Raw genomic sequence first — 138,434 nt, 5'->3', positions numbered from 1 at the left:
CATGCAGTAGGGTGCTCAAGAAAATGGTGACCAGTTACCTCCGTGCGCTCAGCTTTGTGCCAGGTACGATAGAGGAAGTCAAGAAGTATTTACTCACTAAACGTGAATTGAGCACCTACCATGTATTCATTTTAAAAGTAGAGGGAGAATGTTCAGAGAAAGTACACAACTCAGTTTCTCAATCTTGACTGGTGGTCTTCTGTTAGGAAGGGTTTGGATGAGGTTGGATTAAATACCCCTACTGGCCAGATAGCCTCCAAGTGTCATAGGTTTCTCTCCCGTATTTCCTAGTTCAGAGCTCAGGGCCACAAACTGGGATTTGATCCTCTGGTGGGGGTGGGGTTGTGGAGGAAGCATCCCTGGCATTGCTGATGAGGCTGGAAAGAAACCAAAGCAGAGGCGGAAAAGATTTGGGCCATTCAAGTGGTCTCTACAAGAGAAGCCAGGGGCTTGCACTCCCTCCTGAACAGAATGGCCTTTCCCCGAGTTGGCCCCGGTCCACTGACTCTCCCTCCCACATCCCCGTCTGTCGCACATGCTCCTTGCAGACCTTGCCAGACTCCCACTCTTTGATCTTCTTGGCATCTTCAGGTTATTCCCTGGGTCTGGCAGGAGACTTATATGCCCATTGAAATTCAACTCATCTTACGAGTTTGAATGGCCCCTCTGGGGACACTATCAGGACTGACATTTGAGGCCACCTTTCTATGACATATGGTGAGAACGGCAGCTCTTTAATATGATATGAGCTGATGAGAGGAATTTAATCCCTATTAAAGCCATCACAAATGTATGGTTAATTTTTCAATAAAAATAAGAGTGATATTTATGTAGTACGCATAAACCAATTATGAACATAAATCAATTAATAAAAAGTATCTGGTGGTACTACACACCAGATGTCAGCTTATTGCCAGATGCCAATATTTATAACCTTATCCATCTATATCATACATATACCCTGCTGCACTGATTAACATATAAACACTTTTGAATTACATGTGGTGTATAGGTTTATATATGAGAAAACACAATTAACCAAGGAAAAAACTATAAAGATGGTTGAGGCACTAAACAGCCTAAACAACAAAGGAATGCCAAAGATTAGACTATGGTACATTCAAGCATCAGTGATTTAAAGTGAGAAATGCTGTGTATAAAGACCTCACACTTAGCTTTCAGATTACTGGTTCCAAATTGCAAAAAAATAAAATAAAAATTTTATCCACTGAATTTCACTGAGCCACTGTAGCAGGTTGAATAGCGCCACCCTTCACCCCCCAATTCATGTCCACCTGGAACCTCAGACTGTGATCTTCTTTGGAAATAGAGTTTTTGCAGTTACAATTAGTTAAGAATCTCAAGATGAAATCATTCAGGATTTAGGGTGAGTCTTAAATCCAAGGGCTGGTGTCCTTATGAGAAGACAAGAGGACACAGAGAGACAAACAGGGGAAAGCCATGTGAGGAGGAAGGCAGAAATTAGAGTGATGCATCTGCAAGTCAGGAAACGCCAAGAATTGCCCACCACCAGCAGAAGCTTCTGGAGAGAGCGGCATGGGACTGATTTCCCCTCAGAGCCTCTAGGAGGAACCAACCGTCTCTACACCTTTATTTCAGACTTCTGGCCTTCTGAACTGTAAGACAACACATTTCTGTTGTTTTAAGCCACCCAGTTTGTGATCATTGGTCCAGCAGCCATCGGAAACAAATACAACCAACCACCTTAACTTCTATATCCAAACTTGACAAAGCATCAAAAATGAGAACTAATACGCCACCTGATTTGTGAATATAGAAGTAGAAACTCCAAATAACATATCAGCAAGGCAATTCCTGAAAAATAATAACTTTTTAAGACTTGTTTACTAGGACCAGGCAGGTTTTATTTTACATGTTTATTAGAAAAATCTATGATTAGTATTCATCACATCAGAATCAAAGCCATATGACCATCTTAATAGGTGTTAAGAGGGCATTTGTTAAAATCCACATGAGTTCCTAATAATCGTTCTTAATAACATGTGATCATGAACATATTTCCTTAGCAGGACATACAATATGCATCTGAATGTGTGTATGTTGTGTGTCTGTGTATACACACATGTTCTTCCTAGCTCTATCTACTGAGAGGACCTAGAAGCAATGACCCCAATGGCAATGACCACACCTAGTGCCCAGATCCTGATTTCTGAATACCATTCTCCTTGGAGAAATGGACTGGGGCGGTAAATGTACAAGATGCGCCTGAAGCATCTTGTATACCAGAAAGTAGGAAATGCTCGAAGAATAAGAGGATGAGGATATGTCAAAGGAACTTAGGAGCCAACCTGAAAGAGCAGTCAACGGTTAAAGTTGGACCAATTCGAGCAACAAAATAAAGTAGTATAACCCGAAGTATAAAATAAATATACATGAGTTCATACTGACATATACATACTTGATTGAATAAATAAATGAGGTAGAAAGAAAAGCTCTTTCAATTCATAAATATAGGCAGAATAATGGACATAGAAAATCACCCTTTGGCAAACGCCACCGTTTTTAAGAAGAATCAATAGCAGATGCTAAAATTGCTGCACAAAAGTATGATGAGCAACAGGATATTTACATAGTCTCAAAATATTTTACCACAAGATATTTATTATTACTAAGGGAAGCATACTAACTTTACAGTGAAGAAAGCCGGCAAAAAATGATCAAAGTTAACATGATCAGCATGGGACATATCACCGTCACGCACCTCCTGATATCATGCCCTAAGAAGCACACAGAATCACTTCTGAGGCATTCTTGCCCCAAATGCAAAATATGAATTTAATCAAGGAAATGTCAGACAAACCCAGCTTGAATGACATTCTACAAAATAAGTGGCCAGTTCTCTTCAAAATTTCAGAATCGGTAAAGATAAAGACTAAAGGACCATCCCAGATCGTAAAAGATGCAGGGGACATGACAACTACATGCCATGCGTGATCCCGGACCAAAAAAGAACAGATATCAGTGGAACAATTGTTAACATCTGTGTAACATCTGTAGATTGGTTAATAATATTGTATCAATGTTAATTTTCTGGTTTTGATACTTATACTATGGTTATGTAAGATGTTAACTTTTGAGGAAACTGGATGAAGGGAATGTGAGACTCCTTTGTACTATTTTGCAAATTTTTGTCAATTTGAAATTATTTCAAAGTCAAAAGTTAAATTTAAAGAAGCGCCTCTCAAATTTTTAAAATCCTAGTGTATGTCATGCAATGGAATTTTATGCAAATATTAAATTTAGGGTTTTCTTAAAGTAATAAGGTACCAATGAGGAAATGCTCACACTATATTAAATGAAGATATACTTTGTATGTAAATTTTATGTTCTATATGATCCCAATTCTGTATAATTATTCATAGATATACACATAGCAAAGCAAGAAAAATGAAGGTAATACTGCGAAGGAGAGGACAAAATGATCATATTTTCAGATGTTATCACACTCCGCTTCTACTTAGAAATACAAGAGAATCAACTCTAAGAACTCTTAAGATAATTCAATTAGGTGGTTATAAAATAAATGTACAGGATTTAGAGTATTCTGTATGCCAGCAATAACAAGTTGGAAAATACAATTTTAAAGGAAAATCCCATTCACAAATAAAACCTTTAGAATATTAAGGGTAGACTAAGATTTTAGCAAGAGGGATTTGAAATCTAAGCTAGTAAAGAGTTTGGATAGAGCTGGTAGAATTGGTTCAATATGGGGAAAATAAAGTGAATCAGTATTCTTGCACTATAGGCCATTGAAGAGTAGCAGAATAGGCCACCCCAAAATATGACTCTTTGTTAGGGATTATTTTGAGCTGATTATTTTGAGAAACTGCAGACACAGGAGAAGCTCTGAAAACAGAGTAGAAGCTACCCTTTTGTAAGAGACATTTACATTAGAAAGGGGTCTGTACCAGGAAGGGAGCTGTTACTAGAGATCTTTTTTTTCATCTGAGACGCTTACCTACATGGCAGGGAAATTCTGTTTACCGTATATTTCCTCTTCTCACCCTCCTGTGAGTGGCCTTCTTCCCCTTTGAAACCCCAGAGCCCTGTCCCTTTCCTTAGCCCAGGATGGTATATAAGCCTGAATTGCCTGGCTGCCTTTTGGAGACTCATATCTTTGTGGGGTTCCTGTACCTACATATGTGCATACATAATTAAAATCATTTTCCTCCTTTTAATCTGTTTCTTATTACAGGAGGGTCTCATCCAAGAATCTAGAAGGGCAGAGGCAAAATTATTTTTCCTTCTCTACACCATTATAAATACCCTATGAAATAAATAGTTAAATGTGAAATGTTTAACCATTGGGGAAAATAAGCTAGACATCATTGAGGTGAATATTTAATCCCAGGGGAAGGAATAGTTCTTTAAGCATAAGTAGGTAGAAGATATAAAGGAAAAGACTGCTAGTTTTGACTACATAAAAGTTTTAAATTTATTTACTTCAACAAGACCATAAATAAGAATAAGAGAGCTTCCCTGGTGGCGCAGTGGTTGGGAGTCCACCTGCCGATGCAGGGGACACGGGTTCGTGCCCCGGTCCGGGAGGATCCCATGTGCCGCAGAGTGGCTGGGCCCGTGAGCCATGGCCGCTGAGCCTGCGCATCTGGAGCCTGTGTTCCGCAGCGGGAGGGGCCATGGCAGTGAGAGGCCCGCATACCCCAAAAAAAAAAAAAATAAGAGAAATAACAAATTTGGAAAAAAATTGTAATACATTTGACAGACAAGGGTCAGTAACCTCAATATGCAAAGAGTGCTTACAAATAAGCAAGAAGAAAAGCTCACACAGAAAAAAAGAGAATCCTAGAGTCTCTACCCCAAAACTATTAGAACTAATAAATAAATTCAGCAAAGATTGTAGGATACAAGCATAATATACAGAAATCTGTTGCATTTTTTATACATTTATAATGAAATATCAGAAAGAGAAAGTAAAAAAAAAACCCATTTAAAATCACATCAAAAAATAAAGTAAAATACCTAGTAATAAACCTAACTGAGGAGGTGAAAGAATTATACACTTAAAACTATAAAGCATTAATGAAGGAAATTGAAGATAATTCAAAGAAATGGAAAGATATCCCATGTCCTTGGATTGGAAGAATCAATATTCTTAAAATGGCCATACTACCCAAAGAAATCCACAGATTTGATACAATCTCTATCAGAATATCCATGACATTTTTCACAGAACTAGAACAAATAGTCCTAAAATGTATATGGACTCACAAAAGACCCCAAATTGCCAAAGCAATCCTGAGAAAAAAGAACAAAGTTGGAAGTTTAACCCTCCCAGACTTCAGATTATACTACAAAGCTACACTAATCAAAACAGCATGGTATTGGCACAAAAGTAGACACATAGATCAATGGAACAGAATAGAGAGCCCAGAAATAAACCCACACATCCACGGTCCATTAACAAACAAGGCAAGAATATGCAATGGAGAAAAGACAGTCCTTCAATAAGTGGTGCCAGGAAAACTGGACAGCTACATGTAAAAGAGCAAAATTAGAACAGTCCTTCACACCATATACAAAAATAAATTCAAAATGGATTAAAGACCTAAATGTTAGACCAGATACAATAAAACTCCTAGAGGAACACATTGGCAGAACATTCTTTGACATAAATCACAGCAGTATCTTTTTGGATCCTTCTCCTACAGTAATGGAAACAAAAGCAAAAATAAACAAAGGGGACCTAATTAAACTTAAAAGTTTTTGCACAGCAAAGAAAACCATAAACAAAATGAAAAGAAAACCTAAGGAATGGGAGAAAATATTTGCAAACTATGCAACCAACAAGGGATTTTCAAAATATACAAACAGCTTACACAGCTCAATATCAAAAAAACAAAAAACCCAATCAAAAAATGGGCAGAAGACCTAAGTAGGCACTTCTCCAAAAAAGACATACAGATGGCCAACAGGCACATGAAAAGGTGCTCAATGTCGCTCATTATTAGAGAAATGCAAATCAAAATTAGAATGAGATACAACCTCACACTGGTCAGAATGGCCATTATCAAAAAGTCTACAAAGAATAAATGGTGGAGAGGGTGTGGAGAAAAGGGAACCCTCTTACACTGATGGTGGGAATGTAAATTGGTTCAGCCACTATGGAGAACAGTATGGAGGTTCCTTAAAAAACTAAAAACAGAGCTACCATATGATCCAGCAATCCCACTCCTGGGCATATATCCAGAAAAGACAAAAAGCCTAATTCGAAAAGATACATGCACTGCAATGTTCATAGCAGCACTATTTACAATAGCCAAGACATGGAAGCCACCTAACTGTCCATTGACAGATGAATGGATAAAGAAGATGTGGTGTATATATATATATATATATATATACACACACACAGTGGAATACTACACAGCCATAAAGAATGAAATAATGCCATTTGCAGCAATATGGATGAAACTAGAGATTATCATGCTAAGTGAAGTAAATCAGACAGAGAAAGACAAATATCAGATGATATCACCTATATGTGGAACCTAAAAATATGATACAAATGAACTTATTTACAAAACAGAAACAGACTCACAGACATAGAAAACAAACTTGTGGTTACCAAAGGGGAAGGGGAAGAGGGATAAATTGGAAATTGGGAATTAACAGATACACACTATTATATACAAAATAGGTAAACAACAAGGACCTACTGTATAACACAGGGAACCATATTCAATATCTTGTAATAACCTATAATGGAAAAGAATCTGAAAAATAATATATATATGTATGTATAACCGAATCACTTTGCTGTACACCTGAAACATTGTAAATCAACTACACTTCAATAAAAAATATACTAAAAAATGAAACCAAAAACAAGACAGTTGGATTAAGAAGATATGGTATATATATGGAACACAATGGAACATTACTCAGACACAAAAAAGAATGAAATACTGCCATTTGCAGCAACATGGATGAACCTAGAGAGTATTATGCTTAGTGAAAAAAGTCAAAGACAAATATTATATGATATCACTTATGTGTGGAATCTAAAAAATAAAACAAGCAAATGTGTATACAAAACAGAAACAGACTCACAGACATAGGAAAAAAAAACTTGTTGTTACCAAATGGGAGAGGGAAAAGGGGAGGGACAGATTAGGGGTATAGGATTAACAGATACAAGCTATCATATATAAAACAGATAAGCGAGCTTCCCTGGTGGTGCAGTGGTTGAGAGTCCGCCTGCCGATGCAGGAGACACAGGTTCGTGCCCCGGTCCGGGAAGATCCCACATGCCGGGGAGCGGCTGGGCTCATGAGCCATGGCCGCTGAGCCTGCGCGTCCGGAGCCTGTGCTCCGCAACGGGAAAGGCCACAACAGTGAGAGGCCCGCATACCACAAAAAAAACCCAAAACAAAACAGATAAGCAACAAGGATGTACTGTATAGCACAGGGAATTATACCCATTATCTTGTAATAACCTATAATGGAATATAATATGCAAAAATACTGAATCATTATTCTGTACACCTGAAACTAACACAATACTGTAAGCCAACTATACTTCAATTTTCAAAAAGTGAAAAAAACATACAACAGTACTTACAGGAACAAAATATTAAAAACAGTATAAAAATCCTGGTCCATTTATCTTATAAGATAAAATACCACACATCAAAAATTGTCTGACAAAAATATCAGAATTATAAAAATAGTTACAAAATACAATATATTGTCAAGTAAAATACAATACAGGGTAAAGTAATAAAAACATGTTATAAAATAGTATTAAAGTATAATCTCAATTTAAATATATATATATTTATATTATATATTTTAAGTATATAAGTACCTCCACCATTCAGCTTACTTCAAATATAACAAGAAAGTCTGTTTTGAATGTATCGGGAAGCCACTAAGAGTACAAAAATTTTAAACATAATTGAAATTGAAACAATGTGATATTTTAATAAAAGAAAATTTAATTATATGATTTTAAATCACATATATATAAGTTCATTTATTCAGTAAATATTTATCAGGCACCGATTATGTAGCAATCACTCTAGTAGGTTCTAGGGATACAGTCATGAACAAGAACACAAACTTGACCTGTGGCATTTACACTCCGGTACAGCACATGTATTCAGCATACAAATACACAAATAAATATATAACTACAGATTTCAGTAAGTGTCTTGAAGAAATATTACAGGTTACTACAATGGCACATAAAGAGGGACTCATTTGTTAGGAGGGTGGGCGTGGTGTGAAGAGCATAGAAAAAGAACTAAAAGTTGTTTTTCAAACGTTAAAAGTGATGATGATTTTAATAGGACCATTAGTGATTTTTCCTTTTTATAACTTTTGCTATATTTCCCTAAATTTCAGCAATGAACCTGTATTACTTTTATAATCAAAAGAGAAGAAAATACTTAGGAGCATGCTTAACCAAGGAGGTGAAAGGTTTGTACACTGAAAACTATAAAATACTGATGATGGAAATTAAAGCAGACACAAGTAAATGGAAAGCTACCTCGTGTTCATGGATTAGGAGAATCCATATTGTTAAAATGTCCATGCTACCCAAAGCAATATACAGATGCAGTGCAATCCCTATCAAAATCCCAGTGACATTTTTTACAGAGATAGAAAAAACAAGTCTAAAATTCATATGGAACCACAAAAGACCCCACATAGCCAAAACGATTTTGAGCAAGGACAAAGCTAGAGGCATCACACTTCCTGACTTCAGACTATACTACAAAGCTACAGTAATCAAAACAGTATGATACTGGCATAAAAACAGATATATAAACCAATGGAACAGAATAAAGAGCCCAGATATAAACCCACACATATACAGTCAACTGATCTTCCAAAGGATGCCAAGAATACACAATGGAGAAAGGATAGTGTCTTTAATAAATAATGTTGGGGAAACTGGATAGCTGCATGCAAAAGAATGAAATTAGACCCTTATCTTGCACCATACACAGAAGTAAAGTCAAAATGGATTAAAAACTTAAATGTAAGACCTGAGACTGTAAAACTCCTAAAAGAGCTTCTTGACATTGGTTTTGGCAATGATTTCTTGGATATGACATCAAAAGCACATGCAACAAAAGCAAAAATAAACAAGGAGGATTACATCAAACTAGAAAGTCTTTGCACAGCAAAGGAAACAATCGATAAAATGAAAAGACAACCTACAGAATGGGAGAAAATGTTTGCAAACCATGTATATGATAAAGAGTTAATACCCAAAATGTATAAGGACCTCTTAAAACTCAACAGCAAAAAAACCAGAAATAATTCAATTAAAAACTGGGCAAAGGACTTAAATAGACATTTCTCCAAAGAAGACATACAAATGGTCAACAGGGACATGAAGAGGTGCTCAACATCACTAATCACCAGGGAAAAGCAAATCAAAACCACAATGATATATCACCTCACACCTGTTAGGATGGCTATTATTTAAAAAGAAAAGAAAAAAGATAGCAAGTGTTTTCAAGGATGTGGAGAAAAGGGAACCCTTCCATACTGTCAGAGGGAGTGTAATTTGGTGCAGCCACTATAGAAACCAGTTTTGAGGTTCCTCAATAAATTATTTTTTTAATAAACTTATTTACTTATTTTATTTTTCGGCTGCGTTGGGTCTTCATTGCCGTGTGCGGGCTTTCTCTAGTTGCGGCGAGCGGGGGCTACTCTTCATTGCGGTGCACGGGCTGCTCGTTGCGGTGGCTTCTCTTGTTGCGGAGCACAGGCTCTAGGTGCATGGGTTTCAGTAGTTGTGGCACGTGGGCTCAGTAGTTGTGGCTCACGGGCTTAATTGGTCCACGGCATGTGGGATCTTCCCAGACCAGGGCTCGAACCCGTGTCCCCTGGATGGCAGGCAGATTCCTAACCACTGCACCACCAGGGAAGTCCCAAGGTTCCTCAATAAACTAAACAGAGCTACCATATGATCCAGCTATCCTACTGCTAGGTATATATCCAAAGGAATTGAAATCAGGATCTCAAAGAGATGTCTGTAATCCCATGTTCATTGCAACATTATTTACAATAGCCAGGACATGGAAGCAACCTAAATGTTCATTATCGGATGAATGGACAAAGAAAAGGCGGTTGTCTTAGTTTGGGATGCTATGACAAAGTACCATAAACTGGATGGCTTAAACAACAAACATTGATTTCCCCAGTTCCAGAGGCTAACGGTACTGTGTTGTATACTTAAAAATCTGCTAAGAAGATAGATCTGTTGTTAAGTGTTCTTATCATAAAAAAATAATAGTGAATAAAGATGGTGGTAAAAAGTTTTTGGAGGTACTGGGTGCGTTTATGACATAGATTGTGGTGTTGGTTTCACGGGTGTATACTTGTCTCCAAACTCATCAAGTTGTTTATATTGAATATGTACAGCTTTAACGAAGTGGGTTTTTTTTTAAAAGACATAAACAGTAAATGTAAAAGAAAACATAACAAAAATAAAACAGATATTTTAAATATTACTGCTTACTTTAGCCAATCCTCCAAAAATCATACTGTCTAACAAGGACAAGCTGACTTACCTAAAATGTGTCCCTGTGTACATCTCCTCCCGTGGCCTGATGAACACAAAGGGACACCTGAGCCTTGTCCCAACTGCTCTTCAAGTCATTTTTTAAACTTTGTCATGACGTTGATATCTCCACCACTGGCTTACCTCAAATGCAAAAAAGAAAGTCTATTTTGAATATACTGGGAATCTTCTAAGAGCAAAAATTTTAAACATAGTTGAGAAAATAAGATAATGAACATAAAGTACTTGGCCCAGTGGGCGGAAGACGGTGACTGTTCAGTCAATGATGACCAACACCATCATCACTGTTATTACTTCTCAGTATATATTTACAATCCTCCTTTTGAAATACCATAAGACCAATAACTTGGTAGCCTCATGGCTCTCCACATACTAGGGATAAGCATTTTTTTGCATGCAAATACGCCATATTTATTGATTCCTCTGTCTCTCCTCCATGGAAGAAAATACCGTTGGTAGAAATAAGATATCAGCCTCAACTTGTACAGATACCCAAGATCTTGTAAGTCATTACAATGTGTTTTTGAGAGTTACCACTTCACTGCTCTATAAAAAGCTTCCTGGAAAAAGTATTAACAGATGGCCTCTTACTCTCTGAGACTGTTAGTAGCACACCAGATGGCAACCCAAATGAGAAGATTCAACTTAAATTCTCCAAACTGAAGGAACTGTGACACTAGCTTTTTAATAGGTGTGCAGCATTAGAGGTAGCAAAGAAATGATCAGCTAAGATAAAAACTCACTTTCTCTCCTTATTTCAATGTGGAATACAGTCTTCATTGCCTTACCAGTTTGCCAGATCGTTCTGATAAAATGCTGGAAATGGTTCGCCCGACACAAACAGAAATTTTATTTGAAATGACTGACAGATTTATGAGGTGTAAGGCTAGTCTAAAGAATGAACATACAAGGCAGTGCCCCAGGGACGAGTGCTCTGTGGCACAGACACTCCTTTTTCTCCAGGACAAGTCAGTCATTAGTTTGCAACATTTTGCTCTTATTGTTAGAAACATTAGGCCTCAGCTCAACTATCAAACTTTTGACAGGGAGGTAATAACTGTTCTGAGATACTCATCTTTCCAGATGTCCAGTTCATCCTACTGGTGAATAAAAGCCTGGGCTGCAGGTTCCCTTCTCAGGCATCGCTACTGTACCAATTCTCTCAGGGTTCCCTGCGTGCCAAAATAACATTGCCCCGTTAGGGTTCAGAAAAGGCCAACGGAGTCTTCATGTCGGCTTAGGAAGGTATCCTTCTACCATCTTAGGTTACATTAGTCAATGAAGATGTTTTTGGATATCAGAGAGTACCCAAATATCAATGTTTCAAGACACCATGGAACCGCCTCCCCAAGTTGGCACTCAACCAGTTCATTCTGCAGGCTACCTTGGATCTTCAAATATGGAAGCCAATGGGGCACACTGTACAGATGGATTTTTGGCAAAGTGGCTGGAACTATGGTCTGCAGTACAAACACACCATATTAGAATATGCATATATATGCTGTGAATCAGTCATTTGAGAGACATGGTGGATCACAGGCTCTCTGACCATACAAGACTGCCGTCCTCTCCTGTCTCAAGTGCAACTCTACCGCAGGGCTGAGGTAGACACAAAGGAAACATGAAGGCCACAGACCACATCCAACTGTCAGGAGTTCCTTCCAGTTTTCTTGCAAGCTCCTAGGACAGCTAGAGGCTGTGAACCTCTAGCTGTGAACCAGGGATTGGGTCCATCCTCTGCTCTCACGAACCCTCCATACCTGTGAGTTTTAAGCTAAGACTGTGAGCACCGTTTCACAGTCAGACATGGCTCCAGGGTTCCAGAGCACAGGTGCTGTCTAAAGAAAGAGTGAGTCCATCAAGGGGGCTGACCAGCCTGGAAAACCAAGTTCAGAGAAGTGCAAGTTGTCATGCATAGCCAGCACCATCTGAAGGAGAGAAATCCTGGATCTGGGGTTGCTAAGGAGATGATCCTTGCTCAAGACAGGAACAGAGCACCGAGCTCCCTCAGTGCTGGAGTAAAAAATGCCCACCCCCAGGCCACCCACCTCTCCAAGCAATATCTGGCTTAATGATTCTGCTTCCCAGGTCTCTGGATACCAAGAAGGAGACACACAAACATTCTGGCTACTGGAAAGAGGGAAGTACTGCTATAGGTTCTTCGGCTTCTTGCTTTCTGTGTCACTGCCTAGTATTTCAGTTGGCACGAGTCTGTCCTCACTTCTGGCACCCTGACATGACACAGCTTAAGTCTGAGAACCAGCCTGCAGAAGTGGAGTTCTTCACCTGGGGTTCATGGCCTTTTAGGATAGGTCTTTAGGAGTTCAAGGAATTCCACGAAGTTATATGTATAGATGTGTGCACTGGTGTTGTGACCATGCGGGGCTAGGAAGTAAAAAAAACAGATTCCCAAAGTGGCCCGTGACTCAAAAAAGGTTAAAAACCACTCCTCTAGCTTCCTGGTTGGTGAACACACATGGGTGCTGGGAGGGTGGCACGCCCAGAGAAGTCACGGAAGCTCCGTGCCGCCCCCTATCCACCCACGATACCCTGCCCTATGCACCTCTTTCGTTTGGCTCTTCCTGAGTTGTGCCCTTTATAATAAACCAGTAATAGTAAGTTTCTGTTTCTACTCACTTCTCTAGAATGTGGTGACCCAACCAAGAAGCTGCTCTTGGGAAACCCTGAGATGGTACCTAGGTATCTAGACAGCATCACCGCATCCCCTTAAATTGCAACAGTGCAATGCCTAAACCATACCAGGCAGGACCATTTCTATTATTTCTAAAGATTGTCAGAAAAGATTTTACAACGCCTCTCAGTTATAATCCAAAAGACAACTGTCCTCAAAGTAAAATAATAATTCTATTATTTGCTACCAAGCCTCACCCCACAGAAAGTTCGTCTTTTCTGTACTTCTAAGTCTTGGTGTCATTGACTCGTATTCCCCAGGAATTATAAGGGAGGTCTGGTGGAAGGGTAGTCCTTCTTAATCCAAAAATGCCTGGGCTTTCTTTACCACGTGATGTATTAGAGCTCAAAAAGAGGTGGCATTAATCTCCTAATAATTAAATGAATCCATGATTGCCAATGAACAGCAGAGGACAATGTATGAACTTGCAAACCACACAGATGTCCTCTCAGACAAAGAAAGGATTTATAGAAAGTCAAATATACTGACAATAACATCACATATTTATCATGGTGGTGGACGCAGGCAGAAACCCACAGAGGAAGCCTTCCTCTTGGCTTCGGCATTGGCTGCCAGCCAAAATTCACAGGCTATAAACAATGAAAACCTTTCCATGAAGAAAGTTAGGAGTGGAACTCACTTGGGGTCCCCAACTTTCTGAGGAAGTGCTCAAGCCATAAGTCAAAGCAACATTTTCATCAGCCCAAGGTGGCAGGCAGGATAAATGACCTGGCCATGAATGCACACGTTGAGAGGGAACTGTGAGAGGGGCCCTCAGGAAATACCTGGGGATGCTGACGCCCATCTCTGTGGAGACGAAGGCCCCAGCGAAGGTGTTAGCCCGCCGTGGGAAGCCGAGCTCCTCCAAGCCTGTCTCGCTCCGGTAAAACACAAAGGCTTCATTGTTGACTTTCTGTGGAAACAAGGTTCTGGTTTTACTAGCAGCCTAATTCAGAGAATGTGCTGCCTGGCCTTGTGTGTTACGCGAAGCTAAGAAGGTTGAAGGTGGCCCTAAGTCGGGTCGTGGGCCCTAAAGCCTGGTCCACGAGAGCAGATGTCCACAGATTTTCCACTGTACTTTCCCAAGGTGTTGACGTTTCCCAGCTTTTGAAGATGCAAATTTGTGACGTGTGAAATGAAAAGTCCAGTACCCGTTCCTTTGAAAACCTAAAAGAAAAAAGTCACTTAGAAAAACTTCTTTCCCCTCGAGGTCACTGGGTTGAGTCCACCCTCGACTGGTTGTTACCAAAGGTCATTACTCAGACTTAAGTTCTAAATATCAAGGTTTCAGGGCATTGAGAGATGAGGGGAGAAAGGGGAGCTGAGAGGAAGCTGGGGGAAAGATGGGGGCACCGGAACTCTCAGCGGCTGGGCCAACGGGGGTCCAGACCCCAAAAAGCAGTGCATTATTGCTAGGGAACCCGGAAGAGTGGTCTCAAGTCCATGAGGAGCTTGCGGGAATGAACCCTCCTTATTCTTTGTTTCCACTGTTGAAATATCTGCAGGACGTTCTTGGGATAAAGAAGGGGAACAGGTCCTCTCCTCCTGCCCAGTGAATCATAGTCACGCTCTGCTCAAGAGTTTTTTCAGGATCCTGGTCTCCCACTTGGGACGAGTAGAAAGTCAGAGGTGATGATGGACACCTATGATTCCCAGAATACTTGCCATTATAGAATTGGGGTTCAGAGAAGGGCTCCCACAAAAAAGATGTATCACTGGGAAATTTAATGGGCACGTTCGAATCCTTAATTAGAGCTTTTCTGTGGGCAGGAATGGGTAGAGAAGGGCAAAACCATGTGAATCTGCAGATGCTAGATGCTGGGCTAGATTCCTTCCTGTGTACCAACCTCCCAGTGCCTCCATCAGAGTTACAAATGGCTACATGTTCTGAAACAGTCACTGAAACCACATAAAATAAATACACACCCAAAGGTCAAAAGACTCCTCAATTTGTCAAGTGCCTGGCACAGCGTAGAGGAGTCAGCACATGGAAGAAATTGTTATGATCACATAGTTGTTTGAAACTGTTCCCAGCTTCTCCAACTGGACGGAGTTCCTTGAGAGCAGATGCCTCTTGTTATCTCCCTGCTGTACAGAGCACAGTTTCTGAAAGATAGAGTCAATGTAGGCAGCATTCAGTAAATGTTTTTCAATGACTGAATGGAAGGAAGAAAGGAAGGAAGGAAGGAAGGGAGGGATGAAGGGAGGGAGGGAGGAAGGAAGGGAGGGAGGGAGGGAAGGAGGGAGGAAGGGAGGGAGGGAGGGAGGGAGGAAGGGAGGGAGGGAGGGAGGGAAGGAGGGAAAGAGGGAGGGAGGGAGGGAGGGAGGGAGGGAAGGACGGAGGGAGGGAGGGAGGGAGGAAGGGAGGGAGGGAGGGAGGGAGGGAGGAAGGGAGGGAGGGAGGGAGGGAGGAAGGGAGGGAGGAAGGAAGGAAGAAGAAAGAAAAAGCGCTACATAGTCATTGCATGAAAAAAAGAACTTTCTCTCATCCTCCACAGCAGATTAGTACTTCTGATTTTACTTCCCAACATCTTTATTTTATTTATTTATTTATTTATTTTTTTGTGGTACGTGGGCCTCTCACTGCTGTGGCCTCTCCCGTTGCGGAGCACAGGCTCCGGACACGCAGGCTCAGAGGCCATGGCTCACGGGCCCAGCCGCTCCGCGGCATGTGGGATCTTCCCGGACCGGGGCATGAACCCGTGTCCCCTGCATCGGCAGGCGGACTCCCAGCCACTGTGCCACCAGGGAAGCCCTACTTCCCAACATCTTTAAAGCCATTCCTCCACTTCCTCTATCGCCGCTGCCACCATCTCGTCATGCACTCTAACCTGGCCTCTTCAAGTCTCGTAACTGGCCTTTCTTCCACCTATCTCAGCTCCCCTTCCAATCACACTCCACTCCGCAGTCAAAAGAATCTATTTAAAATTCATACCCAATCATCGCGACGGCCTCCTTCTTAAAATATTTCGGTGGATCCAATGCACACTTGGGATAAAGACCAACTCCTTACCATGGTGTGGCCGATTAAATGTGTACTGAGAAGACCAGCATGGCCGCAGTGACGGGCCTCCTGAAGGCAGAGCACACAAGAGGCCAATTCAACTTCCGAGGAACGATATCCGTTCCGGGCGAAGGCAGCCCAGGTGGCAGCTGCTGAAGAAAGCCCTACTCTACCCAGACGTGGGGGATACCTGTGACTGAGACTGAGCGGACTAAGAAATTAGAGAGAAGAAATTTTGGACTTTAATTCTTTGGAATTAAGAATTCTAAGCTTTGGACTTCACTCAAGTACTTTAAAAACACCCATTTACTAACCAAGAACTGCCATGTTGAGAAGTCATTATTGTCTCTCTTGTCTTTATTTTATAAATTTATTTATTTATTAAATTTATTTCTTTATTTTCGGCTGCGTTGGGTCTTCTCTAGGTGCGGCGAGCGGGGCCTACTCTTCGTTGCGGTGCGCGGGCTTCTCACTGCAGTGGCTTCTCTTGTTGCGGAGCACGGGCTCTAGGTGCACGGGCTTCAGTAGTTGTGGCTCGTGGGCTCTAGAGCGCAGGCTCAGTCGTTGTGGTGCATGGGCTTAGGTGCTCCGCGGCATGTGGGATCCTCCCGGGGCAGGGCTCGAACCCGTGTCCCCTGCCTTAGTAGGCGGATTCTTAACCACTGCGCCACCAGGGAAGCCCCATTATTGTCTCTTCATTAAAGCGGGTTCTCAAAGATACCTTTTGATCCCGGTTCGAGTCACTGTATGAATTTATTTTACAGCATTTGCCAATGCGTAATGGATTCCAAGAAAGGCTTTCTGTTATATCCCCTTCATTTTTTTGGTCAAATATTTATTGAGCACCTACTATGTTTCAGGTACTCTGCTAGGTGATGGGGTATCAATAGTAAAAAAGAAAGATATGGTTCCTTCCTTCAAGGAGCTGGGAAGTGTTCTGAAGGAAAAGAACAGGGTGCTTTGAGAGTGTATAACATGGGACCTGACCTAGCCAGAGGGGACAGAGAAAATACGACATTCTCTCTGAGACCAGAAAGGTGAATAGGAATTACCCTGACATGGCACCTGTCAGTAGGATCTTGGTTAAATGGAATATTCAAGAAATACGGTATTTAGGTTCATTGAAAGTTCTAGCTTTTTAATTAACTAATTATACCTCATTTATAAAGACTAAAATTCCAGTCCTTTCATTTCTATTTTCTCACTTTACTGTTATAAACCCTCAATGAGAGAGGCTGAGAACGTATCATTCTCTCTGGTTTTGTAGATATTTTCCGTGTCCCATCCGCGTCCCTCAGCCCTTAGCATTTCCATGCACACTGGCCCTGCTTCTTGCTGCCAGCATCTGCATCTCTTTGCCTGAGCGCTATCTCTGAACACAAGTGTCTGCTTCCCCTGCCCACGTGGCAGGCCTGAAGGATGAGGAACTAACCCTGTGCTGGAAGCAGCTCTGAACCAATGACCGGTGGAAGTCAGTATATGAACGACCTAGACCTTCATCCCTTAGGCAGGACAACTTGGAGGCAGGTATTCTACTCTGGTACCTAGAGATCTCCAGAGGGATTAAGCTGCCATTGTCCACAGTGGTAACTGACTTCATAACACACACTTCGGTGGTTGCTTTCTGCCTTGTGGCATTTCTGTATTCCTCTGTAGGTGTTTCCTGAGATCACCTCTCTAATGGTTAATTTTATATGTCAACTTGGCTAGACCATGGTGCTCAGCTGTTTGGTCAAACACCGCTCTACATTTTCTGTGAAGGTATTGTTTACATGTAATTAACACTGAAATCAGTAGACTTTGAGTAAAGCAGGTTGCCCTCCATTGTGTGGGTGGGCCTCATCCAATCAGTTGAAGGTGTTAAAAGAAAAAGACTGAGGTTCCCCCAAAGAGGAAGCAATTCTGCTCTGGATGGCCTTCAGACTTGAGCTGCAACGTCAATTCTTCCCTGCATCTCCAGCCTGCTGGCCTGCCCTGCAGATTTCAGGCTTGCCAGCCCCCCAAATCTATAGCTATATCTATGCAAATATATACATGCAAATATACATATAGAAATGCATACATAAACAAATACATACACAAATATATACATATATGCATTATAAGTAGAACATACGTGTATGTGTATATATATCTTTGGATGCATACATTTGAATAGATAGATAGAGCTAAGTGACTTACTGAAGTCACAAAATGTCCTCGACATAGAGTTCAGCCGAGAAGCCCCATCTCCTCACTGGCACGTGATTTGGCAAACACTTGCTTTGCCCTCCTCTTCCCACGTCCACACAGACGTGGCGAGTCGATCTTTTCCTCTGGGCCCAGTCGTATCCTCAGAAACGTTCTCAAGCCTCACGCTGGGCAGCCTTTTGCAGTCAGTAGGGCCTGGTGTACAAGAAGAGACCCGTTCACCACCCCTGTTCTGGACCGCATGGAGAACCTCTCTGAAACACATCGCCATACTTTCTGACTTTGGTAGCGGCTGGCAGAATCTGACTAGCTCTTCCCACCTCTGACGCCCGACCAGCAACTTGAAGTGCATTGCAGACCCACACCCCACCCTGCCCACCACTCCACACACTTCCATGCCCATTCAAGCCTGCTCCATTTCCTGACAGCACCCCTCCCCCCGAACACCCACGCCCAGGCACTGAGCTGGGAACTGTGGCACTCCCAGAGCCCAGATCTGATGGCCCAGCCAGAGCTGAGGCTAGCATGGGCCTGGCCAGGAAGAGGTGGTACTCTCTGCTGATGGGCTGAGAAAAGCAACTCAGGAGGGAATGAACTCCTCTAGACACAGGGAGTTATTTCGGTCTCTCCTTCCAGTGGCCTTTGGGGGAGCGGCTGGCTAAGAAAAGAACAAAAAAGTGTCCCAGAGCCGATCCTGTTCTTCACGAGTCCTCACACATGAGCCTAGAGCTCGTTCACATATTTGCCGAAGTGCTTGCAGATGCTGCAACTTCTCTTCTTATGGAATCTAAGGCCACAGATTTGGGAAAGTGGATTCGCAAGATAAACGCAGCAGAGATGGCAAACCCTAGTGGGTTAAGAGCAGCAAAGGGGGCTGGTGCAGGGACCCCTGGCCCAGCTGGGAATCTTCCGACTGTCCCCGGAGACAAAGCTGACCATGTTGGTCTGGGCGGCTCCTGGAAGATGGAGGCACGGAAACAGCGGGCCCCTCCCCCCTCCAGGCTGCGGGTCTGCAGCACACAGCTGCAGCGCATCAAGACAAAAGGGAGAAAATGAAAGGGCTCTAGGCTGCAGGTTGAGCGGGACACGATGACGAAGACAGCAGGAACCTTCCACGAGAGGAAATGCTTTAGCAAACAGGGCCTGGCCTCTGAGCCCTCACCCCCACCTTTGGCCTGCTTTGATCAGCACAGGCCAGTGGCAAAAGCGAGGATGCTGGGAACCAGCAAAGCCGAGGCTCCCAATTCCTAGCGGGAAAACAGTCTACCTTTTCTCCTACGTGCGTACACAGTTTGTCAAGGTCACGTTGATGAGACCACAAATAGTGAACCAAAAGCCATCTGGATCAGAGATTAGGAGACCAGGGTCCAAGTGTCAGCATGACCACCGACCCCCAAGGTGACACACCCAAGGTCAAGGGCCGTCCACACGCAGGGTGATATTGCGGTAGCATAACCACTCTGAGGCTTTGTGTTTGGACAGTTGTCTGTACAGTTCACTGGTCTGAGCAAATCCTGAAAACAACCCAGTGAGACAGGCAGGTGTATCATCCCATTTTACACATGACGTGACTAAGACTCAGAGAGGTTAATGCGCTTACCTAAGGCCACAAAGCTAGTCAGCGGTGGAGTCAGAATTCACACTCTCAAATCTGGGCCCATTCTTACCTGCCATGGTTTCTCTTACAAGCTCTCAGAGAGTGATCAAAAAGTGATGCAGGGCTTCCCTGGTGGCGCAGTGGTTGAGAGTCCGCCTGCCGATGCAGGGGACACGGGTTCGTGCCCCGGTCCGGGAAGATCCCACATGCCGCGGAGCGGCTGGGCCCGTGAGCCATGGCCGCTGAGCCTGTGCGTCCGGAGCCTGTGCTCCACAACGGGAGAGGCCGCAACAGTGAGAGGCCCGAGTACCGCAAACAAACAAACAAACAAAAAAGTGATGCAACAAATACTTTTTCAAGCACTCGTGAGGCCCTGATCTGAGTGCTGAGTGTGAGAGGGCAGTGGTAAAGAAGATATGACAAGGAAGATATGCCCCAGGAAGTCGGGAAATGTGTGTGTGTGAGTTTGGTTTGAGGTTCAACTCATCCAAGTCTAGTTTATAAAGAAAGAAGAAAAATAAACCCAGGAGATTACGTTGCTGCTTATAGCGAACACAGCTCCCACGCGGACAAGAGCAGGCCTTTTTCAGGACTCCTGAGTGTGACAGCTGGGAAGGATTGGCCCCAGATGGGGAGACCCAGGCCCAGGAAGGAGATCTGTCCCAGGTCACCCCATGGGTCACAGGCAGGATAAGGGTCAAGGCTTCAATCTCAGGACTGGGAGGACAGAGATGGGAACATAGTCCCTAACCTCCAGGCAAACAATGAAGAAATGTTATAAATACGTCAGAGACCTTAATACTTACAAAGTCATTATTCCATTAAGTAGCTTCTTTTTAGCAGAAGTATTCCCTGACCAGAGACCCCCTTCCCTCTTAATGTTTCTACTCCAGCAGTGGCAGCTTGGAGTGTGCAGATTCATCAGATGGTCCCTCATCTCATGGAGCTTGGAAAAAAAGAGGGGACATACTTCTGGAACAGATGCCAGACACTGCCCGGGCGTGATACGTTCTCAGGCCCGAGAGGGGGCGTGGCTTGCACAAGGTCATCCAGCCTTCAGGCGGCAGAATAGGATCAACCCGGATCTGTGTGGGCTCTCCCGGACCCTCCTGGGAATTCTGCTTGGCCACCTGAAGGTCCAAGCTGACCCGAAAAAGGGGACCAGAGGTGGGGGGCTCATTGGGAAATCTGATTCAGTTGTCAAGACCAGAAGATAGAAAGTCCATGGCTGCGCATCCCCACTGAGCCCTGGAGCCCTCCAACCAGGTGGGAGAGCCTTGAGAAGAGTCTGGAGATGTGGACATGAATGTGTTGGGACCCCAGTGATTTCAGGAGCCCCCCGTTCAAAATGCCCTATGTTGCCACCTATAATACCAGGCAAATGCCCCTTGGCAGGCTTCACCTCCTTCTTGGGCTTCCCAGAGTTAAATCACTGCTGATCCTTCCACTGAGGGGTCTGGGTGCCCACGCCAGGGGCAGGGCCTGTATCAATGCATCCTGTATGCACAGGGCCTCCCAGAGCCCAAACCCGGTGACCAGTGGTTGAACTCAATGGAGCTCGGAATAAAGTCCCCCGAAACCGGTGTGCCCGTGTAGGTGTTAGAGCGAGGGCAGTAAACAAAAAGAGAAAAGTAGAGTATTCCCTCCAGTTGCTGCTTCTGAGACTCCTAACCGCTAGGCGGGTCTAAGGACATATTTGTTCTCTGTCTGAACACATGGATTTATCACCGCTCACCTTGGACTAGAACTCTTGGAGCCTGGCTTCAGCCCTAACCGCTCCCAGGCTCTGAGTCCCCTCAGGGCAGCTCACTGCTACCCGACCCGAGTCACCCTGCCCGTGGAGGGTGGCCAGAATTGGCAAATCATAATCCCGGATTCCCAGTTAAGTTGGAATTTCCGATAAACAACAAATCATTGTTTAGTTAAGTATGCCCCATGCGATATTTGGGACGGACTGATAGTAAGCAATGTATTCATTGTTCATCTGAAATTCGTATTTAACCAGGCGTCCTGGATTTTATCAGGCAACCCTATTCCTGCAGCCCACTTGGTGGCTGGCACCTGCCGCCAAAACTGGTTGAGGGAGAAAACAGTAAGATATCCTGCTTTGCAAAAGTATTGGGGGATTTTCACCATATATAAGCCTGCATCTCATGGCATGCAAATGAGACCCAGTCCCAGAGGGGGGAAAATGAGTTAGAGAGTAGTTAGAAAACAACCCCAGGGAATCCGAGACCCGCGCTTCATCTGCCGAGTCTTTTCTTCTCGTTAATTCATAACAGTGTCTTTTAAATCCTGGACTAGAATTCGAGAACAGTCGGTGTGCGAGTGTGACAGTCATTACTTCTAGAAGACGCCCTCTCCGCCAGCTGGGCGCCCTCCGCGTGTTCTTGGTGCCACAGCGGCCTCCAGTGGTCTCCCGAGGAACCGCACGCCGTCTCCACCGCCGGCCAGAGCCCGAGCCAGGCCCAGGCGGCTGCAGGGAGGAGCGGCGCCGGAGGCCCCGGGGCCCCGGCTGGGTGGGAGGATCGCAGCCGAAAGGCACAAATCCAAGCACGCCACGTGGAAACAAAGCTCTTCCCTGCGGCTGTGAAGCTCCGACCAGACCAGGGTTATATTTCATCTTGTGTGCCAACGTGCAACGTGTCTGCTGACCCAATTTTACAGACGTTCTCTTCAAAACGGACTCGGCTTTGTGAATATTTTTCTTTATCAAGCCGTGATGATGGAAACGTCAAAAAAAAATCCTTTAAATAGAGAGAAGGTTGGGCTTGGAATTGATTCTTATTCTACCAGGTGGTGATGCTTAAACGGATAGTTGGGGAGATGTGGTAACACCGCTGGAATTAGTACTCCCACCCCCAGCCCTTGCCTCTTACCTCCAACCTAGCAACAGTCTCGCTTCATTTCCGAGCAAGGGCGGCACGGCCGATCCATTATTGAAAACACACGGCTCCCAGAACCTCGTTCATTTTCATATATGCAGCTCGGGGCAAGAGGTTCTCTGCCACAGCTTCCCTTTGATTCGAAAGCAATACAAAGAATAAAGGGAAATGAAAAATATGGCCATAGAGGGGCCGGCGCTTGATCCTTACACACACACACACACACACACACACACGTGTGCGCCTTCCAGGTACATACAAAGGCAATTTTCCGAACGGGTGGTCACCAGCCTTTCCCCTTTCGCAAGTTGATATTCTGGCGGCTCCACAGCTTTGAGTTGGCTCGTTTGCACATTATTTCAGCTGAAATCTACCTCCTGGGTGGGGAGACCCAAGGAGAGGAACAATGCCCACGCAGCAGCCCCTGCAGCGGGGCCACGGAGAACCGGATCGGAGGTGGCGGGAGGAGAGACGCGTGGACCTGGGTCTGAGGCCTGCCCGCTCGGGTACCTGCGAGTCCTTGGCCCAGCGGCTTCCGGGCTCTGCGCTTCAGCGCCCCCTCGTGGAATAAGGAGCTGCCTGGGCGTCCTCCCAACCCGGAGTCTCTCTCAACGCCCTCAAGACGCCTTCGGTCTTCCTCAAATTCCTTTTTAGAAATTCCTTTCGTTCATTCATTTCGCAAACATGTATGTGCCTAAAATGTGCCAGGCACTGGGTTAGAAGCTTAGCATAGAGAAGTGAATAGGAAATGCCCCCTTCCTGAGAACAAGGTCACTGCAAAGTGACAGAAGGTGTACCAGGGGAGAGGTATCAACCCGGGTACCCTGCTCTGCTGATGGGAGTGTAAATTTGGGCCACCTCTTTGGAGGCCAGTTTGGCACCAGCTTCCAGATTGTCACGTGCACAGACTGCATGAGTCAGGAGCCCCAGCTGCTTGGCTGGCTCTGGTTAACTTAAGCAGAAAAAATTCTGGCTTGTTTTCTTTTTTCCAGGTTATTGAGTAACTCACTGAGTCCCAGGGAAGACTGCTGTCTCAGGCTCAGGTAGGGACGTAGGTGACCAGGCAGCTGCCATGACCATAACCAAAATCGCTCCACAGAGCAGTCTGGCAATGACACTGCCGTTGTCCCTGCGGGACGCGGGTGGCCGCTGCTTGCCGGCTGTGAGCGCAGAGCCTGTGTGCTGGGCCATGCCACCCTCGTCTCCTACGGCAAGGTGGGGAGAAGTGTGTCTGCTTAGCTGGGTAGACGTTGTATACCCGCTCTCTAGCCACAAGGAAGCCACAGGGAAGGTGAGGATATTTTCTGCTACTCCGATGGCAAGTGGGCTGTGCCTCCCACCCGAAAAAAAGAGCGTGGGGAATTGCCGCAGCAGAGGAAGACGTTTACTATGCTGGTGGCCAAAATTATGACAAATGTCTTCCACACGTGCCTTTGACCTGGAAATTCCATTTCTACAAGTTAATCCTTTAGTGTTACTTTAATACTTACACAGGTGCTCATTTATCCCACGAACATTTGTTGTGTGTGCTACCATGTGCTAGGCACTAGGAGATAAGGGCACAAAAATGGACACTCTGTATCCCCGTGGAGCTTCCCGCGAAAACAGATACAAATGAAGTCATTCCCGAAATGAGTGTGAAAGTACAAGTGAGCTGAGGGCTACGAGGGACTGGGGTGGGTATGATGCAGCAGGGAAGGATGCTCTTGGGACGGGAGGGTCCAGCTGGCCTTGAGGACAGAGGAGTCAGGATGGGGGAGACATGGCAGGTCTGTAGGGGCCAAACCACGAAGGGTCTACATGAAGGCCAGGTTGAAGTGTTTTCTGCATGTCCTTGTTTCACTTGGGAAGCCACTGAAACATTTGGAGGTGAGGGAGGTGAAAAGAGTGACACGATCAGATTTGCATTTTGCAAAGATCAGAACTGTGTGAACTGGACTGCAGTGCAGCAGGAGGGGGAGATCCCTTAGGAAGTGGCTGCGCGTCCAAGTGACTGGAGATGGTGGCATGGACGGTATGAATGTCAAGGCTGGGAAGAGCAGCAGTCTTGATGTTAACCTTTGTAGAAATATTCACATGGATTAGGTGCCACGGGAGACAAAGGACACACCGAGGTTTCCGGCTTTGTCCTCCAGGAGACAGCATCACGTGCTCACATCGTGTTATACATAGAAAGTTGGGGTTGGGGAAGACCTTAGAAATCATGCAGCGTGAAAAGCAGGCTGTAAAACAGTATGGAGAAAAACAGGATGCAGAACAGCGTCCAATTGTTGCATATATTGTGCACAGCAAGGGAGGGCTATGCCGAGTTAACGGTGGAGTTAGATTGTCTTTGCTTTGTACATTTTTCTAATTTTTCTGTGATGAATATGTAAATACTTTCGCAATAGGGGAGGAATCCAATCTTATTTTTTAAAAGAAATTACCTAGTATATATAACTCTTCTGCGATCAGAGAGAAAACTGAGATGGGAAAAATCTCTCTGGACAGGAAGAAAGGAGAAATTCAATCCATTACTACCAGAGAAACTTTTTTTGTTGTTTGAAAATCTTCATCTGTATTTGAAAGCTCCTTGCCCTCCTGAAAGATTGTTTTCAGGGTTATTTGCAAAGGGCCACTCCCCTTATATAGTCAGCACATTATTTTAATAATTGAGTGTGTATTCCCCGAATCATAAAAGTGTCAGAGACAGAAGGGGTTTTGGGAGTTTGTCCTGCTCCGGCAAATGATTGCCTGCCAGGGTCTCTGGACCTCGACACTCCTGCCCTGGGGGGCCGGCTGGGTTTTGTCCTATGCATGCGTCCTATCAGCCCTGGCCTCTCCCCACTCCATGCCAGCACCCCGCCCGCAGTTGTGACAACCAAAGGTGACTCTAGACATTGCCAAATGTCACCGAAGGCAGAATCGCCCCTGTTGAGAACCACCGGCCTAGGTGTTGCTTACATACCTCAGGTGACAGAGAGCTCACCACACCTAGGAGCAAGCTCTTCCAACCCTGAGTCGCTGTTGGAGAGTTCAGCCTTCCACTGAGCCGCCATCTGTCTCCCTCCAGCGTCAGTGCCGCTTCTTCCTTTGGGCCCCTTCCTTTAGCAAGCGTGTCCAGTCTCACTTTCGTATGATGCTTCTGTAGAGATTTCAAGACAGTGCCCTGCACTGGTCCCCATCGCCCCCCTCCGCCTGCTCCCAAGTCATTTCTCTCCCAAGTTGAACATTCCTCCTTCAGCTGTTTGCCTCACAGGACACGCTGTGTCTTTTGTTGGTGCAGGCCCCTGGCTAAACACGATTCTCCAGGTGCTGGCTGGCCGTGGGGTGACCACCTCCCTCTTCCTGGACGCCCATTTATGTAGCCCGCAGCTATGTCACACCAGGTCCCCATACCAAGCTGCTGGCCAAAATGCTGAAGGTTTGCCTGTGTGACTGCTTTCTTGGGTCACCCCCCAACCCAGCACCTTGGATCCGGGCCCCCGCCCCCTCTGTTAGGACTAACTACGTTCATCCTTCTCAAATTTCACCATTTCACAAGAAATCTGTAACCATGCTTGCCTCAGAGGACAGCGCGGGGTTGGGGGGAGAGGCTGGGGACGGGATGGAAGAGAAAATGACTCTTCACTGCACAGGTCTGTGCCTTTTAAACTTTGTACCGCACACGTGTATTACCTGGTCACAGTAAACAAGCCGGCAAATAAATACATGGGACATACTTCACCTGCTTAGGGTCACCCAATCCATCCAGCCTGTCCTGACCCATTTGCAAATGCATGACGTGTCTTTCATCCCCAAAGACCTTCCAAATCTTCCCTGAAGGCCATCCACGAGAAAGCCTCACCAAGGCACTTTTAAGTCAAGGTACTGAAGGGTGACTTTTCCAGTTGGGACCCCAGGAACTCACCCATTTTCTGCGAGAAGACAAGTCAGCCCTCCTCTAAGCGGTCGCTATGGCGTATCTGGTCTCCCTAAACACAGGCTCACCTGACTGGCCACCCTACCTCCTCCTTTCTGGGGAGTCTCTAACTGCAGGGCAAGGATCACCACGCCGAAAGGTGCTTCTATGCTCTAGTGCAACTCACCCTCACCACCACAAACCCAGCTCCTGCACCCGTCCCACGGCGCACCTGCACTGCCCTCACCCGGCTGCACACCTGGACTGCGGCACTAAGGTCTGCTAAAAGCCTCCATTTATTGATATTTTAAGGCAGCAGCGAGCAGTCCTGAAGTAGCAGCAAGAATTTCACACACTGATAATGGCAAATGTATATGATTTATTCATACAATACCTCATGCTGCACTTAACACACCTACAAGGCCACCTTTTCAATAGTGTGGAAGAGATTAATTGATAAAACCTGTTAAGTAAATAATGCGTTTTGAATACAAATCACCTGCAAAAGGTTCTTTCCAAAACACACTCGAAACGACGATAAATTAGGACAAGGGTTTTGTATATGTCAGCCTCGGTCCTGCTGCAAACCATCTTACCGGCAGAAATCACAGTGCCTGACTGTCACAGGCAGGAAAAAGCAGAAGCGGTTATTAACCCTTGGCCTTTGCCCCTCCCTTTGTCCGCATCCTAACTCTTGCTTCCTAGCAAGTGCCAAGTGCACTAGACCTCGTGGCTTTGTTCCCCCCGGCAGGGGGTCTCTGCTCCCCTGCCCGTGATCCTGTGCGGGCACCCGCAGGTGGTCTCCCAGACACCTCAGTCAGAGCCAACCCAAGCCACGTTTGTTTCCTCCAGCCTGGACTCTTCCCCATCAGAGGCCTAAAACCATCGTCCGGAATCCAGCGCTAAACAAGGACATCCTCCGGTGACTGGTGCCATTGGCTGCCAGGGATCTTGGCCAGGAAACTCTGTCCCAAAGAAAAGCCCTTGAAGGTGGGCTCCCTACCACATCAGACACTCGACAGGAAGGCAGCCCCTGCCCCAGCAGGAGCTTCCTTAGCACGTGGAGGGCAAGTCCCGACAGCAGTGAGGGCTCTGAGCATCACAGCAACAGTGTGGGTGACCCAAGGGCCCCAAGTAGTGACAGCCCTCTCAGCTTCAAGGTCTCGTTCACAGAAGAGCCAAGGGGACACCGAGTGCGTCGGGGCGGGAAGGGGCTAGGCTGAGAGCAGGTTCAACCACAACGGGCTGTACCTAAGGCCCAAAGAGACCCTGGGTGGAGGCCGAAAGGAGCAGCTGGGTTCTAGCCCAACACCCGAGCCCAGGCCAGACCTTGAGACTCCTCAGAGGAGCTATAACCTGCAGGTTGGACTTGGGCAAGAAGGGGCTGAGCCTCATTTAGGAAAGTGTGCCCCCAAATTCTCACACAGTGAGGTATGACAGCTGGGGCGCCTGGCCGGCATCACTGAGGTTGGCCTGAGGGGGAAGGGCCAGCCCCTTGCTAGAGTTCAGAGAAATCCTGCCCTCTGTAGCCGGGGTGAGTCACCTTGCTCATCTCTCAGCACACTCCCCACTATTTTTTTAAAAAATTATTTATTATTTATTTTTGGTCACACTGGGTCTTTGTTGCTGTGCACGGGCTTTCTCTAGTTGCGGCGAGCGGGGCCTGCTCTTCGTTGCAGTGCGTGGGCTTCTCATTGCGGTGGCTTCTCTTGTTGTGGAGCACGGGCTCTAGGCGTGCGGGCTTCAGTAGTTGTGGCACACGGGCTTCAGTAGGTGTGGCTCACGGGCTCTAGAGCGCAGGCTCAGTAGTTGTGGCACACGGGCTTTGTTGCTCCGTGGCATGTGGGATCTTCCCAGACCAGGGTTCAAACCCGTGTCCCCTGCACTGGCAGGCGGATTCTTAACCATTGCACCACCAGGGAAGCCCCCTCCCCACCATTTTTAAGTGATTAGAGATGAGCATGGGCTGCGTATCTGCCCAGAAGAATTAAAAGCAGACACTCGAACAGGTATTTGTACACCCATGTTCAGAGCAGCAGTATTTGCGATAGCCTAAGGGCAGAAACTCCCCAAGTGCCCATTGGGGATGAATGAATAAACAATGCAGTCTATCCACACCATGGAACATTATTCAGCCTTGAAAGGAAGGACATTCAGACACCTGCTACGACATGGGTGAACATAGTGGATATTCTAAGTGAAAGAAGCCAGACACAAAATGCAAATAAGTGTGTGATTTCACTTATATGAGGTTTGTAGTCAAATTCAGAGAGACAGAAAGTAGAATGGTAGCTACCAGGGGCTGGGAGAGAGGAAGAATGGGGAGTGACTGTTGGACGGGGACAGAGTTTTGGTTTTGCAAGAGGAAGAGTTCTGAGGATGGATGCTGGCAACAGCGGCATAACACTGTGATGTGACTGTGCTTAACGCCACAGAACTGTACACTTAATAACGTGTGAGATGGTAAATTTGATGTTATGTGTATCTTACCACAATTTTTTAAAAATGCATACAAAAATTTGAGAATTTCAGTCAAAAAAAAAGATTAATGTAGGAATGGTGGTGCAGTCATGACAACTGCAAACCAAGAACTGTCAACAGCATGAAAAAGCAGGCTAACGTTACTTTAGACCAAAACAGCTGGACAAGGGATTCTACGTGGTAGATGTGAGCTATGTCAAGGTGAACGTGTTCGTATCTGTGCACGTGGACGTGGGCAGGAGAAAGAGCAGAAAGCCATGTCCCCACGGCAGCAGCGGCCACGCTCTGGATGTGCGCTTCTGTTCATCCTCACCGCTTCCTGCGTCTTCCAAATTTTACAAGATGAGCATATACTATTCTGATAATGGGGTGGAGAGACAGGGTAAATTAAGTATAAAAACCAACCACAAGAAAAGCTAAGGAATATGAATATTTATTAAATCTCTACATCGGCAAGGGTCTCCATGTTGAACAGGAAAAGACGGGAAAAATCACGTAGGAAAAGAGCAATTTGTTTGATTACTTATAAAAGCGAAACCTAAAATTTAAAGGCAAATTCACACAACTAGAAATACAAATGCCCAACAATCGTACAGAGAGAACGGGGATCGAGGTCATTAATAAGCAAAGAATTCAAAGCTCATACAGGATGCCACTTTCACCTGTTACCGTGAGGGTTAGAGGTTTTGTTTGTTTTCAAGATTTGTATACTCTGTATGCTTGTTTGCTTTATTTTCAGTTTTACTACCTTAAGGGAGCAGGAGAGTGGGGCAAGGACTGAAGTCGAGATGCTTTTGGCAATTTGGCACCGAGAGCCCGTCCTATGGGAGTAATGTGAAGTACACAAAATCATTTTATTCACAAAGTTGCTCATCACAACATTATTTACAATACTGAAAATTTGGAAATTGACTAAATTCCCAATAACTGAAAGGTTAAGTAAATAATGATGAAATTACACAATAAAATATACTACCACCAGTATAAAGTATCTTTGCAAAAACCTGTGATAACCACATGTAACAGTGAAAGAATAGGAATATAAAATTGCACGATACAGCACACGGTATGACCGTAACAGTGTAAAAAATTTACCTCCCAAAAAAGACAAGATATTAAGTGACTCTCTTGGTGTAAAATACTGATGCATCTTCTTACCTTTTACTACATTCGTATTTTCCAATTTTTCTAAAATTAACATGTTAATTTTACAATCAGAAAAAAATACTTTTAAAGTAAGGTGCCCACAAGATTCCTCAGCGATGTTTATTTCATCCCATGATGCAATCTAGAGAGTTCAAACCCCTCAGCCTCTTGGAAGTGGGGGCATGGGAGCGGGCGGTGGAGAGTGATCATGGATGGATGGATGGATGGATGGATGGATGGATGGATGGATGGATGGATGGATGGGTGGGTGGTGAAGGGAGGACGGGACAACCTAAGGGTGGGCAGGGAGGCAGGGATCGGCAAGGGACAGTCAGGGACCAGTGTGCAAACTGGTCAGCCAAGGAAAGGGGCTTTGTGGAGTCAGGGAAGACTCTGACTGCTCAGCGGAGGTCTGTGTAGACCCAGTAGTAGGCACTAACGGTGTTCTTAAAGGGCAGGACCAAAGAAGGATTTCAGGAAGACACATGGATTCTTTGGGAGCAGGGGAGGAAAGAGGAGGGGGAGGTAAACTACGTGGGAAGGAGGTGCGAAGGGCTAGGATGATGGTGGTGGGAGTGGAGGGGAAGAGACCGATTGCCAGAGGGAACTCCCTGCGCTAAGCTTAAACCAGACGTATGTGGTTCACTACCGGACAAGTCTCTGTGGGCAAACAGAGTAGAGAATCAGCCCATAGGAGGAACCCGCCAACAGCCGGGTGGATCGGCCCAGAGTTAATCTAGGGCAGCTCCGTTCGTCCACTTTCTGGCACAACGGAAAGGCTGTAGATCGGTGCTGTCCGATACGGTAGCCCCGACGCACACTGGCTCTTGAGCACATGAAATATCGCAAGTGTGACAGAGATTGTGCTTTTGAAATGTTTATTTCATTTGAATTAATTGAAATTTAAATAGGCACATGTGCCTAGTGGCTAGTGGCCAGCACATACCTAGGGCAGTGGTTCTCAAGGGCACTCTCTGGAGGAGCAGTGTCATGTGGCCAAGTGCAGACTCTCAGGCCTCAGCCCAGACACCCTGAAGCAGAGGCTCTGCAGGCAGGACCCTCGTGTTTCTGAGCCACTGGTTTAGGGCCACTCAAAATTTCTGAGATTACTGGTCCGGGTTTCAACTAAACTGCATAAAAGAACCCCTGGCTCAAGTCTACAAAGAGTGACTTGAGAACCATTAATAAAACGTGTCCAGCTCAGCAGGATCAGAGAAAAGTTACGTGATGCAACGAAGACATGGTTTCTCAAAGCCGATTCAAGATAAGGAATGTGGTTGGCTTTGAAGTGTGAAAACCAGAGAGCAGCCGCTCATCCCAGTGAACGCTGCAGACGTGCACAAGCGGCTCTAAATTGGGTTCAGTGTCAAAAACACAAAAAGCGACCGTCGCCCGTGAGATGAGTTAGAAGAGCACGCCCCTGAATGTGAAATGCAGCCGCGCTTCTAAAAGGAGAGATTCATAAAGGGAGGCCAAGAAAAGCGAAAACCTAAGGAGCATTCTGAGGCTACGCCCTCGCGGAGAAAAGAGGACACAGAAGCACTTCCAGCAGAGCCAGATCTACACGCGAAACACCCCAAAGCAGACCCAGCCCCAGCTGTGGCTTTGGTCACGTGGGTGAGTGATGGCCAGAATGCATGTCACTTTGCTCTCTTTGGCACGGTTCAAATTACGCCTTCAGCAAGAGTAGAATTTGGCGATTTTTTTTTTTTTTTTTTTTTGCGGTACGCGGGCCTCTCACTGCTGTGGCCTCTCCCGTTGCGGAGCACAGGCTCCGGACGCGCAGGCTCAGCGGCCATGGCTCACGGGCCCAGCCGCTCCACGGCATGTGGGATCTTCCCAGACCGGGGCACGAACCCGCGTCCCCTGCATCGGCAGGTGGACTCTCAAGCACTGCGCCACCAGGGAAGCCCTAATTTGGAGATTTTTGATACTAAAACTGTGCTTCAAGAAAATAAAGAGAGAAAAAATGATGACGTGTACATATAATAGTCAACCATGAATGCAAAATAAAAGCCTGGGTGAAAACTTCTCGTTGTAACCGTGCAGTAGGAGATGAAGCTAAGTACGCTGAAAATACATCATGAGGAATTTGACCGGATTGTAAGATTCTTAGTGGAAGTGATGTGAGTGACAAAGAAGACAGGATGAAGAAGGAGAAAGAAAAGGCTGGAGGAAACCATCTACAAAGCTGAGGCTTCCCAGGAGAGACTCGAGCTTCGGGATCAGGAGAGAGGAATAGGGCCCTCCACTCCTCAAGCAGAAACTGTTGCCAGAACACTGTCACTTAATCGCTTAGAAGATTGTTGTGTTACCATATATGCCTCCACTGTAGGCTAATGAGTAAAAAAAAATCTGTATTTGAAATTTTACTGATTTGAAGTAATCTTATAATATCTTGCCTTTTTGTTTACAATTTAACACAGTGCAGTAGCTTAATTTGCCGTACTCTGTTTCACAAATATTTAAATACCAAAGCAGCACTTGTAAACAAAGAATTACTAAAGGTTACTTTGATACAGGACTACATTAGATGTTTATTAAGAGAGTGCTTGACTCTTCTGGTGACTACTGATAATTAATCAACTTCAACGTGTTGTGAATATGACCTGTGAATACTCCATCATTTTTAAGATGACGTAGGCTAAGCTTATTACTACCACCTGCCTTTCTGGTTACTTTCATATTTAGGGAATATAGAACCACATTCTGGGGGATTAGAAATCACCTAATATTATATTAATGAAAAGTTTTCACAGTTCTCAAAATAATTTAGAATTTAACAAAATTAATGTTGTCTTTAATCAGCACTTAAAAAGTAGACTATTTCCTGTCTCCTGGATAAATGGATGTTTGCAACCAACCATCTCTAGAGAAGGAGAACATTAATGGTTTTGAATGACTCAATTCATGGATACAGTTATGCCTGTAACTATTTTCCACTGTGAATAAAGATACCTTTTAATAGATGCCTTTGGGTTCAAAGGTCATATTACTTGCTAACAAATTATTATTTGGGCCAGAAAGTCTCTGAAAAATTTTAACTGAATTTCTCATACATCTCATGCCTCTAGTTTAGTGAGCATTATTTATTATTTGATGTAGAAATTCCATATTAATCACTTCATGCATATTTTATTTTGAGATTTGAAAATTTGTGATCTTAGAAAAACTGAAGCTAGACTTTAAGGCACTGGCATCTAGCATTATTATTTTACATTTTAAAAAGAAACCTAGATTACATGTTGATATAATATTTTGAATATATTGGGCTAAATAAGATATATTATTAAATTATAAACAAAAGAACTAGGAACTTTGTGTCACACCTAATTTGACATGTGGTTACTTTTTGAAATGCACTAAATTTCACAAATACTTAAAGTATTTCTTGAGTACAGTGTTATGTTCAGTTATTATGGTCTTGATAGCTAAACTTATGACAATTTTAGTTTGCTCACTCTGTACTTATTCATTCAACAAATAAGCTATGAGTGTTCCAAAAAAAAGGAAAGAAGAGGTTCAGCCCAGTCCAATTACCAACTATAAAGACAAATCAAAAGTTTCGGCTGTTACGTATTCTGAGGCCAAATTGTTGACGCCTGTTTTGACTGCCTACCCCTGGGGTTGCTTCCAATATTACAGGTAATCACGAAATAACCAGTGTAATTCCTTCTCTCACCAGCTGGACAGGAGAGCGTTATATATGCCCTCTGCGGTTGGCAAAACTCAAGGCGTCAACGATCGGGGAAGGGCTCCACCTTGGGAGTCATTATACATATTGTGATCCTGCCAAGGGTCAGAAGCTACAAAATACAGTTCCCCTGCATGGACGTCTGAGAAGTTAGCCAGAAATTCCCGGGGATTGAAGCCAACCCACACAGTATACCTATAGTCTACTGTGCGTATGGAATAGCCCATGACCTTTATATCTTTCAAACTCGGCTTGTCAGAATTCCACTGAGGAGAGTCCGCAGGCCGGGGGTACTGGCTATAGGCCACCAACTCACGGGGATTACCACGGATGTGCAGATCTTCTTCCGAGTCACGGACCTGAAAATGCTTCAGAAGGTTCCGGCCTTCTCGGCACAGCTCCACGTGAAACGAGGGGATGGGGCAGCGAGGAGGGACAGGCAGCCCTGCAAGTCCCGCAAGCGTGGGGAAGAGAGAGAGCAGTTCCACGAGGTCCCCGGTTTGCCGGCCTGAAAGAGGAAGCAGCCCGGCGGAGGGGGTTACAGCGCAGAAGCCTGCTGCAGCCAGGCAGCACGAGCAGAGCGCGCGCCCAGGCCCTACACGCCGACTTCTGTTCTCTTACAGCATTTATTCTTAGCCCGAGAGTTTCAGGAACAAAGCCGACTCGGCACCTCACCCGACAGCAGGGCAGAATGAAGATGCCCTCAGCCTGCTGGCACTTTTAAACACGATTTGAATTTAGGACCCACCAGTGTTTAAGTGATTCAGGCAAGGGTCATCGGTGGAGGCCCAGACCGTTGGGGAGAAGTCTGTTGAGGACAGGCTATTCCGAGCCTCACGGTAGCATCACCCCGCGGATCACTCCTTTCTGGAAGTCTGCACTTGATCCATCGCCCTTTTATTATTGTAAAATACACACGACATAAAGTTTACCACCTTAACCATTTTGTAGTGTCTGGGTCGGGGGCATTAAGTACAGCCCCACCATCCATCACAGAACTCGCTTCACCATGCACAACTCCCCGTCGCCACCCCCCAGCTCCTGGCACCCACCTGCTACCTTCTGTCTCTATGTGTTGACTACTCTAGGCATGTGTATGTGGACACATCTAGAGTACGTGTCCTTTTGTGCCTGGCTTCTTTCACTTAGCAGCATGTCTTCAGAGAGTCCACCCATGTCAGAGTTTCCTTCCCTTTAAGGCTGAATGATGTCCCATTGTATGGACGCGTCACGTTTTGCTTATTCAGTCATCTGTCAATAGACACTCAGGTTGCTCCCACCTTTTGGCTATTAATTAACGCTATGAACATTCTTCTGCACGTTTTTCTTTGAATGCCTGTTTTCAATTCTGTGAGCCATATACCTAGGAGTGGAACCGCCGAGCCACACGACCATTCTATGTTTAACCTTTTGAGGAACCACCAGACTCTTTTCCACAGCGACTGTACCATTTTACATTCCCACCGGCAATGAGCGAGGGCTCCAGTTTCCCCACACCCTTGCCAGTACTGTTGTTTGCTGTTTGTTTTGATAGCAGCCGTTCTAACGGGTGTGAAATGGTACCTCATTATGGGTGACTTATCTTTAAAGTCTTTACATTGACTCCTGTTAAAATTTATTGTGACCCTGGACCATCATTCTAGCCTTTCTGGATCATTAAGTGCTTGCTCTATACGGCTCAATTTTATTTCCAACGCATTTGGTTTGTAAGTAAAATAAAAAGAAAAAAGGTGAAGAAAGCTTTTTTAAAAGATACCTTTACAAGGGCAAGACCTGGCTGACACAACCGCCTTAACCAGGCCGTCAAGCTTGGCATCACTAATAATGGCACAGGCCGCCATGAAGTGTACAAGACGGCCGCCCCGGACGCTCGAAAGACACGAGGTCAGGGAGATGCGGGGTCCCAGAGGACGACAGGTCTTGTCGGCCACTGTAAGGACTTTTTACTCAGACTTGACACAGGAGTGTAGGAGGCCCCAGAGCAGGGCTGTGACACCACCTGGCTTGGGTTTTATCAGGCTCGCTGTGGCTGTTAAAGTCAGGATCACTGAGGAAAAACTCCAGGGATCAAGGGCACACGCAAGGAGAGTTTAGCAAGAGACGGTGGCAGTGCGGTCCACGGTGGTGACGGTCGGTGGGGGAAGTGGTGTGGACATATTCTGAATGGAGAGCGACAGGCGCAATTGCTGACACACCACGAACCGCATACAGACCATGACAGAAAGACGGGGGCCGATGGCCCCATGGTTTTGTGGCCTGGGCAACCACTGCCACTTCCTGAGATGGGGAAGAGCGTCAAAAGAAAGGCTTAAGGTCAAAGGTCAAATGGTCAGCTTTGGGCACGTTAGACTGGCCAACTGGGACAGGCTGTTGGAAACCCAAGTCCAAAGATCAGGGAAGACATACAGGCTAGAGGTAAAATTTGGAAATAAGCAGTTACATCAATTTACAACCTGAGCACCTCCCAACTGAAGTTTCAGAAAGGATTCTCAACCTGTCAGAAGATTTCTCCCAGCAAATAAAGGGCTATAATCATGCCCTGAAACCGTTTAACATTTTTATCAACGACATGAAAGAAGACAGTGCATGCAGCACATAGAAATTAAATGTGTGGAAAATAAAATTGGGCCGTAGAAAACAAACTCGGGAAGATCTAGAAAGGCCAGAATGATGGGCCAGAACCAGGAAAAATTTAAACAAGAATCAATAGAAAGTACAGGATTTAGACGTTAACACGATGGATTAAATGCAGAAGTCCTGAAAGGGAGCAACCTGGTTTAGCAGAGTTCACAGCAAAAGCGCTCCAAGAAGGGCAAATGCCACCTGAAGCACACGACTCATCTCTGCGCTGAGCAGATCGAGTCAGGAGACAACTCACAGAGAACCCACACAGGTCGACCCCCATGGCAGGGACGGCCATCTTGTCCAAGTGATGTTTCCAGAAGTGCTTTCTCAAACTGGAGCTTTTTGGAAGACAAAGACCAGGATAGCCAGGGGCCTGACGCTACCTGGAGAGGACCAGCTTGGGAGGACTGGGACAGGGAGGTCAAAGTAAACTTGCCCTTCATTCCTGGGGACGGCAAAAGCAGAAGCACTGATTTGACAGAGCCGGTGCTTCAGCAGATGGAGATGCTGCCGAGCTGAGGCCCGGCCAGAAGTGAGCAGGTGACGGAGTTCTGCTCACCGGTAAGCAGGCAACCCCTGCCCCAGTGGAGTCTGCTACCCCCTCCTCTGGGCTCAGAGCACACTGCTGTCACCTCTACGACAGCCCTCCCCATCCTGGGGGTGCCAGCTGCTCCTCTGTCCCTCCCCCTCTCCAAGCCCCTGTGGACAGGGGCCATACTCGTTAGCTCTGGGCCTGCCACTCCCCTTCCGCGCACAGGAAGGCCAAGTCAAGCAGCATTACTCCTGAATTTTCATACCTGGCTCCACTGATTCTGAGATGGAATCAAAAGGGTCGAGGTATGGGAAAAGCTTGTCGCCTGCCGCTGGAAGCGGAGCCGTCCTTCCCGGAACATAGAACAGCAGGGGCACGCGAGTAGTGACGTCAAAATTGCTGTATTTGGCCCATTCTCCGTGTTCGCCTAGAGCCCACCCTGGTTCATAAAAAGCACACAGAATGACAGAAAAAGAATAATCACCTCGTGGCTTGCTCATTTCAGTTAGACGCCATTTCATTCCCTGTTGTTAAAGCCAGAGGAAGCAAAACCTGATCGTCTAGAGGGCGTGTACCACTGAAACGGGCGCTGTGAGACTGTGGCACAATCGCTCAACTTCTAAAAATAGTATCTTTTTCAATTTTTAAGACATACCACAGACCAAGAAAACATAACTTCTGATTCCAGACCCTTAACCTTGATTAAAAACCACCCCCAAGCCTCATTTAAAGCAAAAGATAGTTTGAATACCCCGAGATGGAACTTTCCAATCACTTCACGTTTGAGTGCCTTTTTGATATGAAAAATATAAAAGAGACTGTATGTTGAGTATTTCGTATTAAAAAGTAACCCAAACTACAAAAAGCTGCTGTGCATGGGTTCAAGAAGGCTTCTGTGGTTCGGATGTAGGCAGTCCCAGGAGGGCCTTTTGAGAAGGGCCATTTGTAATCAGCTACAGCTGCCTCCGAACCAAAGCGAGCTTCGAGTGACCCTGCCTTCACGGGGGTGCAGTGGACTGTGGAAGCACCGGGGGAGAAAACTGGGCGCTGAGAAGACGGCCCGGAAGGGGATGGCAGATCATTAGGCAAACGGTGAAAAATTACACCTCCACACTTCACAATACGGGTCTTTACAAGGTGCGAGGTAGGCCTGTGAGAAATGACACGGAGAACTGTCTATGACATTAAGTGGAAGAAACAAGCCAGGCAACGAAACAGGACACAAGCACAATCAATCCTGCCACATCCCACGACGATACGTTACGCACATACACACTCATGACATACAGCCCCATGTATATGCACGACTGAAGGCAGGTGGACGGACCCCCGATCCGTCAGCACCAGTTAGCTCTGGGCAGGTGGGATGAAGGGCAGGGTGCTCTGGCCCTACATGATGTGCTCTGCATACTTCTTTCTCGCTACAGTGAGCACATGCTATGATCTAACACTGTCCCACTTCATATTTGACGATATTAGAGAACTGTTTTCCTGTTTCTAGGTAGGATGACGGCAGTGTGGTTAAACTTCAAAAGAGCCAAATTTGGGCTTCCCTGGTGGCGCAGTGGTTGAGAGTCCGCCTGCCGATGCAGGGGACGCAGGTTCATGCCCCAGTCCGGGAGGATCCCACATGCCGCGGAGCGGCTGGGCCCGTGAGCCATGGCCTCTGAGCCTGCGCGTCCGGAGCCTGTGCTCTGCAACGGGAGAGGCCACGACAGTGAGAGGCCCGCGTACCGCCAAAAAAAAAAAAAAGAGCTAAATTTATTAGAAATACTGTTCAGAAAACTAAACCACCTGAGACTGGCTTCAAAACAATTTGGGGGTGAGGGAGGATAACCGGGGCTCACTGGCCTCAAACACACCCTGGCCAAAATTAAAAAGAATTTTTTTAAGATGTTTCCACTTTTGGAAAAAGTGAGAAACTGCCTTAGAAGAGACACAGAGTTGTGAACCCCAGGCTCCTGGCAGAGCGGACAGCGGGGCTGGGGTGGAAGGGGTAAGTCGGGTCTGAGGGCCTTGTTGGGCTCTGCCAGGATTGTTCTGGATCTTCGTAAGAGAAACTAAAACTCCTCCAACCCTCTAGGTTAGAAATGGGTCAAAGGGGCTCCCCACACAAATGGACGGCTCCCGCTGAGCTCACCAAGAAACAACAGTTACTACAAGGTCCCCCCACCCACCCAGCTCCACCACCCAAGCCCCCAAGATGCTTCTTTGACCCAAAAGAGGGCCCGCCTCCGTGGAGAGAAGTCCCAGGACTAACGAGGTGGCCATAAAGGCACCCAAGACTCCAGACTCAGGGCACTGCTGGTTCACAAAAGAGAATACACACCTATTTCAGGTAGCCTAGGAAAGTTTCCACAGAAAAGGTCCAATGCTTTGAGCGACTCACCTGGGCATTTCAAAAGGCTTACCGTGATCCGAGGTGAGCGCCACGATCGTGCTGCTCGCCAGCTGAAGATCGTCCAGGGCACTCAAAAGGTGGCCAACCTGCGTATCCAAATACGAAACACAGGCAAAGTAGCTCTGGCGGATTTTCCGCTGCAATTTAAAGAAGAAGAATAGTGAGAGTGACGCAAGTTAAAGTGCACGGCATACCCAGCCACAGTGCTCGCCTGAGCGCCCCTCCCGGGCCCCAGCCCTCGGGCGCCCTTGATGACCTTCTGAGCCAAAACGGAACACTCCATTCCCTGCCATCTCACCCCCCCCCATACAGCTACAGCAAAACCCGCATGTCCACAAGGATTCTTTGCTAAGCAAATCAGTTTTCACTTTAGGGCACAGATCACAGCACGTGGATGTACCACCTACTATTCCTTTCTGTCTCCTTCACATACTCTTGTGGGTCCCAGGAGACACCCATGTACACAGAAACTGACCCCTCAGCCTTCCAAAGTCTGCTGAGGGTCACACCAAAGGTACCACATAGCTGTATTCATTTCCTGGGCCGCTCTAACAAAGTATGACAGACTTGGCGGCTTCAAACAACAGAAACAGATCGCCTCCCAGTTCTGGAAGCCAGCAGTCTGAACTCAAGGTGTCGGCAGAGCCTCTCTGAAGACTCCAGGGGAGGAACGTTCTAGCTTCTGGCGGTGGCCACAATCCTTGGCGCTTCTCACAAGGACCCCAGCCATACTGGGTCAGGGGCCAGCCCACGGCAGCATGACCTCATCCTGACCAGTCATACCTGCAATGACCCTGTTTCCAAACAAGGCCACATTCTGAGGCCCTGGGGCTCAGGACCTCCACGGATCTTCCTGAGGGACGCAACTCAACTCTAACAACGGCCGTGAGTGGGCCTCTCCCCTGAGCTCTTCGTAACCCAGTGGATGGCAGCCGCTTCCCTCACAGCCTGTGGCTGGCACGTGCGCTTCCGGCCCAACAAACTGCCCACAGGCAGGACAACGGTGGCGGAGGAGGGAGAGCAGCCCACCCCCCACGGACCCCCCACCCCAGAGCGGCTTCCGGAGCAGATAGGCTCCGTGAAAGAGCCGCAGCCTCTGCTGGGCTGACTCTTCCGCCGCCTTGTCCACAAATCTTAGAGAAAAAGATGAGTCCTCTACCCCTGCCACAGGGGAGAAGCGAGGGAACCGCCGAGCCATCAGACCAGCCCCAGCTTCCGTGTGTCCCAGCTGGTCCTGTCAGCCGGACCCGCAGTGAGAACAGTCATGAGACTCGCCCCCTCTCCCCAGGTGGTGAAGACAATGGATATCCATCTAACCTTCTAGAAGGATTATGCTGAACCCTGGCTACTTCTAGCTTCTGGTAGATAAAAGTCTCCAGTCTGTAACTTGGGGAACTTCAGTCCTCCTGGGGACCAAAGACACCTGTCAGGATGGCTGTGTACTAGTCAAGGGTACGCCTTCCTTCCTATGCGGGCCCCTGGAGACAGGAGAAGCAACAGATGTGGTCGTCAACCTCACTGAGCCACCCGTCCAGTGAGGACAGGAATGGAGACAAGAAAAGGTGCATTACTGGTGGGGCCCAGGGACGACCCTGGAGGATGAGCCCTCGAGTCGGCCTGGGGAAATCGGGGGAGGCTTCACAGAGGAGTTAGCATTTGAGGAAAGGAGCTGGCAGTCAGACAAGCGGGGTCGGATGCCCTAAGCAGGGGCTGCAGAGCGGGGAACAGTGTGGAGTCACCGCAGGCCAGGGCACGTTTTGGGCCAGCAAGCTGACCAGTGTGGCTGGAGAGTCACATGGGAGCGCCGGGGAGCAGGACAGGACACTGGAAAGGCAGGTCACGGCCAGATGATACGGACCCAGAGGGTCCATCCACGGAGTGGAAGTCTCGGGTTGGAGGCCAGCAAAGGCACTGAGGTCACCCGAGGAGAGGAAGTGACACAATCTGGGCTGCAGGCGAATGAGGGTCCCCCACCGAGAGCCAGAAGCAGACGCCAGGGGCTCGAGGGGAACCAGCAATAGATCAGCGCTGCGCGCACGGGGCAACCTCCACGGTCGCTCGTTGAAGCGACAAACCAAGACCAGACCACTGCGGTGGTCCACGAAGTGGTGCCGAAGAGGAATTTAGGGAGATGGGGTAGGAGCAGGGGAGGGAAAGGAGCTGAGGACCCCAAAGGGAACGCCAGGTTTCTCGCTAGGCTGGCAGCACGATTCAATGGCACGGAGAGGGAGGGGGCGCAGGAGGAGGAGAAAAGGAAGAGCAGGAACGGCGGTGCAGCCACACGGGGCCTCTACCAACCAGTGGACAGACAGACGCGTCTGGAATCAGGAGCGTGGGGCTGGAGAGGCTGTCCCGAGGCTCATCCACAGCAGGCTCGGCGGGCAGGGCTGGGGGCGAAGAGCACAAACAACACGGGGGGCGGCCCTGGGCTTGAGCCCGGAGGGCAGCACCTCCTAAGCAGCTGACAGGACGAGGCGCCTGCCCTGGGGCCTGCAGTGGAGGGGGCCCAGGAGGCTTGGCGAGGAAGCCCAGGAGCAGACATTTCCAGAAGGCGTAGCTCTCTCAACAGTGAGAGGGCAGCAGGGATTCAGGGATGGTCAGGACCCCCGAGGCTGGATTTTATTTGCCAGTGAGATCAGGGCTGACCCAGATGAGAGAACGCTTAGTGGGATGCGGAGGCAGGAGGCCGCACAGAGGTGGACGAAGAATGAAAGGGCAGTGAGGCCACAGACGCAGCAGAACAGAGCACGTCGCACTCATTCTCCCGTGGAGGGCGGGCGAAGGGGCAGGAAGGGGAAGAAACAGGCAGGGCCCAGGGAGGCGGTACTTCTGAAGATGGGATGGACGGCTGCACGGAAGTTGGGAGGAGACGGCAAGGAGGGGCAACGGGGTAGGGAGGGGCCGAGTCCCTGCTGCTCTTCTCCTGAGACCAGGGAGAAGGCCGCAAGCTCAGCACACAGGCACGCACAGTTCTGGCTACAAGTGAGGGAGGTTATTTCCAGCTCCCGTTTACCAAGTACCTGCTGGGTGCCATCTGATCCTCCGAGCCACCCCGGAAGCTGAGCATTACCACTTCCATCTTACACAGGAGGACTCCGAGGCTCCGAGAGGTTGATTAACTTGCCTAGAGACACACAGCTGGCAAGGGGCACAGCCAGGATGTGTACCCACGTTCAGCCTGTGCCTTCCCCTTCCTCAGACTGGTAACCAGCCTCTGCCTCTGAAACAGGAAGTACAGTCATCTGCTGAGAGACGGGGCAGAAGAGCGGGGGGGCGGGGGTGGGAGGATGTGGGGGCAGAGGGATGTGAGGGGCTGGAGGGGAGTGGTGAGGGTTCAGAGCAGCTGCAGAGGGCAAGAGGGAGCCGAGCAGAGGACTGGGCATGCGAGCATGTCCCTGCCTCAGGACGCGGGCTTGAGAGCAGACAGGGTAGCCGGACGGTCCTGTGGTCAGGGTATTACAGTCAGGACGAGGATAGAGGGACACGCGTGCTCAGGAGCTGGCGGGAAGAGCAAGTGACCGGCCACGGGGCCTCAGCTATCCAGGGAGGGAGCAAAGCCCAGAGGGGAGCTGGACACGGGGGAGAGGGGGCCACACACCAGTGATCCCCGCGTGGCCCCAGGCTCACGCACGCGGCACTGAGTTAGAGGGCTGACGGCTGAAGGGGGCGCAGGACCCAGAGGCTCGAGACCCAGAGCTACAGGCGGATGATGAGCAGGGCCAAGTGCGAGGTGAATGTGGGGCGGGGATCAGCACACAAGTACACCAGGGAGGTCCTCTGGGTCACTGTGAATCTGTGTGTCCAACTGGGCAGCTACACCACCAGCGGGCGTGGTGAGAGGAGGGGCTGAGACAATCGGGAAGGCACCCTCGCCGTGCAGCCGACACTGCCCTAGACAGCCCCCCCCACATTCACTGTGGTCCCCACTGAAAACCTTCAGAGCAGCTGTCATCACGGAAAACCTTCCCCCATCTTGTGTCGACTTTGCAGATAAGGACACCGAGGCTCAGGGAGATAGGATGACTCGTCAGCAGCCATGCAGCCGGTGTGGGGTAACTGGAATTCGAACCTAGACTGGTCAGAGCCAGCGAAACAAACGTGGGGGCTCTGGCATCACACCTCCCAGGGGGCGCTCCTCCGCAGTAACTGCGTGATCTGGGCAAGTCTCTAGTGTCCTTACCTGGACAACAGAGACAGCAGGCCCCCCGCTAGGGTCCCACGGGGACCAAAGAGCACACACAAGACGCTGAGCACCCTTCCCGGTGTGCAGTCCAAAATGTAAAGGGTCATCGGGAACGACTGCCGCTAACGCGATGTCCAGGCGCAGCCTCGGGGCTGCAACTCCAGCAAACCCCGCTCTCAGAACCCCTGCGGGGGGAAGTAGGAACCCAACAGACCGACGGGCCCGCTGCTTCTCAAACTCTTACCACTGCCACCCGAGACGCAGGGTGGCGCGGCCCTCCTCGCTCAAACCCTTGCCGGCCGAACACAGGGGCCAGAGAGCAAGAGACACCTGGGCAGTCTGTCTGGTTTTGTTTTGTCTCGACACGTAGCCTACGGCAGCGGTTCTCAAACTTCTGCCTGCATTAGAATCACCAGGTGTGTGTTTTTGGAAATGCAGGTTCTCGGGCCCCACTCCCAGCCTCCAACTCCCTGACTCTGAGTGGGACCAGGATGCCGTGCTTCTAACGAGCCCTCGTGGAGGTTCTGACGCAGGCGGCCCAGGAAGCACTGTGAAAACGCTGCCCTCTTCCTTCCCCTGTAGACGGGCTGCGGGAGCGTTCACGTGTTAACAGAAAGGCAGGGCTGCGTGTGGAATATTCCAGAAAGAGTGTTGCTCAGCGTGCGCTCTGCGTGCCAGGGAGAGTGGGGTTGACGAGTCACCCCCACGTCACAGCAAACGGACCCCAGACACTGCAGCTGGACAGGGCTGGCCGTGTTGGTGCCCCAGCCCCCTCTGTGCCAAGGCCCCGCTCACCAAGCCACCTCCTGAGAGTAATGGATGCCCGTGTCGGCGTTCCCACGGGGACCCGCCAGGACCAGCAAACTGAGAGTTCTGGGTGGCACGGGAGTCGCCAACCACCCTACACCTGACAGACTGTCACCTGGATTCAACAGCATCTCCTGTCAGTTAGTGAGGGTCACCCAGGGCCTCTCCCCATGCCAGGCCCACAGCCCGCAAGTCCCCAGATCTCCAGACACCCCCTTCTTTGGAAGCGGAGACGCTGAAGGGGAGACTCTCTACCCACCCAGCACGTTCGCCCCAACCCCGGTGCTCCACAGGCCGCCTCACACAGAGAAAGTTCTCAGCAAGACACAAGGGACAGAGCATGTCCACCGAGAAAAGCACCATCACTCGTGACATCATGCCATAAGTACCCAATACTTCCCCCAAATCCGTCCTTGATACCTGAAAGTCGGCGGGAATCGGGCCGTAGGGCACACTGAGGTTTAAGGCTTGGACATCCTCCCGCTGCCTGATATCCATCCAGGGGTTGTAGGCCACAGGAGGGAGGCCGGCAGGGACCTGGGGATCAGGAGCTAGGGTGATGTTCTCCAAGGGATACAGCTTCTGAAATTCCTTGGGGGGAAAGCACACAAAGCCACCGGGCCGTCACTCTTCCGGCAAAGGCACAAGGCTGGGCCCCTACTGGTGTTTACGCTGCCTCTCCTCTAAGCCTGTGACGCGTCTACACAAGTACCTCCCCCACTTGAAAGGCACTCTCACGAGATGCCAGTGGTAATGAAACGAGTTGGCTGGTTTCCTACAAACCGAGCAGCGACAGCTCTCTTCCCTCATAGAGACCGATGCCCTCCTCTTCCCGTTGCCACGTCCCCTCCAACTAGAAAAGGTGTGCAGAGGTGTGGCCAGTTCCCCAAATCAGCCTCACGCTCAGAAATTCACTGGGAGAGCACACAGGAGTCCGCACACAGCCCTACTCACGGCTGCAATTACTGCAGAGAAAGGATACCAGCCACAGTCAGCAAAGGGGATTGTCACAGGGGGTATCTGGGGGAAACCAGGCACAGGCTGCCAGAGTCTTCCCCCGGTGAAATCACACAGGATGCGCGCAATTCCACCAGCAACAAGCTCTGTGACAGCACGTGTACAACGCTGCTGCTAGGGAAGCAGAGGCTCGTGAAAGCCTCTGCACCCAGGATTTTTACTGGGGCTGGTCAGGCAGGCACCCTCTGCCTGCACACATCAAAATCCCAGACTCGAAGCAGGAAAGGAGGGGTTTCCGTGAACAGCTCAGGCCTAGGGAGCCACTTGGCAGTTCTGGGAATGGTGGGAACACTCCCGAGATCCAGGTTCCCAGAGGCCAGGCCAAGGGTCAACCTCAGGAGCAGGCCTTTCAACGGATCACAGTCAGGCCTGGTAGGTTAACTCCTTCTGCACGAGAGACAGAAGTTGGTCTCACTCCATCAAGCGGGGCTGACAGCTCCTGCTAGGAAGGTGAGATCCCCTGGGCCAATCAAAGCGCGACACTCACAGCATCAAAGAGCACGTCTCTGGTCTCCACGCCCATCGCAAGTGACGGGCATGCTTTGCAAAGTCAAAAGGGTGGGCTGCTCAGGCTCGGGGAAAACATGATAGGAAAAAACTGAAAAATATTCTGAAAAAGAAGAGACTACATACTCTAACTGATACACATGCAAGTGCAGGATTCGAGCCTCCAACGAGGCACATGCTGCCCTGTGTTTCAGGGCTCAGGGGGAAAGGCAGTTACTGAAGAGGGCTTCACATCTCCTGGAATTCTGTACCAAGGACCGCCACTTACTGCAGGCTTCGGCGGCCAGCTCTGCATCCCTTTTCCGTGATGACTCACTAGCCAACCCAACATTACTCACTGACTTCTAGCGAAAAACCCTCCAGTGGAGGAAGTAGAAGCCAAGCGTTTCTAACAAGATTCCTACGTGTCCTAAGTCTACTTCTTAGCCTTGACCTCTGAAACCCATCTTCATACCACTGAGTATACTAGTGCCATCAGGCGTCCCTGGTGACAAGGGATGGCAGGACGTGGCCACCTTCACTATGACACAGCTGTCGCAGCTGTGCTGGATCAGCCGTCAGCCAGCTCTTCACCTTGGGGTATCTGAAGGGGATGTGCGGCTTATGATAGCCCACAGCCAGGAAGAAAGGACTGCCAGACGTTTTCATCTTTCCCAACAACCGTATGGCTTGCTCGGTGCTCTGCTTGTCAGGCAGGGTGCCCTCGGGCACATCTGCCACATCCACAGGGCACAGCAGGTTGGCATGGAGTTCTCCGTCTGGTCCCCTGCAGGTCTTCCAAAACAAAACATACAAAGTCAGCTTTTTAAGTGCAAGAAATAGAAGTCATGAAAGTTCCCCACAATGGATTTAACGTTTATGTTTCGAGCACATTAAGTATTAGTCATCCAGACTACACGGGCACATAGAAGTAGAAGTAAAACAGAGAAGCGTTTCTTCTTTTCCAGGCAGAGGCCAGAAATCCAGCAGAACTTAGTTCGCTTCTCGTTGTTCATTCTCTGTCTCTAGGTCATAATTAATTAAAGGAAACCGAAGTAAACTCACGATCAAAAAAAAAATCTGTCTCTAATTCAACAATAAAAAAACGTAGACCAAGGACTTGAATAGATATTTCCCCAAAGAAGATATACAAATGGCCAATAAGCACATGTAAAGATACTTCACATCATTAGTCATTAGGGAAAGGAAAAAAAATCTGTTTTCAATTTCAACGACAGACTAAAGCTTATAAGTGACAGGGTCACAGTTAACTAGATAAAGTGACAGTTCATGGAATTTCCAGATCCTCAACTCCACCATGCACAGGATGGAACCTACCGCTTCGTTTCTTAAAGTGGCCACGTCGGCCACAAGGCCAGTTTCAGTTTTGACCACGACTTCTACCTCACAAATACCCAGGGGCATCTCACCGAGGAGCATCCTTTCACAGCTCCGCCCTGTCCACACCGCCCTGGGCAGGGCGGCCGCCATCTGCCCCCCTGCAGCACCGCCAGGGGTTTGGTGCAGTCAGACCCACCGTCTTGAGAATGACGTGGGACATGGGCACAGGGACCTGGCGTTTGTGAGACTACTAAAAGTAGCAAGATGACTTCAGGGAACAGACGCATCGAGATGGGGTCTTCCGATCTCATTCTCTTAATACTCAAGCCACAAGCCAAGGGCCAGAGCCCGCTGGCTTTCACTGTATTCTGAAATGAAAGTTGTCATGAATTTAGAACACTTTTCTGCACCCCACCAACCTCCCCAAATCCACACCCTTCTCCACACGATGGCTCTAAAATCCTCTGAGAAACATGTCATTTCTCAACACTCCAGCTGTTTCCCTGAATTTCTTAAATGTAAGTTTTAGTTGCATTTATACATCGGGGGCTCTTCTGAACCGAGATTAAGTTTCCTTATAGATTCCTTTTTTTCGTAATGCTTTAAAATTTTAAAGCCCCTATCAAAGGTCTCAACACCTGAACATATCCATTAGGCCCAAGACAGACAGACAGACAGATAGACGGAAAGCCTTTCTCCCAATCTGGGCTGAGGCGCTTAGAGCACGGGTCTCTCTTCGTCCTTCCATGTCTCGGCATCTCCTATAACGAACCCTCTGCACAGAGCCTTATCCAGAGTGAGCACGAAGGAGCCATTAAGTGAGTCTTGCACACTACAGCATAAGCTTCTAGAGCAAGGCATCCCTCCCGGCTTCGAAAATGCAGCCACCTCTCCACTGGACCTAATGCTCAAGATCCCAGCGCTCATCCCTGCCAGGTCATGATCACAAACCAAACCCACAAAGCCCACCACATAACCAGCTGGAAAGGACGCACGTGCTGCACACACAGTAGTTAACATGAATTTGCTAGGCAGGGAAGAAGAGGCTCCTCTTCAGACCAGTACCCCTTGCACGGCCTTACCTTGGTGTTTTCGTACTTTTCAGAGGACGGATGATAAGGTGGAACAGACCAGCTATAGGGAGAGTCGTCACTATGATTGGAAGACACTCCTTGAGGGGGAAGAAGGAGGAAAGTCATTAAATAAAGCATGGCGAGTCCTTCAATGCCCTCCCCCACCAAAATGTACACTTTGTACACAACTGGGAAAGGGCCATCCCCTTCTTTTGGCCTCAGTTTCCTCATCTATAAAATCAGGAGCCTAGGCCAGATGATGAGAAGTGCCCACGAAAACCGACCCTCTGGGCTTCTATCTGAGTACTGAGCCCCACCCTACAAAGGGGGCGGCAGAGGCAGGGGCACAACCATGGCTGGCTGGGCAAGGGGAGGCTCCGCGAAGGGGGGTGCTTTGCCGGATGCCAACCAGACACGAGACAAGGGGGCCGGGGTTCGAACCCCGACACTGCCTTAGGACGCCAGGTTCAGTGCTCTCTCATGACGCAGAAACCCACCCGTTTACAGTCTACCTGGGAAGACAAAATAACAACGTGCGACACTGAGGAAGGACTGCCAGCCGTCTGGAGAGGAGAAGTGCTGTGTGAGTGAGGGAGCCCCGGGCACAGAGGGGACGTAGGTCCGGGGAGGGCTGGCGGCGAGGGCTCTGGAAGGAGGAACCGCCTATGCAGATGAGCCGGGAGGAGCTGAGAGGGTAGCGTGGGCAGCGCCACGGGAGAAGGGCGTCGCCAGCATGGGGACACACGGGGACTCCAATGACGAGCACCTGGCCAGGCAGGACTGGAGGCAAAGGGGCAGCGGGCGGAGGGCTTCTCAACCCCGCAGGCACAGTGGAAGCGCAGAGTGGGCTGACAGACCTGGTCCAAACCCCCGCGCTGCCCCACGTGCCCGTCCAATCTCGGGCGCGCTCCGCGAGCCTCCATTTCTTCCTCGGGAAATGACGCCGATGAAGAACCCACCTTGCCTGCTGCTGGGGAGAGGATTACGGGGGCAGCTGGCACAGCACCCAGCAGGCGCCTGGCACGCAATCAATGGTGGCTGCCGTCAGCCTCAAGCAGGCCCCTCCCCGACACAACAGGGTCTTGAGAACAAAGACCCGCTTGAAAAATGTGTCTCCAGGAGGGCTGCAGGCCAAGTGTTTGCTCTCGGGCTAAGACAACCCCACAATCTAATTATCAGGGGTAAGGAGGCCAGGCGCCACCCCTCGGGCCCCGTCAGGCCTCCCTTCCTGAGGCACGATCTCCCCTCTGCTGTGTTTGCTCCTTTCGTCTCTCTCTCAAGCTGTGCTCAGGCCAGAGTGTCAAGATGTGAGCACCAACTGCAGAAAGTTCTACTTGCACTTGCTGGCGACCTTTTGGCCACACAGCCTGACAGATCTCCTTCCAAACTGGGCCCAACTTTGCGGCCCCTCGTGATAAGCACTTCTCGGGACAGAGCTCGGGCTCTCAAGGCTCCCCCCCCCACCCCCCCGCACGCTGCCCTGGGATCCTCCCCTGGGAAGGGAATCAATGCAGCTGCCACTCCAGCTTCCCAGAGGAGGAATCGGAGGCTCGAAGAGGTTGAACGATTTGCCCCAGGTCCAATGCACACCTAAGAAGTGGCAGAACTGGGACTAGAACCCAGGGGCCGGCATTCCCGGTGCCACTGCCCATCAGCGGTTCACTCTGCCTCCAGAGGTGCTCATCCCGGCGGAATGCGGCACAGAGGAGACCTGAAAACAAGTGGGACTAAACTACAGTACATGTCTCTGTTAGACCACTGTGCTGCCATTAAAGATGACGGCACGAAGAGTCACCATGCGGGAAAATGTTTATGTCTAAAACACTCACAATATAGCTGCGCATCACTGGTGGTACAGTGGCGAGCACGGCTGCCTTCCACAATATAAACTTGTATATCCAGGAAAATCCCAAACCAGAAAAATAATACGCCCAGAACCAGGGGACGTCATCACAGTACAGCTCTCCTTAGTGGTGCAAATACAAGCAATTTATGTTCTTTTTTTTTTCTCTCTCTTTTCTGCCGCGCTGCGCAGCTTGCGGGGTCTTAGTTCCCGACCAGGGATTTAACCCGGGCCCTCAGCCGTGAAAGCGCTGAGTCCTAACCACTGGACTGCCAGGGAATTCCCAATTTATATTCTTTAGTTTATACTTCCCTTTTTCTCCCACAACTTTCTGTCAAATAATAATGCCTTACTTCAAGTTAAAAACAAAAAAGTTTTAAACTGTCTGCTTCAGCATTCTCATTCTGGCAGTTTAGCTGGCAGTGTTGAAGGTCAGGACTGGGTGGCCCCTGGCACCCTAGAGACCCTGGGTACCAGCTTACCCTCCTCTTTCTGACCTAATTCACAGACAGCGGGCAGGCAACCCCTGCCAGCTTACAGCCTCTTCACTGGGCAAGTCAGCAGAGCTGCCCTGGTCTCACTTCACTGCCAGGGACCCCAGGTTACAGGGGGTCAGGCGCAGAGCTGGACGCCCAGCCAACACTCCCCCTCCCCCGCAGCCAGTGCCCTTCCTTCCCCCCACGCAGCCAAAGGAACCAAACAGCACCGTGACTAGTTTCCAAAAGGAAGAAAAAGCCCTTCTACCCTTTTTCACTTTTGGTGAGAACACAAAGCCAAGCTGAGAAGTGATATCCTGCACGAAGGTGGCAGCGACTAACCAGGTGTCCACCGAGCCCCAGCCCCAGGAGGGGACCCCCGTCCTCAGACACGAAAATGGAGACAGCCCAGACTCGGAGGGGCAAGCAGTACCAGGATGAAAGACTTTTCCAACCGACATGGTCACGTAGCCATTCTCCTTGAAGTACTGGGGTATGGTGGAGAAGTTTCCAGAGTGTGCCCTCCAGTAGGAGTTGAAGTCATACAGGCGGGTAGTGTCTGGTCTCCTCCCGGTGAGCAAGGACACGCGGCTCGGGGCGCACACGGCTTGCTGGTAGGGAGCAGAAGCAGAGGGACACGTCCTCAGAGGAAAACAAAGTCTGGGAGCTAAAAGGTAACCAGGCAACCTCCCAGGTCCTCGGCTAACAGCTTGGTGGCTGAGTCATGCAGATCTCAAAGCCAGCCAGCAGGATTTGGGCCTCACCCAGCCGCCAGCAAGAAGTCTTCCCCGAGGGAGGAAGGCCCCAGCCCCTCCATCCAGCAGATGACTGTGTCGTTCTGCATGATGGCGTCTCACGGGTGCCCGGAGCAGGCAAAGGTCTAGGGAGCAGCCCCATGAAGGGGCACAGGAAGGAGGGCCGCTGTGGCAGCATCCCCTCCTTCTCAGCACCAGGCAACCTCCAGTTGGGGGAAGAAAGGTGGGCAGGACCAGCCTGAACACAGCATACCAGGGCACACCCTCCACCCAAGGAGAAGCACCCCTGAAAGGCACAAGCTTCCTTGCCAGTGGACAACCAGGTTTGCTCAGCCGCCATTTTCCAAACTGTGCTCCCCTCTACTAAAGAGATGCCTGGCACAATGAGTACCATGCCCCAGCCCTCAGTGCACGAGGCACACACCCACACCCAGAGGTGCCCAGACATACCTGGGCAAAGGCATTCTGGAAGAGGAGGCTGCGGGAGGCCAGCTGGTCCATGTTTGGGGACCTTATGACCTTGTCCCCGTAACAACCCAGGGAGGGGCGTAGGTCATCCACGATGATTAAAAGGACATTCAGAGCATCTGCACAGGAAGGAGGGGCTTCAGTGAGATCACCTGCACTGACACCCAACCCCCACCCGGGGTAGGTGCTAGGGTACCCAGAGGTCCAAGGCTGGTCCCAGCACCTTGACAACCCAGCCAGCTACGCCAGGGAGGGTGGAAGTGGGTGCACAGAAGAAGCCCCAGTCCGGGGTGGCAGGGTTAGGCTTTGGCCATGGCCTCAAGCCTGGATGAGGGAGGGAGAGAAAAAAGAGGGCGGGAGGGAAGGATGGTGGGTGGGTGGGTGGGAGGGAGGGAAGGGAGGAAGGATCGATGGAAGAAGGAATGGTAGGAGGGAGGGAGCGAGGGAGTTAAGGATGGAGGTAGGCAGGGAATTAAGGAGGGAGCCCCGCAATGTGGGCGAGGGCGCCGGAGGCACCTGTGGCCGAGCTGCCCAGCGCCGCGGATCCGACGGAGCCCAGGACCAGGCCAAGCCAGAGCAGGCCCCCGCCTGGCCGCAGCATTTTTGCCCCGGCGCAGCCGCTCCGGGGCGACGATGACAGGTTTTGGCAGGAGGGTAGGGCCGCCCCCGCCGCCTGTCGCGCGTCCTAAATCCGGGAACCCTGCCCGACGCGGCCGCAGCCGGCCGCATAGGCCGGCGCCCCGGCCCGAGCGCGAGTGCGCCTGCGCGAGATCCGGGCCACAGGGGGCGGAGCCGAGGCTTCCGCGCAGCGCCTGCCCCGCCCACCGGGCCGATTCACTGGTTGGGGCGCAGTTCCCGCGTCGGGCAGGTACTTGGGGAGTCTTCCCAGGTGTCTCCAAAGATTTGCGTTGCAACCACTGTCCTCAACCAGCAGTTTGCCGCCACTTCGCCTTTGCTCGTGCTATGCGTTTCACCTGGAGGCCCTTCCCTTCCCTCTTCTCTCTATAAAAGTCATACTTTTCCTTGCAGACCAGCCCAAATGCTATTCTCCTTCCATGAGGCCCTTTGAGAACTCGCCTTCCTCCATCTAAAGGGACCCCCTTGCTCAACAAATACTTACTAAGTACATCAGATATGTATACCGAGCAGTGTTGGCAGCTTGGAAGTTCTGGCAGCTGGGAGTTCTAAGTTCCTTCCCTTGTGGAGCTTGTGGACAATAAATGACCAAATAAACATTGAATAGCAGTGGGCATGCGCGGTCTGGAAAAAAAAATATGGGGGCGTGGGTGGCACATGGGGAGTTTCATGTTATTTTCCATGGGGTGGCCAGGCAAAGCCTCACTAGTAAAGTGATATGTGAACAAAAACTTGAAGGAGGTGAGGGAGCAGGCATTGTGGAGAACATGCTTGACAGTGTTAGCTGATGGCACAGGGGCTGGTGTGGCTGGTGGGGAAACAGGAGATGGGGAGCAGGTAGGAGATGGGAGGAGTGAGGGTCATAACTCTTCCGGTGGCAAGAATCATTCACTGGGTGCCTGGGGCTGAGGGTTAGGCAGGACATCACAATCCTCTCTCTCTGTCTTTGACTCACTTCCACCTCCTAGTGAAATAACCTAACACAATGCCAGGCAGATTGGAGATCTTTTTTTGCATACAGGAACACATAAATATTAGTATAGTTATTGAGGGTTTCCTATACCCAGGCAACATGCTAATTTTCTCCTCACACCAACACTGTGAGCTAGATGCTACTATCATTCCCATTTTACAGATCCAGAAATTAAAACTCAAAGAGGCCAAGTCACTTGACCCGGCACACAGCCAGGAAGCGGAAGTGCAGGGTGGGTTTCCGTGAGAGGGAACGTCCTCGGTTGGCAGCCAGAGCGCAGTCATCACAGGAGGCCTGCTGCCATTGCCGCTGCACCTCATTTGCTGTATCCTGGGGTCCCAGCAGGTTGGCTGTTCACACCACAGCCTGGCTGGCAACGCCCCCTTCCCTGGGAAGGGCCAGCCTCCACCTGCACTCCCCAGACCAGAGCATAGGACGAGTCCCTCGGGGTGGGCCAGCCCCGGCCAAGTGCCCAAGCTGCCAGGCTTCAGGAGGCACCTCAGCTGTCCCTCCTCATCCGGACACTTCCCTTGTATTGGTGGCTGCCTTTTCCCTCCCAAAAGTATGGCCCCTGATGTTTCAGGAAACTCTGAGCCCAACCTCAACAAGGACTCCAGTGTCTATTTAGAAAATTACTCTCATCCTTATTTCCTCTTTCCTTGGCATCTGTGATACTTTCTCATAGCAACGGGTGTCTCCTGCGAGCTTGTGAACTAAGGAGCAAATGATATCATACTTGTCATTATCAAAAAGCCATTAACACAAAATCATTCAGTAAACCCCAGGGTTGACCAAGGAAGGGAATGAGGCAAAAGCCACACACAGTTCCCACCTCTAAAAGTGTCTGTAGTTCTCTTGTGGACTCCATTCAAGTCGGCAAACATTTCCAGAGCACCATCCCGTCCAGGCCCTGGGGCGGGAGGTGGGAAGGATGCATGAGGAATCAGGAGGCAGACGGGTCCTTGCCTGCAGCCCCCCAGGCATGTACCACCTGTGGGGAGGAGGGACAGCAGCACGACCTGATCACCATCACAGAGGTGGACTTCTGATTTGTCAAAAAGAGAGTTTCTCCAGAGGAAGCAATCAGATGTGAAGACAAATTCACCCAGTCCAACACTGATCTAAGCAGCCCCTGACCTGTTGCCGAGGTGTTGGGGTACACCAAGAAGGAGCAGCTGGAGAGCCCGTCTAGACAACAGCCGGGCCTCTAATGACAGATATGAGAGACCAGACATGAGGCCTATGAGCATTTGAGCACGCAGTCTCAGCTGCATCTTTCTGGAGGAGTTAAATTTGAATAAAGGTGCACAGCTAGCACCCATTGACAGACATGGTGTACACACCCCTAAGGTGAGCATCAATGAGTCATGCCCGTGTATAATCCCCTCCCATTGGGTGTGAGTGGAACCTGTGCTTCTAGCCAATAGAATCTGGCAAAGGCGAGACAGGATGTCACACCTGTGACTACATTATTATGTGTATAAGGGTCCATCTTGCTAGCACAGAGAGGTTTCCTGCTGGTCTTGGAAAAGCCATATTGTAACTGCCCCTAGAGAGAGCCACATGGCAGGGAACTGTGGGCGGTTTTTAGGACCTGAGAGTGGCCTCCAGCCAACAGTCATTGAGAAGCCAAGAGAACTCAGTCCTAGAACCACAAGGAAATGGATTTGGCCAACAACCACAAGAGCCTGATAGAGGACTCTGAACTCCACAAGGGAATGCAGCCTTGTGAGACCCTGAGCAGAGGATCCAGCTAAGCTGTGCCTGGACTCCTGACCCACAGAAACTGTGAACTAACAAATGTGTGTTGTTTTAAGCTACTAAATTTGTGGTAACATATCATGAAGCAATACGAGGTGAATACAACTTTGTTCATTCACAAAGTGAATAGACCATTGACTGCAAGGTCAGATCCCTTCCTAGGGAGTCTTCTTATGGTTATGAAAGAATTGATGCCATAAGAGTCCATGAGAGCAGGTTGAAATGGTTCCACAGAAACCCTGCCGATTAACACCAATCCACCAGCTCCGCCAGGGTGTGTGAAGGCCACACAATTCTGGACAGAAAAGATGGCCTCTCTGTCCTCAAACTTGCTATGGCCGTCATCAAAGAAAAGACTGAGGGGGGACTTCCCTAGTGGCACAGTGGTTAAGAATCTGCCTGCCAATGCAGGGGACACGGGTTTGATCCCTGGTCCGGGAAGATCCCACATGCCGCGGAGCAACTAAGCCCGTGTGCCACAACTACTGAGCCTGCGCTCTAGAGTCCGTACTGTGCAACAAGAGAAGCCACCACAATGAGAAGCCCGCGCACGGCAACGAAGAGCAGCCCCCGCTCGCCGCAACTAGAGAAAGCCCGTGTGCAGCAACGAAGACCCAACGCGGCCATAAATAAATTAATTAATTAATTAATAGATTAATTAATTTAAAAAAAGACTGAGGGAAGAGGGGAGGCCTTCAATGTTCCAACAAAGGCCAAGAGGCCACAGGCACAGCTGAGATTGAACTTGGAGGGCAACTGGCGAGGCTTGAAAGATGAAATGCAGAAGTAGAGGGAGATCATGGTGGAGGAGAAGTGAAAACAAACACTGAAGACTGACTTTGTTGGACACGTGGTCTAATTTCAGGAACACAAAGCAGCCCTGATTTCTCTAGATACCCTGGACTTTAATGACTCCCACGATTGAAATTTCAAAGCTGAGTTTTAAAAAGGTACTTAAACCTCCCAACAGACCAGAATGTGAATGCCCTCTTCAAGATCAGCTGCGTTCACACAGTGGCTCCAATTCACTGAGCAGTTAAGGGAGTAACCTAGTTTCACTAAAAACTAAAATATTTAACTGGAAACATCATAAAATCAGGCCTTGGATGTCTCAAGATTGGCACCACCCTGTAGCTCAATGCCTTGTGAGGTTTAACAGGGGCATCCAGAGCACGGAGTCCCGATCTTTCAATATAAAGTAGTTTATACAAGCCCATCTTAACTCTATTTCTGCAATATTAAAGAAATAATCATTGGTTCAACTTCCGGCTCAAATTGACTAACAAGACACGTGCATTTATTGTCTCTTATGGGTTGGGTTCACCAGAAAGCTGACTCTAAAACAGAGTTAAGTGTGCAGGATGTTTATTAGGGAGTGCCTTTAGGAGAAATACCTGTGGGAAGGTGGGAAGGGCGTAAGAATGGACAGAAAGAGCAGTCGAGCGGTGCTACAGGCCTTGGCAACCCCACGGGGCAGTCTAGAGCTAGCATAGGCCTTCAGAGTTGTCTCGAGTTAGGCCGATGGCCAGGTATTTGTGCATCACCTGGATAAGCCACTGAATGTGGCTGCCCTTGGAGGGCTGTGCTCTTGGGCAAAGTGGCTCTCCGCAGCTGAGGCAAGCCCTGAAGGGGTAGATGGCCCTAAAGGGCTGCCCTCTCAGCCACTGGGGCAAGAAGGCCTTCACTGACAGGGGGCTTAAGTGGCACACCTCTGTGTTCACATCTCTTCTGCCCTTTGAAATCATCATGAAGGAACAAAAATAATATAACCTGACAGCAAGATAGCATGGGAGAAGATGCTCATATTCAATTGTTATTAGGGAACTGTACATCAAAACCACAGTGAAGTAGCACTTTACACCCACTAGACTGATTAATATCAAAAAACTAAAACTAACAAGCATGGGTGAGGATGTAGAGAAATCGGAACCCTTATACCTTTGCTCTTAGGAATGTAAAATGATTCAGTTACTGCGGAAAACAGTTTTCAGTTCCTCAAAAATTAAACATAGAATGACCATTTGACTCAGTGGTTCTACTCTTAGGTAGAAGATTTGAAGACCTAAAAACTGGTACCCAAACAAATATATGTACATGCATGTTCATAGCAGCACGTCACAATAGCCAAGAGTAGAACAAGCTGAAATGTCCATCAACAGATGACTGGATAAATGAATCGTGGTAGATATATACAATGGAATATCACGCAGCCAAATAAAAGGAATGGAGTACTGATGCATGCCACACCATGGATAATGCTACACCATGGATGAATTTGAAAGCATCCTGCTAATTGAAAGAATCCAGACACAAAGGGTCACATATTGTATGATTCCATTTATCTGAAATAGTCACAAGAGATAAATCTGTAGAGACAGAACACTAATTGGTGGCTGCCAGGGGTTGGGGGAGAGGGGATAGGGAGCAACTGCTCAATGTGTGTGGGGTTTCCTTTGGGGATGATAAAAATGTTTTGGAACTAGATAGGGGTGGTGGTTGTACAACACTCTAAATGCCACTGAATTATTTACTTTAAAATGGTTAATTTTACATTATGTGAATTTTATCTCCATTTTTAAAAAGTAAAAAAAAAAAAAAAAAAAAAGGGAGGGGGACCTACAATGGCTTAAAAACTTCCCCAGATTCCTGGAAGCTGCCACAGTGGAGACTGATGAAGTCACAGCCTAGAATACCTACAAAGGGACTTCAGCTAAGGAGGGAAAAAACTTAGCTTAGACAGTCTCCCAATTCTGAGACAGCAGGTATGACAGTAGGCAGAGTAAGACATGGGACTTAACCCAGACAGATTAACTGAAGGTTTCTATATGGCTGTTAACCTCCCCCAGAAGGCCCCAAAGCCAGTCTTTAACACAAGAATGAAAAAAAGAAGGGTTCTTCTCTAAAGAAATTGAATAATTTGTCTGGGGGAGGGCTAGGAAAACTGGAGTCAGTATTGAAACCACCACCACCAAAAAAATGTCTCCATATTATGACATTTTTGAGGACCCCCAACAGAACTATCAGCACACTGCCTCTTCATCTTAAAACAAAGCCTGCAAGTCAATAAGTCCCGCCCATGTACTCAGAGCTGCCAGTCAGCCTCGTTCTTAAGTGTAATCGGACAACAAAAAAGGCCAAACATTTGAAGGTGGCATACAAGATGACAGAGAAATATCAAGAAAAACAAATAGCAAAGCTGGCCCTAAAGGAAAGAGATGACTAAGGCACCGAAAAGAATAATTTTTAAAGGACAAACAAAAATACCCTTTATTAAGATCATCAGAAAGACTTGAGAAGCGATTGACTATATGAAACAAGAATAGATTGCTATGGAAAAATTCCAACAGAACATTAAAGACCACTTGGAAATTAAAACTATGGTTGTAAAGTTCAACATTCAATAAAAGAATTGAAAAGTCAAGTCGAGAGAAACTTTTAAAATGTTGAACAGAAATATAGCAAAGGACACCACCAAGGGCTGGCAAGAATGTGGAGCGATTCCAACTCTCTCACGTTGCTTGTAGGAGCATTCATTGATACAGCCATTTTGGAAAACTCTGTGGCAGAATTTGCCAAAGCTAAAGTTAAACATGTACCTGCTCCAAGAACTGGCAACTCTACTCCAAGGCATATGCCCAACAGATGTGAGACTTCTAGCCACCAAAAGACATGGACAAGAATGTTCATAGTATTATTCGTAATAGCCCCCAACTGGAAGCAACCCAAAGGTCCTTCAATTGTATCCAATAATTTGGATAGATAAACTGTGATATAATCACAAAATGGAATACAATGCAGCAGTAAAAAGAACAAACTACTGATACATGCAACAACATAGTTAAATTCAAAAAACATAATGTTAATTGCAAGAAGCCAGACATCAAAGAGTACATGGTGTGCAATGACATTTATAGGAAGTTCTAGAACAGCAAAACAGATCTGTGGTGATAAGGTCAGAGTAGTGGTTACCTTTGGGGGAAGGTATGGAACAGGAGTGGGGCATGAGGAAGTCTTCACGGATGCTGGAAATGTTCTAGTATTTTATCTGATTAGTGATTATATGAGTGAGTACATACGAAAACAAATTAAGTTATTACTCAATAACATAGGCAAACAGAATATGAGACAATGAGGAAGACTAACATCTTCCTAAGTTATAGAAATGGAAGAGAAAACACAGAGGGGAGGAAATTAAAGGTATAATAGAAAAATAACTTTAGCGCTAAAGAAAAAATAGCTCATACTGAAAAGGTTTATTGAGTACCTAGCACAATGAATGAACACATACCCAAGCTTATGCATAGTTCTGTGAAAGTTCAGAACACCAAGGATAAGGAAAGATTCTAAAAGCTTGCAGAGATGAAAAAATTATACAAAATTTCAGAGTGAAGTTTTATACATAGCCAAACTGTCAAATAAGTATGAGAATAGAATAAAGACTTTTTCAGACATGCGAGAATTCAAAAACTTACTTCCTGTTCGACCCTTTCTTAGGAGGTTACTTAAGGATGTACTCTAGCAACCAAAGGAAGTATGGAAGAACACCACCATTGCTATCCCCACCATAACTTATATAATATATTCATATATATTAGGAAACTATATCTATTAATATAATTAATATAATATAAAACCAAATTATCTCTGAAAGACCATCCCAGCTTCAGAAATTCCTGTAGGGTTGGCTGAAGCCTTTTTTGAGATGGCATTACAGCCCACCTTCTCCATCTACCCAATCCTGATTCCTTCCCTTCCTTTCTCTTCCCTTCCTTCCCTTCCACAGGTGTTGATCCTGAGAGAACTCCCAAAGAAACTCCTGCATATTAATCTCACCTTAGAGCCTGCTTCTGTGGGAATCCAACCTGCAACAACAATTGATGGAAAGTTGGGAAGAGGAAGGGAGGAAGAGAAATGGGGGGAAGTGGAGGCACATTAACATCATTACAAAGGAGAAAATCAAGTTACTGTCCCTAGTTGAGGGAAAGAGAAAGAGAGGTATAGGGATATTATTTAAAGATATAAAAGTAGCCAATAGAAGACCTGAAAATAGTGATATATCTATATATTATGAGGAAAAGGGATAATGGTAGGGAGAGATGAAAGGAAATTGGTCATGAGTTGATAACTGATGAACTTCAGTGATGAGCATGTGAGTTTTATTATACTATTTTCTGTACTTTTGTGTATGTTTGATCAATTACCATAATCAAAAGTTAACAATATAGGCAAAAAGATGAAAGGATGACTTAACTATAATCTCATCTAGCATAGCAGGAAGTTAGCAGATAATGTCTAAAATTGACAACATAAAAAAGTTGATATAGACGTAAGCATAGTATTTACAAAGGTAGAGGCAAACTATCAGACGAACTGAAACTAGAAACATTTACAATGAGAATGGGGTGCTGAAGGGCAGAGCACAGGACCTTTGCTTTGTATTATATGCCTTTTGTTCTCTTTGACTTCCTTTAGGGGTTGAATTGTGTCTGCCCACCCCACCCCCCCAAAAAAGAAAAAGATTTGTTGGAGTCCTAACCCCCAGTACCTCAGCATGTGACCTTATTTGGAAATAGGGTCTTTACAGAGGTAATCAAGTTAAAATCAGGTCATTAGGGCTTCCCTGGTGGGGCAGTGGTTAAGAATCCGCCTGCCAATGCAAGGGACACGGGTTCGAGCCCTGGTCTGGGAAGATCCCACATGCTGTGAAGCGACTAAGCCCGTGCACCACAACTACTGGGCCTGCGCTCCAGAGCCTGCAAGCCACAACTTCTGAAGCCTGCACGCCTAGAGCCTGTGCTCTGCAACAAGAGAAGCCACCACAATGAGAAGCCTGCTCACCGCAACTAGAGAAAGCCCGCGCACAACAACAAAGAGCCAACGCAGCCAAAAATAAATAAATAAAATAAATACATTTTTAAAAATACCTTTAAAAAAATCAGGTCATTAAGGTGGGACCTAATCTAATGTGACTGATGTCCTTATAAAAAGGGGAAATTTGGACTCAGAAGGCAGGCACACACAAAAGGAAGATGCCCATGTGAAGATGGAGGATTGGCGTGATGCACCTACAAGCCAACAAATGGCAAAAATTCCAGTAAACCACCAGAAGCTGGAAGAGGCAAGGAAGGATCCTTCTCGTACCGGTTTCAGAGGGAACACACCTCTGCTAATACCTTGATTTCAGACTTGCTGCTTCCAGAATTGTAAGAGAATAAAGTTTTGTTGTTCTAAGCCACCTAGCTTGTGGTACTTAGTCACATCAGCCCTAGCAGAGAAATACAACTTAAAAACATTTCAAAACGTAATGAGATTGCTGGGCTGTGCAGAATGTAAGCTGAGCTAGAAAATTACATGTACCAGTTGGCATAATTCTATTGTTTTTGTTATTATTATTCTTTTGCTGGGCAGTAGCAGCAGCAGGACAAGAGTGAGAGCGAATGGAGAGGGCCCGTGAGCGAGCAGTTCGGGTGTGAGAGAGCTGCTTTCAGTCAGTGAGTGGGATCCTGAAGTTTAAGATGTTTGAGGTGGAGCAGATCCTGATGATGAAAAGGCCTAGGATGTGGCCTTGAAGAGGGGGGTGCTGAGGTGGAGAGCAAGAGAGATTGTCAAAGGCAAGGAAGAAGTTAAGGAGCTGTGAGTAGCACAAGCTGCCCAGGTAGACACTGAAGAGTCGCCCAGGATGATGGCAGGACTCAGGATGCCAAGGAAACCAGGGAGCCAGGTGCCCGAGTCTTCAGTGAGTGAGGGAGAGGGACCAATAAGTGCTGTGGAAGCACAATCTTAGTGGCTGTAAGTAGCACCCATTTATCACCTCATAGTTTCCTTGGGTCAGAAGTCTGCGTGCAGCTTAACTGGGTATTCTGCTCAGGGTTTCACAAAGCTGCAATCGATGTGTTAGCCAGGGCTATGTTCTCATCTGAGGCTGGGTGTCCTCTTCCAACTTACTCAGGTCGTTGGCAGAATTCAGTTTCTTGTGGCTGTAGGCTGAGGTCCCCATTTTCTTGCTGGCCATCAGCCAGGGCCGCTCTCAGCTCCTAGAGACCATTTACAGTTCCTTGCCAGGTGGCCCTCTCACAGGCGCTCTCAGGCAGTGAGAGCAGAACATATTGGTCTATTGGTCAATATTCCACAATCCCCTGCCACAGCAAAAGGATGAGGACTCAGGGGAGAATTCAAGGCTTGTTTCATTCCAGATCTGGGATCCTCGGACGGGCACTCCTCGAGGGCAGGCTCTGCCCCTTCCATTCACTGCTGTATCCGCAGGGCTGGCACTATTTGTTGGGTTTTGAGGGATCACTGGGATGACACACATGACCAGAATTACTTGGATGAGAAGGCAGAGCTCACCCTGCACAGAAAGGCAGGCATCACCCTTGTCTCTGTGGGCATGTGAACTGAACCTGAAAAGGAACCTGATGTGGGCTGCGATTGCCACCACATGTGCTGGATACCGAGGGCCCTGTTCCCGGAAATGGCTACCTCAAGATGTGCTGGATTGTCCTCTAACTGCCTGGGGAGGGCCAGGTGGATGGAGCTGGGTCTGGGCTGCCCCAAGGTTGATGATACAGCAGGAATAGCCTGGTTTCTAGCTGGGAACTCCCGGGGGAGTGAAGGTGAATTGGATCACAACCAGAATCTGATTCTGTTGAAGTAAAGCCTTATGGAACATGAGGGGGCAGAAGAGGGACTGGGCATCACTGCAGCATTGACATTTGCTGAGCTCCTGCCCTAAGTCAAGGACTTTGTAAGGTGAGATGATTCTCTCATTGTGGAAGAGGTTGGTCCCAGGCCCATTTGTCTCTGGACATCTTGCATCATCCCATGAACAATCTTTCCTTTCCCTTCTCTCTACTCTCTTTTTCCTTCATTTTCTCTTCAAGCCCAGACTTTTCCATCCTGCCATTCATTGACTCAGCGAGCATGGCTCTGGATGGGAGGACAGGCCTGTAGCTTGGAGCAGGCAACTCTAGGGCTGTCAGAGCCAGGAAGTGCAGAATTTCTAAAAGCCTCCAGCAGGGCCCGCCCAAGCGCTGGTGTTCGCTGGCGCTACTTCATTGGTGATTCATGTCCTTAAAATAATATATAGATGAAGCATACACTTAAAACAAACTACAAATGCCTAGCCAGATCTTTTTTTTCCCTCCTATTTGAGCTGCATGCATCCAAATTGAGGAGGTTACATTTGGTCACCCCCTTCCTCCTGGTTTTCCCCGTTCCTCTTCCATCTAGGGAGGATTTCGGCTTACTCCCCCAGACTTAAGAGCCTCAGGGAAGGGAAATAATGAGACCTCAAGAACTCTCACAGCTGGGGGGCTTCCTGTGTGAGGGGAGGGGCTGCGAGCCAGCCCCAAGCCTGTCTGGCATCGCACATCTGTGCTCTTATACTCCGACAATCGGGTGTTTCTTGCGAAGGGGAGCCCACAGCTGGATGGCCAGGGCAACCCCCTCTCCCTCTGCACTTCTGCAGTCAAAGCCAGGGGACAAGTGGAGCTGGGAAACAGCGTAAGGCTTGGGTGACATTCCTCTGGGGCCCCTCTCATACTTGTGCCATGAAACACACCTCAGGCGCGAATGGGTCCATCTACAGAAGGAATAGCTAAAGATGGTCCGAAACGAGGCCCTTTTCAGGGGCGGGGAGGAACAGAAGTGTGGAAGGAATCTTTGGTGGTACAGCGAATTAGCATGTGCCTCATCAGACAGGTGTCCTCACGCAGTTAGTAGTTTATACCAGAAAGGTAGCAAGGGGAGCACAGGCTTGGTGAGGAAAAGGAAGCCCTCATTTTAGATGGCACTAATAATTTTAAAATAAGTAAAAGGGATGAGAATTTCAATTCTGCCTTTACTAGGATGTCATTTCCTTATACACTGCAGGCTGTCATCTGCATTTTACTTGAAGAAATGTGGCATTTGGGAAGCAGTGGACGTCACCCCTTATGTAATCCGTGTGATGTGATATTTCTGTAACATCATTTAAAAGTCTATCAATATGGGAAACTTCTGTAAGAGTCTCTAAGGGACCAATAAAAACACTTGGGTGGAAGGCATACCAGAGGGGATTCTTGCTAAAGGACATGTGTTCACAGGCAAACCACAGCTTGCAAAAGTCCTTAAAGCTGGAATTTCTCTCCATTGAATTTTGGAGCCCAAGTGTTGCCTTTGAACCCTGGGTAGGAGCAAAAGCTTGAAACTCCCGGTCCTAGCCTTCACCTTGTACCCCGGCAGAAACCACCAGCTGCCCAACGTCACTGCCCCCGACAGCTTGCTGGCCTCCAGCGGGCCACGTGGCCCCCACCTCTCTGAGTGGTGGCACGTGGAGTGGTCACATGATGGGGCAATTAAATGAGCATGGGCTCTGCCTTCAGACAGATGTAATTTCAATCCTAGCTCCACAGGGTGGTCCTGACCCGCTGCTAAACTTCCCTTGGCCGCATCAGGAAATGTGAATTCCCACAAAGAGACTGCCTAGGGGTCTGTTCCCAGTGTCCAGCAGGTACTCAATAATCTGGGGCTGTGGGTAGCAGGTTCTGCCAGTGGAGTTCCAGATCCTGCCCTACGTGGCCTGCCCCAGCTCTAGCCTCCCTGGGGCACAGCTGCAGCGACTGCTGGCCCTCCTGAGTCCCACACCATGGCTCGGGAACTTCAGAGAAATGCCAGCTGGGCCAGTGAAATGCTTCCAGTTCTGAAGCCGCAGCCTGTGGCACAGGGGACTTCAGCCTTACTCAGGTGATACCCACCCAGTTGCCTGACAGGCTCCAGGGAGCAAGTGGGGCATCTTCCTGGTGCCTTGTTCCTGGCACTTTGAGCAGAGCAACTCTGGTTTCGCATTTCCAGTGTAACTTGTCTTCTACGTCAACAACAAGCTGCTTAAAGAACCAGTTCTCAGAACCCCAGAGGGACACGACAACAGGCTGGAGGCAAGGTAGCATTGAGCACTTTTTCTGCAATTGTCAGCCGGTGGTGGGGCCCAAAGGCAGGCAAAAGACCCCAACATAATTTTCCTGCTTCTCTTCCCCATAACATCTTTGTGCACCAAATTCATTCCAGCCTTTCAACTCATGGAATCCTCCCTGCTGCCTCAGGGACTGTGCACTGTTACTACGCCCAGCATACAGATGTGCAAACTGAGGCTGGAGAAGGGTCAGCACTGGCTCAAGATCTCACCGCCAGCAGAGCTGGAACTTAAACCCTAAATAGCCTCTGAGCCATGATGGCCACGGTGCCAAGGACAAACCCAGCCCAGGGCATTGGTCTGGGCCGCTCAGCCCTGTGTGTGAGGCTGACCACCATGCATCCTCATGGGCAACCAGGGTACATGGAGAGTCACCAAGGCACAGAAGCAGGGGTGGGCAGGCAAGAGAGAGCTTCCAGATCATTGGCTGGCAGAAAACCTCAATTTTGCTCAGGGAAAACATGGACTTTGCAATTTAGGGTCCAGGTTAATCCTAATAATATAATTAGTTACTAAGCATGGAGCAAGTGAGACGTCGGTGCTACTCCCTGAAGGCATCTTTCCATCCTGTCCAAAGTTAACAGACAGGCTTCTCAGGGACAGAGGGGGCCACCCAGCAGAGCAACTAGCACCTGTGGCAGCACAGCGCCCTTTCCCTCCAGCTGCATTTCCCCCTGGGCTCTTGGGAAGTGTGCTATGAAAGCAAGGCAACTGGGTGAGCCTGATGCTGCCGAGCTCCGTGTCATCACCGAGCTCTCAAAATCAGAGACTCCTAAAGCACAAAACACACCAGAATTGTGTGGGGGACGCAGGCTTTGTGGGACAGCACTGGGAGATGGCACAGCGCTCGGGATTTCCTGAAACAAGACAGTGGACAGGTTTTCAGAGATATAAACAACTAGTGGACAAACACACTTTCCAAGAACGCTTCCTCTTTTTAGCTCTAGGTTCATCCCATTTCTCCCATGGAAGACCGTGGTTGGTGCCAAACGAGATTCCACATCCTGATGCAGTTTGACAGATGGTGGGGTATCTAGTCATCTAGGTTGACCTGGGGCTTGGGCCTCAGTCCTGCCTGTCCCAGGGAGGGCATCCCTGCTGGCCGAAGGCTGGAGGAAGGTCACACACCCAGGAACCCTGGGCCTCTGTCAAAATGTTGGTTCTTACTGGTGTTAATATCACATGCGCACAACGCTTCGTCCAAAAGCCTTGGGGGCCACGTGAGTTTCAGGATTCATGAAGATGATGGGGACACAGAGCATATATCAGTGACACCCTGGCAGGGTCTAGCAAACACGCTGACTTCTCTGCAGTGAACCACATGACTCTTAACACCAAATGGGATAAATAAAGAAAAATTCAGGATGCTATAAATAGCTTTGTGGCATCATCCATTTTTGGTTTTACCACCAAAAGGGTTTAGGTCAAGCTGGTGAAAACACTTTTGGTTGCCAAAGCATCATGGCTGATGGAATCGTGGAGAGCAAATCACAGACCCGTATTTCCCGAGGCAGCAGGCTGACATCAACTCCCACACAGTTCAGGGAAGCTCCTAGCTTCAGTGATTCCTGGCGCTGCTACAGCCCCTAATTCTCAAACCCTGTCGGATTGACTCAGTTCACGCTGCCTCCTATTGTGTCCAGGGGCCACTATACATCTTTGGTCAAAACCTACCCATGGCCCCCAAGTCCCCAGGCCATATCCTGTAGGACCTTTGGGACTGGAGTCCGATAGTCACTGTTCTCTTCCTCCATTCCAAGCTGGAGGCTTTTCAGTGTCTGCCTGTCTCCCAGCTGCAGGTTTCAAGGCACAGGCCTGCTTTCCCACACTCTTTCTAGCCTAGCAAATCCTTCTTGGGAAAACAGAGACGTCTCTTCAAACACTATTCGTAGTAGGTGCTTTCTGGTTTACAGATTGCTCTCATGTGAATCATCCCGTGTCATCCTCACCCCCACCAGACAGAATTTAAAAAATTAGTCCTTATGGGGAGACTTTCACATTATGCCCGTCCTTTAGACGAGGAAGTCAAGACTCACAGAGGTAAAGTGATTTGCTTAGACTCACACTCCAGCAGTGGTGGGGCCGGGGATCAATCGCAGGTTTGTGACGGCAGAGCAGAGCTTGTGCTTCCTCCCACGCTGCTCCCTGTGGACGACAGGAGCCTGCCCAGCCTACCTGGGTAGCTCTGCACACACACTTCCCTCTACAGGCAATGAATGAAACTTCACAGCACATCAAAATCTCTAAAACTCCCATGCCAACAATCGCTCAGAGGACCTGAATTGATGGTGTCAGGCTGGGGCCCTCCACAAACTCATCTGCTCCAGCCACACACCTGGACTCAGTCCCCTGAACGTGTCTGGCCCTTCCAGGGGGCCCGTCCCCCATCTCCCAGCTAAGGAGACCCTTCTCACTTCAAGACCCAGCCCAGACGGCCCTCCTCCCTGAAGCCCTCCGCAGCCCCTGGCTCTGAGTCAGGGCTTCCCCGCTCTTCACGTTGCCCTCCTTCCGCCTCGGTTCAGACTCTGTGCTTTACAGGTCTGCCTGGAAGATGCCCCTCCCCCACCAGCCCTGAGTAACCCAAGGGCGAGTGGACACCTGTGTCCCTGCACAGTCCAGGACCCTCTCACAGGACGGACGTCTGCGGACTTAAATGGGCTTTGCCTTCTGACGCCTGGTACCCAGATCTGCCCTCTCCCATCAAGCTGCGCTGACACCGATGACGCTGACAGATGGCCAGTCAGCCAACGCCCTGGAAGCACGTCCCCTGCCCAACCCAGCGGTCGTCTGATGCACAAGAAGCCAAAGCACCTCCCACCAGGCCGGCCGCAGGGCAGAGCAAGGTGCTGCCCGGGCAAAGGCAGCTGGCGCCCCGTGCGCGCACGCAGCCACCCCTCGGGCACCACTTCTGGGTGTTGGTTCTCCCGGTCAGTCGATGTGGATCGCAAGGCCTCGGGCGCTGCGAGGGCCTGACCACGGGGGCCCACTGCGGGGACCTCTAATGCCCGTCCGTGCTCTGCAGCTCCCCGACGGGCTGGCAGAAACTGTCAGGTCGACATCGCAGGTTGAAGGGACACCCTGTCCAACCCTGCTTGCTCCCTGTCCCCTTAGTGGGTGTGAGTCCCCAGCCAGCCTTTGGCACTAACTCTCTCCCGGGATCAGCTTCCCGAGGGACGCAACCCGAGCCGGCCGGCCCTGGAGTGGTCCAAGGAGCAGGTGATGAGATGGGGTCTTGGTACGGGATTGTCATCACCCGCCTCACTGGCAATGAGGACCCCACCCCGGGGATGGGTGGTGTGCGGGCGGACAGCCCCGGCCGCAAGGCCACAGCCCAGTTGCTAGAACTTTCATGCTAGAATTTTCGCTGGGCTGGCAGGGGGAGAGGAACGTCCTGGCAGGTGAGAAGATCCAAGCGTGCGGAACGCGGGGGGCACAGGGGGAGGTGACTTCTTTGCTTTGCCGACCATAGGGGATGAGCAGCTTAGGGTGAAGAGCAAAGTGAGAAAAAAGGGGGCCCCAGGGTCTCCCCAGTACCTTACAAAGGAGCCCCCATCTCAGGCAGCGGACAATCGTCCAATCCAGGATTCGACAGAAGTGGCTGAACCTCAAAGACGCTGAATGTTCAACCAAGGCACGCCCGTCCCGCCAGCATCGGAAGCCCACCTGGGCAAACCTGCATCCTTGACACGAGGACCAGGGAGACTGGGAGGAAGCCCCAGAAGAGCGGGGCTCCCCAGATGTCTCTGAGCTTCTGAGCCTGAGGCAGCGGCACACCCCTCCCCCTAAAGAGCTGGCGTCCCCAACTCACCCCTGAGGGAGCAAACATGACCCGTGTCCTTCCCCACAGGTGCCCTCCGTCCCAGGAGACAGGGTAGCCAGCCGCCCCGATTTGCTGTGGGACCTGAAGCGCTACAAGCAGGAGAGTGCAGGAAAAATGGGGAGAGGTGGTCAGCCCACTGCCAGGCCCCCAAGCAGAGCGAAGTCACCTCACAACACAGGCCGGGCGCGCCAGGCCAGGTGAGGGAGGAAAGGGACGAGCCCCTGCCCTCCCCCGCCGCCCAGGGACCGCAGCAGAGGTCGTGGGGCGCCACTGAGCGGCCAGAAACCAGGGGCTATGACGATGGCCGCCACTGACCAGGAGGCCTGACCCACCGAGCGGGGCAGGTGGTCACTACAATACGGCTTCCCGGGGGCTCGATGGATGGGCAACCAACCAAGATACAGTCTAAGACGGACACTCAAAAGAGCAAGGACGGACGGCAGGAGGCCGAGGGCAGCCGCCCCAGTGAACAAGTCACGATCCCTCGCCCAGGTTCTGCCCCCGAGCCAGTTCTCAGACGTGGAACCGCGGACCAGGGACGTGGCGGGTCCCCAGCGGGAAGGACGCTGCAGCACCACGGCAAGCAGGCACTGGAATGACCCCCCAGCCCCTCCCAAAGGGACCTCGGGCTCCGCGCTGGGTGACCCAACACCGGGAAGCGGGACAACCAGACAGCTGGAGGCTGGTGGACACCGGGCCCAGCTTGACCCCGATGTGGAAGACGCGATAAACTCTGTCTCTGCGGCCGCTTCAGGAGGACCCCTGGGCTGGGGTTTCTGAGCAGAGGCTGTCACTGGTCCCAGGTACGCAGGGCCATTCCCGAGGGTTTGTCAGTTGGTCTTCAGCAGGGAGAGGCTGCAATCCAGTATCCTCCGGAACCAGGCGCAGGGCTTAGTGAGATGTCTGCCGAGGAATCCTTCAGAACCTGGGATGACCCTTAACGGGAGTGAGAGGATGTAAGGCCCAATGGCAACCCTGCACGCACTCCAGCGAGTAAAGGAGAAACGTGTAGAGAAAGAGCAGGGGAAACACGCCCCAGTCGTGCGCTCGCGAACCTTCCTGCCTCCAGGCGATGCCTCATGGGCGTCCCTTGCTCCTGACTCTTCACATCCTCTCTGTCCTTTGTAAAGTCGCCACGGAGAGCACAGGGATACTCAGGAGGCGGCTGAACGGGCCCTACAGGCACAGAGCACAGCAGTCCTGTCATCCAAGCCCTGTGACCACGGTTACGGGATGGCAACGCTCGCTCCAGACTCCCACCCCCGCACCCCGGCCCCACTCCTGAATCTCTCAAACAAGGAAGCTGGCCCCATTCACTGGGCCACGGCCTGATGTCGGGAAGGCCCCCTCCAGCTGCGGAGGGCCTGGGGCCCGGGTCGTTGCCCAGAGACTGAGGACGCTGAAGAGCACGTAGACCCAAGAGCTCAGGAGTGCCGCAGACCTGGAGACGAGCATCTCCCGCCCCCAGCCAAAGGCGATATAACCGTCTGTAACGTGAATGCAAGTGGGGGCATCGCCAGAAGCGCACAGGAGGCCCCCTGTGCTGCGCCACGTTCCCTGCGCAGGCACCGACCCGAGCAGCGGCGGCCAAGTGGCTGCTCACGTCTGCAGGTCCCCTGCGTGCAGCTTCTTCCCGAGGTCCTGCAGCGCCAGTCACTGAGACAGAGTCAGAAACACCTGCGGTTCTCAGGCTGGACCCCTCGATCTGGGCCGTGTGGAGAGGGACACGGCCAACAGGAGCTGCCCAGGGGACAGAGGGGAAGGAGGGGGCAGGGGAGCACGTCTTAGAAACAGGCCAGATGTGGGGCGGCAGGAGGTAAACCGGGAGCTGGGGCAGAGAAAACAAGGCCGGCCGTCTTCCTGCAGCTGCACGGCTGCCCCGGGGCTTGCCCTGCGTGAGTCCAGGGCAGGGACTAAAGCCAGGCACTGACCGAGTGACTTACCCAGTCAAGAAGGAGCCCTTTCTCACGGGCAGAGCGCTGGACGCCAGGGCACTGGCTCCTCGGGGACCACCAGCCCCAGGGGGCGGGCCTGGGAGTGGGCCGGCGGGACACGCCCTGACGTGTGGGGCACTTACAGGTCGGAGAGGGTGTGGGCGCATGCCGAGTCCAAAGCTGCCCTTCAAAGAGAGGAGGAAACCAGCCCCCAAGGGGCAGGAGGAGGCATCTGAAACACAAACAACCAGGGCGGGACTAGTACCCGGACCCCGAAAGGAGCTCCCACGACTCGGCACAAAAAGGACACGCAGCTCAGTGGAAACATGGGCAAAAGGCGTTGCAGAGAGGAAACCAGCCCTACCAAGGAGGACACTAGGGAAACTGAGACTTTGGGTCGAGCCCGTCCCACACCGGTGGTACCCCCAAACGTGCGGCAGGAGCAAACTGGAACCCTCTCCGGGCCTCAAAGACGCAGTTGGGGTGGGGGGCTGGAGGCACCCAGGCCACCGGGGCCGAGAAGGGGACGCAGCCGCCGAGGCAAGTGCCCAGATGGGTCGCAGGGACAGTGAGGTCTGCTGGTGCCACGGGCGGGGGTCAGAAGGGGAAGTGCACTCAGAGCAGGTGCCCTGGGCTCCGAGAGGAGACGATGTCCTGGGGGCACCGCCCCCCAAAGAGCAGTGGCGCAAACGACGAGGACTTCCTAGAAGGAAGATGGGGTGCCTCACGGGGACAGAAGCGTGTCGGGGGAGGAAGCGGAGCTTGGGGAGGAGACTCCCTCCTGGGATGTGGGCTGCGGCCCAGTCACAGGGGCTGGGAGGAAGCAGCAGCCCGAGCAGCGGAAGGCGGGAGCGGCCAGGCTGGAGGCCCGGCTGACCCCCAAGTGAGCAGACAGGAGGGAGAGAAGGCCTGTTCCTGCCGGGACCTTGCTCCTGGAGGGTGTGGGAAGCAGCAGGTGGAGAAAGCGTCACCGGGAAGTCAGAAATCAGATGGTTTGAAGGCTCGGCGCTGACTTAGCTGTACTGAAGATCAAGGCTGAGCTGCAGAGGGGTCCCTCTCCCGGGGGCAGCCACACACCGTCCCACGCCCACCTGCAACACGGCCAGGCCATTCCTCCTGCGCCCGCCCATCCGGCAGCGAACTGGCCTGGCAGCCACTACCCCGGACCTCCCCCGCCCCGGGGGACCTGGGGCTCCCCGCCTCTCAGCACACACGGGAGGGTCAGAGAAGGGAGTCCTTACGGAGCGCCGTCACAGCTGTCCCCCAACCAGCAGCCACCGATCACGGGCCTCTAGCTCACTGGGCAAGTTCCAGTTCTTCAAAACCGGGATTCGGGAGCAACGCCAGCAGCCCACCCACCATTCCCGGGACCCTCCCTCATGATTTGAAACCACTCCGACGAGGTGCTGGGGTGTCTGGACGCAGCTCGCAACCACTCCTGGGGCGACGAGCCGAGGAGGGGACACCGGCACGGAGGGAGTTGGACCTGCTGATCGCTCAGGTGCCCCGCAGCCCCGAGGCCTCACATCCACGAAGGCACCCTCTGCTCCTCACCTCGGGGCCGGCATTCCTGTTTCCTCAGGCTTCCGCAAGGAGAGAGGAGGCCAGCTCGCTGGAAGAGAAAGCAGTGCTCTGTTGAGCCAACGTCCCCTCAGCAGCAGCTGTGGCAGGCGCCCGGCTTACAGGAACGAGTAAGAGCTTGTCCTTGTCTTCCCGGGACTCCTGGAGAGCAGCTCCAGCCCGGGAAGAAGAGCCCAGCGAAGGCAGGCAGCAGGAAGGCACAGGGCGCTGCCAGAACCCCAGACGGGAGCTCCTGACGCTCGCGGCGGGCGGAGAAGGGGACGTTACAGCTGTGCCTGGGAGGAGGACAGGAGCTCGCCAGGACAAGAGGAACCAGGGCTCCAGGAGCGGGAACCGCACGTGCCGAAGTGTAGAGACCCGCAGAGCGCGTGCGCGCGCGCAGCGTGCACGGACAGCACAGGCACCCAGGGTGTTGGGCGACAAGGACGGAGAGCTGGGGCCGCCCGAAGGCCCTCCCAGGGCACCAAGGAGGTGTTGGGGCTTAAACAGGAGAGGGCTCGGCAGGGTCTTCAGCCCGGGGTCGATGAGGACAGATGTGCGGTGTGACACGGAACCGATGGCCTGTGGGGCACCCACTGGAGGAGGACAGACAGGAGGCGTCCCGGCCGCTGGGGAGACTCAGGTGACAGCAGCACCGGCCCTAGGTCATGAGGCCTGAAGTCAGCCAGTAGCAGTGGGGACACAAAGAGGAGCATTTATTCTCATCAGGCACTTGGGAGGCAGGGACACCGGACTTGGTCACCAAGGAAATGGGAGGGAGGGCTGCCTAAGCAAAGCAAGGAGGAGCAGAGCCAGGTGGGCGGCACTGAGTGGGCTGAGGCCCCGCCCCCCCGTCCCCCCACTGGGAGGAAGAGGACAGGAAACAGCTCTGAAGGGGAACTTGGCTTTGTTTGGGACATGCCAGGTCCCAGGCGCGACAGGAAACCGACTGAGAAATTTTCTTCTCACCTCAGAAAAGGCCAGATAAAGACTGTCCCTCAGGACTCGGCCAGCAGTCGCAGGGTGGCTTGGACGGGAGGTGGCCTGGGCATTCAGCCCAGAGGTGCAAGACTCAGCCCAGAGGCCCCGCCCTCTCCCCTCCCTCCCCTCCCCCTCCCCTCTGACCCCCCTCCCCCTCCCCCCCCCACCCCGCATCCCTGTCCCCTGGGGTCCATTCTGAGGCTCGGATTCGGTCGCTAAGGACCCTGGGTCGCTTCCACTTTGACCCTTGCCGACTGTTGCGGCGCGGACTGGACGCCTAAGGCAAGGGACTCAAAAGGGCACTGCCTGGCCTCCGCCACTGAGCTGGCCTCGCCCACCCTCCACGGGTTCCCAGGGGCCCAAGCTCCATCCCGGTCAGCTCCGCCCCCGCCCCGCACCTGCCCGGCTTTTTCCCCAGCTCGGCCCCACTCCTCCTCAGTTCTGCCTCCTTCGCCAGAAGCTCCTCCTCACCCAGCTCTTTCCCACACTTCCGCCCCAAATACTCCTCCCCCCGTTCCTCCCACCTCCGCCCTGCCCCTCCCCCAGCTCCTCCCCAGCTATTCGCCACAGCCCCGCCCCTTCTCTTCCGACCCGCTCCCCCGCCCACTTCCTGGTCCTCCTCTGGGTGCCGCTCCACGCCGCCGGTCTCGAACCTCCGAGCGGCCTGGCCTTCCGCGCGCCGCATGGCCTGGCGGCTCCTACTGTGTCTCCTAGCGGCCGGAGCCTGCGGCAAATGCGCGATTGTTCGTAAGTGCGTGTCTACGTGCCTGCGTGCGTGCGTGCGTGCGTACGTGTGGACGTGCATGCGTTCACCCCGGAAATAAGGAGCGTCAGCGCTTGCGGGCGCGGCTACCTGTCACCGGTCCCGGTTCCCCGAGGCGGACGACCGTCCTTCCCGGTGGCCGCAGCCGGGCCGTCCCACCGCGCCCGCGACTCGCCCCGCCCACAAGGAGCCAGGACCCGCCGCGCCCGCGGACGGTACCTCCGGGCGGGAGTTTCCCGGGATCTGCGTCGGGGAGCGCGCGCGGGGCGGCCGAGGCTGCACCTTCCTGTCCCCTCCACTGCCACCGTCCCCGCCCCCCATCCTTCCACGTGTGTGTCCCGCGATGCGCTGGTCCACACGCACCAGCCGCCCGCAGTCCTGCCCCCCCCCCCGCCTCCCGCGGGCACCGCCCCCACCCCCCAGCCCCCACAACCCACACCCCACCCCCCACAACCCACACCCCACCCCACACCCCACCCACCTCCCTGCCCTGCGGTGCTCAGCTGCTTGTCCACGGCTCCCCTCTCGGTGGGGCCCAGCCAGGAGTCCATTGAGGGTCACGGACTGTGGGGCTCTCCAGATCCTTCCCGCGTGGCACTGTGAGGAGAGGTGTCGTTTTCTCCTGTTGGATGCGGGAGCTGCTGGGCTGTAAGGTCACCGTCACTCCTGTGGGATGGGCTTCTGTGCTGCGGGCTGAGGCATCGTGGGGTCCCCGACCCAGCCGGGCGGGGACGGAGCCGTTGCCTTGATGAGCAGGACCAACCCTGAGGGAGGCGGCACGTGTGTTTCTCATCGGTTGGGCCCTCCTGGGTCCTGGTGGTCTCCGGTCCCTGCCGACAAGAAGACCGTTGTGGTTCCTTGGCCGGCATTGCTGTCTTGTGGCTGATGACTTTTCTCCTTGTCCCTCTGGTTCTCGTGCAGGTGAAGACACCCAGACAAGTGGAAGAGTGTTTTCTCCTCTGGCCACCAAGCAGGCACCCTCTGCGTCGAGAGGTAGGCGGGCACTCAGCCGCCTTCTTCCCGAGGGACTCTCCCCAGGGATTCCGCCCGCACGGTTCGGGTCCCGTGGTTGTGATCTGGTGGCGCCCGTGAGGAAGGGGCTGGCTGAGAAGCTGAGTGGCGGAAACCGCGGGCGAGCCTGGGATCCAGTCACACACCCCAGTAGGAGCCGGAGAAACGGCCAGGCCCCAGGGACTGGCCAGCCTCCCTCGTAACTAACCCAAACGCAGTGAGGAGGGCGACCCTTTGTCACCCATCAGGTTGGCAGAGGTTAAGCGGGGTGATGATGCTCGGGGGCCCGCCAGTGCGTGAGGGCACGGCAGCCTCGCCCGTGGCTGGCAGAGTGTACGTGGGGGAGCCTCTGCGGAAGGCCGTTTGCTGGCGTGTGTCAGCATCTCGGGATGTGTGCCGTGTGACGCGGGCCTCCTCCGGCCCGGGGCTTCCGTTAGCGAGTGTGTGGTCGTGTTGAGTGTCTAGAGGGGCAGAAAGAGCCAAGCAGTCTGGGAGTCCCCATCGGCGGGGGAAGAGTCAGTAACCTGTGGGACAGCCGACGACGGGGTACCGTGTGGGCGGTGAAAATAGGACAGAGGGAGACGTCCAGACGTGAAGCAGTGTTCCCGAGGTGCTGTGAGCGGAGAAGTCATCCCCCACCCCCGCGTGGAGAGGTGTCCAGGACAGGGCTGACCCTCTGTGATCGCTCGCCCGGGCAGTCGTGTCAGAGTCCCACGGTCTGGGTGGCTTGAACTACAGAACGTATTGCCTTGCGGTTCTGGAGGCCAGAAGCCCGAGATCTAGGTGCCGCCGGTGGTGGCTCTTGTGGGGGCTGTGGAGGGAATCTGTCCCATCCCGCCCCCCTCACTCCCGGGGCTCTGCTGGCTCTCCTGTGTGCCGGTCTGTCTCTAACTGGCCCCTTTTTGTGGGGACATCAGTCCTGTTAGAGGAGGGTCGACCCTAATGAGCTCATCGGACCTTGATCACCCCTGTGAAGACCTTTGCTTTGTAGGTAGGGTCACACTCTGAGGAACTTGGGGTTGAGATTCCAGCACGTGAATTTCAGGGGCACGGTGTGACCCCTACCACTCTCCAAAGGCTCTGAGGTAGGAGCACACGTGGAACGTTCCAGGGATGGAAGGAAGGCCTTCATGGCTGCAGGGAGTGAATCCAGGGGCGAGGAGAGCAGGCAGCCAGGGGGAGGAGCCAGACCATGTGGGGCCTCATGGGCCCTGGAGAGAAATGTGTCTCCGCTCTGCTCGGGGAAGGAAAGCCCTGGAAGGTCCTGGACTGGCTGCCTTTGCGGCCTTGTCCCCCGTCCTCACAGCCACGTGGAAGTGGAGGCTCCGTGCGGTGCCGTGACCCGGCTGACTTTCAGGCCCGCGGCTCCCCTGCTCCTCTGTCCTCAGCGAGCAGGGACCCTCCCCCCACCACCCAGGTACAAGGAAAGCAGGCGAGGACGGGGGCGCGTGGAGTCAGGTCCCCTGGAACCATGCGCTGTCTCTCTGTCCTTCGGCGCCTCCTCAGCTGCAGAGCGGAGTGACGGTAACCTCCCGGGTTATTTGAGGATTGAATTCTATGGTCCCTGGATGGTGCCCGTCCCAGGTCCTGGCGTGGAGACGGAACGCGCACCAGTGCCGGTAGTTCCTGCCGTCACGTATCCTTTCTCGGGCTCCGGGCCGGGGTGGAAGCGGTGGTGCGGGAAGGGGTGGGAGGAGGGTGGCTCCCAAGGCGCGCGGGGAAGAGACACCTGGCAGGGCCATGTGAGAGCCAGGCCGTCCCCAGGGCCGAGCCAAGGTTGGTTGCCAAGGATTTGCACTCAGCAGCCCTGCGTAAGATGGGGGATCCGCAGAGCATGGGCAGCGGCAGGGCCAGGGAGCTGCGGGGCCGGGGGCAGGGGAGAAGCCAGGCCCAGGACTGTCCCTGTCTGTGCCGGGAGAGGGCCAGAGCCCGGCCACTGGGCTGTGAAGCCAAGGGGCCCTCCCTCCCTCCTCTCTGCCGCCCGGGGCCCAGTGCCCTCTGTCGTGGAATTGCCCACACGCCTCTCTCTCGCTGTCCCGGCCTCCCTTGTGAGGTCCCCGCGGACTCCATCTGATGGACGGATCCCCCCGGTCGGCACCCCCTGTCAGCTGACGGGCGCGGAGACGGATGGAAGGGGCTGGCGCCCGGGGGGCCCACGGGGCTGAGGTCAGGCCCACGGGTCATGAGCTCGGAGGCCGGCACGTCAGGCTGCTTGACCGTTCTGGTTCTGTGTTTCCACAGGCGCGTGAGGCCCTGGGAGCTCTGGGAGATGAAGTTCGGCTGCCTGTCCTTCCGGCAGCCTTATGCGGGTTTCGTCTTAAATGGGGTGAAGACCCTGGAGACGCGGTGGCGGCCCGTGCTGAGCGGCCAGCGGCACCGCACCCTGGCCGTCCACATCGCGCACAGGGACTGGGAGGACGCGGCCTGGAGGGAGCTGCTGGCCGGGAGGCTGGGGATGAGCCCCGCGCAGATCCAGGCCTTGCTGCGGGACGGGGAGAAGTTCGGCCGCGGAGTGATAGCCGGCAAGTGACGATCGCCTCCCGGGGCTGCCCCCCAGGGTCTCACCCGGGGCTTTGGCGTCTCGTTTTCTTTTGAACCGGTCGGTGTGGGGTTAGGGTTCGTTTTCCTGAGGCACCTCGCCTTCGGAGGGGCCGGGAAGGTCCCCTCCCCGCCACTCTGGGCCTCAGTCCCCCTTTGTGCTCTGAGAGGCAGAGGCGGGTCCGGCTCTGCCCGTGGCGCTCGCCTCCGTGTGTGTCCGTGTGCGCGCCGTGGCAGAGCCCGCGGGAGGCAGCACGGCAGCCAGAGCTGCGTGTGAGGGGGACCTGGGGACTCGGGCTGCCCGCCCGGCTTCACGCACCCGCCTCACCCCCGCTGCCCGCCGCATCCTGAGGAAGTCCCCTAAAGCCCCCGGCGGGGGCAGGTCCCGCATCAACCGCTGGCCCCCGGTGGATCGCTCAGGGACCTGATTGCCCGTAGGCCCCCCGCAGCGGCGGCCCGGGGCCCTCCTGACCTGTACCTGCTGCCTGCAGCGGTCGGGCCTTGGTGGGGTTGTGGGGGACCAGGCCTCTCCTTTTCATTGCTCTCCCTCCCTCCCTCCCTCCCTCCCTCGGCCTCGCCCCCAATTCCCTGAACCGAGGTTGGCGGGTGCGAAGTGCTCGGCCAGAGGGACCCAGTTCACCCCGGGTCCCCTCGATGACGTGGCCTTGGTCTCTAGCGGTCGTGACTTTGAATCACCTTGTTCTCCATCTGTGTGCTTGTGTCTTTGTGCACAGGGCTGGTTGACATTGGGGACACTTCGCTGTGCCCGGAAAACTTAGGTCCCAACGAGGTTGCGGAGCTGGAGAATCAAGCCCTGCTGCCCAACCTGCAGCAGAAGTACCTGACTGCGCTTGCCAACCCCCGCTGGCTGCTGCAGCCTGTCCCCGGGAGAGGCGGGAAGGACGTCTTCCAGGTGGACATCCCCGAGCACCTGATCCCCTTTGGGCAGGAGGCCTGACCAGACTGCGCTCTCGAGAGGAAGGTGACCGAGAGACCGGCTCATTGTGCCACCGTCCACTCGCCTTCACGCCCTGGACGTGCACGTCTGGTTCGGTCTGAATCGGCCCTGCCCCGGGGAGCGCTGCCCGCTCCGTGCTGTTCACGGAAGCAGACGTGCCCACCTGGTGCAGGGACAGGGGTTGGGACTCTCCTCGTGCGATGCCGCTCTGGGCTCAGCGACAGAGTCTCGAGGACTTTGACCTTTAGGAAAAGATGGCAGTGCCACTCGTTTTGGCCCTACTGGTTCTGGGTGGTTGAGAGAGATGTGTTTTGAGGGGACCAGTTAGCGTTTTCCCCTCTTTGGCCTGGTCAGAACTCCCAGATGTTTGGACCGCGTCTGGGGAACGAACGATGGGGGAAGGCCGGTGGCGGGCCTCGTGCACGCGGGAGAGGACCGCAGGCCCAGAAAGAGGGCGCGGTCTGTCCTTGCAGGTGACCCTGGCCCTGTTGTAAAGCGTCCCTTGGCTCACGAAGCGTGTGTGTTAGACGTGCTGCCCGGCCACTTCACGTCCGAAGACAGGCTCCTAAATACAGCTCTGACGGCAAAGTGAAAAGGGCTGGCGCTCGCTTTGTGGAAACCTCTTACTTCTCTGTGGGGTTTGGGGCCATTTGTCAGCAAGCTTTCTAGGGGTTGTCACCTCTGAAGGTGCTGGGCTTTCCCCCAGGTGTCGGCTGGGAAGGGCCCGTCTCTTCTGAGGCAGACGGCAGTGTGCACGCCTACCTTGGTGGGTGGGATGGCCCTCCTTTCCGGCGGGCCTCTTTGGGAGGCCCCCGGATGGTGGGCTGGACACACGCTCAGCTGCGGGTCAGAAACTTCTGGCATCGTAGGGGGACCCAGGAGGAGGCTCCTTCTGCTTCAGGATGCATGACTAATGGAAGGTGACACCCCTGAGGTCAGGAGCCAGGCTGTGCTGCCTCCTGACTAGCAGGCAAGGCCCAGGGACCAGCCTGTCCTGGGCTGGCCTCAGCGCTCCCGAGCCACGTCCGTGGCTGAGCGTGGGAAATGCTGCGGCTTCTAAACGAAAGGGGGCGGCGGGGACCAAAGCCTGCCGGGGCTGTGGGTTTCCAGCCTCGTCGGGCCCGTCCACTGAGATGTGTGACTAGTACGGACAGTTAGAAAGGACACAAGACTCGCACTTCTCGTTCGATTCTTCATTTGCTCCCGTGGACCTTGGCTTTTCTTTATTAGAGACAAAAGTAGGTTCTTGGTTATGAGATGGGGCTTTTTGTGTGTCCCCAGGGGCCTGCGAGCTCAGGGATCACAGTGGTCCTTGCACTGTTGGCGGAGAGCACGCCTGCAGTCTGAGGAGCCCCCCTACTCCTCGTCCACCTCAGGGACCTTGTTTGGGGACGTAGCTAAAAGGGCCCCCGGCAGGAGGGAGAGACAGCTGTTGTACAGAGACATCTCCGAGCCATAAGCCGGGTAAACCGTGGGGCTGGCGGGCAGTTCCCTGGCGCCATAGCGGGGGCACAGAAGTGACATTCCAGGGAGTGCCCTGCCCGCTCAGGCCGCCCTGCTCACTGGGGGCGTGGTGTCCCCTGGCCCATCCCGCTCGTAGAGCACGTGCTAGAGGACAGGAGAGGCTGGGTAGCGCTGGGCCCCTGAGCACCTGGGGCTTTCTTCTGGGTGGTGGAATCGTTGTAAGGGATTTGTGGGGAGCGTCTAGTGGCAGCCACCGGCTTCTTTCCCTTCGGGGCTGTTGCGCTGGTCCCGGGCTGATCAGTTGCTCCCAGGTTGCATTTTCTCTGAATGTTCTCGATGAGCAGAGGCTTGTCTCTCTGAAAGTTGGAGTTGCAGAAGATCTGAAATGAAACGAATCACTTTAGCCATTCTGGGAGAAAATACCCACTCCTCCCCGCCCACCCCCGTCCCTCATAATGGTCTTATCTGACTGTGGAGAAAAGGTCTCTTTAAGTTCCTGGCAGGTTATTCCGCCCTGGAGTGTGCGCTCCCTAGAGCTCCCCGAGGCGAGCCTCGGTCGAGGTGTTACTGTCGCTACCTGACATCTCGTGGCCTCTCGAGAGGGTCTGTAGGCGCACCTGCAGGTCCCCTCTAAGGGGCTGTGGCTGAATACCACAGGCTCTACTTTCTCATCTTTCCTTAACTGCCTTCTCACGTGAGGAAACTTATTCTCGGAAATGAAACCCGTTCAGCACGTGGCCCATCTGGCCTCCCCGGGAGGTGTTCGAATAACAAGAGAACGTGGGCAGCGGAAGGGCTTTCTACTTTACCATCAGCCTCTTCTTCCCTGGAGAGTGGCTGGTCAGGCGTATTTTGCTGAATCCGTGCCGGTTCATTTGGCGGATGAAAGTCGTCAAGCTGTCTGTGTTGAAAATCCTGTCTGCGCCTCTGCGGTGAAGAACCTCCCTCTGGAAGAGGTCTTCCTCGACGATCACCATATCTCCCTTGTCATTCCAGCGCACAGAGGTGAAGGCGGGCTCCTCCGCCATCGTCCAGAGCTTTCTTGGGAGGGAGAGCTGAAGAATACTCTGGTTGGCCACACCGTAGTCTGCGCCCTGTGGTGGCGGGTTGTCTTGGGAGACGGGATCTGGGCTCTCGGCTTGGTCGCCCTGCTTCTCCGAACTCTCCCGTGAATCCACGTTGGGATGCGGGGACGCACGAGAGGGGACCCACGTTGCTGCCTCTGCGTCAGCCGATGGGCCCAGCATGGCTGTACACAGCTCATCGCTGCTCTGACTAGCCATGGAGCCAGTCTGGATTGGGAGCATTCTCCACCTGAGACCGTATGACTGAACTCTCAGGGCAGAAATGCCTTGGACCAGAGCGGGGATGCCCAGTAAATACTGTCCGCAAGACTCTAGAATCTCGGTAGTGGGGCAGCCAGCCGCTCAAGTCGCAGTCTTCTTTATTGTCACGTGATGTCACCGAGGCGGTCTGGAGAGGGAGCCCTGGCCAAGTGTCTTTTTTTCTAAAAGCCTCGAAAAGTGTGGTTCAAGTTCCCGGGAAAGACTTCCGTCTGCCGCCAGGCACCTTGTTTCAAGGGGCCAGGCCCCGGATGGGTTGAGAAACGTGATCCTGTCTCCACTCCCATCCCTTCATGCTGGCTTCCGATGTGCTCAAGGGCCAGGCCCTGGCGAGGCGTAGCTTGGCTGCCACTGAGACCACAGGGATCACGTGGGCCCCTGGCGACTGTCCCTCCCAGAAGATGGGGCTCCCTAGCGGGCTGGTTGGCCTAGCCTGAGTCGGTGCCCACCCCCCCCACCCCCATCCCCCTTCCGGCTCTGGTCGCTTGCAGCTGTTCCTGCCAGCTGGCCGGTCCCGCTCAGATGGGCCCAAACAAAGGGTCCTGATTTCCTGCCTCCCAGGTCAAGCTGTCCCCAGAGTAGGGCTGTGCGCGACCTCACATTCAACTCGAGTGTTCCCCAAGCACCTCAGACACAGCCCTGCCCACGATGCCGCGTGGGAGGGCATAGCCACGTGCCCTCCGCTGGCCATCGAGCCTCCTTTTGGGCTCTGCCTGCCCCCAGACCCCATCCCTGTGCGGATCACAGAGGGCTTGTCTTCAGCGTCCATTTCTTCCCGTAGAAGCCCTTCTCATGGCCCAAGAGCGCTCACTTTTGGAACACCTGCGTGCGTCCTTTTCCCATCGCCTTCCCAGACCGTCGGATTCAGCCTCCCTGGAAGCTGCCTCGAAAGCCCTGTTTCCTTTCCGCAGTGGGGTGGTTTGGCTTCTGCTCCCCCCGATCCTGGCCTCCCACGTCCACCTTGGGTCTCCGTGGGTACTTGCCCTTTGAAGGACTTGATCTGGGGCTTCGGCGTGTAGCCTGTCCCATTGAAAGCAGGCATTTCACTGGTGCGCTCCCAGGCCAGCCCTGCTCTCCTTCCCCACGCCCGCCCCTGCCCCCACCCCCACCCCCGGGGCCCTGTCCCCGCTGTTACCTTGAGGATACATAGAATGATTTTGTTTGCTTTCAGCTTCGACGCTTTTGAACGGGCCTGCGTGACACGGACTCAGTCCCAAGGAAATTTCCTACTTGCCGACCTAGACGTGACCGGGGGAAGCCCCCGTCCACGTGCATTTGGAAGTAGATGAGGGTCTGGGTGTCGGACGGGCCGAAACGCGAGTGAGAGTCGTCCGTCTTCACCGCAGGTGGGAGGATAGGACGGTGGGTTTGGTGATGCGCGTTCTCTGGCCGTTGTGGGCGACTTTGTCCTTCATAGTCACTGTGTAGCGGACAGAGTGGCACCTTGGAAAGGCCCGTCTGCGAGGATCCTAGGTCCCTGTCCCAGCTCTGCCACTAAGCAGGGTCATCTGCCCTCTGTGAGCGCCACTGCCCTATTTCTGAAAGGGGAGAGCTAAGAGGGTGTGCAGGAGGATCGCCCGAGGTGCCTTTCAGCCTAAGGACTGGCATCCTGGATGGAGCTCCCGGGCCTAGATTCGGGCCTGCTCCCTGGTCTTTATGCTTCTAAACTGGTTTACAAAGCATTCTTCAGGTCAGTTCCTCCTGTAGGGACATGACCTCGGAGGCTGCGAATTGTCGTGGAGGCCGTCGGTGGCTCCTCAGAAGGGGCCCAAAGGCTGGGGCCTCCTTGGGCCCAGCCTGCCTGTGTGGCCTTGCCTGCTGCCCCCCTCCTCGGGCCCTCCCTCGCCCCCTGGGTCCCGTAGGAACTGCCTCCTTCCTGGTCCCCCTCCCTGCCAGGTGCCAGCCGGGCCCCGGCAGTGGGTTTGTGTGGCACCGTGGGGTCTTCCTCAGCCGGGTCTCGGGACCCTTCAGCTGGGCAGGCACAAGCCCTGGCGACGTCCAAGGCCTGCCTTTGCCAGCCTCGCCCTCCAGCCCCTGCCCTTGGCTTCCACGCCCTGATGCCCCCAGCCCAGAGGCCCCCCAGCCGCTCCCCTCCCTCGCTGCCGCCAGGGTCTCGGGGTGTCTGCCAGCGTTAACTTCCCTCCAGTATCTGAGGAGGCTCCTGCAGGGGCCTTATCCCAGTAGGCACTGGGGCCTTACAGTCAGTCCCAGGCAGTCTCAGTCCCTCCCTCCCCGTGGCTCAGCCATGAGCAGCTCAGCCGGCCAGGTTCCCGTTGGACAGGAGGGCCCCAGGGCAGGAGCAGGGACAGGGCGCCGTCACACGGGAAGGTGCCGGGACTGGCCAGAAATGCCAGCCCCTGGCGGTGTCAGCTCTCAACAAGCCACAGACGAGCCCCACACTGTCTCTGCTTCTCCTTGGCACCTTCCTTTCTTGGGCCTGCTTTTTGTCAACTGAAAGACACCGTGTGACACTGAGAAGAGCAGTGAATCGCCAGTCAGAAGGTCAGCCACGGGCTGGGGTGGGTGGGAACAGCGTGGGCTCGAGAGGAATTCAGACCAGGGCTCTGGTCCCCACGCCGTCACTTACCAGCACGTGATCCTGGGGAGATTCTCCAGCCCCGTGGCCTCAGGTTCCTCACCCGTGAAGCGAATGGGTGTGATGAGCCCTGTCTCGGGCTGCGGGGATGTGTGTGAGCTGCGTAGGGCAGCTCACAGGGCCTGGCGTCTGTTGGAACTTCGATGGTCGGCAGGTATCTCTCATGTTGTTCGGCCTCAGACCCTTCCCCTCTCTCCTCTGGCATTTGGTTGGGCGGTTTCTTGTCCCGGTCGTGTCAGAGAATATGCAGCTCAATAGGATGTGGAAAAGCTAATTAGCCAAACAAGATGTTTCATCAATAAAACTAAGGAAATTTTCCCAGTTAGAGGGTGTGTTAAATTCGGGTGCGGAGGGGTGTTCCCAGCGAGATACGACACGAAGCTCCAGGAAATAGAATCAAGGAACAAGGCTTTGCATCCCTCCCAGATGCTCTTCCATCCAAACCGTTCCTTTGCTTCATTTCAGCCCCACCAGACATCGAGTCCTTGATTACAATTGCCAAAGTACAGTCACGATAATGATTAAAGCTAATTAGCACCTTGGGTTCTGGTTCCCCCAAGAACAGGGAAAAGAGGGCCTGTCCACGGACTCTGGGCATCACGTCAAGGGAGTATGACCGCGTTTCTCCAGCTGTTGCATATATAACACCTACTTCTTCACTATGGTCAACTGCAATGCAACAAGAGCCGGGACCCCTTCCTTCCTGCCCGAGTATGAGATTTCTCTCGGGTTCATCCGTGATCCAGAAGGACACCTCGCAGTAATGTCGCATTTCAGACTTTCCCCCCAAACCCCAGTCACACCGCCTGCAGGTCTGGCTGCTGCCACCACCCAGCTTCATCACCATCACCTCCCCACAGAAGGAAGCCCCGCTTCCCAAAGCCCCAAACTGCCCTGGCTCGGGGCACTTAACACTCCAGGGCTCGCTCCTGGAGCCCCACCGCCTCGTCCCATGTGGACTTGTTCTGTGGGACTTAGGGGACGTCTCACCACCTTCCTCATGTGACAGCGGCTCCTAGACCATCACTCCACGTGTGAGTGTGTCCTGCTTTTCCTAGCGTTCCCGCTACTAACACAGGGCCTTCCGGAGAGCAGAGGCTCCGTGGAGGTCTGCCGAATAAATAAGCCGGAGAGCAGGGGCCTTACTTACTCAAATCAGTTTTTTCATACTTTCGTAAATCACCGTGCAAATCCAACTAAACAGAGATAGCTTAGTTTTACAGAATGACAGACAAGCAGGATAAGAAGCAAAAACTCACTACGATTACTTTTATTTTTCTAATTCTTCCCCCATCTACATTACTGCTAAGTACTTTCACATGTCCAGAGCAGTTCTGATTCCAATTCCGTGTTATCTGCTTCAGGGTCACAAAATGAAATGGGAGATTTCCCAGTCTCTTTTACAAAAGAGCAAAACTCTTGTTCTTAAACTGGGTAATTATAAACACATTCTAATCAATGTCATTCACAAAGTTAGACACTGAAGCTTGTTTAGTCTTCCATTAAACGGAATAACATTTAAAAAACTCCTAAAGAAAACACAGATGATATTCCATGTCATCTTACACAAGAGGAACCCAAAGATGCTACACACCATGTTCCCCCCACTCGCAGGGGCCCTCACTACTTGGAAACTCGACCGCTCTCTCTTCAAACTCAGAGTGAAGGACCAGCCTCACTTGCTACCAGTGAACTTGGGCCTGGAAGGAGCCTGGCTGCTGCTCTGGCTCAGGCTCCCTCTTCCTCGTCGCTCACACCCCCTGCACACAGGGATGGGAAGGACCTGGGATCCAAGCTACTGACCCTGAGCAGATGCTCCAGGACCTGCCACTTGCTGGTCTCCGCGTAGGCCCGGGCACCCCACAGGAACTCGTAGCGGGCAGGGTCGCTGTGGGGCACCTGCCGGTACTCCAGGTAGCCCTCCTGCACCCACACTTTAGTGAGCAGCTCCCTGGGCTCCCCATAGATGCAGGACTCCCTCCCGGCACACACCCCCATGTTGCCGAGCATTCCCCACACCTCCACCTCAGGGGCGCGGTCACCGAACAGGGTGATCACGCCCAGGACCGGCACCAGGAGGCCGGCCTTGGGCGTGCGCTGCCCGGCCCTCAGCACTGCATCCCAGGTGAGGCCCAGGGTGGGGACCAGGACGTAGGTGCGCTGGCGGGGGTCCACCACCTTCACGTCCACGCCAAACAGCAGCTGCAGGCACTCGCAAACGAGGCGGAAGACCACGGGGAAGTGGTCCCGATGCTCCCGGACGACCGTACTCAGCATCTCCGCCTCGGAGGTCGGCTCCCCGGTACGAAACTTGAGGAGCAGGAACCCCACCAGGTCAGCCATCAGCGCAACAAGTGCCTCGCGGGACAAGGGCTCGGCATAGGCGGAGAAGGAGGGGGCGCCAGGGGAGGCGGAGGACGAGGGGGATGCGGCCTCCTCCCCCGCAGCCCCCAGCAGCGGCGCCTCCACAGGACCCTGGGCCGGGACTGGGGCCTCAAGGTCGGCCTCAGGCTGGCGGAGCTCACTCATCTCGACCAGGGGCCTGATCACTGGGGTCGGGCCGCCCACGGGAGTGTGGGCAGGGGACCTCGTACCTGGGGTAGAGAGGGGGTGTGAGCGGCCTCGGCGGAGAAAGGCACCCTGGGCAGCCCTGACAAAGGCCACTTACAGGTCTCGTCTCAAGGGCTGCCCTCGGGCCTCACAGGGGCGCTCCTCCCGGGTGGCCTGTCCCCTGCCAACCTGAAGAAGGAAGTGAAGGGGCTCCTCAGGGTGCAGCCAGCACGGCCCCAGGTTCTGGGGCTGACAGGGCGGTGGGGTGACTTGGGTGTTGTGGGGTCCCCTCTGTTCTGGGAGGGGGAGCCCCTGGGTACACACTCAGGGCACGCACCTCCCCTTGGCTCCTGGCGCTGCCTGGGCCTCCTCTGCTCTGTGCCCTGAGGACACGGTCCTCAGACCTGGGCCTTCGCCTCCCGGGTCCTGGAGCCCCTGTAAGAGGAATGGAGGGCGCACCTCTTGTGTACACTGTGGCACAGCTCTGGGCCTCGGTGCTGGTAGGAGGATTGGGCCGGACTCTGTGAGGTCCCCCCAGTTCTGAGTTCTGGGGTGGGTGGTCCCCTCGGGGTCGCTCGTCGTGCTCACTGTTCCCCTTAAGGGCCTGGACCCTCCCCTTTGCAGGCCGGAAGGGAAACTCAGAACAGGACCCCGAATCTGAACAGAAAGCAGTGAGGGGGCCCCACAGGTGGCCGCACCTGCCCAGGGCCTCCCGAGGGTCCTAGGATGGGGAGATGCTGGGTCCTCACCTCCTCCTCACATCCTGCCTGGCCTCCCAGCGCTGACCACAGGGGCAGGTTTCTGTTGAGGCCCCTGTTCCAGGGCTGGGGGTCTGCTCAGTCCTCCCTCGGGGTCCTGGGAGTCCACCCTCTGCGGACCTGAAGGCTCACCCCTCACACCAAACACCTGATCTCCTGAGGACCCCGACCCAGAGGTCAGGAAACATCTCATCTGCTGACCGTGCTCTGGCGCCTCCAAGGCCCCCGTGGAAGGGCAAAGGATCCCTCCCTGTGTTGGGGTCTAACGTCCTCAGTCCTTCCTTCCTCGCGTGCAGGCTGGACTCTGGGCAGGACCTGGGATTGTCCCGTCTGCCAGTGTGAGTCCCTGCTCCTTATACCAGGTCTCCAGTCTCTCTGAGACCCTGACGTCAGGACGTCAGGACAGGCCTACCATGCTCATCCCGCCCTGGGGCCTTAGTCCACCAGGGACCTGACATTTTACCCTCTGCCCTCATGCGACCCCACCCCTTATCCCAGGTCCCCAGCTTCTCTGAGACCCGGAAGTCAGGAAGTGCTGATGTGCTCATCCCGTCCTATGACCTCAAGGGGCCAACTCTGTTCTGGGGTCCACGTTTTCCTCAGTCCTCCCTCAGGGCCCTCACCTTGACTCCACGCAGGACCTGGGATTCTAGCCATAGCACACCTGAGAGCGGACGCTTATACCTGTTCCGAAGCCTCTCTGAGACCCGGATACATAAGTGAGGACTCGCTGCCAAGTGCTCATTCCGCCCCAGGGCCTCCCAGGGCTGAAGGCAGGGAAGGGTATAAGGGTGAGGGTCTGACAGAGACTGTGGAGCGGGTATAAGGGGCGGGGTCTCAGGCGGGCACAGGAGAGAATCCAGGTCCTGCGTGGAGCCAAGGTGAGAGCCCTAAGGGAGGACTGAGGGGAGCCTGAACCCCAGAACAGAGTTGGCCCTGGGAGGCCATACGGCGGGATGAACAAGTGTGGCACTTCCAGACATCCGGGTTTTAGAGACGCTGGGGAGGGCGTATAAGGGTCGGGGTGTCTGGTGGGCACGGAAGAGAATCCCACGTCTTGCGCTGAGTCAAGGTGAGCGCCCTGAGGGAGGACTGACGGGAGCTTGGACCCCAGAACAGAGTTGGCCCTGGGAGGCCATAGGGCTGGATGAGCACGTGCAGCACTTCCTGACATCCGGGTCTCAGAGACGCTGGGGAGGGGAGTACGGGGCGGGGTCTCAGAGAGGCTAGGGAGGGGGTATAAGTGTCGGGGTGTCTGGTGGGCACGGGAGAGAATCCCAGGTCCTCCGTGGAGTCAAGGTGAGGGCCCTGAGGGAGGACTGAGGGGAGCCTGGACCCCAGAACAGAGTTGGCCCTGGGAGGCCATAGGGCAGAATGAGCACGTGCAGCACTTCCTGACATCCGGGTCTCAGAGACGCTGGGGAGGGGAGTACGGGGCGGGGTCTCAGAGAGGCTAGGGAGGGGGTATAAGGGTCGGGGTGTCTGGTGGGCACGGGAGAGAATCCCAGGTCCTCCGTGGAGTCAAGGTGAGGGCCCTGAGGGAGGACTGAGGGGAACCTGGACCCCAGAACACAGTTGGCCCTGGGAGGCCAAAGGGCGGGATGAGCACGTGCAGCACTTCCTGACATCCGGGTCTCAGAGACGCTGCAGAGGGGGAGCACGGGGCGGGGTCTCAGAGCGGCTAGGGAGGCAGTATAAGGGTCGGGGTGTCTCGTGGGCATGGGAGAGAATCCCACGTCCTTCGTTGAGACAGGGTGAGTGCCCTGAGGGAGGACTGAGGGGAGCCTGGACCCCAGAACAGAGTTGGCCCTGGGAGGACATACAGCAGAATGAGCACGTGCAGCACTTCCTGACATCCGGGTCTCAGAGACGCTGGGGAGGGGAGTACGGGGCGGGGTCTCAGAGAGGCTAGGGAGGGGGTATAAGGGTCGGGGTGTCTGTTGGGCACGGGAGAGAATCCCAGGTCCTCCGTGGAGTCAAGGTGAGGGCCCTGAGGGAGGACTGAGGGGAGCCTGGACCCCAAAACAGAGTTGGCCCTGGGAGGCCATAGGACGGGATGAGCACGTGCAGCACTTCCTGACATCCGGGTCTCAGAGACGCTGGGGAGGGGGAGCACGGGGCGGGGTCTCAGAGAGGCTAGGGAGGCAGTATAAGGGTCGGGGTGTCTCGTGGGCACGGGTAGAATCCCAGGTCCTTCGTTGAGTCAAGGTGAGTGCCCTGAGGGAGGACTGAGGGGAGCCTGGACCCCAGAACAGAGTTGGCCCTGGGAGGCCATAGGGCGGGATGAGCACGTGCAGCACTTCCTGACATCCGGGTCTCAGACACCCTGGAGAGGGGGAGCACGGGGCGGGGTATCAGAGAGGCTGCAGAGGGGGTATAAGGGGCGGGGTGTCTGCTGGGCACTGCGGAGAATCGCAGGTCCTGTGTGGAGTCAAGGTGAGGGCCCTGAGGGAGCACTGAGGGCAGCCTGCAACCCAGAACTCAGTTGGCCCTGGGAGGCCGTCACGTGCAGCACTTCCTGACATCCGGGTCTCAGAGAAGCTGGGGACCTGGGATAAGGGATGGGGTCTCATGAGCACAGAGGGTAAAATTTCAGGTCCCTGGTGGACTAAGGTTAGGGCCCTTAGGCAGGACTGAGGGGACCCTGAGGGAGGACAAAAGGGACCCACCAGATCACCGCCCTTGCAGGTGGCCGTGGGAGGCCCCGGGGTGGGATGAGCACGGTAGGCCTGTCCTGACGTCCTGACGTCAGGGTCTCAGAGAGACTGGAGACCTGGTATAAGGAGCAGGGACTCACACTGGCAGACGGGACAATCCCAGGTCCTGCCCAGAGTCCAGCCTGCACGCGAGGAAGGAAGGACTGAGGACGTTAGATCCCGACACAGGGAGGGATCCTTTGCCCTTCCACGGGGGCCTTGGAGGCGCCAGAGCACGGTCAGCAGATGAGATGTTTCCTGACCTCTGGGTCGGGGTCCTCAGGACGTCAGGTGTTTGGTGTGAGGGGTGAGCCTTCAGGTCCGCAGAGGGTGGACTCCCAGGACCCCGAGGGAGGACTGAGCAGACCCCCAGCCCTGGAACAGGGGCCTCAACAGAAACCTGCCCCTGTGGTCAGCGCTGGGAGGCCAGGCAGGATGTGAGGAGGAGGTGAGGACCCAGCATCTCCCCATCCTAGGACCCTCGGGAGGCCCTGGGCAGGTGCGGCCACCTGTGGGGCCCCCTCACTGCTTTCTGTTCAGATTCGGGGTCCTGTTCTGAGTTTCCCTTCCGGCCTGCAAAGGGGAGGGTCCAGGCCCTTAAGGGGAACAGTGAGCACGACGAGCGACCCCGAGGGGACCACCCACCCCAGAACTCAGAACTGGGGGGACCTCACAGAGTCCGGCCCAATCCTCCTACCAGCACCGAGGCCCAGAGCTGTGCCACAGTGTACACAAGAGGTGCGCCCTCCATTCCTCTTACAGGGGCTCCAGGACCCGGGAGGCGAAGGCCCAGGTCTGAGGACCGTGTCCTCAGGGCACAGAGCAGAGGAGGCCCAGGCAGCGCCAGGAGCCAAGGGGAGGTGCGTGCCCTGAGTGTGTACCCAGGGGCTCCCCCTCCCAGAACAGAGGGGACCCCACAACACCCAAGTCACCCCACCGCCCTGTCAGCCCCAGAACCTGGGGCCGTGCTGGCTGCACCCTGAGGAGCCCCTTCACTTCCTTCTTCAGGTTGGCAGGGGACAGGCCACCCGGGAGGAGCGCCCCTGTGAGGCCCGAGGGCAGCCCTTGAGACGAGACCTGTAAGTGGCCTTTGTCAGGGCTGCCCAGGGTGCCTTTCTCCGCCGAGGCCGCTCACACCCCCTCTCTACCCCAGGTACGAGGTCCCCTGCCCACACTCCCGTGGGCGGCCCGACCCCAGTGATCAGGCCCCTGGTCGAGATGAGTGAGCTCCGCCAGCCTGAGGCCGACCTTGAGGCCCCAGTCCCGGCCCAGGGTCCTGTGGAGGCGCCGCTGCTGGGGGCTGCGGGGGAGGAGGCCGCATCCCCCTCGTCCTCCGCCTCCCCTGGAGCCCCCTCCTTCTCCGCCTATGCCGAGCCCTTGTCCCGTGAGGCACTTGTTGCGCTGATGGCTGACCTGGTGGGGTTCCTGCTCCTCAAGTTTCGTACCGGGGAGCCGACCTCCGAGGCGGAGATGCTGAGTACGGTCGTCCGGGAGCATCGGGACCACTTCCCCGTGGTCTTCCGCCTCGTTTGCGAGTGCCTGCAGCTGCTGTTTGGCGTGGACGTGAAGGTGGTGGACCCCCGCCAGCGCACCTACGTCCTGGTCCCCACCCTGGGCCTCACCTGGGATGCAGTGCTGAGCGACTGGCAGTGCACGCCCAAGGCCAGCCTCCCTCTGCTGGTCCTGACCATGGTCACCCTGTTCGGTGACCGCGTCCCTGAGGAGGAGGTGTGGGGAAAGCTAGGCACCCTGGGGTTTTGTGGCGGGAGGGAGCTGCTCACCGAAGTGTGGGTGCAGACGGGCTACCTGAAGTACCGGCAGGTGCCCCACAGCGACCCTGCCCGCTACGAGTTCCTGTGGGGTCCCCGGGCCTACGCGGAGGCCAGCGAGTGTCAGGTCCTGCAGCATCTGCTCAGGAGCAATAGCATGGCTCCCAGGTTCTTCCCATCCGTGTCTGCAGGGAGTGTGAGCGATGAGGAAGAGGGAGCCTGAGCCAGTGCAGCAGCCAGTCCCACGTCCAGCAGCTTCTCCTGTGGGGCAGGAAGGGGGGCTGCTCCTTCACTCTGAGTTTGAAGAGGGAGCGGTCAGCCTTCTAAGCAGTGAGAGCCGGGCGAGTTGGGGGAAGCCGGTGTGCAGCATTTTGGGTTCCTGTTGTGTATGTTGACATGGACTTCCATGTCTGTTTTCTTTAGGAATTTTTCAAATGTTGGTTCTTTGAATAGAAGACTAAACAAGCTTCAGTGTCTAACTTTGTGTATGACGTTAATCCTACAGGTATTTGCACTAATTCAGTTCAAGAACAAGAGTTTTGCTGTTTTGTAAGAGAGGTTGGGAAATCTCCCAGTTCGTTTTGTGACCGTGTACAAGATAACAGGGAATTGGAATCAGAACTGCTCTGGAAATGTGGAAGTCCTTAGCAGTGATATAGATGGGGGAAGAAATAGAAAAATAAAAGTCATTGTTGTTCCAATTCTTGCTTCCCTGTCTTGTCTGTCATTCTGTAAATAAAACGAACTATCTCTGTTGAGTTGGATTTGCACGGGTATTTTAAGAAAGTAGGAGAAGGTTCATCTGCGTCAATAAGCCCCCTGCCCACTGGCTTGTTTATTCCGCAGACCTCCACGGAGCCTCTGCTCTCCGGAAGGGCCTGTGTTAGTAGCGGGAACGCTAGGAAAAGCAGGACACACCCACACCTAGAGTGATGGTCTAGGAGCCACTGTCACATGAGGAAGGTGGTGAGACATCCCCTAAGTCCCACAGAATAAGACAGCATGGGACGAGGCGGTGGGGCTCCAGGAGCGAGCCCTGGAGTGTTAAGTGCCCCGAGCCAGGGCACTTCGGGCCTTTGGGAAGTGGGGGTTCCTTCTGTGGGAGGTGATGGTGATGAAGCTGGGTGGTGGCAGCAGCCAGACATGCAGAGGGTGTGTCTTGGGTTGCAGGGGAAAGTCTGAAATGGGACATTGCTGTGAGATGTCCTTCTGGGTCGTGGATAAAGCCGAGAGAAATCTCGCCCTGGGGCAGAAAGGAAGGGGTGCTGGCTCTTGTTGCATTGCAGTGGGCCACAGTGAAGAGGTAGGTGTTTCATAGCCGCCATCTGCAAGGATTTCCAGAGAAATGAGGGTCTTGCTCTTTGAAGCCCTGCTCGGTATTCCCGGGGCTGGCCCTCCTCTCCCTGCCCTGGGAGAGCCAATTACCAACTGTATGGAAACGACCATTTTAGTCACCTGGAGTTTACTTTGGCCACTTGTGAGCAAGGTCTAGATTTCAGTGGGATGAAATGAATGAAAATAGGGGGTTTGAAAGAAGAGAGGCTGCCGAAGTGGAAAGGAGTCGCCGTGTGACTGGAATCCTGGGAGCTTTGCGTGAGCTGCACCCAGCTGGGGAAATCACCACCCTTCCCTCCATGCCGACAGACACACACACACACACACACACACACACACACACACACACATCCAAATTGAATAATATATCCTCCAGGAGTAAAACACACAGAACAGCAATTTTGACTGGTTTTCTATTCCGTTTCCTATGGAGCTGCAAATTCTCTGAGATGTCATGAAAAGAAAGCAATTTCCAGAGGGGAGAAGGACAGAGTCTGGGATCAGAGTAATACTAGAAATAAGTCCTAGCCACTAAGAAGCAACGTCCGCCAGTGTCCCCGCGTTCAGGCAGGTGCAGAAATACGGCGGCATCAGAGACCCACAGGTTTGGGCTGTGACCTGGCATCGAAAGGAAGAGGCAACTCCTGGGCCTAATGGGATTGGGAGGTCACTGCAGTGGGAGGTGCAGATGGCGCCGGGGGCTAAAGAGGCAGCCCTCCCTGCTGAGCGCCGTACGACAACGTGAACATTACGTGGGATCCTGGATTTGAAGCACCTGCCATATAGCAGGTGGGCACTTGGAAAAGGTGGAGAATTTCAGGGCCAATGGAACCTGCTCAGACACTCCTGCCGGAAAAGAAGGGGATTTTGTCATCACAAATGGTAAGCACTCCCGGGGGAAAGCAGGGATTCCTAGTGCCTGTTCGTGCAGTGAACTGACTGATGGGGGGCAGTGCTAGCCCAGGGACGGCCGTGGCAGGCAGCGCAGCAGCGGCCGGGACACGCCAAGAGCGCCCCAGGGACATTCAGGGAGACACTTTTCAGGGGGGCAGCAGCGCCCTCCCCAGTAGACTCTGGACGAGCACACACCACCCCGGCACACAGCCAGTCCTGACCAGGGCGGCGCAGGGCACACGGGAGCTGCTGGCCATCAGCGGGAAGCTCTGACGTTCTCTACGTGCGCTGAGCCTGCCCCCTGAGGGGCTGGTGTGAGTTGTCTCAGCCGTGGCCCTGTTTCCCGAGAAGCCCCCATTCCCCAGCCCCAGCTAAAGTCTGCTCTGAGCTCCAGCCTCCTTGGCAAAGGGCTGACCTCCTGCCTGGCTCTCGCCTACCCTCCTCTGTGGCAAATGTCGCCGGCTGCTGCTTTAGGGGCCTTTGTGAGCAAGTGCGGGGCCCGGGCCTGTGCCTGTCCGTGGTCCCTGAGCTGGGGCTGGGCACAGGGATAGGGCTGGGTTGGTGGCGGGATGCAGGGTGTGAAGCCAAGTGACATTCACAAGACAGCAGCAGGGTGTAAAGCCACGTGTGAGCAAGCATCCAGGAGGAGGGGCATCCGCAGGGCCCTGAAGGGCACAGACACTCACGCCCCGTGGGGATGCGGAGAGTCCTCCAGCCCGGCGGTCCCCGTGCTTTGAATGCAGGCTTGCCGCCTGCCTGACAGCCAGTGTGCCCGGGGAAGTGAGCCTGCAGGAGAACGTGGGGCCACCACGCCGCTGGGACAGAAGGGAGCAGAGTGGGCAGTGGAAGGAGAGAGCAGGGCCCAAGCCTGAGCATAGGAGCCGCCTTCAGAGGGCCGTGCCTCGGACCCCCACGTCCGGGACCCTTCTCCATCCTCACGCCCTCAGTCCTAGACCCTCACCCTCCTCCCTGGCCCTCGTGTCCCTTTCACGAGAGATGGTGACCTGATGGGGCTGGGGAGGCCACGTGGGCAGAATCCAGTGTCAGGCTCTCAGGGGCACTAATGCCTGGCTTCCTTGTGTTTTCTCCATTATGTGGCCTGAGGCGTCAGGTAGTAGGACCCCGTGGAGGACAGCTGAATCCCCCTTGACTGTTGGGGAGACAGGTCAGGCCAGTGCGGGGATGGGTCTTTGCACGCATATGATGCTTAGCTTGAATAAGAGTCCTTCTAGTGACAAGCTGATCAAATCATGGAGACTCCCTACGCCTCGATTTCTCCATCTGTAAAATGGGCCTCCTAACAGTACAAGGCAAAAGCATTGGTGAGGGTTTCCCCATGATGTGACCTGCTTGTAAAAAGCCTGTGCAAATGAAGTGGTCAGTGGCTGTAGCTCTTGTTACTGAGTGTGTAAGAAGGATGCGCCCTCCCCCATGTTGTGAGGATTCCCGACCAGTGCACGTCTTGGGATCCCCGCGTACGTGGATTAGCGCAGTTTTTCTTTTCTCGTGAACATTTGTTGTCAGAATGCTTGGGCTCGCCTTCCTCGTCTTCTCGCTTGTCCCCGTTCAAGATGAGGCGGTTGATCTGAGGTGTCGCCTCCATTGGAACACGGGTGTTTGCAGCTTTAGGTCCCAAGTGCCTCTTTGGCCGCGTGCCATAAGTCCTGGGGCCTTTGGTATGTGTTTTCTTCATTTCAAAGTATTTTCTAGTTTCCCTTGTGATGTCTTGTACGTTCCCTGGGCTATTGTTATGGACTGAACTGCGTCCCCCCAAAATTTGCATGTTGAAGCCCCAATCCCCTAGAACCTCAGAATGTCACTGTGACTGGAGTTAGTGGTTCTTAGGTTGAAATGAGGCCATTAGGATGAGGTCTAATCCAAGATGGCTGGTGCCCTTGAGGGAAGAGCGGATCAGCACACGCAAGGAGAGAAGGCAGGAGCTGGGGGTGCGTGCACAGAGGGTGACCACGTGAGGGGCGGTAAGAGCACGGCCACCTGCAACCAAGGAGACCGGCCGCAGTACAAGCCACTCCTGCTGGACCCTCCCTCTCGGCCTCCTGGTCGGAACCACCGTGAGAATCTGTGTCTGCTGTTTCAGCCCCTCATCCTGTGCTGTGGGATTTGGCATCGTCCCAGACTAATGCGGTTATTTGAGGACGCACGGCTCAATTTCCCTCTCTTTGCAGATTTCCCACATTTCCTTCTGTTATTGAGGTCTAATTTCACTCTATTTTGGCCAGAGGACATACTTTGTATGATTTCAGCCCTTTTGTTTGTATCCCCTTAAGTTTACTGAGGGATGCTGTGTGGCCTGACGCGTGGAGTACCCTGGAGAACGTTCTAGGTACGCTTGACGAGCACGTGTCTACTCTGTTCTTGGGGCTAATAGTCTACACATGTCATGAGACCTAGTCTTTGTACAGTGCTGTTCAAATCTGTGATTCCCTTACTGCGGTGCTGTCTGGTCGCTGTACCCATAATGAAAGCAGGCTGTGTTAGTCTGCTTAGAGCTGCCATAGCAAAGTCCCACAGAGGAGGTGGCTAAAACTACAGAAATGTACTGGGTGCCAGTCCTGGTGGCTAGAAGTCCAACCTCAACTGGCTGGAAAGTGCAGTCTCAGGTGAGGGAAGGCGTCTCTTCCTGGCTCGCAGACAGCTGGTTTTCTCTTGGTCCCTCACTTGGCTGCTTCTCTGAACAGGTTGGGGGGGGTAGGGAGGGAGGGAGAGCGAGAGAGAACGAGGGAGGGAGGGAGGGAAAGGGGGAGAGACAAAGGGAGGGAAGGAGGGAGGGTAGGAGAGAGGTGGAGGGAGGGAGAGAGTGAAAGGGAGAGAGAGGGAGGGAGGGAGGGAGAGAGAGAGGGAGGGAGGGAGAGAGAGAGAGAGAGAGAGCAAGAGAGAAAGAGGGAGGGAGGGAGGGAAAGGGGGAGAGACAAAGGGAGGGAAAGAGGGAGGGAGGAGGGAGAGAGGTGGAGGGAGGGAGAGAGTGAAAGGGAGAGAGAGGGAGGGAGGGAGAGAGAGAGAAAGAGGGAGGGAGGGAGAGAAAGGGGCAGAGACAAAGGGAGGAAAGGAGGGAGGGAGGGAGAGAGAGGGATGGACAGGACCATAGAAGGGGAGGAGGGAGAAAGAGAGAGAGAAAGAGGGAGGGAGGGAGAGAGGGGGAGGGAGGGAGAGAGTGAAAGGGAGAGAGGGAGGGAGGGAGAGAGAGAAAGGGAGGGGGGCGAGGGAGGGAAAGAGAGAGGGGGAGAAAGGTAGGGGGAGAGAGAGAGAGGGAGGGAGGGTGGGAGGGTGGAAGAGAGGCTGAGGGAGGGAGAGAGGGAGGGAGATCTTTGGTGTCTCTTCCTCTTTTCCAAAGGACACCGCTCTTGTCAGACTGGGGTTCCACCCTTGTGACCTCATTTAACCTTACTGACTTCCCCAAGGGTGCTATCTCCAAATATATGCACCTTGGGATTAGCACTGCAACAGGTGGACTTAATGGTTGGGGTGGGAGCTGGGGGATCCATTTGAATCCATCACAGGGGGGACCGAAGTCTCCCACTTCTACTGTAGACCGGTTTCTTCCGTCCCCTCTGTCCATTTTTGCATCGTTCACTTGGGGCGCTGCTGTTGGGCTGCTCAAGAGACCCCCCTGACGTGCACTAGCTGTTGCATTGTGACAGACGGGAGCGGCAGATGGGACCACCCCTCACCCGGGCAGACCCGGGGCTCCTCTGGCTGCTGGTGCTTGGATCATTCCTGGTACCTTGGGTCTACTTCCCCTCCTCCCCCAACCCACCTTTTTTTTTCTTTTCTGTGTTTCTGGCCACCCCACAAGGCTTGGGGGATCTTAGATCCCCGACCAGGGATTGAACCCGGGCCACCGCAGTGAAAGCATAGAGTCCTAACCCCTGGAACTCCAGGCAATTCCCGCTCCCCGCCCCCTCCTTAGCAGTGTTTGGGAGGGGATGTCGCCCTATCGCTGTGACAGCCACAGAGTCCTGGCCAGGTCCCCCGGCCCATCCCCCACACGTGGAGGCAGCAACTGTGAGCTGGGGGTGCGCCCTGGCCTTCAGTGCTCTGTACACATCACTGGGCGCTGACCACAAGGACTCGCGGTATAAGCGCGACACCCCAGCGCCCAGAGGGTGGTGGAGCATGGCGCCCTTGAAGTGTTTAGCTCGAAAGGCAAGGAAAAGAGAACCAGGAAAATGTCTCCAGACGCAGGACCCACAGTGAAAAGCAAACCTCAATCCTGCTGTCCAGACACCAGAGAGCACCCCCAAACTGAACACCCGCAGGCCCCTGCCAGGGACCGTCACCTCCACACCTGTGCGTCTCAGGACAGTAAGGGCTCTTTTCAGGCCTCTGACCAGGGGAGGCCTGAGCTCTTCTCATCTGTCAAATCGAGACTCTGCTGGACACGGTGTCCCCGCAACCATGAACCCGTGGATGCCAGGCCCTTCCTTGTGCTTGTCCAGCCCTTCAAGGGTCTTTCTAGTGAGTGGAGGCACGTCATCTGAGGGGCTTCACTGGCTACCTGCTAGGTGCCCGCACTGGGCCGGGGGTGGGCTGTCACCTGTCATCGTTTCCTGCTGAGGGGACTCAACTGCTCAGCCACGCCCAGGACGGAGGCGCCAAACACGTGTTGGGTGGAACATCGCTCTCATGTCCCCGTGCTCTTTACTGCCCTGCAAGGTTCTGGCCGCGTTACCACCTCCGTGTGTCTGCAGGGTCTGCCTGGTCAGGGTCCTCTGTGGGCCTGCCTGGAGGGGTCGGGTATTCCAGGAAAGAGCGGGAGCCCACGCAGCAGCAGCAAAGGGGCTCAGGGGCCGACGGATCAAGGTCAGGGAGGCGGCAGGCCTGGCGGCCACCTCGGGCATCCAGGGTGCGCAAGAGGCAGCAGCGCGGCCCCCGGGAGCTGCGCGGGGTGGGGAAGGCTGAGGACTTGGGGGGGTGCGGCGGCCAGGCCCGGCACGGGCCAGGGAGGACTCATCTGGGCGGGAGGCCAGGCGCAGCAGAGCCAGGGGACCTCGGCTGGCTGGGCCACCCCTGCCAGGACAGGGACTAGAGGGACCAGAACCTGCACGTTGGGATCTGGCGCGGGGGGCTCCGCTGCTGTCCAAGGAGGGGCCGGAGCGACAGAGTCAGTCCCGGCCAGGGCGGAGGCATGGTCGAGTTGCGGGTAGCTCGGGGTCCCCTGGATGTGCTCAGGAGACGGTGGGAGGCCGTCCTGCGGCTCCGCGGTGCTGGGCGCCGGGAGGTGCCCCGGGGCTGCCGGCTCGCCGTCCACCTGCCCCGATGCTGGTTTAGTGTGCACTCTCGGCTTCATCCTCACCAGGAGGTGCGGGCAGTCTCTCTGAAACAGGGGACTGTGGTAGAAGTGTAACTGAGGTCGCGGTTGAGAGAGAAAAGGAAACCCCGAGTCACAAAAGAGTTGCTCGCAAGCAGCAGCCGCCTGGCTGGGCCCCTGGGCGCCCTCCCCCAGCCGACCCAGGGCCTCTTTGGAGAAAGCGGGACCCGGTCCCAGCAGGACGCTGTGCCCCAGCTTTGACATCCCCGAGACTCGCTCACTCACCATCACCTTTCGCCCTTGGAAAATGACTGAAAATGGCCCCTTAGGACGAGTACAAGGCCCACGAAAGGGGACTTGGCGTTTGCAGGTACGAGACTGCAACAAGGTTCGGTAGCTTTCTGAGGAAGTGTCCGAATCGCTCCCTGGCCAGCACCTCCAGGGGCCAGACCGGGGACGCTGACTGCTTCCCAGGAAAGGACCTGCGCCCCCACTCAAGTGATGCTCTGGAGCTATGGGAGTCAAGGGGGCACACAGACCTCCCCCCTCCCCCCGGCGGGCCACTGTCCCCGAGCAGGAGGACGGGAAGGGCCAGCGTTGCAGCAGTGTCCTCTTGTCCCCCGCTGTGACTGCGTGTCAGGCACGAGCGGCACTGCCCACGTGTCAGGAGTACAGGATGACGCCTTGCCCGCGTGTGCTGTGAAATGATCACCACAGGGGGTCCAGTTCACACGCATCACCTCACACAGACACACCAAAGGGAAAAGGAGGAAGGAGAGAAGTGACGTCCTTGTGCTGAGAACGCTTCGGGTCCCCCCATAACAACGTCCCAACACAGCGCGTGGCACTGCCAGCTCCGGCCGTCACGCCGGTGCCCAAGTACCACCTTTAAAGGAAGCTCTCCCGACACGCCTGCCGCCGTCCCAGGCGGCCCCGGGGTTGGCACCCGCCCCCCACCCCCGGGCCCAGCGGCTCAGCCCCTGGAGAGGGCTCCTCCCCCGCCGTCCCCCGCCCTCCTTACCTCGCTCAGGACGTGGGCGGGCCGCTCCTTCGTGGACAGGTTGGTCACGCAGAGGGACGTGTGCATGTCCTGGTACACTTTGCTGAATCCATAGCGGTTAAGCTGGCGGATGAAGCTCTCCACACGTTCTGTCTTGAACACCTTGTCTAGGCCGCCCCTGTCCAAAACCTCCTTTTGAAACAGCGGCCTGTTGACGCCTATGCAAGTCCCGTCTTCATTCCACCCAATGGATGCAAAGCGACTGCTGTGGACGTTCGTCCACAACTTCCTGGGAAAGGGGTGGAAGAGCAGGCTGCCTTCCCACACGGCCTCGCAGGCGGTGCGAGGCCTTTTCAACAAAGGCTCTTCCGTCAAATCCTGGAAAGCGGCTTCTCCAGGCAGCAGCCTGAGGTCGGGGTGCCCCGCGGGCACGGGCTGGTCCAGGGCGAGGGACTGGGGGGTGCAGCTCCCTGAGCCGAGGGCCGGAGCCGCTGTGTCGGGAGGAAGAGGCGCCTCGCCGAAGCCGGGCGCCCTGCCCGCGGCGGGGCCCTTCTCGTCCGCAGCCATGCGGAGCGCGGCGTGCCCCTCCGCCACGTAAACGGGACAGTGCAGCGCTGCCGGCAGCACCCTGGGCTCACACTCCCGCTCAGCCCCTCACAGAAGTGCTCCGGTTGCTCGGGGGTGACAGCACAGCCCAGCCAGGAAGTGACATCATAAAGGGCAGGCCCGTCAGCATGTCAGCCTCCTGCTTCACGCCCGTCATCGCAGGGGGCACGAAGACACTCGTGCACGGGTGCAGAGCCACAGGCCGAGCGCTCGTGCAAACCGGCCACGGCCTTCTGGTCCCGGAGCCCCCGGGCCAGGCAGACGTGCATGGACCCACGTGTGACCCACGAGGTCAGAAGTCCTCCTGTGTGTCCCCTGGCCTTCCGGGCCGTGCACAGCACCCATGATTTCAAGCACGAGCATCGCCCGAGACGCGGCCCACGGTCAAGGGCGCTAAAACATTACAATTCACCTATGAACTGGAAGAAAAACCCTCATGATGTCTGGGTCTGCAAAGTGCCTACCTTACCCTCTCCCTGGAGAGGTGTCCCATGGGTGCTGAGCAGGAATCGGACTCTGGACCCCCGCCCTCACCCGCAGCAGCCCTTTCCCTCCATTACCCACAGCAGAGGCCAGACTCAGATGAAACGTTCAGGGAAATTTATTAAAGAGAAACATTGACTGAAACCATTGAACACAGGGCATAACAACACACAGAGGAACTTCTAACGGCCACCGGAGCTCACGGGTCCCGGCCCCACCCAGGGTCCTCAAAAAGGTGCCTCCGCTACACCCCACCCGGCGGCCCTCCATCTCCCCACAGTCTCCCTTCCTGAGGGCCCCGCGGGTGGCCTCTCGCCAGGAAGATGGGCGCCGGCCATGCCCGCTCCCCCCAGGGCAGACCCTCCATTTCTGGCCCACATGCCCGGGGCCTGGCCCTGCCCTACGGCGGGCACAGGACAGTCCCACAGCAGGGCGCACGCCACCGAGCCGGGGACGTGGAGTCCCGAGGAACAACGGGGTGGCCCAGCAGAACACAAGCCCTGGGGGGCCTCCCGCAGACCTCCTGCAGCCCCGGTCAAGGTCTTCCTTCCGAAGGTCGCAGGTGGGATCCCAGGTCCTGGGGTGGGCGCTGGCTGTGACCTCGTCCATCCCGTCCTTCCCGCCGGCTCCTGGGACTGGGCTCGGGGTCTCCACGCCGCGCAGGGCTTGGGGGAACTGCTCAGAGGAGAACACATGCACATTTCCACAACAACAGGCAGCGCTGGGCCTGAATCTATGCCCAGAAAGCACACGTTGAGCTCACGACACTGGCCCACAGAGACCAGAGCCTTGGCTGGCACGTGGCGCACCTCAGGGCTCTGCGGGGGCACAATGGCTAGGGTGTGTGTGTTGGTGGGAGGGGAGCGGGGGCTGGGGGGTTCCTTGACACCTGGGTCCCTCTGGGGCCTACAGGGACACATTTGGGCTTGCCAGTACAGGGAGCAACCTGCCCCAGGGGATGATGAATAGGGGTCCCCTCTCAGGAGGGAGGCCCAGGCACCTGGAGTGGCCCCTAATATGGGGCCAGTAGGCTGCCAGGCCTGGCCTCCCCCTGCCTCCAAGCGTGGGGGCCCTGGGGCCTGCTGAGCCTACTGGCCCGAGGTGGACCCCGGGGGGCTCATCTCTGCAGCCCCGTCCTCATTTCCCGGCTCTTCTGGGATGGGCTTGAGCCCCTCCTCGGCCTCCTGGCCTCCTGCCTGGGCGAGGCCCTCTGGCTCCCAGCCAGGACCTCCTGGGGCCACCGGGGAAGCACTGCCCATCCGGCCAGGCATGGGGACCCCGGGGGCATCTGAGGGTCCTGCCTGACCTAGGCCCGCAGGGGCGGCAGCACTTCCATCTTCCTGAGTGGCCGTGGACGCCTTGCTGGTCTCCCCAGGGCCAGGGGCTGCCCTGGCGGCACCATGGTCTTCAGGGGCTGCCCTGGTGGCACCATGGTCTTCAGGGGCCGCCTCGCCAGCCTGGGCAGTGCCGGCAACTGCCGCACTGGCCTCCTCACGTGCCGGGTGGTCCTCGGCGCGCCCTTCCTTGGAACGGGCGGCCTGGGCGGTGCTATCTTCACCGGCCGGGGAGGCCTTGATGCCATGTGCAGTGGTGCCTGCGGTGATGGCCTCATGGGCCGGGGCGGCCTGGGCGGCTGCTGCCAGGACTCCAACGTCCACACGGGCCTCTTCCTGCCCTGGGAAGTGCTCCCTGCTAGCCGGGTCGGCGTCCCAGGCCTCGGTCTTCTGGATGAGCCGCAGCATCTCCGCAAAGCCGGGAGGCCTCCTCATCAGCCGCCTCCTCCTCAGCGTGTCCCGGAGCGTGTCGTTCAGCCGGGCCCGCATCAGCACCTGCCGGGCGCGCGCCTGGTCCGCCATGGCCGGGTGGATGGCCCCCTTCTCCAGGGCCGACTGCAGCAGGCCTTCCAGGCGCATCACGTACGCAGAGAGAGTCTCCTGGGGTCGCTGGGCACAGGTCACGAACTTCAGCCGAGCACTCCCCCGGGGGTCCTTGTTCCCAAACACCTGCACCAGCGCGGCCAGGCAGTCCTGGGCAGCCAGCTCGGGATCTTCCGCCAGGAGGCCGCGCAGGAGGTCCAGCGCGGGGCCGCGCAAGCTCTCCACCAGCCTCCTCCTCCTCTCCCTCTCAGACACGTGGCGCCACAGGTGCAGCGTGTGGCTGGCCTGCTCCAGCCAGCTCTCAGAGGACCCTTCCCCGTGGCCCGGCTCTTCCATCCCAGAGAAGGTTCCCAGCTCCTGGTAGCCCATGCTGTCCAGCACGGGCTGCGAGGCCTGCCTCCACTGCTGGGTCCCGGGCCCTGCCTCACCCATGGCGCCTGCCGCTGTCACAACTGCTTCCTCAGGCGCAGCCGTTGCCCCGCCCGTGGGTCCTGCCATACTCAGAAGTCCTGCCACGCCTGCAACATTTCTGTAACCTGCAGCTCCTTCCTCATCTGACTCAGCTCCTGCTTGACCTTCAGCTCCTGCTTGACCCTCAGCTCCTGCTTCACCCTCAGCTCCTTCCGCACCTGCAGCTCCCTCCTCACCTGCAGCTCCCTCCTCACCTTCAGCTCCCTCCTCACCTTCAGCTCCCTCCTCACCTGCAGCTCCTTCCTCATCTGACTCAGCTCCTGCTTCACCTTCATCTCCTGCTTCACCTGCAGCTCCTTCCTCACCTGCAGCTCCTGCCTCACCTGCAGCTCCTGCCTCACCTGAGGTTCCGTCGTCACCTGCAGCTCCTTCCTCATCTGACTCAGCTCCTGCTTCACCTTCAGCTCCTGCTTGACCCTCAGCTCCTGCTTCACCCTCAGTTCCTTCCGCACTTGCAGCTCCTTCCTCATCTGACTCAGCTCCTGCTTCACCTTCATCTCCTGCTTCACCTGCAGCTCCTTCCTCGCCTGCAGCTCCCGCCTCATCTGAGGCTCCCTCCTCACCTGCGGCTCCTGCCTCACCTGAGGCTCCCTCCTCACCTGCAGCTCCCTCCTCACCTTCAGCTCCCTCCTCGCCTGCAGCTCCCTTCTCACCTGCAGCTCCCTCCTCACCTTCATCTCCCTCCTCACCTGCAGCTCCCTTCTCACCTGCACCTCCCTCCTCACCTGCAGCTCCCTCCTCACCTTCAGCTCCCTCCTCACCTGAAGCTCCCGCCTCACCTTCAGCTCCCTCCTCACCTTCAGCTCCCTCCTCACCTGCAGCTCCCGCCTCACCTTCAGCTCCCTCCTCACCTGCAGCTCCCTCCTCCCCTTCAGCTCCCTCCTCACCTAAGGCTTCCTCCTCACCTGTGTCTCCCTCCATACCTGCGACTCCCGCCTCCCCTGCAGCTTCCTCCTCCCCTGCAGTTCCTGAGTGACCTGCAGTTCCTGCCTCACCCGCCCTGCCAACCACTGCTTGTCCCTGGGGCTGCGCAGGGCAATTGGGTCTATCCTGTGAATCAGCATCAGGGGCCTGGGGCAGGCAGACCACAGTCCAGGGCCCTCCCTTGCCTGGTATTTGGCGGGGGAGCAAGCTTCGATTTAAACACTCAGCAAACTCGACCAGGGCAACACTCGACCCCAGCTCCTTTCTGTAGACCTTGCCCAGCACTCGGTACCTGCCCAGGGAACGCAGGGCAGCCTGCACAACCTCCTGGAATTCCTGGTCTTTGCAGTCATCTGGGATTCCCAGGATGAGCAGAGATCGCTGAGCATTCACGCCCATCGACCTGCACCAGTCCCGCAATACCGCCAGAGCCATCGCCATCTTCGAGGACCTGAGGGTGGGGGGAAGCGATCAAACAGGTGTGCACAGGCTGTTGAAGTGTGGGAATCGGCCTGTGGGTGCAAAGAGGAGAGAATCATGTTTGTGCCACACAGCCCACCCTAGTGCCCCTCACAGCAGCAGCCTGGAGCACCTCCCTGCCCTGTTTGGTTTGTTTGACTTTAGGAAACTTTTTTTATAAATTACATTTATTTACAAGATAGAAGGCTAGGGACTTCCCTGGTGGCTCAGTGGTTAAGAATCCACCTGCCAGTGCAGGGGACACAGGTTCGATCCCCGGTCCGGGAAGATCCCACAAGCCGCGGAGCAACTAACCCCACGCGCCACAACCACTGACCCCAGCGCTCTAGAGCCCACGAGCCACAACTACTGAGTCCACGTGACACAACTACTGAAGCCCACATGCCTGGAGCCCGTGCTCTGCAACAAGAGAAGCCACCGTAATGAGAGGCCTGCGCACCGCAACGAAGAGTAGCCCCCGCTCGCTGCACCTAGAGAAAGCCCGCGCGCAGCAACAAAGACCCAACGCAGCCAAAAGTAAAAATAAAATTTAAAAATAATAACAAAAGAGCACTTGTTGCGTACGACTCAAGAAACAATAATAAAGTAAAATAAAATAATTTTTTTAAAAAAGACAGATAGAAGGCTCGTCACCTTTTCTACATTTCTGGCCTCAGTTTTAGGAAGCTGCCTTTTTCCCAAGGAATTTTTCAAGTCTTCCAATTTGTTAGCATAAACATTTCCATAATGTCCCATAATATTCCCCTATATCCTCTTTGTTAATGTACATCTGATCCGTAACGTTGGCCCTCTTTCATTCCTCATATTGGGGATCAGCGTTCTTTCTATGTTTCCGTGATTCATCGTTCTAGGACTTGCTCGGTTTCCTTGCTCTTTTGAAAGAAGCGCGTGGCTTTGTTCACCGTGTCCATAATTTGCTTTCTATCACTGATTTCCTCTCTTAGCTCTCTTATTACTTCATTTTATGTTTCCTTTGCTCTTCTTCTTCTAGCATCTCTCAATGGACTGTTGGCTCACTGATTTTATGTCCTGACTCTTTTCTAACAGAAGCATTTAGAGGAATACAGTTTCCTCCTGTCGCTTTTTGCTGCCTCCCACTAATTTTGGTAAGTTGTGCTTTTTTAGTATTCACTTGGAAATATTTTCTAAGTCCCTCTGTGATTTTTCTCTTTGATCCATGGGTTTCCCAATATTTGAAGATATATTATCATTAGTACCATCAAATAAAATTCCCCCGTGATGAGAAAACTTATCATGGAAACTTGCAATACTGCTAAATTTATGGAGACTGTTTTACAACTCTGGTATGGCGTGTCCGGGTGAATGTGCAAAGCACCCTCGTAAAGAATCTGTGTACTCTGTGTGGAGGCCAGGGTCTTGCCCTGCCCACCCACCTCTGCAATTCCTGTGCCACCCGGACAGAGGCGACCTGAAGCTCTCGATGCCTAATGCAGTGGGCCAGAGCCCCTCCCTGAACCCCCACAAATCCATCTGCCATGGCCAACAGCCTCCACCAGATCACAGCAGCCCCAGCGCCTCCCCCTCTCAGCTTCACTTACGCCCCCCCCCCCCCCGCCCCCGTGGCCAGGCGGCTCCTCCCCGACCCCTCGCACTACATCCCCTCCATACACCCTCCCCCACCCACCAGCTGGTGGCGCTCCGCTCTGGGCCCCGGAAGCCGGGCGCCCCGCCATGCGTAGAGGTCAGACTGCCTCTCTCACCTCCCCACACCGGGGAGTCCTCCCCCGAGCACACTCAGCGCCAGGGGCTCTCGCTTCTCGTACCCCAGACGCAGAGCCCACCCGTCTTGCCCCCGCCCACCCGGGAGCCGGAGCCCCCTAACTGCCACGAGCGTCCTCCCCCCCCCCCACGCCCCGCCCCGGCGGGAGCTCCCCTAACGCCTACCGCACCCGCGCCCGGGAGTCCTCCCCATCGACCCCCGCCTCAGCCAGGAGTAGCTCCCCCTTCCTCCCGCCACACGCAGCAGCCGTTAGCCCTCCCCTCCCGTCTCGGCCCCGGGGGTGGGGCCCGTCCCGTCCCGTCCCGTCCCGTCCCGTCCTCCCCACCCCCGCAGCCAGTCGTCCTCTCCTCTGGCCCCCCAAGGCCGGCCCCACCCGACCAGCAGGAAGCCCTCCGCTCAGGCCCACCCCCACGCTTAGCCATTAGCCCCACCCTCTGCACCCCGACTCCAGAACGCCCCCCACCAGCCACCCCAGAAGCCAGCGGTCCTCCCCTCTGACCCGCTCACTGGGGGACCCTTCCCTCAGCCCCCCTTCAGCCCGCTACCCTCCGCCGCCGCTCCCCCACTCCCAACCGAGCAGCCCGTAGCCCTCCCCCGACCTCCACTCCTTCCCGGGGCCCCCGGTACCTGCGGAGTCCAGCCCCCGGCAAAGCCCCCGCCTGTCTCCTGACTCGCTCTGGCTCTGTGGATGGCTCCGGAGTCCCGCTCACGAGGGGCTGAAGAGCTCGTCTCAGCAGAGCAGCCAGGAACTGTGCCGCCGACTGTCCCAGGCACTCTGTGCGAACGCCACGTGGGCTTCCGGGTGCTCCCGGAAGCCCCAGGAAGATGAGGGAGAAAGTTCTAGACGTCTCTTTACCGAGAAACTGGTTGGATCAGAAGAGCACGTGAGGAGGCGCTCTGCTACGGAAGCAGCAGTAGCCATGCGCACTGAGGGCCTGAGGTCCCAAGGCTTGGCGCCTCCGGAAGCAAAAGACACGCCCATTGGCCTTCCACCAATAGGAAGGCCTCCTGCGAGGCTGCGGAGTTGGGGGAGCGAACTTGGCGATGCAGAGCCCGTTGTGGCAAGTACGTCCATTTGTCTTTACAGGTGGTTTTCTACTGTGATTGATAATGTCATAAACCTATTCTTATTTCTTTGGTTTGTTTTGAATTTTATTTTATGTATTTTTTTATACAGCAGGTTCTTATGAGTTACCCATTTTATACATATTAGCGTACATATGTCAATCCCAATCTCCCAATTCATCACACCCCCCGCCCGCCCCCACCATTTTCTCACCTTGGTGCCCATATGTTTGTGCTCTACATCTGTGTCTCTATTTCTGCCCTGCAAACAGGTTCATCTGTACCATTTATCTAGGTTCCACATATGTGCATTAATACACGATATTTGTTTCTCTCTTTCTGACTTCCTTCACTCTGTATGACAGTCTCTAGATCCATCCACAGCTCTACAAATGACCCAATTTCGTTCCTTTGTACGGCTGAGTAATAAATAATAGTAATAAAGCTCTTCTTTATATGGACTGGTTTCTTGTCTAGCTGTATCAACTAGCCATCTTCTCACATGGCACAAGAGGATGAGGCAGCCGTCTGGGGCCTCTTTTAAAAGGGAGGTAATCTCATTCATGAGGGCTCCCCCCTCATGGGCTAATCACTTCCCAGGGCCTGAGGGAGGACTGAGGGGAGCCTGGACCCCAGAACAGAGTTGGCCCTGGGAGGCCATAGGGCAGAATGAGCACGTACAGCACTTCCTGACATCCGGGTCTCAGAGACGCTGGGGAGGGGGAGCACGGGGCGGGGTCTCAGAGAGGCTAGGGAGGGGGAATAAGGGTCGGGGTGTCTGGGGGGCACGGGAGAGAATCCCAGGTCCTCCGTGGAGTCAAGGTGAGGGCCCTGAGGGAGGACTGAGGGGAGCCTGGACCCCAGAACAGAGTTGGCCCTGGGAGGCCAAAGGGCGGGATGAGCACGTGCAGCACTTCCTGACATCCGGGTCTCAGAGACGCTGGGGAGGGGAGTACGGGGCGGGGTCTCAGAGAGGCTAGGGAGGGGGTATAAGGGTCGGGGTGTCTGGTGAGCACGGGAGTGAATCCCAGGTCCTTCGTTGAGCCAAGGTGAGGGCCCTGAGACAGGACTGAGGGGAGCCTGGACCCCAGAACAGAGTTGGCCCTGGGAGGCCATAGGGCAGAATGAGCACATACAACACTTCCTGACATCCGGGTCTCAGAGACTCTGCGGAGGGGGAGTACGGGGCGGGGTCTCAGAGAGGCTCGGGAGGGGATATAAGGGTCGGGGTGTCTGTTGGGCACGGGAGAGAATCCCAGGTCCTCCGTGGAGTCAAGGTGAGGGCCCTGAGGGAGGACTGAGGGGAGCCTGGACCCCAGAACAGAGTTGGCCCTGGGAGGCCATAGGGCAGAATGAGCACGTGCAGCACTTCCTGACATCCGGGTCTCAGAGACGCTGGGGAGGGGTAGTACGGGGCGGAGTCTCAGAGAGGCTGGGAAGGGGGTATAAGGGGCGGGATCCTAGGCGGGCACAGGAGAGAATCCCAGGTCTTATGTAGAGTCAGGGTGAGAGCCCTGAGTGTGGACTGAGGGGAACCTGGATCCCAGGACCGAGTTGGCCCTTCCAGCCATAGGGCGGGATGAACAGGTGCAGCACTTCCTGACATCCGGGTCTCAGACACCCTGGAGAGGGGGAGCACGGGGCGGGGTATCAGAGAGGCTGCAGAGGGGGTATAAGGGGCGGGGTGTCTGGTGGGCACTGCGGAGAATCCCAGGTCCTGTGTGGAGTCAAGGTGAGGTCCCTGAGGGAGTACTGAGGGCAGCCTGCATCCCAGAACTGAGTTGGCCCTGGGAGGCCGTCACGTGCAGCACTTCCTGACATCCGGGTCTCAGAGAAGCTGGGGACCTGGGATAAGGGGCGGGGTCTCATGAGGGCAGAGGGTAAAATGTCAGGTCCCTGGTGGACTAAGATTAGGGCCCTTAGGCAGGACTGAGGGGACCCTGAGGGAGGACAAAAGGGACCCACCATATCACCGCCCTTGCAGGTGGCCGTGGGAGGCCCCGGGGTGGGATGAGCACGGTAGGCCTGTCCTGACGTCCTGACGTCAGGGTCTCAGAGAGACTGGAGACCTGGTATAAGGAGCAGGGACTCACACTGGCAGACGGGACAATCCCAGGTCCTGCCCAGAGTCCAGCCTGCACGCGAGGAAGGAAGGACTGAGGACGTTAGACCCCAACACAGGGAGGGATCCTTTGCCCTTCCACGGGGGCCTTGGAGGCGCCAGAGCACGGTCAGCAGATGAGATGTTTCCTGACCTCTGGGTCGGGGTCCTCAGGAGATCAGGTGTTTGGTGTGAGGGGTGAGCCTTCAGGTCCGCAGAGGGTGGACTCCCAGGACCCCGAGGGAGGACTGAGCAGACCCCCAGCCCTGGAACAGGGGCCTCAACAGAAACCTGCCCCTGTGGTCAGCGCTGGGAGGCCAGGCAGGATGTGAGGAGGAGGTGAGGACCCAGCATCTCCCCATCCTAGGACCCTCGGGAGGCCCTGGGCAGGTGCGGCCACCTGTGGGGCCCCCTCACTGCTTTCTGTTCAGATTCGGGGTCCTGTTCTGAGTTTCCCTTCCGGCCTGCAAAGGGGAGGGTCCAGGCCCTTAAGGGGAACAGTGAGCACGACGAGCGACCCCGAGGGGACCACCCACCCCAGAACTCAGAACTGGGGGGACCTCACAGAGTCCGGCCCAATCCTCCTACCAGCACCGAGGCCCAGAGCTGTGCCACAGTGTACACAAGAGGTGCGCCCTCCATTCCTCTTACAGGGGCTCCAGGACCCGGGAGGCGAAGGCCCAGGTCTGAGGACCGTGTCCTCAGGGCACAGAGCAGAGGAGGCCCAGGCAGCGCCAGGAGCCAAGGGGAGGTGCGTGCCCTGAGTGTGTACCCAGGGGCTCCCCCTCCCAGAACAGAGGGGACCCCACAACACCCAAGTCACCCCACCGCCCTGTCAGCCCCAGAACCTGGGGCCGTGCTGGCTGCACCCTGAGGAGCCCCTTCACTTCCTTCTTCAGGTTGGCAGGGGACAGGCCACCCGGGAGGAGCGCCCCTGTGAGGCCCGAGGGCAGCCCTTGAGACGAGACCTGTAAGTGGCCTTTGTCAGGGCTGCCCAGGGTGCCTTTCTCCGCCGAGGCCGCTCACACCCCCTCTCTACCCCAGGTACGAGGTCCCCTGCCCACACTCCCGTGGGCGGCCCGACCCCAGTGATCAGGCCCCTGGTCGAGATGAGTGAGCTCCGCCAGCCTGAGGCCGACCTTGAGGCCCCAGTCCCGGCCCAGGGTCCTGTGGAGGCGCCGCTGCTGGGGGCTGCGGGGGAGGAGGCCGCATCCCCCTCGTCCTCCGCCTCCCCTGGCGCCCCCTCCTTCTCCGCCTATGCCGAGCCCTTGTCCCGCGAGGCACTTGTTGCGCTGATGGCTGACCTGGTGGGGTTCCTGCTCCTCAAGTTTCGTACCGGGGAGCCGACCTCCGAGGCGGAGATGCTGAGTACGGTCGTCCGGGAGCATCGGGACCACTTCCCCGTGGTCCTCCGCCTCGTTTGCGAGTGCCTGCAGCTGCTGTTTGGCGTGGACGTGAAGGTGGTGGACCCCCGCGAGCGCACCTACGTCCTGGTCCCCACCCTGGGCCTCACCTGGGATGCAGTGCTGAGCGACTGGCAGCGCACGCCCGAGGCCAGCCTCCCTCTGCTGGTCCTGACCATGGTCACCCTGTTCGGTGACCGCGTCCCTGAGGAGGAGGTGTGGGGAAAGCTAGGCACCCTGGGGTTTTGTGGCGGGAGGGAGCTGCTCACCGAAGTGTGGGTGCAGACGGGCTACCTGAAGTACCGGCAGGTGCCCCACAGCGACCCTGCCCGCTACGAGTTCCTGTGGGGTCCCCGGGCCTACGCGGAGGCCAGCGAGTGTCAGGTCCTGCAGCATCTGCTCAGGAGCAATAGCATGGCTCCCAGGTTCTTCCCATCCGTGTCTGCAGGGAGTGTGAGCGATGAGGAAGAGGGAGCCTGAGCCAGTGCAGCAGCCAGTCCCACGTCCAGCAGCTTCTCCCGTGGGGCAGGAAGGGGGGCTGCTCCTTCACTCTGAGTTTGAAGAGGGAGCGGTCAGCCTTCTAAGCAGTGAGAGCCGGGCGAGTTGGGGGAAGCCGGTGTGCAGCATTTTGGGTTCCTGTTGTGTATGTTGACATGGACTTCCATGTCTGTTTTCTTTAGGAATTTTTCAAATGTTGGTTCTTTGAATAGAAGACTAAACAAGCTTCAGTGTCTAACTTTGTGTATGACGTTAATCCTACAGGTATTTGCACTAATTCAGTTCAAGAACAAGAGTTTTGCTGTTTTGTAAGAGAGGTTGGGAAATCTCCCAGTTCGTTTTGTGACCGTGTACAAGATAACAGGGAATTGGAATCAGAACTGCTCTGGAAATGTGGAAGTCCTTAGCAGTGATATAGATGGGGGAAGAAATAGAAAAATAAAAGTCATTGTTGTTCCAATTCTTGCTTCCCTGTCTTGTCTGTCATTCTGTAAATAAAACGAACTATCTCTGTTGAGTTGGATTTGCACGGGTATTTTAAGAAAGTAGGAGAAGGTTCATCTGCGTCAATAAGCCCCCTGCCCACTGGCTTGTTTATTCCGCAGACCTCCACGGAGCCTCTGCTCTCCGGAAGGGCCTGTGTTAGTAGCGGGAACGCTAGGAAAAGCAGGACACACCCACACCTAGAGTGATGGTCTAGGAGCCACTGTCACATGAGGAAGGTGGTGAGACATCCCCTAAGTCCCACAGAATAAGACAGCATGGGACGAGGCGGTGGGGCTCCAGGAGCGAGCCCTGGAGTGTTAAGTGCCCCGAGCCAGGGCACTTCGGGCCTTTGGGAAGTGGGGGTTCCTTCTGTGGGAGGTGATGGTGATGAAGCTGGGTGGTGGCAGCAGCCAGACATGCAGAGGGTGTGTCTTGGGTTGCAGGGGAAAGTCTGAAATGGGACATTGCTGTGAGATGTCCTTCTGGGTCGTGGATAAAGCCGAGAGAAATCTCGCCCTGGGGCAGAAAGGAAGGGGTGCTGGCTCTTGTTGCATGGCAGTGGGCCACAGTGAAGAGGTAGGTGTTTCATAGCCGCCATCTGCAAGGATTTCCAGAGAAATGAGGGTCTTGCTCTTTGAAGCCCTGCTCGGTATTCCCGGGGCTGGCCCTCCTCTCCCTGCCCTGGGAGAGCCAATTACCAACTGTATGGAAACGACCATTTTAGTCACCTGGAGTTTACTTTGGCCACTTGTGAGCAAGGTCTAGATTTCAGTGGGATGAAATGAATGAAAATAGGGGGTTTGAAAGAAGAGAGGCTGCCGAAGTGGAAAGGAGTCGCCGTGTGACTGGAATCCTGGGAGCTTTGCGTGAGCTGCACCCAGCTGGGGAAATCACCACCCTTCCCTCCATGCCGACAGACACACACACACACACACACACACACACACACACACACACACATCCAAATTGAATAATATATCCTCCAGGAGTAAAACACACAGAACAGCAATTTTGACTGGTTTTCTATTCCGTTTCCTATGGAGCTGCAAATTCTCTGAGATGTCATGAAAAGAAAGCAATTTCCAGAGGGGAGAAGGACAGAGTCTGGGATCAGAGTAATTCTAGAAATAAGTCCTAGCCACTAAGAAGCAACGTCCGCCAGTGTCCCCGCGTTCAGGCAGGTGCAGAAATATGGCGGCATCAGAGACCCACAGGTTTGGGCTGTGACCTGGCATCGAAAGGAAGAGGCAACTCCTGGGCCTAATGGGATTGGGAGGTCACTGCAGTGGGAGGTGCAGACGGCGCCGGGGGCTAAAGAGGCAGCCCTCCCTGCTGAGCGCCGTACGACAACGTGAACATTACGTGGGATCCTGGATTTGAAGCACCTGCCATATAGCAGGTGGGCACTTGGAAAAGGTGGAGAATTTCAGGGCCAATGGAACCTGCTCAGACACTCCTGCCGGAAAAGAAGGGGATTTTGTCATCACAAATGGTAAGCACTCCCGGGGGAAAGCAGGGATTCCTAGTGCCTGTTCGTGCAGTGAACTGACTGATGGGGGGCAGTGCTAGCCCAGGGACGGCCGTGGCAGGCAGCGCAGCAGCGGCCGGGACACGCCAAGAGCGCCCCAGGGACATTCAGGGAGACACTTTTCAGGGGGGCAGCAGCGCCCTCCCCAGTAGACTCTGGACGAGCACACACCACCCCGGCACACAGCCAGTCCTGACCAGGGCGGCGCAGGGCACACGGGAGCTGCTGGCCATCAGCGGGAAGCTCTGACGTTCTCTACGTGCGCTGAGCCTGCCCCCTGAGGGGCTGGTGTGAGTTGTCTCAGCCGTGGCCCTGTTTCCCGAGAAGCCCCCATTCCCCAGCCCCAGCTAAAGTCTGCTCTGAGCTCCAGCCTCCTTGGCAAAGGGCTGACCTCCTGCCTGGCTCTCGCCTACCCTCCTCTGTGGCAAATGTCGCCGGCTGCTGCTTTAGGGGCCTTTGTGAGCAAGTGCGGGGCCCGGGCCTGTGCCTGTCCGTGGTCCCTGAGCTGGGGCTGGGCACAGGGATAGGGCTGGGTTGGTGGCGGGATGCAGGGTGTGAAGCCAAGTGACATTCACAAGACAGCAGCAGGGTGTAAAGCCACGTGTGAGCAAGCATCCAGGAGGAGGGGCATCCGCAGGGCCCTGAAGGGCACAGACACTCACGCCCCGTGGGGATGCGGAGAGTCCTCCAGCCCGGCGGTCCCCGTGCTTTGAATGCAGGCTTGCCGCCTGCCTGACAGCCAGTGTGCCCGGGGAAGTGAGCCTGCAGGAGAACGTGGGGCCACCACGCCGCTGGGACAGAAGGGAGCAGAGTGGGCAGTGGAAGGAGAGAGCAGGGCCCAAGCCTGAGCATAGGAGCCGCCTTCAGAGGGCCGTGCCTCGGACCCCCACGTCCGGGACCCTTCTCCATCCTCACGCCCTCAGTCCTAGACCCTCACCCTCCTCCCTGGCCCTCGTGTCCCTTTCACGAGAGATGGTGACCTGATGGGGCTGGGGAGGCCACGTGGGCAGAATCCAGTGTCAGGCTCTCAGGGGCACTAATGCCTGGCTTCCTTGTGTTTTCTCCATTATGTGGTCTGAGGCGTCAGGTAGTAGGACCCCGTGGAGGACAGCTGAATCCCCCTTGACTGTTGGGGAGACAGGTCAGGCCAGTGCGGGGATGGGTCTTTGCACGCATATGATGCTTAGCTTGAATAAGAGTCCTTCTAGTGACAAGCTGATCAAATCATGGAGACTCCCTACGCCTCGATTTCTCCATCTGTAAAATGGGCCTCCTAATAGTACCAGGCAAAAGCATTGGTGAGGGTTTCCCCATGATGTGACCTGCTTGTAAAAAGCCTGTGCAAATGAAGTGGTCGGTGGCTGTAGCTCTTGTTACTGAGTGTGTAAGAAGGATGCGCCCTCCCCCATGTTGTGAGGATTCCCGACCAGTGCACGTCTTGGGATCCCCGCGTACGTGGATTAGCGCAGTTTTTCTTTTCTCGTGAACATTTGTTGTCAGAATGCTTGGGCTCGCCTTCCTCGTCTTCTCGCTTGTCCCCGTTCAAGATGAGGCGGTTGATCTGAGGTGTCGCCTCCATTGGAACACGGGTGTTTGCAGCTTTAGGTCCCAAGTGCCTCTTTGGCCGCGTGCCATAAGTCCTGGGGCCTTTGGTATGTGTTTTCTTCATTTCAAAGTATTTTCTAGTTTCCCTTGTGATGTCTTGTACGTTCCCTGGGCTATTGTTATGGACTGAACTGCGTCCCCCCAAAATTTGCATGTTGAAGCCCCAATCCCCTAGAACCTCAGAATGTCACTGTGACTGGAGTTAGTGGTTCTTAGGTTGAAATGAGGCCATTAGGATGAGGTCTAATCCAAGATGGCTGGTGCCCTTGAGGGAAGAGCGGATCAGCACACGCAAGGAGAGAAGGCAGGAGCTGGGGGTGCGTGCACAGAGGGTGACCACGTGAGGGGCGGTAAGAGCACGGCCACCTGCAACCAAGGAGACCGGCCGCAGTACAAGCCACTCCTGCTGGACCCTCCCTCTCGGCCTCCTGGTCAGAACCACCGTGAGAATCTGTGTCTGCTGTTTCAGCCCCTCATCCTGTGCTGTGGGATTTGGCATCGTCCCAGACTAATGCGGTTATTTGGGGACGCACGGCTCAATTTCCCTCTCTTTGCAGATTTCCCACATTTCCTTCTGTTATTGAGGTCTAATTTCACTCTATTTTGGCCAGAGGACATACTTTGTATGATTTCAGCCCTTTTGTTTGTATCCCCTTAAGTTTACTGAGGGATGCTGTGTGGCCTGACGCGTCGAGTACCCTGGAGAACGTTCTAGGTACGCTTGACGAGCACGTGTCTACTCTGTTCTTGGGGCTAATAGTCTACACATGTCATGAGACCTAGTCTTTGTACAGTGCTGTTCAAATCTGTGATTCCCGTACTGCGGTGCTGTCTGGTCGCTGTACCCATAATGAAAGCAGGCTGTGTTAGTCTGCTTAGAGCTGCCATAGCAAAGTCCCACAGAGGAGGTGGCTAAAACTACAGAAATGTACTGGGTGCCAGTCCTGGTGGCTAGAAGTCCAACCTCAACTGGCTGGAAAGTGCAGTCTCAGGTGAGGGAAGGCGTCTCCTCCTGGCTCGCAGACAGCTGGTTTTCTCTTGGTCCCTCACTTGGCTGCTTCTCTGAACAGGTTGGGGGGGGGTAGGGAGGGAGGGAGGGAGAGCGAGAGAGAAAGAGGGAGGGAGGGAGGGAAAGGGGGAGAGACAAAGGGAGGGAAGGAGGGAGGGTAGGAGAGAGGTGGAGGGAGGGAGAGAGTGAAAGGGAGAGAGAGGGAGGGAGGGAGAGAGAGAAAGAGGGAGGGAGGGGGAGAGAGAGAGAGAGAGAGCAAGAGAGAAAGAGGGAGGGAGGGAGGGAAAGGGGGAGAGACAAAGGGAGGGAAAGAGGGAGGGAGGAGGGAGAGAGGTGGAGGGAGGGAGAGAGTGAAAGGGAGAGAGAGGGAGGGAGGGAGAGAGAGAGAAAGAGGGAGGGAGGGAGAGAAAGGGGCAGAGACAAAGGGAGGAAAGGAGGGAGGGAGGGAGAGAGAGGGATGGACAGGACCATAGAAGGGGAGGAGGGAGAAAGAGAGAGAGAAAGAGGGAGGGAGGGAGAGAGGGGGAGGGAGGGAGAGAGTGAAAGGGAGAGAGGGAGGGAGGGAGAGAGAGAAAGGGAGGGGGGCGAGGGAGGGAAAGAGAGAGGGGGAGAAAGGTAGGGGGAGAGAGAGAGAGGGAGGGAGGGTGGGAGGGTGGAAGAGAGGCTGAGGGAGGGAGAGAGGGAGGGAGATCTTTGGTGTCTCTTCCTCTTTTCCAAAGGACACCGCTCTTGTCGGACTGGGGTTCCACCCTTGTGACCTCATTTAACCTTACTGACTTCCCCAAGGGTGCTATCTCCAAATATATGCACCTTGGGATTAGCACTGCAACAGGTGGACTTAATGGTTGGAGTGGGAGCTGGGGGATCCATTTGAATCCATCACAGGGGGGACCGAAGTCTCCCACTTCTACTGTAGACCGGTTTCTTCCGTCCCCTCTGTCCATTTTTGCATCGTTCACTTGGGGCGCTGCTGTTGGGCTGCTCAAGAGACCCCCCTGACGTGCACTAGCTGTTGCATTGTGACAGACGGGAGCGGCAGATGGGACCACCCCTCACCCGGGCAGACCCGGGGCTCCTCTGGCTGCTGGTGCTTGGATCATTCCTGGTACCTTGGGTCTACTTCCCCTCCTCCCCCAACCCACCTTTTTTTTTCTTTTCTGTGTTTCTGGCCACCCCACAAGGCTTGGGGGATCTTAGATCCCCGACCAGGGATTGAACCCGGGCCACCGCAGTGAAAGCATAGAGTCCTAACCCCTGGAACTCCAGGCAATTCCCGCTCCCCGCCCCCTCCTTAGCAGTGTTTGGGAGGGGATGTCGCCCTATCGCTGTGACAGCCACAGAGTCCTGGCCAGGTCCCCCGGCCCATCCCCCACACGTGGAGGCAGCAACTGTGAGCTGGGGGTGCGCCCTGGCCTTCAGTGCTCTGTACACATCACTGGGCGCTGACCACAAGGACTCGCGGTATAAGCGCGACACCCCAGCGCCCAGAGGGTGGTGGAGCATGGCGCCCTTGAAGTGTTTAGCTCGAAAGGCAAGGAAAAGAGAACCAGGAAAATGTCTCCAGACGCAGGACCCACAGTGAAAAGCAAACCTCAATCCTGCTGTCCAGACACCAGAGAGCACCCCCAAACTGAACACCCGCAGGCCCCTGCCAGGGACCGTCACCTCCACACCTGTGCGTCTCAGGACAGTAAGGGCTCTTTTCAGGCCTCTGACCAGGGGAGGCCTGAGCTCTTCTCATCTGTCAAATCGAGACCCTGCTGGACACGATGCCCCCGCAACTGTGAAGCCGCGGGTGCCAGGGCCTTCCTTGTGCTTGTCCAGACCTTCAGGGGTCTTTCTAGTGGGTGGGCACAGGGCGTCTGAGGGGCTTCTCCAGGTGTCTGCTAGGTGCCCGCACTGGGCCGGGGGTGGGCTGTCACCTGTCATTGTTTCCTGCTGAGGGGACTCAACTGCTCAGCCACGCCCAGGACGGAGGCGCCAAACACGTGTTGGGTGGAACATCGCTCTCATGTCCCCGTGCTCTTTACTGCCCTGCAAGGTTCTGGCCGCGTTACCACCTCCTTGTGTCTGCAGGGTCTGCCTGGTCAGGGTCCTCTGTGGGTCTGCCTGGAGGGGTCGGGTATTCCAGGAAAGAGCGGGAGCCCACGCAGCGATGGCAGAAGTGGCTCAGCGGCCGACGGATCAAGGTCAGGGAGGCGGCAGTCCTGGCGGCCACTTCAGGCATCCAGGGTGCGCAAGAGGCAGCAGCGCGGCCCCCGGGAGCTGCGCGGGGTGGGGAAGGCTGAGGACTTGGGGGGGTGCGGCGGCCAGGCCCGGCACGGGCCAGGGAGGACTCATCTGGGCGGGAGGCCAGGCGCAGCAGAGCCAGGGGACCTCGGCTGGCTGGGCCACCCCTGCCAGGACAGGGACTAGAGGGACCAGAACCTGCACGTTGGGATCTGGCGCGGGGGGCTCCGCTGCTGTCCAAGGAGGGGCCGGAGCGACAGAGTCAGTCCCGGCCAGGGCGGAGGCATGGTCGAGTTGCGGGTAGCTCGGGGTCCCCTGGATGTGCTCAGGAGACGGTGGGAGGCCGTCCTGCGGCTCCGCGGTGCTGGGCGCCGGGAGGTGCCCCGGGGCTGCCGGCTCGCCGTCCACCTGCCCCGATGCTGGTTTAGTGTGCACTCTCGGCTTCATCCTCACCAGGAGGTGCGGGCAGTCTCTCTGAAACAGGGGACTGTGGTAGAAGTGTAACTGAGGTCGCGGTTGAGAGAGAAAAGGAAACCCCGAGTCACAAAAGAGTTGCTCGCAAGCAGCAGCCGCCTGGCTGGGCCCCTGGGCGCCCTCCCCCAGCCGACCCAGGGCCTCTTTGGAGAAAGCGGGACCCGGTCCCAGCAGGACGCTGTGCCCCAGCTTTGACATCCCCGAGACTCGCTCACTCACCATCACCTTTCGCCCTTGGAAAATGACTGAAAATGGCCCCTTAGGACGAGTACAAGGCCCACGAAAGGGGACTTGGCGTTTGCAGGTACGAGACTGCAACAAGGTTCGGTAGCTTTCTAAGGAAGTGTCCGAATCGCTCCCTGGCCAGCACCTCCAGGGGCCAGACCGGGGACGCTGACTGCTTCCCAGGAAAGGACCTGCGCCCCCACTCAAGTGATGCTCTGGAGCTATGGGAGTCAAGGGGGCACACAGACCTCCCCCCTCCCCCCGGCGGGCCACTGTCCCCGAGCAGGAGGACGGGAAGGGCCAGCGTTGCAGCAGTGTCCTCTTGTCCCCCGCTGTGACTGCGTGTCAGGCACGAGCGGCACTGCCCACGTGTCAGGAGTACAGGATGACGCCTTGCCCGCGTGTGCTGTGAAATGATCACCACAGGGGGTCCAGTTCACACGCATCACCTCACACAGACACACCAAAGGGAAAAGGAGGAAGGAGAGAAGTGACGTCCTTGTGCTGAGAACGCTTCGGGTCCCCCCATAACAACGTCCCAACACAGCGCGTGGCACTGCCAGCTCCGGCCGTCACGCCGGTGCCCAAGTACCACCTTTAAAGGAAGCTCTCCCGACACGCCTGCCGCCGTCCCAGGCGGCCCCGGGGTTGGCACCCGCCCCCCACCCCCGGGCCCAGCGGCTCAGCCCCTGGAGAGGGCTCCTCCCCCGCCGTCCCCCGCCCTCCTTACCTCGCTCAGGACGTGGGCGGGCCGCTCCTTCGTGGACAGGTTGGTCACGCAGAGGGACGTGTGCATGTCCTGGTACACTTTGCTGAATCCATAGCGGTTAAGCTGGCGGATGAAGCTCTCCACACGTTCTGTCTTGAACACCTTGTCTAGGCCGCCCCTGTCCAAAACCTCCTTTTGAAACAGCGGCCTGTTGACGCCTATGCAAGTCCCGTCTTCATTCCACCCAATGGATGCAAAGCGACTGCTGTGGACGTTCGTCCACAACTTCCTGGGAAAGGGGTGGAAGAGCAGGCTGCCTTCCCACACGGCCTCGCAGGCGGTGCGAGGCCTTTTCAACAAAGGCTCTTCCGTCAAATCCTGGAAAGCGGCTTCTCCAGGCAGCAGCCTGAGGTCGGGGTGCCCCGCGGGCACGGGCTGGTCCAGGGCGAGGGACTGGGGGGTGCAGCTCCCTGAGCCGAGGGCCGGAGCCGCTGTGTCGGGAGGAAGAGGCGCCTCGCCGAAGCCGGGCGCCCTGCCCGCGGCGGGGCCCTTCTCGTCCGCAGCCATGCGGAGCGCGGCGTGCCCCTCCGCCACGTAAACGGGACAGTGCAGCGCTGCCGGCAGCACCCTGGGCTCACACTCCCGCTCAGCCCCTCACAGAAGTGCTCCGGTTGCTCGGGGGTGACAGCACAGCCCAGCCAGGAAGTGACATCATAAAGGGCAGGCCCGTCAGCATGTCAGCCTCCTGCTTCACGCCCGTCATCGCAGGGGGCACGAAGACACTCGTGCACGGGTGCAGAGCCACAGGCCGAGCGCTCGTGCAAACCGGCCACGGCCTTCTGGTCCCGGAGCCCCCGGGCCAGGCAGACGTGCATGGACCCACGTGTGACCCACGAGGTCAGAAGTCCTCCTGTGTGTCCCCTGGCCTTCCGGGCCGTGCACAGCACCCATGATTTCAAGCACGAGCATCGCCCGAGACGCGGCCCACGGTCAAGGGCGCTAAAACATTACAATTCACCTATGAACTGGAAGAAAAACCCTCATGATGTCTGGGTCTGCAAAGTGCCTACCTTACCCTCTCCCTGGAGAGGTGTCCCATGGGTGCTGAGCAGGAATCGGACTCTGGACCCCCGCCCTCACCCGCAGCAGCCCTTTCCCTCCATTACCCACAGCAGAGGCCAGACTCAGATGAAACGTTCAGGGAAATTTATTAAAGAGAAACATTGACTGAAACCATTGAACACAGGGCATAACAACACACAGAGGAACTTCTAACGGCCACCGGAGCTCACGGGTCCCGGCCCCACCCAGGGTCCTCAAAAAGGTGCCTCCGCTACACCCCACCCGGCGGCCCTCCATCTCCCCACAGTCTCCCTTCCTGAGGGCCCCGCGGGTGGCCTCTCGCCAGGAAGATGGGCGCCGGCCATGCCCGCTCCCCCCAGGGCAGACCCTCCATTTCTGGCCCACATGCCCGGGGCCTGGCCCTGCCCTACGGCGGGCACAGGACAGTCCCACAGCAGGGCGCACGCCACCGAGCCGGGGACGTGGAGTCCCGAGGAACAACGGGGTGGCCCAGCAGAACACAAGCCCTGGGGGGCCTCCCGCAGACCTCCTGCAGCCCCGGTCAAGGTCTTCCTTCCGAAGGTCGCAGGTGGGATCCCAGGTCCTGGGGTGGGCGCTGGCTGTGACCTCGTCCATCCCGTCCTTCCCGCCGGCTCCTGGGACTGGGCTCGGGGTCTCCACGCCGCGCAGGGCTTGGGGGAACTGCTCAGAGGAGAACACATGCACATTTCCACAACAACAGGCAGCGCTGGGCCTGAATCTATGCCCAGAAAGCACACGTTGAGCTCACGACACTGGCCCACAGAGACCAGAGCCTTGGCTGGCACGTGGCGCACCTCAGGGCTCTGCGGGGGGACGATGGCTAGGGTGTGTGTGTTGGTGGGAGGGGAGCGGGGGCTGGGGGGTTCCTTGACACCTGGGTCCCTCTGGGGCCTACAGGGACACATTTGGGCTTGCCAGTACAGGGAGCAACCTGCCCCAGGGGATGATGAATAGGGGTCCCCTCTCAGGAGGGAGGCCCAGGCACCTGGAGTGGCCCCTAATATGGGGCCAGTAGGCTGCCAGGCCTGGCCTCCCCCTGCCTCCAAGCGTGGGGGCCCTGGGGCCTGCTGAGCCTACTGGCCCGAGGTGGACCCCGGGGGGCTCATCTCTGCAGCCCCGTCCTCATTTCCCGGCTCTTCTGGGATGGGCTTGAGCCCCTCCTCGGCCTCCTGGCCTCCTGCCTGGGCGAGGCCCTCTGGCTCCCAGCCAGGACCTCCTGGGGCCACCGGGGAAGCACTGCCCATCCGGCCAGGCATGGGGACCCCGGGGGCATCTGAGGGTCCTGCCTGACCTAGGCCCGCAGGGGCGGCAGCACTTCCATCTTCCTGAGTGGCCGTGGACGCCTTGCTGGTCTCCCCAGGGCCAGGGGCTGCCCTGGCGGCACCATGGTCTTCAGGGGCTGCCCTGGTGGCACCATGGTCTTCAGGGGCCGCCTCGCCAGCCTGGGCAGTGCCGGCAACTGCCGCACTGGCCTCCTCACGTGCCGGGTGGTCCTCGGCGCGCCCTTCCTTGGAACGGGCGGCCTGGGCGGTGCTATCTTCACCGGCCGGGGAGGCCTTGGTGCCATGTGCAGTGGTGCCTGCGGTGATGGCCTCATGGGCCGGGGCGGCCTGGGCGGCTGCTGCCAGGACTCCAACGTCCACACGGGCCTCTTCCTGCCCTGGGAAGTGCTCCCTGCTAGCCGGGTCGGCGTCCCAGGCCTCGGTCTTCTGGATGAGCCGCAGCATCTCCGCAAAGCCGGGAGGCCTCCTCATCAGCCGCCTCCTCCTCAGCGTGTCCCGGAGCGTGTCGTTCAGCCGGGCCCGCATCAGCACCTGCCGGGCGCGCGCCTGGTCCGCCATGGCCGGGTGGATGGCCCCCTTCTCCAGGGCCGACTGCAGCAGGCCTTCCAGGCGCATCACGTACGCAGAGAGAGTCTCCTGGGGCCGCTGGGCACAGGTCACGAACTTCAGCCGAGCACTCCCCCGGGGGTCCTTGTTCCCAAACACCTGCACCAGCGCGGCCAGGCAGTCCTGGGCAGCCAGCTCGGGATCTTCCGCCAGGAGGCCGCGCAGGAGGTCCAGCGCGGGGCCGCGCAAGCTCTCCACCAGCCTCCTCCTCCTCTCCCTCTCAGACACGTGGCGCCACAGGTGCAGCGTGTGGCTGGCCTGCTCCAGCCAGCTCTCAGAGGACCCTTCCCCGTGGCCCGGCTCTTCCATCCCAGAGAAGGTTCCCAGCTCCTGGTAGCCCATGCTGTCCAGCACGGGCTGCGAGGCCTGCCTCCACTGCTGGGTCCCGGGCCCTGCCTCACCCATGGCGCCTGCCGCTGTCACAACTGCTTCCTCAGGCGCAGCCGTTGCCCCGCCCGTGGGTCCTGCCATACTCAGAAGTCCTGCCACGCCTGCAACATTTCTGTAACCTGCAGCTCCTTCCTCATCTGACTCAGCTCCTGCTTGACCTTCAGCTCCTGCTTGACCCTCAGCTCCTGCTTCACCCTCAGCTCCTTCCGCACCTGCAGCTCCCTCCTCACCTGCAGCTCCCTCCTCACCTTCAGCTCCCTCCTCACCTTCAGCTCCCTCCTCACCTGCAGCTCCTTCCTCATCTGACTCAGCTCCTGCTTCACCTTCATCTCCTGCTTCACCTGCAGCTCCTTCCTCACCTGCAGCTCCTGCCTCACCTGCAGCTCCTGCCTCACCTGAGGTTCCGTCGTCACCTGCAGCTCCTTCCTCATCTGACTCAGCTCCTGCTTCACCTTCAGCTCCTGCTTGACCCTCAGCTCCTGCTTCACCCTCAGTTCCTTCCGCACTTGCAGCTCCTTCCTCATCTGACTCAGCTCCTGCTTCACCTTCATCTCCTGCTTCACCTGCAGCTCCTTCCTCGCCTGCAGCTCCCGCCTCATCTGAGGCTCCCTCCTCACCTGCGGCTCCTGCCTCACCTGAGGCTCCCTCCTCACCTGCAGCTCCCTCCTCACCTTCAGCTCCCTCCTCGCCTGCAGCTCCCTCCTCACCTTCAGCTCCCTCCTCGCCTGCAGCTCCCTTCTCACCTGCAGCTCCCTCCTCACCTTCATCTCCCTCCTCACCTGCAGCTCCCTTCTCACCTGTACCTCCCTCCTCACCTTCAGCTCCCTCCTCACCTGCAGCTCCCTCCTCACCTTCAGCTCCCTCCTCACCTGAAGCTCCCGCCTCACCTTCAGCTCCCTCCTCACCTGCAGCTCCCGCCTCACCTTCAGCTCCCTCCTCACCTGCAGCTCCCTCCTCCCCTTCAGCTCCCTCCTCACCTAAGGCTTCCTCCTCACCTGTGTCTCCCTCCATACCTGCGACTCCCGCCTCCCCTGCAGCTTCCTCCTCCCCTGCAGTTCCTGAGTGACCTGCAGTTCCTGCCTCACCCGCCCTGCCAACCACTGCTTGTCCCTGGGGCTGCGCAGGGCAATTGGGTCTATCCTGTGAATCAGCATCAGGGGCCTGGGGCAGGCAGACCACAGTCCAGGGCCCTCCCTTGCCTGGTATTTGGCGGGGGAGCAAGCTTCGATTTAAACACTCAGCAAACTCGACCAGGGCAACACTCGACCCCAGCTCCTTTCTGTAGACCTTGCCCAGCACTCGGTACCTGCCCAGGGAACGCAGGGCAGCCTGCACAACCTCCTGGAATTCCTGGTCTTTGCAGTCATCTGGGATTCCCAGGATGAGCAGAGATCGCTGAGCATTCACGCCCATCGACCTGCACCAGTCCCGCAATACCGCCAGAGCCATCGCCATCTTCGAGGACCTGAGGGTGGGGGGAAGCGATCAAACAGGTGTGCACAGGCTGTTGAAGTGTGGGAATCGGCCTGTGGGTGCAAAGAGGAGAGAATCATGTTTGTGCCACACAGCCCACCCTAGTGCCCCTCACAGCAGCAGCCTGGAGCACCTCCCTGCCCTGTTTGGTTTGTTTGACTTTAGGAAACTTTTTTTATAAATTACATTTATTTACAAGATAGAAGGCTAGGGACTTCCCTGGTGGCTCAGTGGTTAAGAATCCACCTGCCAGTGCAGGGGACACAGGTTCGATCCCCGGTCCGGGAAGATCCCACAAGCCGCGGAGCAACTAACCCCACGCGCCACAACCACTGACCCCAGCGCTCTAGAGCCCACGAGCCACAACTACTGAGTCCACGTGACACAACTACTGAAGCCCACATGCCTGGAGCCCGTGCTCTGCAACAAGAGAAGCCACCGTAATGAGAGGCCTGCGCACCGCAACGAAGAGTAGCCCCCGCTCGCTGCACCTAGAGAAAGCCCGCGCGCAGCAACAAAGACCCAACGCAGCCAAAAGTAAAAATAAAATTTAAAAATAATAACAAAAGAGCACTTGTTGCGTACGACTCAAGAAACAATAATAAAGTAAAATAAAATAATTTTTTTAAAAAAGACAGATAGAAGGCTCGTCACCTTTTCTACATTTCTGGCCTCAGTTTTAGGAAGCTGCCTTTTTCCCAAGGAATTTTTCAAGTCTTCCAATTTGTTAGCATAAACATTTCCATAATGTCCCATAATATTCCCCTATATCCTCTTTGTTAATGTACATCTGATCCGTAACGTTGGCCCTCTTTCATTCCTCATATTGGGGATCAGCGTTCTTTCTACGTTTCCGTGATTCATCGTTCTAGGACTTGCTCGGTTTCCTTGCTCTTTTGAAAGAAGCGCGTGGCTTCGTTCACCGTGTCCATAATTTGCTTTCTATCACTGATTTCCTCTCTTAGCTCTCTTATTACTTCATTTTATGTTTCCTTTGCTCTTCTTCTTCTAGCATCTCTCAATGGACTGTTGGCTCACTGATTTTATGTCCTGACTCTTTTCTAACAGAAGCATTTAGAGGAATACAGTTTCCTCCTGTCGCTTTTTGCTGCCTCCCACTAATTTTGGTAAGTTGTGCTTTTTTAGTATTCACTTGGAAATATTTTCTAAGTCCCCCTGTGATTTTTCTCTTTGATCCATGGGTTTCCCAATATTTGAAGATATATTATCATTAGTACCATCAAATAAAATTCCCCCGTGATGAGAAAACTTATCATGGAAACTTGCAATACTGCTAAATTTATGGAGACTGTTTTACAACTCTGGTATGGCGTGTCCGGGTGAATGTGCAAAGCACCCTCGTAAAGAATCTGTGTACTCTGTGTGGAGGCCAGGGTCTTGCCCTGCCCACCCACCTCTGCAATTCCTGTGCCACCCGGACAGAGGCGACCTGAAGCTCTCGATGCCTAATGCAGTGGGCCAGAGCCCCTCCCTGGACCCCCACAAATCCATCTGCCATGGCCAACAGCCTCCACCAGATCACAGCAGCCCCAGCGCCTCCCCCTCTCAGCTTCACTTACGCCCCCCCCCCCCCGCCCCCGTGGCCAGGCGGCTCCTCCCCGACCCCTCGCACTGCATCCCCTCCATACACCCTCCCCCACCCACCAGCTGGTGGCGCTCCGCTCTGGGCCCCGGAAGCCGGGCGCCCCGCCATGCGTAGAGGTCAGACTGCCTCTCTCACCTCCCCACACCGGGGAGTCCTCCCCCGAGCACACTCAGCGCCAGGGGCTCTCGCTTCTCGTACCCCAGACGCAGAGCCCACCCGTCTTGCCCCCGCCCACCCGGGAGCCGGAGCCCCCTAACTGCCACGAGCGTCCTCCCCCCCCCCCCACGCCCCGCCCCGCCGGGAGCTCCCCTAACGCCTACCGCACCCGCGCCCGGGAGTCCTCCCCATCGACCCCCGCCTCAGCCTTCCTCCCGCCACACGCAGCAGCCGTTAGCCCTCCCCTCCCGTCTCGGCCCCGGGGGTGGGGCCCGTCCCGTCCCGTCCCGTCCTCCCCACCCCCGCAGCCAGTCGTCCTCTCCTCTGGCCCCCCAAGGCCGGCCCCACCCGACCAGCAGGAAGCCCTCCGCTCAGGCCCACCCCCACGCTTAGCCATTAGCCCCACCCTCTGCACCCCGACTCCAGAACGCCCCCCACCAGCCACCCCAGAAGCCAGCGGTCCTCCCCTCTGACCCGCTCACTGGGGGACCCTTCCCTCAGCCCCCCTTCAGCCCGCTACCCTCCGCCGCCGCTCCCCCACTCCCAACCGAGCAGCCCGTAGCCCTCCCCCGACCTCCACTCCTTCCCGGGGCCCCCGGTACCTGCGGAGTCCAGCCCCCGGCAAAGCCCCCGCCTGTCTCCTGACTCGCTCTGACTCTGTGGATGGCTCCGGAGTCCCGCTCACGAGGGGCTGAAGAGCTCGTCTCAGCAGAGCAGCCAGGAACTGTGCCGCCGACTGTCCCAAGCACTCTGTGCGAACGCCACGTGGGCTTCCGGGTGCTCCCGGAAGCCCCAGGAAGATGAGGGAGAAAGTTCTAGACGTCTCTTTACCGAGAAACTGGTTGGATCAGAAGAGCACGTGAGGAGGCGCTCTGCTACGGAAGCAGCAGTAGCCATGCGCACTGAGGGCCTGAGGTCCCAAGGCTTGGCGCCTCCGGAAGCAAAAGACACGCCCATTGGCCTTCCACCAATAGGAAGGCCTCCTGCGAGGCTGCGGAGTTGGGGGAGCGAACTTGGCGATGCAGAGCCCGTTGTGGCAAGTACGTCCATTTGTCTTTACAGGTGGTTTTCTACTGTGATTGATAATGTCATAAACCTATTCTTATTTCTTTGGTTTGTTTTGAATTTTATTTTATGTATTTTTTTATACAGCAGGTTCTTATGAGTTACCCATTTTATACATATTAGCGTACATATGTCAATCCCAATCTCCCAATTCATCACACCCCCCGCCCGCCCCCACCATTTTCTCACCTTGGTGCCCATATGTTTGTGCTCTACATCTGTGTCTCTATTTCTGCCCTGCAAACAGGTTCATCTGTACCATTTATCTAGGTTCCACATATGTGCATTAATACACGATATTTGTTTCTCTCTTTCTGACTTCCTTCACTCTGTATGACAGTCTCTAGATCCATCCACAGCTCTACAAATGACCCAATTTCGTTCCTTTGTACGGCTGAGTAATAAATAATAGTAATAAAGCTCTTCTTTATATGGACTGGTTTCTTGTCTAGCTGTATCAACTAGCCATCTTCTCACATGGCACAAGAGGATGAGGCAGCCGTCTGGGGCCTCTTTTAAAAGGGAGGTAATCTCATTCATGAGGGCTCCCCCCTCATGGGCTAATCACTTCCCAGGGCCTGAGGGAGGACTGAGGGGAGCCTGGACCCCAGAACAGAGTTGGCCCTGGGAGGCCATAGGGCAGAATGAGCACGTACAGCACTTCCTGACATCCGGGTCTCAGAGACGCTGGGGAGAGGGAGCACGGGGCGGGGTCTCAGAGAGGCTAGGGAGGGGGAATAAGGGTCGGGGTGTCTGGGGGGCACGGGAGAGAATCCCAGGTCCTCCGTGGAGTCAAGGTGAGGGCCCTGAGGGAGGACTGAGGGGAGCCTGGACCCCAGAACAGAGTTGGCCCTGGGAGGCCAAAGGGCGGGATGAGCACGTGCAGCACTTCCTGACATCCGGGTCTCAGAGACGCTGGGGAGGGGAGTACGGGGCGGGGTCTCAGAGAGGCTAGGGAGGGGGTATAAGGGTCGGGATGTCTGGTGAGCACGGGAGTGAATCCCAGGTCCTTCGTTGAGCCAAGGTGAGGGCCCTGAGACAGGACTGAGGGGAGCCTGGACCCCAGAACAGAGTTGGCCCTGGGAGGCCATAGGGCAGAATGAGCACGTACAACACTTCCTGACATCCGGGTCTCAGAGACGGTGGCGAGGGGAGTACGGGGCGGGGTCTCAGAGAGGCTGGGGAGGCAGTATAAGGGTCGGGGTGTCTCGTGGGCACGGGAGAGAATCCCAGGTCCTTCGTTGAGTCAAGGTGAGTGCCCTGAGGGAGGACTGAGGGGAGCTGGACCCCAGAACAGAGTTGGCCCTGGGAGGCCATAGGGCGGGATGAGCACGTGCAGCACTTCCTGACATCCGGGTCTCAGAGACGGTGGCGAGGGGAGTACGGGGCGGGGTCTCAGAGAGGCTCGGGAGGGGATATAAGGGTCGGGGTGTCTGTTGGGCACGGGAGAGAATCCCAGGTCCTCCGTGGAGTCAAGGTGAGGGCCCTGAGGGAGGAGTGAGGGGAGCCTGGACCCCAGAACAGAGTTGGCCCTGGGAGGCCATAGGGCAGAATGAGCAGGTACAGCACTTCCTGACATCCGGGTCTCAGAGACGCTGGGGAGGGGTAGTACGGGGCGGAGTCTCAGAGAGGCTGGGAAGGGGGTATAAGAGGCGGGATCCTAGGCGGGCACAGGAGAGAATCCCAGGTCTTATGTAGAGTCAGGGTGAGAGCCCTGAGTGTGGACTGAGGGGAACCTGGATCCCAGGACCGAGTTGGCCCTTCCAGCCATAGGGCGGGATGAACAGGTGCAGCACTTCCTGACATCCGGGTCTCAGACACCCTGGAGAGGGGGAGCACGGGGCGGGGTATCAGAGAGGCTGCAGAGGGGGTATAAGGGGCGGGGTGTCTGGTGGGCACTGCGGAGAATCCCAGGTCCTGTGTGGAGTCAAGGTGAGGTCCCTGAGGGAGTACTGAGGGCAGCCTGCATCCCAGAACTGAGTTGGCCCTGGGAGGCCGTCACGTGCAGCACTTCCTGACATCCGGGTGTCAGAGAAGCTGGGGACCTGGGATAAGGGGCGGGGTCTCATGAGGGCAGAGGGTAAAATGTCAGGTCCCTGGTGGACTAAGATTAGGGCCCTTAGGCAGGACTGAGGGGACCCTGAGGGAGGACAAAAGGGACCCACCATATCACCGCCCTTGCAGGTGGCCGTGGGAGGCCCCGGGGTGGGATGAGCACGGTAGGCCTGTCCTGACGTCCTGACGTCAGGGTCTCAGAGAGACTGGAGACCTGGTATAAGGAGCAGGGACTCACACTGGCAGACGGGACAATCCCAGGTCCTGCCCAGAGTCCAGCCTGCACGCGAGGAAGGAAGGACTGAGGACGTTAGACCCCAACACAGGGAGGGATCCTTTGCCCTTCCACGGGGGCCTTGGAGGCGCCAGAGCACGGTCAGCAGATGAGATGTTTCCTGACCTCTGGGTCGGGGTCCTCAGGAGATCAGGTGTTTGGTGTGAGGGGTGAGCCTTCAGGTCCGCAGAGGGTGGACTCCCAGGACCCCGAGGGAGGACTGAGCAGACCCCCAGCCCTGGAACAGGGGCCTCAACAGAAACCTGCCCCTGTGGTCAGCGCTGGGAGGCCAGGCAGGATGTGAGGAGGAGGTGAGGACCCAGCATCTCCCCATCCTAGGACCCTCGGGAGGCCCTGGGCAGGTGCGGCCACCTGTGGGGCCCCCTCACTGCTTTCTGTTCAGATTCGGGGTCCTGTTCTGAGTTTCCCTTCCGGCCTGCAAAGGGGAGGGTCCAGGCCCTTAAGGGGAACAGTGAGCACGACGAGCGACCCCGAGGGGACCACCCACCCCAGAACTCAGAACTGGGGGGACCTCACAGAGTCCGGCCCAATCCTCCTACCAGCACCGAGGCCCAGAGCTGTGCCACAGTGTACACAAGAGGTGCGCCCTCCATTCCTCTTACAGGGGCTCCAGGACCCGGGAGGCGAAGGCCCAGGTCTGAGGACCGTGTCCTCAGGGCACAGAGCAGAGGAGGCCCAGGCAGCGCCAGGAGCCAAGGGGAGGTGCGTGCCCTGAGTGTGTACCCAGGGGCTCCCCCTCCCAGAACAGAGGGGACCCCACAACACCCAAGTCACCCCACCGCCCTGTCAGCCCCAGAACCTGGGGCCGTGCTGGCTGCACCCTGAGGAGCCCCTTCACTTCCTTCTTCAGGTTGGCAGGGGACAGGCCACCCGGGAGGAGCGCCCCTGTGAGGCCCGAGGGCAGCCCTTGAGACGAGACCTGTAAGTGGCCTTTGTCAGGGCTGCCCAGGGTGCCTTTCTCCGCCGAGGCCGCTCACACCCCCTCTCTACCCCAGGTACGAGGTCCCCTGCCCACACTCCCGTGGGCGGCCCGACCCCAGTGATCAGGCCCCTGGTCGAGATGAGTGAGCTCCGCCAGCCTGAGGCCGACCTTGAGGCCCCAGTCCCGGCCCAGGGTCCTGTGGAGGCGCCGCTGCTGGGGGCTGCGGGGGAGGAGGCCGCATCCCCCTCGTCCTCCGCCTCCCCTGGCGCCCCCTCCTTCTCCGCCTATGCCGAGCCCTTGTCCCGCGAGGCACTTGTTGCGCTGATGGCTGACCTGGTGGGGTTCCTGCTCCTCAAGTTTCGTACCGGGGAGCCGACCTCCGAGGCGGAGATGCTGAGTACGGTCGTCCGGGAGCATCGGGACCACTTCCCCGTGGTCCTCCGCCTCGTTTGCGAGTGCCTGCAGCTGCTGTTTGGCGTGGACGTGAAGGTGGTGGACCCCCGCGAGCGCACCTACGTCCTGGTCCCCACCCTGGGCCTCACCTGGGATGCAGTGCTGAGCGACTGGCAGCGCACGCCCGAGGCCAGCCTCCCTCTGCTGGTCCTGACCATGGTCACCCTGTTCGGTGACCGCGTCCCTGAGGAGGAGGTGTGGGGAAAGCTAGGCACCCTGGGGTTTTGTGGCGGGAGGGAGCTGCTCACCGAAGTGTGGGTGCAGACGGGCTACCTGAAGTACCGGCAGGTGCCCCACAGCGACCCTGCCCGCTACGAGTTCCTGTGGGGTCCCCGGGCCTACGCGGAGGCCAGCGAGTGTCAGGTCCTGCAGCATCTGCTCAGGAGCAATAGCATGGCTCCCAGGTTCTTCCCATCCGTGTCTGCAGGGAGTGTGAGCGATGAGGAAGAGGGAGCCTGAGCCAGTGCAGCAGCCAGTCCCACGTCCAGCAGCTTCTCCCGTGGGGCAGGAAGGGGGGCTGCTCCTTCACTCTGAGTTTGAAGAGGGAGCGGTCAGCCTTCTAAGCAGTGAGAGCCGGGCGAGTTGGGGGAAGCCGGTGTGCAGCATTTTGGGTTCCTGTTGTGTATGTTGACATGGACTTCCATGTCTGTTTTCTTTAGGAATTTTTCAAATGTTGGTTCTTTGAATAGAAGACTAAACAAGCTTCAGTGTCTAACTTTGTGTATGACGTTAATCCTACAGGTATTTGCACTAATTCAGTTCAAGAACAAGAGTTTTGCTGTTTTGTAAGAGAGGTTGGGAAATCTCCCAGTTCGTTTTGTGACCGTGTACAAGATAACAGGGAATTGGAATCAGAACTGCTCTGGAAATGTGGAAGTCCTTAGCAGTGATATAGATGGGGGAAGAAATAGAAAAATAAAAGTCATTGTTGTTCCAATTCTTGCTTCCCTGTCTTGTCTGTCATTCTGTAAATAAAACGAACTATCTCTGTTGAGTTGGATTTGCACGGGTATTTTAAGAAAGTAGGAGAAGGTTCATCTGCGTCAATAAGCCCCCTGCCCACTGGCTTGTTTATTCCGCAGACCTCCACGGAGCCTCTGCTCTCCGGAAGGGCCTGTGTTAGTAGCGGGAACGCTAGGAAAAGCAGGACACACCCACACCTAGAGTGATGGTCTAGGAGCCACTGTCACATGAGGAAGGTGGTGAGACATCCCCTAAGTCCCACAGAATAAGACAACATGGGTCGAGGCGGTGGGGCTCCAGGAGCGTGCCCTGGAGTGTTAAGTGCCCCGAGCCAGGGCACTTCGGGCCTTTGGGAAGTGGGGGTTCCTTCTGTGGGAGGTGATGGTGATGAAGCTGGGTGGTGGCAGCAGCCAGACATGCAGAGGGTGTGTCTTGGGTTGCAGGGGAAAGTCTGAAATGGGACATTGCTGTGAGATGTCCTTCTGGGTCGTGGATAAAGCCGAGAGAAATCTCGCCCTGGGGCAGGAAGGAAGGGGTGCTGGCTCTTGTTGCATTGCAGTGGGCCACAGTGAAGAGGTAGGTGTTTCATAGCCGCCATCTGCAAGGATTTCCAGAGAAATGAGGGTCTTGCTCTTTGAAGCCCTGCTCGGTATTCCCGGGGCTGGCCCTCCTCTCCCTGCCCTGGGAGAGCCAATTACCAACTGTATGGAAACGACCATTTTAGTCACCTGGAGTTTACTTTGGCCACTTGTGAGCAAGGTCTAGATTTCAGTGGGATGAAATGAATGAAAATAGGGGGTTTGAAAGAAGAGAGGCTGCCGAAGTGGAAAGGAGTCGCCGTGTGACTGGAATCCTGGGAGCTTTGCGTGAGCTGCACCCAGCTGGGGAAATCACCACCCTTCCCTCCATGCCGACAGACACACACACACACATCCAAATTGAATAATATATCCTCCAGGAGTAAAACACACAGAACAGCAATTTTGACTGGTTTTCTATTCCGTTTCCTATGGAGCTGCAAATTCTCTGAGATGTCATGAAAAGAAAGCAATTTCCAGAGGGGAGAAGGACAGAGTCTGGGATCAGAGTAATTCTAGAAATAAGTCCTAGCCACTAAGAAGCAACGTCCGCCAGTGTCCCCGCGTTCAGGCAGGTGCAGAAATATGGCGGCATCAGAGACCCACAGGTTTGGGCTGTGACCTGGCATCGAAAGGAAGAGGCAACTCCTGGGCCTAATGGGATTGGGAGGTCACTGCAGTGGGAGGTGCAGACGGCGCCGGGGGCTAAAGAGGCAGCCCTCCCTGCTGAGCGCCGTACGACAACGTGAACATTACGTGGGATCCTGGATTTGAAGCACCTGCCATATAGCAGGTGGGCACTTGGAAAAGGTGGAGAATTTCAGGGCCAATGGAACCTGCTCAGACACTCCTGCCGGAAAAGAAGGGGATTTTGTCATCACAAATGGTAAGCGCTGCTTTTGTTGAGCCTCTACTAGGCAGTGTGGCATTGGAGAGCCGTCAGGTGCTCGTCCCCATCTTGTCTTCCTCTCTTCCCCGCACAAGTGGGGACACAGCACTGCCAGAGTCCTCTTCACTTAGGAGGGGTCATGTGATGACCCTTTGCCACTGAATTCTGAGCAGAAGCATTTTTGTCACGGCCATCTGTATCGAAGGCACACCGGGGTCGGGGGTTAGTCCTCAAACCTCAGACACAGACCACTGTGTTTCCTCCCCCAGGGTCTTAAGTCCTGCACCTTTGATCCTTAGATGTGAGATGCCAGACTCTGTGCCTTTAAGGCCCTGGGCAGGGTTGGAGGTGTTCCAGAGAGAGGCTGCCCCACAGGGAGCTGGCGGAGGGCATTTCCCTCAAGCAACCCGCGCCCTTAGGTCCCTGAGCTGCACCCATCCGTCCCCACGGGGCTGTGCTGAGTCTCTGTCAGGAGGGCAGCCGCCAGCTGCCGAACGGCCCCGTTGGGGTCGGGGGCGTCCTCGTGGGGCCCAGCCCCGAGTCCCCCTCAGGGGTGACCCTGCTGCCCACAGCGCCCACTCTCTCCGGAACCTGGCCTCGGTCTGCACAGCCTGGCTTTTGCCCTGCCTGTCCCCCGACTAGGAGCCGCTTAGGCCCCGGTCCTGATGACCTCGTGCATGTATGTTTATCTGAAAGTCCCAGAGAAGCATCCCCCCTCGACCAATATCATGGTTCGGGTGGAGCTGGCAGGACGTGATGTAGGCACTCGGCGAGTCTCCTCGTGGTTGGTAAGTGATAATCATTGCCGCGTGGATGTGGGGCGAATCTCTGTGCTTCCGACTTACTTTGAAATCATTCCCTACGTAATGCCCAAATGTTTGAGTACGCTGATGGCCTTCTGAATGTGACCGTGAGGTTTTGGTTTTTGAGCCTGAGTGCGAGAGGCACAGGCGTGTCCTGTCAGCCACCCGCAGAGCCGGCTAGGACTCTGGTGTCCCCGATCAGGGTGTTTGAGCAGAGGGACAGGCTGTAGCAGATGGCAGGGGTGGTCCCCAGGACGCTCCCCCAGGCCCCAGCCACCTGCAGACCCGCATGAGGGTTTGGAAAGGAGCCAGGCAGGAGAGGGCTTTGGGGTCCCGGTGATGCAGGCTGTGAAGAGGGTCAGCCGCCCCAGAGAGGTGGAAGGAACAGCACCCACCAGATCCCATCTGACCTGCCCTGGGCTGGCCGGGGGAGGCAGGTGGGAGCAGATGCCGCTGCCGGTGAGCTGCAGCCCTGGACCCCAGCAGGAAATGGGTGCTCTTGGGACAACGGGTGCTCCAGGACCAGAGCCCCGTGGGGCACTCCCGGGGGAAAGCAGGGATTCCTAGTGCCCGTTCGTGCAGTGAACTGACTGATGGGGGACAGTGCTAGCCCAGGGACGGCCGTGGCAGGCAGCGCAGCAGCGGCCGGGACACGCCAAGAGCGCCCCAGGGACATTCAGGGAGGCACTTTTCAGGGGGGCAGCAGCGCCCTCCCCAGTAGACTCTGGACGAGCACACACCACCCCGGCACACAGCCAGTCCTGACCAGGGCGGGGCAGGGCACACGGGAGCTGCTGACCATCAGCGGGAAGCTCTGACGTTCTCTACGTGTGCGCTGAGCCTGCCCCCTGAGGGGCTGGTGTGAGTTGTCTCAGCCGTGGCCCTGTTTCCCGAGAAGCCCCCATTCCCCAGCCCCAGCTAAAGTCTGCTCTGAGCTCCAGCCTCCTTGGCAAAGGGCTGACCTCCTGCCTGGCTCTCGCCTACCCTCCTCTGTAGCAAATATCGTCGGCTGCTGCTTTAGGGGCCTTTGTGAGCAAGTGCGGGGGCCCGGGCCTGTGCCTGTCCGTGGTCCCTGAGCTGGGGCTGGGCACAGCATAGGGCTGGGTTGGTGGCGGGATGCAGGGTGTGAAGCCAAGTGACATTCACAAGACAGCAGCAGGGTGTAAAGCCACGTGTGAGCAAGCATCCAGGAGGAGGGGCATCCGCAGGGCCCTGAAGGGCACAGACACTCACGCCCCGTGGGGATGCGGAGAGTCCTCCAGCCCGGCGGTCCCCGTGCTTTGAATGCAGGCTTGCCGCCTGCCTGACAGCCAGTGTGCCCGGGGAAGTGAGCCTGCAGGAGAACGTGGGGCCACCACGCCGCTGGGACAGAAGGGAGCAGAATGGGCAGTGGAAGGAGAGAGCAGGGCCCAAGCCTGAGCATAGGAGCCGCCTTCAGAGGGCCGTGCCTCGGACCCCCACGTCCGGGACCCTTCTCCATCCTCACGCCCTCTGTGCTAGACCCCACCTCTCCTCCAGGGTCTCCTCTTCATTTCAGGGGAGGTGGGGTCTTGACAGGGTTTAGGAGAGTCCCCTTGGGCAGGGTCCGGTGTCAGGCTCTCGGTGTCCTCATCTGTAGGATGGAGAGTGTAACAGTACAACTTCTGAGCCTTGATATGAGATTGTGTTCGGTTCCTGGGGCCGCCCAACAAGGTACCACAAATTAAAGTCACCAGTGGGGTTGCAACTTCTCTCCCTTTTCTGAAGGCTCAAGTGAAAAACATCACGGTGCTGGCAGGGCCATGCTTCCTCTGATGGCTCTGGAGGAGGGTTTTTCTTCTTTCTTCCATCTTGTGATGTTCCCAAGTGTTCCGTGGTTTATGGCTGGATTACTCCAGTCTCTGTCTTCATTTTCACATGGCTGTCTCCCCTCTGGTCATGCCTACGGCCAATTTGCCCTCTTCTTTTAAGGATACCTGTCATATGGGATTAGGCCCAGTCTAATGACCTCATTTTTTGTTTTGTTTTTAACATCTTTATTGGAGTATAATTGCTTTACAGTGGTGTGTTAGTTTCTGCTGTATGACAAAGTGAATCAGCTATACGTATACATATATCCCCATATCCCCGCCCTCTTGCTTCTCCCTCCCACCCTCCCGAGCCACCCCTCTAGGTTCTCACAAAGCACCGAGCTGATCTCCCTGTGCTATGCAGCTGCTTCCCACTAGCTATCTGTTTTACATTTGGTAGTGTATATATGTCCATGCCACTCTCTCACTTCATTCCAGCTTATGCTTCCCCCTCCCCGTGTCCTCAAGTCCATTCTCTACGTCTGCACCTTTATTCCTGTCCTGCCCTCTAGGTTCTTCAGAACCATTTTTTTTTTAATTCTAGATATATGTGTTAGCGTACGGTATTTGTTTTTCTCTTTCTGACTTACTTCACTCTGTTTGACAGTCTCTAGATCCATCCACGTCTCAACAAATGACACAGTTTCATTTCCTTTTATGGCTGAGTAATATTCCATTGTATATATGTGCCACATCTTCTTTATCCATTCATCTGTTGATGGACACTTAGGTTGCTTCCATGTCCGGGCTATTGTAAATAGAGCTGCAATGAACATTGCGGTACATGACTCTTTCTGAATTATGGTTTTCTCAGGGTATATGCCCAGTAGTGGGATTGTTGTAATGACCTCATCTTAACTCGACTACATCTGCAAAGGCCCTATTTCCCAATAAGTTCCCCTCGCAGGTACTGGGGATGAGGGTTTCAGCATATCTTTTGGGGGGCATAATTTAGCCCCTAGGAAATATGACACGAGGTGTCACCTGCATATGAAATGCCTGAACTAGTGTAGGTGCTCAATGCCAAGGGGTTATTATTACTGTGTATCCAAGATCTACCTTCCCCCACATTTTAATATTCCGGAATCATCTGTGTATGTCTTATTATCTACTTGTACATTGCTTGACGGATTTTTTCTTTTTCCGTTTAAAATATGTTATGAAATGTATGATCTATCTCACATCTGTGCAAACATGGTATAACTTGTTCAAGAAACCTCAGCGTGTCCATGCCCTGCGAGAATATGGTGCGGCTGCCCACAGATCTTGCCTGCAGCTTCTGGAATCTTAGGAAGCGGAGATCATGATTCCGG

The 138,434-nt window shown here is 54.6% G+C and overlaps 9 protein-coding genes across 17 annotated transcripts; 4 read left to right on the top strand and 5 right to left on the bottom strand.

Annotated features, from left to right (window-relative positions):
* Positions 1-29,749: 29,749 nt before the first annotated feature.
* IDS (iduronate 2-sulfatase) lies at positions 29,750-73,911 on the bottom strand. 7 transcript variants are annotated; one of them, XM_060292159.1, is made up of 13 exons: positions 73,782-73,797; positions 72,807-72,864; positions 70,374-71,484; positions 67,563-70,254; positions 54,621-54,779; positions 52,162-52,298; positions 51,390-51,567; positions 48,647-48,735; positions 46,818-47,018; positions 45,141-45,311; positions 39,741-39,867; positions 37,595-37,768; positions 29,750-34,680 (listed from the first exon to the last, which is right to left on the bottom strand). In XM_060292159.1, exons 5-13 carry the CDS (start codon positions 54,670-54,672, stop codon positions 34,208-34,210), a joined length of 1,602 nt encoding a protein of 533 aa, XP_060148142.1. In that variant the 5' UTR covers positions 54,673-54,779; positions 67,563-70,254; positions 70,374-71,484; positions 72,807-72,864; positions 73,782-73,797; the 3' UTR covers positions 29,750-34,207. The 7 variants fall into 7 exon arrangements, with proteins under 7 accessions (XP_060148142.1, XP_060148138.1, XP_060148137.1 ...); XM_060292155.1 differs by having other exon boundaries at positions 70,374-73,473; positions 73,782-73,911; XM_060292154.2 differs by having other exon boundaries at positions 67,563-69,178; positions 69,307-70,254; positions 70,374-73,898.
* A 477-nt stretch (positions 73,912-74,388) lies between these two features.
* EOLA1 (endothelium and lymphocyte associated ASCH domain 1) lies at positions 74,389-84,749 on the top strand. 3 transcript variants are annotated; one of them, XM_030846979.2, is made up of 4 exons: positions 74,389-74,540; positions 75,478-75,549; positions 77,809-78,089; positions 78,840-84,749. In XM_030846979.2, the coding sequence occupies exons 3-4, from the start codon at positions 77,837-77,839 to the stop codon at positions 79,061-79,063; spliced, it is 477 nt and encodes a 158-aa protein (XP_030702839.2). In that variant the 5' UTR covers positions 74,389-74,540; positions 75,478-75,549; positions 77,809-77,836; the 3' UTR covers positions 79,064-84,749. The 3 variants fall into 3 exon arrangements, with proteins under 3 accessions (XP_030702839.2, XP_030702838.2, XP_069900774.1); XM_030846978.2 differs by lacking the exon at positions 74,389-74,540 and adding an exon at positions 74,600-74,771; XM_070044673.1 differs by lacking the exons at positions 74,389-74,540; positions 75,478-75,549 and adding an exon at positions 77,072-77,186.
* Positions 84,750-86,194: 1,445 nt separating this feature from the next.
* Positions 86,195-86,995, bottom strand: LOC115850092 (melanoma-associated antigen 8-like). The gene has a single exon (XM_030851843.2). The coding sequence runs from the start codon at positions 86,993-86,995 to the stop codon at positions 86,195-86,197; it is 801 nt and encodes a 266-aa protein (XP_030707703.2).
* Positions 86,996-91,688: 4,693 nt separating this feature from the next.
* Positions 91,689-92,462, top strand: LOC132594490 (melanoma-associated antigen 8-like). The gene has a single exon (XM_060292201.1). It carries the CDS (start codon positions 91,689-91,691, stop codon positions 92,460-92,462), a length of 774 nt encoding a protein of 257 aa, XP_060148184.1.
* A 10,452-nt stretch (positions 92,463-102,914) lies between these two features.
* On the bottom strand, positions 102,915-105,539 carry LOC132594428 (paraneoplastic antigen Ma6E-like). The gene is made up of 3 exons (XM_060291835.1): positions 104,990-105,539; positions 104,609-104,845; positions 102,915-104,404 (listed from the first exon to the last, which is right to left on the bottom strand). The coding sequence occupies exons 1-3, from the start codon at positions 105,537-105,539 to the stop codon at positions 102,915-102,917; spliced, it is 2,277 nt and encodes a 758-aa protein (XP_060147818.1).
* Positions 105,540-111,594: 6,055 nt separating this feature from the next.
* Positions 111,595-112,368, top strand: LOC132594489 (melanoma-associated antigen 8-like). Its single transcript, XM_060292200.1, has one exon. The coding sequence runs from the start codon at positions 111,595-111,597 to the stop codon at positions 112,366-112,368; it is 774 nt and encodes a 257-aa protein (XP_060148183.1).
* Positions 112,369-119,204: 6,836 nt separating this feature from the next.
* Positions 119,205-121,526, bottom strand: LOC132594596 (heat shock transcription factor, X-linked-like). The gene is made up of 3 exons (XM_060293006.1): positions 121,406-121,526; positions 120,673-121,265; positions 119,205-119,717 (listed from the first exon to the last, which is right to left on the bottom strand). Exons 1-3 carry the CDS (start codon positions 121,524-121,526, stop codon positions 119,205-119,207), a joined length of 1,227 nt encoding a protein of 408 aa, XP_060148989.1.
* A 1,302-nt stretch (positions 121,527-122,828) lies between these two features.
* On the bottom strand, positions 122,829-125,489 carry LOC132594431 (paraneoplastic antigen Ma6E-like). The gene is made up of 3 exons (XM_060291843.1): positions 124,958-125,489; positions 124,523-124,777; positions 122,829-124,318 (listed from the first exon to the last, which is right to left on the bottom strand). The coding sequence occupies exons 1-3, from the start codon at positions 125,487-125,489 to the stop codon at positions 122,829-122,831; spliced, it is 2,277 nt and encodes a 758-aa protein (XP_060147826.1).
* A 6,255-nt stretch (positions 125,490-131,744) lies between these two features.
* On the top strand, positions 131,745-132,518 carry LOC132594488 (melanoma-associated antigen 8-like). Its single transcript, XM_060292199.1, has one exon. The coding sequence runs from the start codon at positions 131,745-131,747 to the stop codon at positions 132,516-132,518; it is 774 nt and encodes a 257-aa protein (XP_060148182.1).
* The last annotated feature ends 5,916 nt before the right edge of the window (positions 132,519-138,434 follow it).

The sequence above is a fragment of the Globicephala melas genome, chromosome X (genome assembly GCF_963455315.2).
Source record: "Globicephala melas chromosome X, mGloMel1.2, whole genome shotgun sequence".
Lineage (NCBI taxonomy): Eukaryota > Metazoa > Chordata > Mammalia > Artiodactyla > Delphinidae > Globicephala > Globicephala melas.
This window is presented reverse-complemented; position numbering and strand designations above follow the sequence as displayed.

Coding starts and splice junctions, on each gene's coding strand:
- EOLA1 (XM_070044673.1), top strand. CDS start 77,125: ATGGTCCCTGGATGGTGCCCGTCCCAGGTCCTGGCGTGGAGACGGAAC. Junction 77,187..77,808: donor CGGAACGCGCACCAGTGCCG/GTAGTTCCTGCC, acceptor GTGTTTCCACAG/GCGCGTGAGGCCCTGGGAGC. Junction 78,090..78,839: donor CGGCCGCGGAGTGATAGCCG/GCAAGTGACGAT, acceptor CTTTGTGCACAG/GGCTGGTTGACATTGGGGAC.
- LOC132594431 (XM_060291843.1), bottom strand. CDS start 125,489: ATGGCGATGGCTCTGGCGGTATTGCGGGACTGGTGCAGGTCGATGGGC. Junction 124,778..124,957: donor AGGTGAGGAGGGAGCTGAAG/GTGAGGCGGGAG, acceptor AGGGAGCTGCAG/GTGAGAAGGGAGCTGCAGGC. Junction 124,319..124,522: donor AAGTGCGGAAGGAACTGAGG/GTGAAGCAGGAG, acceptor AAGGAGCTGCAG/GTGAGGAGGGAGCTGAAGGT.
- LOC132594428 (XM_060291835.1), bottom strand. CDS start 105,539: ATGGCGATGGCTCTGGCGGTATTGCGGGACTGGTGCAGGTCGATGGGC. Junction 104,846..104,989: donor AGGTGAGGCGGGAGCTGCAG/GTGAGGAGGGAG, acceptor AGGGAGATGAAG/GTGAGGAGGGAGCTGCAGGT. Junction 104,405..104,608: donor AAGTGCGGAAGGAACTGAGG/GTGAAGCAGGAG, acceptor AAGGAGCTGCAG/GTGAGGAGGGAGCTGAAGGT.
- LOC132594488 (XM_060292199.1), top strand. CDS start 131,745: ATGAGTGAGCTCCGCCAGCCTGAGGCCGACCTTGAGGCCCCAGTCCCG.
- LOC115850092 (XM_030851843.2), bottom strand. CDS start 86,995: ATGAGTGAGCTCCGCCAGCCTGAGGCCGACCTTGAGGCCCCAGTCCCG.
- LOC132594596 (XM_060293006.1), bottom strand. CDS start 121,526: ATGCACGTCTGCCTGGCCCGGGGGCTCCGGGACCAGAAGGCCGTGGCC. Junction 121,266..121,405: donor TGCCCCCTGCGATGACGGGC/GTGAAGCAGGAG, acceptor TGCTGCCGGCAG/CGCTGCACTGTCCCGTTTAC. Junction 119,718..120,672: donor CCGCCCACGTCCTGAGCGAG/GTAAGGAGGGCG, acceptor CCCCTGTTTCAG/AGAGACTGCCCGCACCTCCT.
- LOC132594490 (XM_060292201.1), top strand. CDS start 91,689: ATGAGTGAGCTCCGCCAGCCTGAGGCCGACCTTGAGGCCCCAGTCCCG.
- IDS (XM_030851475.2), bottom strand. CDS start 52,780: ATGCTGCGGCCAGGCGGGGGCCTGCTCTGGCTTGGCCTGGTCCTGGGC. Junction 48,736..51,389: donor TGGAAAAGTCTTTCATCCTG/GTACTGCTTGCC, acceptor TTCCCCCTCAAG/GAGTGTCTTCCAATCATAGT. Junction 34,681..37,594: donor CTCAGAATCAGTGGAGCCAG/GTATGAAAATTC, acceptor TTCCTCTTTCAG/GCCGGCAAACCGGGGACCTC.
- LOC132594489 (XM_060292200.1), top strand. CDS start 111,595: ATGAGTGAGCTCCGCCAGCCTGAGGCCGACCTTGAGGCCCCAGTCCCG.